Here is a 114604-nt window from a genome sequence, read left to right as displayed (position 1 = left end):
CATGGCACCATTATTCATAAACACCAAAACATGGAAGCAACTAATATCCATCAATAGAAGAATGGATTAACAAAATGGGCTTTATGCTTATAATGGAATATTATGCACTCACAGCAAGGATTGAAGTGTTGATAGTCACTAGAATATAGATGATTCATGAAGACATCATGTTTAGAGAAACAAATCAGACAAAAAAGGACAAATACTGTGCGATTTCCCCTATATGAAATACTTAGAATCACATGCCCATAGTCTGGGGAACATGTGGAGATTTGGATAGTGCATGTGTCTCAAAAGAGGTTGAGCAGGATTTCTTCATATTACTGTTTGGTCATTTATAACATGAGGAAAACAGACAAGTGCATCCTTAAGTCCCTTCCAGTTATAGGTGTCAATGTATCTCCATGCTGCTTCTGTCATCGCACTGATGTTGAGCAGAGATGCAGAAATGAGAGCAGGGGCTAGGGTTGGGGTATCTCGGGGGGTGAGTTCATAGAAAAATAGGTTGCTGGTCTTACCTGCTTTGTAGAAATGAGAACTTTCTAGTACATTGAGGGAGTCATGGGTAAGAGTTTATATAAAGCTGAAAAGGTGCTTACTAAACCATCTGCTAGGGGTAAGGGGGTATAGCTCAGGGGTAGAGCATTTGACTGCAGATCAAGAGGTCCCTGGTTCAAATCCAGGTGCCCCCTTATTTGCCTCCACTTTTGGTAGCTCAAACTACCCATATACTCTCTCATGGGCCCCTACACAAGGCTGAGAGTTCTCCACTAGTTGGAATGGGTAGGAACTCCTAGTTTGATAGCCGAGGACACCCACATACTCCTTCATGAGCCACACACAAAGGATTAAGTGTTCTCCACCACCTGTGGTTTCTTGGAGAAAGCCCACAAAACCTCTCTCTCTCTGGACTGCATAACATGGAGTCACCATGATGTGACACTGATGTCTGTGGGGATCATATCCTTAACACACTGTGTTCCCTGAAGGCACATGCTGACGGGAAAGCCTCCCACCTCCGAATGTCCAGTACAGAGCACACATAGCAGCTCTCAAAAACTTTCTGTGAAGCCAGGGCCACAGTCCAGGCAAATGTCAAAGGGGTGCACCAGCACAGAGACAATCTGGAAAGACTGGGAAAGATGCTTTAACTTATACTCCTAGCATTCAATGACTGAATACAGGCTAAATTTGTGAGAATCAAGAACAAACAGGAACAAGAATGAAGTTCTGATCCATGCGACAACATGGATGAAATTTTAAGACTTCATATTGACTGAAATAAGCCAGACACAAATGGGAAAATATGGTATGGCCTCAGCAGTGTGACAAATCAGAATAAGCAAATTATACAGTCTGAAACTGAAATAGAGATTATGGGGGGCCAGAGTTGTGGTACAGCATGATAACTTAAGGCTTTATTGATACAGGATTTTTGTTTGGGTGAGATTGAAAATGTTGGGAAAGGATAGTGGTGATGGTAGCATTATCTTGTCAATAACATTAAGACCACTGAATTATATATTGTAAGGTAACTAGGATAGAAATTTTAAAAGAACTATCATAACATATATGACACAAACAGTGAGCCCTATGGAACTGTGAACTACACTTAATAGGACAATTGTAATAATATGGTTTATTCCACTCTCACACAGATACCACACTAAGACCTGGTATTAACAAAGAGGAGGGAGTATAATGAGCAATGTTTTTTTCTGCGTGATCTACTTCTAAACCTATAACTTCTCTAATTATAAATCTAAATGTGATTCATGATCAAAAAGTCCTGGAGAAGGTGTAGGGGAATCCAATTTCCAGCTGTAACCAGAGCATATTTGAATGTCCAGTTTTCAACAAAACATCACAAGTCAGAGAAAGAAAGAGCAAAGTATGGCATCTTTGAAGGAGTAAAACTGAATTGACAGAAAGCATCTCCAAGGAAGCCCAGACATTGGACCTACGACAGAAAGACCTATAATCACCCATGTAAATGTGGTCAAGGAGCTGAAGGAAAACATGAACAGAAAACCCAGAAAATAATGAATGCTATGTATGAACAAAATAAAAATATAAACAAAGAGGTAGAAATTACAAAAAGGGAAACAATTTCTAGAAGTCAACAGTACAAAACCTGAAATAACAAATATTCAACATGGCACTTCAGCAGCAGATTTAAATAGGCAGACAGAAGAATCACCAAACGTGAACAAAGAATGATGGAAATTATCCAGTGTGAGGAGCAGAAGCGAAAGAGAAGTAAGAGAGCAGACCCTGAGGGACCTGCGGAGCTCCAGCAAGCACACCCACACACACATTGTGAGAGTCCTGGAAGTAGCAGACTGAGGAAGGAGATAGAAAGAATAGTTGAAGAAAAAATGGCCTCAAATTTCCCAAATTTAGTGAAAGACATGAATACACCCAAGACTTCAGCAAATTGCAAGCAGGATAAACTAGAGAGATCACTCCAAGGCATGTGAAAGTCAAATTGTGAAAAGACAAAGAGAAAGAGAGACCCTTGGAAGCAGTGAGAGAGAAGCAACACGTCACACACAAGGGACCCTCAGTAAGATTAGCACCTGACTTCTCTGGAGAAATTATTGAGGAGTGTGGGTTGACATATTTCAACTGCTAATAGGAACAGAAACTGTTAACCTAAGTTCTGTGAGGAACGAAATAGAAAATCAGGTTAAAACAAAGGCTAGGTGAGATCACAAGCATGCACTAGGGAGGCCTTCAGACACAAAGGAAAGGACACTAATGTGGGCCATATGTAGAAATAAAGAACAAGGTTAAACATAACTACATAGAAAAATATAAAAGCCAGTATCATTGTGGTGTTCATTTGTAGCACTTCTCTTTAACTATGATCTAAATAGCTAACAAATGAAACAAAAGTTATTGATCTCTGTTAATGTACCCATGGAGTATAAAGATAAAGTCTGTGAGAATAACGATGTAAAAATGGAGGAACCGTGATGTACATAGACACGCAGATGTATGCGATACAAATGAAGTTGGCATTATTCAAACTAGGTCGTATAGTTCTTGCAAGAACTACTTCAAAGGTGTGATTCATGTACAAAGAGTGTTTAAGTCCAGGGTACAGGGGGGAAACTGCTATTGCATGCTATGGGCTATGTTTAAAAGGAAAATATCAGCACTGCCACAGCAACAGCAGAGATAAATAATGGGGAGGAACAAGAGTTAAGAGGAGGTTTAGATTTCCTATTTGGCGAGGGTGTGTTTATTGGTTTTCTTTCTCTTGGAAACAATTAAATTATTTGAAATTGAGAGTATTGATGGACTGTGGATTTTGAGCCCTATACATGATTCCTGATGAATGCAGATGACTGAAGGATGCACTGACTGAGCAGTAGATTGGCAAATGATGGTGTAAACTTATGAAGAAATGTTGTGCTGGTAAAAAAAAGGAATGCAGTTGTGAGGCAAGCAATGATGTGAATGAATGTATGGGACATTTGGTGAGGAAAATAAGCCAGAAACATAAGAACAACAATGGTATGGTCTCCTTTAGAAAATTTTTACAAGAAAACAGGGGCCTAGATTGTAAGATTTAACAGCAGACACATTTAATCCAGTGGCAATTATTATTTCTGGATTTTGAAAGGTTGTTTTATATGTATATAAACCTGATATATATATATATATATATATATATATATATATATTGATTTATATGTATAAATAATATATTTATTCTATATGTTTATATATGTAAATATATATAATATATATTTTATATATATATAACCTGATATTTAGAGATAAGAACGAAGCTAATCAGGTTGGGTTAAATTCAGAACACAGGGGTAATGAAGACATTATCTACATTTTAGAACCACACATACTCTTTAGGACCAAAGGAAGAAAGGTTTATTTGGTCTGGAACCAAAATTTTCTGTAACACATAATCTAACTCAACCTATCAGTATATTGAACAACTAAAATACAGGGAGCCCAGAATAAGAAAGAGGTCCTTTAATCCTGTATAGCCTAATGTAATGCCTGGATACATCCTAGAGTATATTAAGCAGATAATCAAAAAGTATTGGCAAAGTCCCTTGAGGAATGGAAAAAAATATATGAAACTATTAAACTTTACCATCAGGAAATTTCCCGATATTGTGTCAAACTTTAGGAACACCCAAATTAATAGTCCATGTCCTTGATCTTGAGGTTTACTACTGTGAAGCTTATGTAGGTAGCAGAGAAGCATAGTCTACCTATAGGTATGCCTAAGAGTTACTTCTGGAGGACCTCTGTTGTTGCTCAGAGATGACCTCACTCTCTCTAAGCCCAGTACTGCAAGTGAAATCATTGCCTTCTCCCCTATGTGGGACATGACATCCAGGGGTGAAAGTCTCCCTGGTGATGTGGGAGAGGACTCCCAGGGATGAATCCAGACCTGGCACCATGGGATCAACAATTCCATCCAGACCAAAAGGGGGAAAAGAAGTATAACTAATAAAGTATCAGTGGCAGAGAGAGTTCAAATAGAGTCAAGAGGCTACACTCCGGAGGTTGTTTTTCCGCAAGCTTTAGTTTGCTACCTACCACAACCTGCCAAACTCCAACCAGGACCATTCCAGCCAATCCTAACGCACACCTAGGGCAATATATAAGATTCCACAAGGTTTCCATATGCTACTGTAACTTTCCAGAAACCTACAACCTCCAGATGGGTCCCTGGACAAGGTAAGTTCTGAAACCTAGAGGGCCCAGCCTCTCCAAAACATCAGATAGTTCAATCTCCCTACCCCATATTAGTGACAGACTGTTCCAACATGCAAGAGTTAGAATGGCCATAGCCCAAACATCCCTAAAGAGAGGGAGAGAAAGAGCAAAGGGGATAGTAGAGTTATACAGAGAAGATCAGATTTAACAAATGAATATGAATGCTGAATCATTAAATTGATATTTCTTTTAGTCTCCAGTATCTTAGAACAGCTAGAAGTGAAAACCTAAAATTGTGGAATTGTAGCCCATGTCAAACTCTGAAATATGTTCTACAATTAATTGTGGTGCTGCGCTTTGAAATTTATTACTCTTTTGTATATATGTTATTTTTCACACACAAAGAAAGAAAAACTGTCAATTGTGGTGATAAAAATTAGTCAAGCCTTCTAGCCTCCTATATTCTGGCAAAGCTAGAAGGAAAAATCTGAGAGGATCGTATGGTAGCCCATGACAAACTCTGGGATCTGTCCTGTAACTACTTGTTGAAGAGTGCTTTGAAAACTACTGCTTTTTATTTCTTTGCTTTGTATATATGTTATACAGGTAAATTAATGAACCAGGTAAATTAATGAAATACAAAGGAAGGGAGAAAAGGGAGGAACTGAGGGTCAAAAATCATATACAACATAGAGAAAAACAGATTGTCCTTCCACATCAATACTGCTTTAAATGTAATTGGTCTGTATTTTTCTTTTCTCTACTGTCTTTGCCTGGTGTCAGTGCTAGGTGATGCTGGTCCCGCAGGGTTAGTTAGGAAGTGTGCTCCCCTATTCAATTTCTCTAAAAGATACGTAACAATTGCTGTTAATTGTTTTTAAATTTTTGGTAGAATTGACCAGGTAAGTCATCAAATCTTGAGCTTCTCTTTGATGGTAGGGTTTGTTTACTGATTCAATGTCTTCATTTGATTTAAGTCTGTGGTAGGATGAATTATGTATCCCAACAAACACATGTCCTTAATCTCAATCTGGATGTGAACCCCGTGTATAAAGGGCCTTCGGAGATGTTACTTTTAGTTGTGGTGTGGCCCAGCTGAATTAGGGAGGGTATTAATCAGTTTCCTAGAGGCTTAATAGTATGAACCAGGAAGTGACAGAAGCTGGAAATGATTGCACAGTGTTTTGGGAGAAAGAATACAAGCCAAAGGAACTCCAGGATTGTCAGAAGCCAGCAGCAGAGTGCTACCATCTTTACAGGAAAAAGCAAATTCTACTAAAACCTTGATTGTGGAATTCTTCTTTCAGCCTCTAAACTGTGGTTCAGTAATTTCCCATTGTTTGAGACAAAACCAGTTTGTGGTATTTGTGACTGCAGTGCAGGCAAAATGAGACTGTTCTATTCAATCTTTCTATTTCTTTCTGTGTCAGTTTGGTGGTTTGGGTGTTTCTGGAAATTTGTCCAAGTCACTTAGGTCATATGATGTGTAGCAATACGGTTGTTTGTGTCATCCTCTTATAATTGTTTTAGTTTGCACACAGTTGGTAGTAATGTCTCCTTTTTCATTTTTGATATCTGAAGAAATTCTTCTTTCCCATTTGAAATGATCTCAGCACCCTTGCCAAAAATCAATTGACCCTAGATGGGAGGGCTTATTTCTAGGCCTTCAATTCTATTACGATGGTCTCTATGACTACCCTTATGTCAGAACAAAGGCAACTAAGAAACTCATCCCACAAGAATGATCAGAAAGAATAAAGTGCCAAGGAATAAATTTAACCAAGGGGGAGAAGACATGTCCACTGACAACTACAAAACGTTGCCAAAAGAGATCAAGAGATGTCAATAAATATAAAGATATGCAGTGTGCATGGATTAGAAGTCTTAAGGTTGGTAAGTTGTCCTGATTACACCAAAAGGTCTAAAGCTTCAATGCATTCCATATCAGTGTCCTTAGATTATGTTTTATGGAAATAGAAATTCCCATTCTAAAATTCTAATGAACTTCAAGGAATCCAGAACAGCCAAGACAGTTTTGAAAAGGAACAAAAAAGTTAGAGAAGTCACACTTCCATTGACAAAATCTACTACAAAGCTACAGAAATGAGAACACGTGGGGTCAGAAAACTGGATACCCACATGGCTGTTATAACAGAATCAAGGAAATAAGAAGTGCTGATGAGGATGCAGAAAAGTAGGCACCCATGCACACTTTTAGTGGGATTCTAAGTTTACCTCTCTTGCAAAGAGTTGGGTGGAGCCTCAGAAAGTTGAACTCAGAATGACTGTATGAATTTCCAATTCTACACCTACATTTCTATGTGGCAAAGCATTGAAAGCAAGGACTCGACTAGATACTTGGACACCAAAATTCATGGCACCATTATTCATAAACTCAAAAACATGGAAACAATTAGCGTCTATCATCAGAAGAATGGATTAACAAAACAGGCTTCAAAAATATAATGGACTATTATGCGCTCACAAGAAGGAATTTAGTACTGATACTCTCTAGAATATAGATGAACTGTGAAGACATGATGTTGAATGAAATACATCAGACAAAAAAAGACAAATATTCTATGATTTCCCTTATATGAAATACTTAGAATCACCATGTCCACAGATCAAAATTAAATGACAGATTACTGAGGGTGAGAAGCAGGGATGGGAAAATAGTTTTGTGCAGAGTTTCTATTTGGGGTGATCAAATAATTTTGGTAATGGATGCTGTCGAGGGCAACACAACAGTGTGAATATAATAAATACCAGTGACGGGAAATTTTTAATTGTATTAAGGGCGTCAGAACTAAAGTTGAAAAAGAAAAAAGGATCCCCTTGTTCAAATCCAGAGTCCTCTCTTTTTACTCATGCTATGTTGCTTCAATGTTGCTTCCCAGGACTACTATTTCAGGATCTGTGTCAAGTATTGGAAAGTTCATTGACTCCTCCATTCACCATCATCATGACTTAAATGTGGAGAGTGCATGTGTCTCAAAAGTGGTTGAGCAGCATTTCTTCATATTACCATTTGGTCATTTATAACATGAGGAAAACAGGCAAGTAAATCCTAAAGTTCCTTCCAGTTATAAGTATCAATGCTTCTCCTGTTTCTGTCACCTCTGACTGATGGCAAGCAGAGATGCAGAAATGAGAGCAGGCAGTAGGGTTGGGGAGCCTCTGGGAGTGAGTTCATATAAGAGTAGGTTGCCGGTCATACCTGCTTTGTAGAGATGATAAATTTACAGTGTGCTGAAGGAGTCATGGGTAAGAGTTTATATAAAATTGCAAAGGTGCTTACAAAGCCAGTTGCTATGAGCAAGGGGGTATAGCTCAGGGGTAGAGCATTTGACTGCAGATCAAGAGGTCCCTGGTTCAAATCCAGGTGCCCCCTACCATTGGTTTTTCTAGCCACAAAACCTATCGCTTGCATGCTCAGACTTCTACTGGCTGTCTCTCCCAGGGCAAACCACGGATAAACAGTAACTTATAACCCCAAATCATCACCCTCAGCTCCCCTCTTCCTATCAAGACAGCATGGCTCACTGCACTGGCAGTCAGACATAAGAGGGCACATTATAGCATTCAAGATCTCATGTAGGGCAGATTTTTCACTCTGGGAATCTCGTTTCTAACACACCATGGCTCTCTCCTATACTTGTCCCAAACCCATAAGACTGAGCCCTGGCTTAGGTTCTGTACCAATGAAACAAGGGGTCTACACTTGTAACTTTGTGAAACCATTTGAACTATAGCCCATTTCTATCTTTACTGGGGGCCCAGAGGAGGATTATCTGTGTATTTTGGCAAAATCCAATGACCAGCCCTCAGACTAAACAGAAAAAGTGATAGGTAATGGGCTGAGGGTCCTACAGGCATATCTTTTCTTGCCCCACTGCGATCTCAACCCAAGAACTGAGGTTGGGAAAACTCCCGATCTGTTGCTATGACTCATGCCTAGCAACTTCCAAGACACCAGTTCAGAGAAGAAGTGAAAACTGTTTTATAGAACTGAGTGTTACCAGACAGGTGAAAGGTAACAACTAATTTGCACTAGCATGCCAGGGGGTGTAGCTCAGAGGTAGAGCATTTGACTGCAGATCAAGAGGTCCCTGGTTCAAATCCAGGCACCCCCTTTCTTGTCTATATTTTTGGTAGCTGAGGCTACCCACATACTCTTTTGTGGGCCCAACACAAGTCTGAAGAGATCTCCACTGGTTGGAGTGAGTAGGAAACCCCAGTTTGGTAGCCAATGACACCCACATATCGCTTACATAAGTCCCACCCAAAGGCCTAAGTGTCCTCCACCAATTGTGGTTTCTTGGAGCAACCCACAGAACCTCTCTCTCTCTGGACTGCAAAACCTGAGGTCACAGTGATGTGACATTGATGTCTATGGGGATCATATCCTCAACCACACTGTGTTCCCTGAAGGCACATGCTGACGGGAAAGCCTCCCACCTCCTAATGTCCAGTACAGAGCACACATAGCAGCTCTCAAAAACTTTCTCTGAAACCAGGGCTACAGTCCAGGCAAATGTCAAAGGGGTGCACCAGCACAGAGACAATCTGGAAAGACTGGGAAAGATGCTTTAACTTATACTCCTAGCATTCAATGACTGAATACAGGCTAAATTTGTGAGAATCAAGAACAAACAGGAACAAGAATGAAGTTCTGATCCATGCGACAACATGGATGAAATTTTAAGACTTCATATTGACTGAAATAAGCCAGACACAAATGGGAAAATATGGTATGGCCTCAGCAGTGTGACAAATCAGAATAAGCAAATTATACAGTCTGAAACTGAAATAGAGATTATGGGGGGCCAGAGTTGTGGTACAGCATGATAAGTTAAGGCTTTATTGATACAGGATTTTTGTTTGGGTGAGATTGAAAATGTTGGGAAAGGATAGTGGTGATGGTAGCATTATCTTGTCAATAACATTAAGACCACTGAATTATATATTGTAAGGTAACTAGGATAGAAATTTAAAAAAAAACTATCATAGGATTGTATGACACAAACAGTGAACCTTACGTAACCTGTGAACTACACTTAATAGGACAATTGTAGTAATATTGCTTAATCTACTCTCACACAGTGTTCTAGTTTGCAAGCTGACAGAATGCGATACACCAGAAATGGAACAGGTTTATTAAGTTGCCAGTTTCCATGTTCTAAGGCTGTGAAAATGTCTAAATTAAAGCAAGTCCATATTAATGTCCAATTCAAAGGATCCAAGGAAAGATACCTTGGTTCAAGAAGGCCAGTGACATTCAGGGTTTCTCTCTCAAGTGAGAAAGCACGTGGCGAACATGGCAACATCTGATAACTTTCTCTCCAATCTTCTTGTTTCATGAAGCTCCCCTGGGGACATTTTCCTTCTTCATCTCCAAAGGTCTCTGCCTGGATGGGCTCTAAAACTTTTTTCCAAAATGGTTCCCTCTTAAAGGGCTCCAGTAAGCAAACCCACCTTGAATGGGTGGATACATATCTCCATGGAAATCATCTAACCACAATTGGATGGGTCACATCTCCATGGATAATCAAAAAGCTCCCATCCAGCAATATTGAATGAGGATTAAAGGACTTGACTTTTCTGGGCTACAACACAGAGGCAAACCAGCACATAACGGTACCACATTAAGACCTGGTGTTAATACAGGGGAGGGAGTATAAGGAGCTATGTATTTTCTGCATGATCTTCTTTTTAACTTACAACTTCTCTAATCATAACTCTAAACATGATTCATGATCAGAAAGTCCTGGGGAAGTGGTAGGGGAATCCAATTTCCAGGATGTAACCAAAATAAAATATTCAAAATCCCTGTTTTAAACAAAACATCACAAGTCAGACAAAGAAAGAGCAAAGTATGGCCTCTCTGAAGGAATAAAAATGAAGTGACAGAAACCATTCCAGAGGAAGCCCAGACATTGGACTTACCACAGAAAGACTTGCAATCAACCATGTAAATATTGTCAAGGAGCTGAAGGAAAACACGAACAGAAAATCCAGGAAATAATGAATGCTATGTATGAGCAAAATAAGAATATAAACAAAGAAATAGAAATTATGAAAAGGGAAGCAAATAGAATTCCTGGAAATCAACAGTACAAAACCTGAAATAACAAATATTGACCATGGTGCTTCAACAGCAGATTGAAACAGGCAGACAGAAGAATCAGCAAATGTGAACATGGGATGATTGAAGTTATCCAGTGTGAGGAGCAGAAGTGAAAGAGAAGGAAGAAAAGAGAGCAGACTCCGAGGAACCTGTGGAGCTCCAGCAATCACATCCACATGCACATGGTGGGAGTCCTGAAAGTAGCAGACAGAGAAGGAGACAGAAAGAATATTTGAAGAAAAAATGATCCCAAACTTCCCCAATTTAATGAAAGACATGAATAGACCCAAGACTTCAGCAAATTGCAAGCAGGATAAACAAAAGAGATCACTCCAAAGCATGTGAAAGTCAAACTGTGGAAAGACAAAGAGAAAGAGAAACCCTTGGAAGCAGTGAGAGAAGCAACATGTCATGCACAAGGGACCCTCAGTAAGATTAGCACCTGACTTCTCTGGAGAAATTATTGAGGAGGGTGGGTTGACATATTTCAACTGCTAATAGGAACAGAAACTGTTAACCTAAGTTCTGTGAAGAATGAAATAGAAAATCAGGTTAAAACAAAAGCTAGGTGAGATCACTACCTGCCCTATAAGAATGCTCTAAGGAGGCCTTCAGACGGAAAGGAAAGGACACCAAGGACACCAGACACTAACACTGGCCATATGTAGAAATAAAGAACAAGGTTAAATGAAACTATATAGAGAAACATAAAAGTCAGTATCATTGTGCTGTTTGTTTGTAGCTCCTCTCCTTAACTATTTGATCTAAATGGCTAACACATGAAAAAAATTATTAATCTCTGTTAATGTGTCCATGCAGCATAAAGATGTAATCTAGATAATAAACACACAAAAGCGATGGAACAGAGACATAGTAGTTGTATCGTATAGGAAGGAAGTCGGCATTATTCAAATTAGGTTGAATATAAGTCTAAGAAGTAAATATAATCCCCAAGGTAGCCACTAAGAAAAAAAAATACAGAAAGGGAGATAAGAAGGGATTTAAAATGGTACAGAACCAGGGAAATTAATGAAATACAAAGGAAAAGGAAAAAGGGAGGAATTCAGGGTCAAAATTATATAAGACATAGAAGAAAACGGATTACCAAATTGCAGAGGTCCTTCCTTCTCAGTAATTCCTTTAAATGTAATTGGTCTGTCATTCTCTTTTCTCATACTGTCTGCCTGGCGTCAGTGCGAAGGCAATGCTGGGTCCGCAGGATCAGTTCGGAAGTATGCCCCCTTATTCAATTTTTCTAAGGGATATGTAATAATTGCTATTAATTGTTCTTTATGTTTGGTAGAATTCACCAGGGAAGTCATCAAATACTGAGCTTCTCTTTCATAGGAGGGTTTGATACTGATTCAATGTCTTCATTTGTTATAGGTATATTATAGGCTGTATTATGTATCCCAACAAACATATGTCCTTAATCTCAATCTGCATCCCTCTGGGTGTGAACCCCTTGTACACAGGACCTTTTGAAGATGTCACTTATGGTTGTGGTGAGCCCAGCTGAATGAGGGTGGATATTAAACTAGTTTACTGGAGGCTTAATAATATGAACCAGGAATGATTGCACATTGTTATGGGAGAAGGACTGCAAGCCAAGGGACCTCCAGGATTGTCAGTAGCCAGCAGCAGAGTGCTACCATCTTTGCAGGAGAAAGCAGATTTTACTGATACCTTGATTTTGTAATTCTTTTGGCCTCAAAACTGTGATTCAGTAATTTCCCATTGTTTAAGACAAAACAAGTTTATGGTATTTGTGACCACAGCACAAGCAAAATGAGACAGCTGTATTCAATCTTTCTATTTCTTTCTGTGTCAGTTTGGTGGTTTGGGTGTTTCTGGGAATTTGTCAAATTTGCCTAGGTCATACAATGTGTTGCCATATAGCTGTTTGTGTTATTGTCTCATAATTATTCATATGAAGTGTTGCCATACAATTGTTTGTGTTATACTCTTATAACTGGTTTGTTTTGTGCACAGAAGGTAATAATATCTCCTCTTTCATGTCTGATTTCTGAAGAAACTCTGCTTTCCCCTTTGAATGATCTCAGCTCCCTTGCCAAAGATCCACTGACTCTAGATGGGAGGGCTTATTTCTAGGCTCTTAATCCTATTCTGATGGTTTCTATGACTACCCTCATGCCAATTAAGAAACCAATCCCACATGAAGAACAGAAAGAATAAAGTGCTGAGGAATAAATTTAACCAAGGAAGAGAAGACATGTCCACTGACGACTAAATGTTGCCAAAAAGGATTAAAAGTCCTCAATAAATACAGATATACAGTGTGCACAGATCAGAAAACTTAAAGTTGGTAAGCTGTCCCAACTATACCAAATAGTCCAAAGATTCAATGCAACCCCTAATCAGAGTCCTAAGAGTATGTTTTGCAGGAATAGAAATTCCCATCCTAAAATTTGATGAATTTCAAGGAATCCAGAGCAGCCAAGACAATTTTGAAAAGGAACAAAAAAGTTAGAGGAATCACACTTCCATCGACAAAATCTACTACAAAGCTACAGAAATGAAAACAGGTGGTGGTCAGAAAACTGGATATCCACATAGATGTTATTACAGAATCAAGGAAATAAGAAGTACTTATGAGGATGCAGAGAAGTAGGTACCCATGCACATTTTTGGTGGGATTCTAAGCTTTTCTGTGTGTCAATGAGTTGGGTGAATCCTCAGAAAGTGGAACTCAGAATGACTGTATGAATCACCAATTCTACTTCTAGGTTTCTATGCTCCTAAAGAATTGAAAGCAAGGAATCAACCAGATACTTGGACACCAAAGTTCATGGCACCATTATTCATGAACACCAAAACATGGAAACAACAACTAGTCCATCAAGACAGAATGAATTAACAAAACATGCTTTATACCTATAATGGACTATTGTGTACTCACAACAAGGAATGGAGTGCTGACACTCACTAGAATATAGATGAACCATGAAGACATCATGTTGCGTGAAATCAGTCAGACAAAAAAAGGACAAATATTGTACAAATTCCTTTATGTGAAATACTTAGAATCTCTATGTCCATAGAACAAAGTTAAATGACAGGTTACTGAGGGTGGGAAGGAGAGATGGGAAAATAGTTCTCAAAGTAAGCAGTTCCTATTTTTTTGTGATCACATAACTGGTAATGGATGCTGTTGAGGGTAATGCAACAGTGTGAATATAATAAATATCACTGATGGGAATATTTTAGTTGTATTTAGGTTATTAGAACAGAAGATCAAAAAAAGGAAAAAAGAAAAGGGATCCTCTGGTTCAAATCCAGAGATCCCTCTTATTACTCATTTTATATTGCTTCAATGCTGCTTCCCAGGACTACTATATCCTGATCGATGTCATGTATCGGGAAGTTCATTGACTCCTCCAACCTCCATCATCATGGCTTAATGGACAGAACCACAGACTGGTGACACATGTTGAGATGTGCATAGTGCCTCAAAAGCAGTTGTGCAGCATTTCTTCATATTGCTGTCTGGTCCTTTATAACACGAGGAAAACAGACAAGTACGCCCTAAAGACCCTTCAAATTATGTGTCAATGCTTCTCCATGCTGCTTCCATCACCACAGACTGATGGCAAGTAAAGATACAGACATGAGAGCAGGGAATAGGGTTGGGGAACCTCTGGGGGTGCGTTCATAGAAGAATAGGTTGCTGGTCTTACCTGCTTTGTAGAAATGAGAAATCTCCAGTGTGCTGAAGGAATCATGGGTAAGAGTTTACATAAAGCTGAAATGGTGCTTACATAGTTAAATTTATTAGTAAGGGGGTATAATTCAGAGATAGAGCATCTGACTATATATAAAAAAAAAATCCATGATTCAAATCCAGGTGCCCCCTACCACATTGGTACTCATAGAAGGTGTTGCTTGCATCCTCAGACTTCTGCTGGCTGGCTCTCCCAGGACAAACCAAATGGCTTATATATAAAAGGCTTTCCAGGAACAGACAGTGTTTGGTATTTGGTATTTACAAATTATTGCCCTTAGCTCCCCTCTTTCCACCAAGACAGCATGGCTCACCGTGCTGGCACTCAGACATAGGGAGACACATTCTAGCATTCAAGGTCTCATGGAGGGTAGATTCTCACTCTGGGTATCTGGTTTCTCACACGCCACAGCTCTCTCCTATACTTGTCCCAAACTCGTAGGCCCAAACCCTGGCTTAAATAGTGTACCAAGAGGAACAAGGAGTTTGCACTTGGAAATCTGTGAAACCATTTGAGCTACATCTCACCTCTGTCTTCTCTGGGGATCCAGGGAAGGATTATCTGTATATTGTGGGAGATCCAATGGCCAGCCCTTGGACTAAACTGAAAAGGTGATAGGTAATGGGCCAAGGGTCCTACAGTCATCTCACTTCTTGCCCCACTGCAACCTCCAACTAGGGACTAAGGTTGGGAAAACTCCAAATCTGTGGTTAAGGTGTCTAATTATGAGTCATGCCCAGCAGCTTCCAAGAAGCCAGTCCACAGAGGAAGCAATAACTGCATTTTACTGAGCTGAGTGTTACCAGACATATGAAAGGTAGCAATTAAGTTATACTAGTATGGCAGGGGGTGTAGCTCAGGGGTAGAGCATTTGACTGCAGATCAAGAGGTCCCTGGTTCAAATCCAGGTGCCCCCTTATTTGTCTACACTTTTGATATCTGCCATATATTCTTTCATGGGCTCTATTCAAAGCTGAGAGATCTCCAAGTTGGACTGGGTAGGAACCCCCAGTTTGGTAGCTGAGGATATCCACTGTTCTAGTTTTCTAGCTGCCAAAATGCAATACACCAGAGACAGAATGGCTTTTAAAAGGGGGAATTTAATGAGCTGCTAGTTTATAGTTCTAAAGCCAATAAAATGTCCCAATTAAAACAAGTCTATAGAAATGTCCAATCAAAGGCATCCAGGGAAAGATACTAGGGAAAGAAGGCTGATGAAGTTCGGGGTCTCCCTCTCAAGTGAGAAGGCGTAATGGAGAGCACAGTCAGGGAGGGTTTCTCTCTTGGCTGGAAGGGCACATGGTGAACACACTGTCATCTGCTAGCTTTCTCTCCTGGCTTCCTTTCATGAAGCTCCCCAGGAGGCATTTTCCTTCTTCATTTCCAAAGGTTGCTGGCTGGTGGACTCTCTGCTTCTCGTGGCTATGTCATTCTGCTCTCTCAGAATCTCTAGCTTTCTCCAAAATGTTTCCTCTTTTATAGAATTCCAGTCAACTAATCAAGACTCACCCGAATGGGTGGAGACATGTCTCCACCTAATCCAGCTTAACAACCACTCTTGATTAAATCACATCTCCAGGGAGATGATCTAATTACAGTTTCAAACATACCATACTGAATAAGGGTTAGAAGAAACGGCTGCCTTGACAAAATGGGATTAGGATTGAAACATGGTTTTTCTAGGGTACATACATCATTTCAAACCAGCACACCCACATACTGCTTCATCAGCCCCACACAAAGGATTCAGTGTTCTCCATCACTTGTGGTTTCTTGGAGCAACCCCACAAAACCTCTGTCTCTCAGAACTGCATAACATGGAGTCACAGTGATGTGACATTGAAGTCTATGGGGATCATATCCTCAACCACACTGTGTTCCCTGAAGGCAAATGCTGATGGGAAATCTTCCCACCTCACAGTGTCCAGTACACAGCACACATAGCAGCTCTCAAAAACTTTCTGTGAGAGCAGGGATACAGCCCAGCCAAATGTCAAAGCAGTGCCCCAGTGCAGAGACAATCTGGAAAGACTGGGAAAGATGATTTCATTTATACTCTTAGCACTCAATGACTGAATACTGGCTAAGTTTTCGAGAATCAAGAACAAACAGGGAAAGGAACGAAGTTCTGATCCATGCGACAACATGGATGAGCTCTGAAGATGCCACATTGAATGAAATGAGCCAGACACAGACAAGAAAATGTGGTACAGTCTCAGCGATGTGAAAAATCAGAATAAGCAAATCATAGAGTCTGAAACTGGAATAGAGATAATTCGGGGCCAGGGTAGGGGAGAGGGGTGAGCTAAAGCTTCATTGGTTTAGATTTCTGTTTAGGTGAAATTGAAAAGGTTTGAGAAAGGATAGTAGTGATGGTAGAACAACATTGTCAATAACATTAACACCACTGAATTATATGCTGTAAAGTAACTAGGACAGAAATTTTAAAAGAACTACCATATGATGGTATGACGCAAAAAGTAAACCCTGCATAACCTGGAACTACACTTAACAGGAAATTATAATAATATGGTTTAATTCATTCACAAACAGGTACCACACTAAGCCCTGGTATTAAAAAAAGGGAATGAGTATAAGGATTTATATATTTTTCGCATGATCTTCCTCTACACCTACAACTTCCCTAATCATAATTCTAAGCATGATTCATGATCAAAAAGTCCTGGGAAGGGGTGGGCAATGGTGGTGCAGTGGTAGAGTTCTCACCTTCCAAGCCGGAGACCCAAGTTTGATTTTCAGTGCCTACCCATGCCAAAAAAAAAAGTCCTGAGAAGGGGTGGGGGTATCCGATTTCCAGCTGTAACCGGAGCATATTTGAATGCCCCATTTTCAACAAAACATCACAAGTCAGACAAAGAAAGAGCAAAGTATGGTCTCTTTGAAGGAATAAAAGTAAAATGACAGAAACCGTCCCTGAGCAAGCCCAGACATTGGACCCACCACAGGAAGGCTAACAATCATCCTTGTAAATATGGTCAAGGAGCTGAAGTTAAACATGAACAGAAAACCCAGGAAATAACAAATGCTGTGTATGAACAAAACAAGAATATAAACAAAGATATAAAAATTATAAAAAGAGAAGCAAATAGAATTCTTGCAACTCAACAGTGCAAAACGGAATTAACAAATATTCACCATGGTGCTTCAATAGCAGATTTAAACAGGCAGACAGAAGAATCAGCAAACCTGAACATGGAACAATTGAAATTATCCAGTGTGAGGAGCAGAAGCGAAAGAGAAGGAAGAAAAGAGAGGAGACCCTGAGGAACCTGTGGAGCTCCAGCAAGCACACCCACACACACACATTGTGGGAGTCCTGGAAGTAGCAGACTGAGGAAGGGGACAGAAAGAATATTTGAAGGAAAAATGGCCCCCAAATTCCCAAATTCAATGAAAGACATGAATACACCCAAGACTTCAGCAAACTGCAAGCAAGTAAACAAAAAAAGAAAACATCGAGGTTTTTGTAAGTCAAATTTTCGAATGACAAAGAGAAAGAGAGAGTCTTGGAGGTAGTGAGAGAGAAGCAACATGTCACACACAAGGGACCCCCAGTAAGATTAACACCTGATTTTTCTGGAGAAATTATTAAGGAATGTGGGTTGACATATTTCAACTGCTGATAGGAACAGAAACAGTCAGCCTAAGTTCTGTGAAGAATGAAGTAGAAAATCAGTTTCAAAACAAAAGTTTAGGTTTTCCAGGATAAGCTGGCTCCATTCACACCGCTCCAGGCTGTCTGACGATCAGAAGGACTCTACATGGTGAATGGCCCCCCCACATTTTACACAAAGCACAGTATTTCCAAGAGCAATGAAAATGGTCTAAAATTGACAGTGTTGCTGATTGTACAACCAAGTGAGGAGACTGGAGTCTGGGAAAAATTGCAAAGTCTATACTTTCAGTAATGATGGGACCTTGTTTGCTTGGGCAATGGAGAAAAAGTAAATATTATCAGTGTCACTAACAAGTGGTCACTGCACTCCTTCGACCTCCCAAAGATAGTTAGTCTTGAGTTCTCACCAAAAAATACTGTCCTGGCAGCATGGCAGCCTTATGCTAACTCTAAAGATGGCACAGCTGGAATACCCAACCTACAACCTTATGATATGAAAACTGGAACATGTTTGAAATCTTTCATCCAGAAAAAATGCAAAATTCATGTCATCCTGGTCAGAAGATGAAACTGTTTGTGCCCGAAATGAAGTTCACTTCTTTGAAAACAACAATTTTAGTACAATTGCATTTGCAAAAAATTAATGATGTTGTGTTATCACCCCAACTATACAAGGTGGCTGTTAATGTTCCAGGAAGCAAGGGTGTACCTTCATTTGTTAGATTATATCTGTATTAGTTAGGGTTCTCTAGAGAAACAGAATCAACAGGGAACACTTGCAAATATAAAATTTATGAAAGTGTCTCACGTGACCGTAGGAACGCAGAGTCCAAAATCCACAGGGCAGGCTGCGAAGCCGATGACTCCAATGGATGGCCTGGATGAACTCCACAGGAGAGGCTCACCAGCCAGAGCAGGAATGCAACCTGTCTCCTCTGAGTCCTCCTTAAAAGGTTTCCCATGATTGGATTTAGCATCACTAATTGCAGAAGACACTCCCCTTTGGCTGATTACAAATGGAATCAGCTGTGGATGTAGCTGACATGATCATGACCTAATCCTATGAAATGTCCTCATTGCAAAGACAGGCCAGCGCTTGCCCAATCAGATGAACAGGTACCACAACTTGGCCAAGTTGACACCTGTCCCTAACCATGACAATATCTATACCCCAACTTGGGTGGACCTCGTGTAGCTTTAACCAACAAAAGTTTCTTTAAGGCTGATAAGGTTACAATGCTTTGGAATAAAAAATCTACCACAGTGTTGGTAATAGCTAGTGCAGATGTAGACAAGGTAGGCGCTTCCTACTATGGGGAACAAATGTTGCATTACATTGCATCAAATGGAGAAAGTGCTGTGGTGCAATTACCAAAAAAGTGGTCCTATTTATGATGCAGTTTGGAACTTAGTTCTACTGAGTTATGTGCTATTTATGATTTTATGCCTGCCAAAGCGACAGTTTTCAACTTGAAATGTGATCCTGTGTTTGATTTTCAAACTGGTCCTCATAATGCAGCCTTCTATAATCCTTCTATAATCTATTAGTACTAGCTGGATTTGGAAATCTAGGGGACAAATGGAAGTTGAGATGTTAAAAACTACAAACTTATTTCCAAACCAGTGGACCCTGATTCTACATATTGTGCTTGGTGCCAATATGGTGAGCATATTTTGACTGCCACATGTGCTCCTAAGTGATGTGTTAATAATGGGTACAAGATTTGGTATTGTACTGGCTCTATCTTGCGCAAATATGATGTGCCACCAAATGCAGAAATTTGGCAAGTTTCTTGGCAGCCATTTTTGGATGGAATATTTCCAGCAAAAACAATAACTTACCAAGAAGTTCCAAGTGAAGTATCCAGTGAGGAGCCTAAAGTTACAACAGCTTATAGACCCCCAGCACTAAGAAATACAATAATCACCAATTCCAAACTGCATGAGGATGAACCACCTCAGAATATGAAGCCACAACCAGGAAATGATAAGCCATTATAAAAAACAGCCCTTAAAAATCAAAGGAAGCATGAAGCCAAGAAAGCTGCAAAGCAGGAGGCTAAAAGTGACAAGAGTACAGATTTGGCACCTGCTCCTGCCCCACAGAGCATACTCTGAAATACTGTTTCTCATTTATCTTCTGGAGACCCTGAGATAGACAAAAAAAAAAAAAAAAAATCAAGAACCCAAAGAAGAAACTGAGAGCAATCGAACAATTGAAAGAACAAGCAGCAACTGGAAAACAGTTAAAATAAAATCAGCTGGAGAAAATTCAGAAAGAGAAAGCCCTTCTGCAGGAGTCAGAAGAACTGGAATTGAGTATTTAGAGATTCACAGAAAGTAAGTTGGTTACCAAAAATCAGTGCAAACACATCTTATGTTAAACCCATTAGTGTACATGTACATGCATTAATGTTCACCTATAATTTTAACCATTTGTCCAAGACTCTGCATTTGTATGAAAGTATGCAATAATGTGTTAAATTGAGTTCTCTCTGCTAATACATCATTTAGAAAAAAGACTCATGAATTTTTAAGCTAAGCTTGACATATTGAAAGATAAATGTCATTCTTTCTTAGTAAGTAACAGTATTTACCATATAAATGAATAAATACATTTTAAATTTAAAAAAAAAGGGTTGGTGATATCACTACCAGTAGACCTGCCCTAGAACAATGCTCTAGGGAGGGCTTCAGGCTCAAAGGAAAGGACACTGGACACTAACACAAGGCAAATGTAGAAATAAAGAACAATGTTAAACGTAACTATGTAGAGAAATTTAAAAGCCAGTATCATCATGCTGTTCATTTGTAGATTCTCTCTTTAACTATACAATCTACAAAGCTGTTCTAGTTTGCTAGCTGCCAGAATGCAATATACCAGAAATGGAATGGCTTTTAAAAAGGGGAATATAATAAGTTGCTAGTTTATAGTTCTAAGGCCAAGAAAATGTCCCAGTTAAAACAAGTCTATAGAAACATTCAGTCTAAGGCATCGAAGAAAAGGTACCTTGATTCAAGAAGGCCAATGAAGTTCAGGGTTTCTCTCCCAAGTGGAAGGGCACATGGCAAATACAGTCAGAGTTTCTCTTTCATCTGGAAAGGCACATGGTGAACATGGCACCATCTGCTAGCTTTCTCTCCTGGCTTCTGATTTCATGAAGCTCCCCAGGAGGTATTTTCCTTCTTCATCTCCAAAGCACTGGCTAGTGGATTCTCTGTTTCGTGGTGCTGCAGCATCCTCTGTTCTCTCTGAATCTCCTTCATTCTCCAAAATGTTCCCTCTTTTATAGGACTCCAGAAACTAATCAAGACCCACCCAAATGGGTGGAGACACATTTACCCCAATTCAGCTTAACAACCACTCTTAATTGGGTTACATCTCCAGGGAGATGATCTAGTTACAGATTCAAACATACAGTATTGAATAGGGATTATTCTGCCTTTACAAAATGGGATTTAGATTAAAACATGGCTTTTCTAGGGGACATACATCCTTTCAAACCAGCATAAAGGCTAACACATAAAATGAAAATTATGAATCTGTCTTAATGTGCCAATGGATTATAAAGACCTAATTTTTGAAATTAACAATGTAGAAGTTCAGTGTAGTAGTTAGATTGTGTTAACTTGCCCCAATGATGGTACCCAGTTTTTCTGTTGCTATGGGGTTAAATCATCAGCATGTGAAATTCATCTATTGCTGATTACATCCGTGGTCGGCTAAGGGATATGCCTTCTACAATGTGTGATGTTTAATTTAATTATTTATGGCTTAAAAGCAGAGCTCAACACAGTTCCCAGTAATTCAACACAGCCCGGCACATCACAGTTCAGAGCTCAGAGCTGGTTCAGACCCAGACGTTTGGAGATGCAGAAAGGAATCACCCTAGGGAAAGCCCTTTGAACCCAGAGGTTGGGAGAGAAGCCCAGCAGACACTGCCATGTAACTTCCCATGTGACAAAGGAACTCAGATGAAAACTACCCTGGCTTTCCTCCAACAACCTGTAAATTTGTAACTAAATAAATCACCAGTATAAAAGCCAGTCCATTTCTGGTGTACTACATTCTGGCACTGATAGCAAACTTAAGGACAGGGGGATTGAGATGTGCAGAGACAGAGAAGTTGTATGCTATTGAAAATAAGTTGTTATTATTCAAACTAGGTTGATATAAGTCCAAGAAGTTTATGTAATACCCAAGGTAGCCACTAAGAAAAGAACAAAAAACATACAGAAAAGGAGAGTGAAGGGATTTAAAATGGTGTGGTACTAGGTAAATAAATGAAACACAAACAAAGGGAGAATTGAGGGTCAAAAATCATACAAGACATGGAGTCTGGGCCAAGATGATGGCTTAGCAATGTGTGCATTTTAGTCCATCCTCCAGAACAACTACTAAATAACCAGAAACAGTACAGAACAGCTCCTGGGGTCACGTCAGTGACCGGACACACAGCGTACCCCAGTCTGGACCACCTGGACCAGCTGCGAGCCCCCCCCCCCCCCAGAACTATGAGTTCCCTAAGCCACAGTGGCCGGCACCCCTCTCCCACAGGTTGCTTCCCAGAGGGGAAAGGAAAGAGACTTTACCAGCAGCAGGGGCTGAGCCCAACCAAATGCCAATTGTGGAATTAATTAACAAATTCTGACTACTAAAAACAGACCCCCAGCTCAGGTGAACCTGGTCAAAGCGGAGGTCACTCATTTTTGTCCCGGTGCCAAGGGGGCAGCTCAGACAGAAAAAGAGAAAAAACAAAAAAGAAACAGAGGTTTTTGCGACTGTTTCTACAAAGGCTTGGCTGCCTTTGGATACAGCGGCAGGGCTTCTCAGGCTGCAACTGCCCCAGGCATAGGCAGAAACAAGCTCGTTTGAGGGCTTGTCTGGAGCCTGTGCCTTCCCCAGGGGAGGGGTGAAGCCCAGCTCAGGTGGAATCCCTCCCTCAAGGAATTCAGACACCAGGGCTTGGTGTCTAATCTGAAGCTATTAAAACCAGCCTACAACCTCTCCTCTGTCTCCACCATGCCCCCAACAGGGAGAGTCTGTCAAAGTTAAAGGTACCACATCATCTTATGCTGGTGGGACCTGCAGGCAGACAAGCACCGCATACTGGGCAGGATAAGAAAAACAGATCCCAGGGACTTCACAGGAAAGTCTTTCAACCTGCTGAGTCTCACCCTCAGGGAAAACCGATGCAGGTGACTCTTTCCTCCTGATAGGAGGCCAGTTTGGTCTGGGAAAATCTGGCTGGGGTCTATAATACCCAAGTAGACCCTCCTAAGGGTGGGGGTGGGGGGAAAGGCACCCTACAGCAGGGCAAGAAACAAGAAAACAAGAACTGAAAAATTCTCCTCTGTTAAACAAAACCTAAGCTAGAGGTCCAGAAAAGGCTGAACTGAATGTCAAAGAACAGATAGACAACAAATTCATACAGCAGGCATACAGCAGGAAACCCTAGGTAAAAGAAGTGAAAGCAATCTCCAGAATAAACTAATTAAGGTAATTAAATGCCTAGACACCAGCAAAAAATAAAAAATCACACCAGGAAAATTGAAGATATGGCCCAGTCAAAGGAACAAACCAACAATTCAAATGAGATACAGGAGCTGAAACAAGTAATTCAGAATATACAAACAGACATGGAAAACCTCATCAAAAACCAAATCAATGAATTGAGAGAGGGTATAAAGAATGCATGAATGAACAAAAAGAACAAATTGAAAGTCTGAAAAAACAAATCACAGAACTTATGGGAATGAAAGGCACAGTAGGAGAGATGGGAACAAACAATGGGAAAAAAAACAATGGGAACCTACAATGGTAGATTTCAAGAGGCAGAAAATAGGATTAGTGAACTGGAGGACAGAGCATCTGAAATCTGACAAGAAAAAGAAAATATAGGGGAAAAATGGAAAAATATGAGCAAGGACTCAGGGAATTGAATGACAATATGAAGCACACGAACATACACATTGTGGGTGTCCCAGAGGGGGAAGAGAAGGGAAAAGGAGGAGAAAAACTAATGGAGGAAATTATCACTGAAAATTTCCCAACTCTTATGAAAGACTTAAAATTACAGATCCAAGAAGTGCAGCATACCCCAAAGAGAATAGGTCCAAATAGACATACTCCAAGACATTTACTAATCAGAATGTCAGAGGTCAAAGAGAAAAAGAGAATCTTGAAAACAGCAAGAGAAAAGCAATTCATCACATACAAGGGAAGCCCAATAAGACTATGCCTAGATTTCTCAGCTGAAACCATGGAGGCAAGAAATGGACAGTGGAATGGTATATTTAAATTATTAAAAGAGAAAAACTGCCAACCAAGAATTCTATATCCAACAAAATTGTCCTTCAAAAATGTGGGAGAAATTAAAATATTTTCAGACAAAAAAATCACTGAGAGAATTTGTGACCAAGAGACCAGCTCTGCAAGAAATACTAAAGGGAGCACTAGAGAGATATGAAGACAGAAGAGGGAGGTGTGAAGAAGAGTGTAGAAAGGAAGACTATGAGTAAAGGTAAAAAAAAAGGAAAATTAGATATGACATATAAAATCCAAAAAGCAAAATGGTAGAAGAAAGTACTACCCATATAGTAATGACACTAAATGTTAATGGATTAAACTCCCCAATCAAAAGACACAGTCTGGCAGAATGGATTAAAAAACAGGACCCATCTGTATGCTATCTCTACTCAAAGGACATGAGGGCAAGGATACAAACGGACATTTGCCCACCAATGTTTATAGCAGCATTATTTACAATTACCAAGAGATGGAAACAGCCAAAATGTCCATCAACAGATGGGTGGCTAAACAAACTGTGGTATATACATGTGATGGAATATTATGCAGCTGTAAGACAGAATAAAGTTATGAAGTATGTAACAGCATGTATGGACCTTAAGGACATTATGCTGAGTGATATTAGCCAAAAACAAAAGGACAAATACTGCATGGTCTCACTGATATGAACTGACATTAGTAAACTTGGAATATTTAATTGGTAACAGAGACCATCAGGAGATAGACATAGGGTAAGATATTGGGTAACTGGAGGTGAAGGGATACAGATTGTGCAACAGGACTGAATATAAAAACTCAGAAATGGACAGCACAATACTACCTAACTGTAATACAATTATGTTAAAACACTGAATGAAGCTGTATGTAAGAATGATAGAGGGAGGAGGGTTGGGGGCATAAATGAAATCAGAAAGATAGACAATAAAGAATGAGATGGTATAATCTAGAAATGCCTAGAGTGTATAATGGTAGTGACTAAATGTACAAATTTAAAAAATGTTTTTGCATGAGGAAGAACAAAGGAATGTCATTACAGCAGGGTGCTGAAAATAGATGGTAACCAATATTTTAAAATTTCAACTTATGTGTGAGACTAAAGTAAAAAATGTTTATTTGGTACAGATTTATATTTTGACTAGTGCATTTCCTATTATAACTTATGTAGATAGCTTGGTTGAACACCATAAGTACATAGAACCTTGGGTAGGACATGAGATTTTGTTGGTTTGTCCAGAGTGATGCCCCAATGAATCCCAGAGTGATTTGATCAGTGAGTGGAAAAGTATTTGCAAAGGCCCCTTCGGGGAATTGTGAGAACAGGGGAAAATTCAACCTCCCCAAGTTGAATTCTTTTTTTTTTTTTATTAATTAAAAAAAGAATTAACAAAACAATTAGAAATCATTCCAATCTACATGTACAATCAGTAATTCTTAATAACATCACATAGTTGCATATTCATCATTTCTTAGTACATTTGCATCGATTTAGAAAAAGAAATAAAAAGACAACAGAATAAGAATTAAAACAATAATAGAAAGAAAAAAAAACAAAAAAAACAAAAACAAAAAACCTATACCTCACATGCAGCTTCATTCAGTGTTTTAACATAATTGCATTACAATTGGGTAGTATTGTGCTGTCCATTTCTGAGTTTTTATATCCAGTCCCGTTGTACAGTCTGTATCCCTTCATCTCCAATTATCCCTTCTCTTTTTTTTTTTTTTTTTTAATTAACGGAAAAAAAGAAATTAACCCAACATTTAGAGATCATACCATTCTACACATGCAATCATTAATTCTTAACATCATCACATAGATGCATGATCATCATTTCTTAGTACATTTGCATTGGTTTAGAAGAACTAGCAACATAACCGAAAAAGATATAGAATGTTAATATAGGGAAAAAAATAAAAGTAATAATAGTAAAATCAAAACAAAACAAAACAAAACAAAAACCTATAGCTCAGATGCAGCTTCATTCAGTGTTTTAACATGATTACTTTACAATTAGGTATTATTGTGCTGTCCATTTTTGAGTTTTTGTATCTAGTCCTGTTGCACAGTCTGTATCCCTTCAGCTTCAATTACCCATTGTCTTACCCTGTTTCTAACTCCTGCTGAACTCTGTTACCAATGACATATTTCAAGTTTATTCTCGAATGTCCGTTCACATCAGTGGGACCATACAATATTTGTCCTTTAGTTTTTGGCTGGATTCACTCAGCATAATATTCTCTAGGTCCATCCATGTTATTACATGGTTCATAAGTTTATCTTGTCTTAAAGCTGCATAATATTCCATCGTATGTATATACCACAGTTTGTTTAGCCACTCTTCTGTTGATGGAGATTTTGGCTGTTTCCATCTCTTTGCAATTGTAAATAATGCTGCTATAAACATTGGTGTGCAAATGTCCGTTTGTGTCTTTGCCCTTAAGTCCTTTGAGTAGATACCTAGCAATGGTATTGCTGGGTCGTATGGCAATTCTATATTCAGCTTTTTGAGGAACCGCCAAACTGCCTTCCACAGTGGTTGCACCCTTTGACATTCCCACCAACAGTGGATAAGTGTGCCTCTTTCTCCGCATCCTCTCCAGCACTTGTCATTTTCTGTTTTGTTGATAATGGCCATTCTGGTGGGTGTGAGATGATATCTCATTGTGGTTTTGATTTGCATTTCTCTAATGGCCAGGGACATTGAGCATCTCTTCATGTGCCTCTTGGCCATCCATATTTCCTCTTCTGAGAGGTGTCTGTTCAAGTCTTTTTCCCATTTTGTAATTGGGTTGGCTGTCTTTTTGTTGTTGAGATGAACAATCTCTTTATAAATTCTGGATACTAGACCTTTATCTGATATATCATAAAAATATGGAACGCTTCACGAATTTGTGTGTCATCCTTGCGCAGGGGCCATGCTAATCTCTGTATCGTTCCAATTTTAGTATATGTGCCGCCGAAGCAAGCATCCAAGTTGAATTCTTGATATTCTCACAAGCAGTATGGACAACCAAAGTTATAGACTGAGCCCCCAGTCTTGGAGTTTGTTCATATGAAACTTAACCCCACAAAGGATAGGTCAAGCCTACTTAAAATTAGGCCTAAGAGTCATCCCCGAGAGAACCTCTTTTGTTGCTCAGATGTGGCCTCTCTCTCCAGTCAATACAACAAACAAACTCACCACCATCCCCCTGTCTACGTGGAGCATGATGCCCAGGGGTGTGGACCTTCCTGGCAACGTGGGACAGAAATCCTAGAATGAGCTGAGACTCAGCATCAAGGATTGAGAAAAACCCTAGAATGAGCTGAAATTGAGCATCAAGGGATTGAGAAAACCTTCTCGACCAAAAGGGGGAAGAGTGAAATGAGACAAAGTGTCAATGGCTGAGAGATTCCAAACAGAGTCGAGAGGTTATCTTGGAGGTTATTCTTATGCATTAAGTAGATATCACCTTGTTATTCAAGATGTAATGAAGAGGCTGGAGGGAACTGCCTGAAAATGTAGAGCTGCGTTCCAGTAGCCATGTTTCTTGAAGATGATTGTATAATGATATAGCTTTCACAATGTGATGTGTGATTGTGAAAACCTTGTGTCTGGTGCTCCTTTTATCTACATTGTCAACAGATGAGTAGAACATATGGAATAAAAGTAAATAATAGGGGGAACAAATGTTAAAATAAATTTAGTTGAAATGCTAGTGATCAATGAAAGAGAAGGGTAAGGGGTATGGTATGTATAACTTTTTTTTCTGTTTTTGTTTTATTTTTATGTTGTCTTTATTTCTTTTTCTGAATTGATGCAAATGTTCTAAGAAATGATCATGATGATTATATGCAACTATGTGATGATATTGTGAATTACTGATTATATATGTAGAATGAGATGATCATATGTTAAGAATGTTTGTGTTTCTTGTAATATATTTTTTTAATTTAAAAATTAATTTTAAAAAATTTTTAAATCATACAAGACATAGAGAAAAATAAAAAAAATGGCCAAATGGCAGAATTATGTCCTTTCTTATCAGTAATTACTTTGAATGTAAGTGGTCTGTTGTTCTCTGTTCTCATAACGTATTTATCTGGCATCAGTGCTAGGGTGATGCTGACATAGCAGGATTAGTTATGAAGCATGCTCTCCTCTTCAATTTTTCTAAGAGATACCTATGAATTGGTGTTAATTGTTCTTTAAATGTTTGTTAGAATTCACCAGTGAAGTTGACATATACTGATGTTTTCTTTGATGGTAGGGTTTGATTACTGATTTAATATCTTCATTTGTTATAGATTTGTGATAAACTGACTTATGTATCCCAACAAACACATGCCCTTGATCTCAATCTGCCTTCCTCTGGGTGTGAACCCCTTGTACACAAGGATCTTTTGGAGACATTTTTTTTTTTTTTTCTTTTGGAGACATTACTTTTAGTTGTGGTGTGGCTCAACTGAATGAGGGTATAATCCAGTTTACTGGAGGCTTAATAATATGAATCAGGAAGTGACAGAAGTTAGAAATGATTGGATACTGTTATGGGAGGAGAAATACAAGCCAAGGGACCCCCAGAACTGTCAGTAGCCAGTACCAGAAAAAGCAAGCTTTGTTGATACCTTGATTTTGGAATTCTTATTCTGGCCTCAAGACTGTGAGCCAATAAATTCACATTGTTTAAGCCAAAATCAGTACACTGGGTGGCAGTCAGATACAGGGAGGCACATGATGCATTCACGGTCTTATTGTAAGGTAGACCCTTCCCTCTGGGGAACTTGTTTCTCACATGCCACAGCCCTCTCATACACTTGCCCCAAACTCATAGACCCAAACCCTGGCTTAGCTATTCAAACAAGGAATCTGCAGTTGGAGCTATGTGAAACCAATTGAACTACAGTCCATTTCTGTATTCACTGGGGGCTCAGAGGAAGATTATCTGTTTATTTTGGGAAATCCAATGGCCAGCTCTCAAACTAAACTGAAAAGTTGATAGGTAATGAGCTGAGGGCCCTACAAGTATCTCTCTTCTTGCCTCACTGCAACCTCCACCCAGGGTCTGAATTTGGGAAAACTGCAGATCTGTGGGAAGGCTGGTTCATTAAGAGTCATGTCTAGCAGCTTCAAAGAAGCCAGTCTGGAAAGGCAGAAATAACTTCACTTTACAGAGGTAAGTGTTAACAGACAGGTGAAAGGTAACAACTAAGTTATACCAGAATGCCTGGGGGTGTAGCTCAGATCAAGAGGTCCCTGGTTCAGATCCAAGCATCCCCTTATTTGCCTACACTTTTGGTAGCTCAGGCTACCCACAGATTCCTTTCATGGGCCCTACACTGGCTGAAGACATCTCCACTAGTCAGAGTAGGAAACCCCAGTTTGTCAGTAAAATGGAACCCCAGTTTGGTAGCTGATGATATACACATACTGTTTGTGGGCCCTACAGGAAGGTTTAAGTTTCTGCACCATTTGTACTTTGTAGGGACAACCCCACAGAACCTCTCTCTTGGGACTGCATAACATGGAATCACAGTGATTATAATTAATTCTGATAAGAATAATTAACAGATGATAAATTTCTTAGATAGAAAATTCTTGGGGAACAGGATATAGAAAAATCTGTCTGACATACCTTAATTGAATAATCAAATTCAACTTCACCAATAGTAGAACAAATTGACATGATTGCCTCCTGACATGATGCAGTGAGAAGGATACAAAATCACCTATGTGGCAATTTCACTAAAATATTTAATCTAAATATGAGGAAACAAACAGACAAATCCTTCTTTCCACAGTAACTACTAACACCATTTTTGGCCTATTTTTTAGTTTTATGTATTCTTTCTACCAAAATTGAAATGTACAGACATTCTGCAAAAACAGATGATTTTGTCATAAATCAACTGCTTATATAAGTAGTGTGGACTTTCTGTTCTGTTCCATTGATCGATGTATTTATCCTTGCACCAATATCACAGTCTTAATTACTATCTGTATTGTATCTAGCAGTGTAATTCCTCCAACTTTTTTCTCCTTTTTCTAGCTCATTTTTCATGAGTGTATTGCTGTTCTTGGTCTTTGAGTGTCTGTGCTGGTTTGAAAGGAAGTATGCCCCCTAGAAAAGTCATGTTTTAATCAAAATATCATTTTGTAAAGGTAGAATAATCTCTATTCCATACTGTATGTTTGAAACTGTAATCAGATCATCTCCCTGGATGATGTGATTTAGTCAAGAGTGGTTGTTAAACTGGATTAGGGGATGACATGTCTCCACCCATATGGGTGGCTCTTGATTGGTTTATTGGAGTCCTATAAAAGAGGAAATATTTTGGAGAATGAGAGATTGAGAGAGAGCAAAGCAGTACGACATAGCCACGAGAAGCTGAAGTCCACCTGCCAGCGACTCTGGAGAGGAAGAAGGAAAACACCTCCCAGGGAGCTTCATGAAACAGGAAGCCAGGAGAAGCTAGCAGATGATGCCATGGTTGCTATATGCCCTTCCAGATGAGAGAGGAACCCTGAGCCTGTTCGTCATGTGCCCTTCCAGCTGAGAGAAAACCATTGAACGTCGCTGGCCTTCTTGAACCAAGGTATCTTTTCCCGGATGCCTTAAATTGGACATTTCTATAGACTTGTTTTGATTGGGACATTTTCTCAGCCTTGGAACTGTAAACTAACAACTCATTAAATTCCCCTTTTTAAAATCCATTCCGTTGCTGGTATATTGCATTCCAGCTGCTAGCAAACTAGAACAGTGTCCATAAAACTTTTAGATTTGCTGTGTGTCTTAGTTTGTCAGTACTACTATAACACATACTGCAGATATTATTCGGTTAAACAACAGCAATTTGTTGTTTCACGGTTTCAGAGCCTAGAAGTCCGAAATCAAGGTATCGGCAGGCTGTGCTTTCTCCAAAGTCTGTAGTGTTCTGGTGCTACTCAGTCTTTGCTTCTGTCACATGCCTACCTGTTTCCTTCTGTCTGCTCCTCTAGCTTCTGCTTCCATGTCTAAATTTCCTCTCCCTAAAAGGACTCCAGTCATATTGGATTAAGGCCCACCCTAATTTTATTAGGCTTCATCTTAACAGGATCTTTAAAGATACTATTTACAAATAAATTCACACCCACAGGGCCAGGAATTAAGACTTGAACATGTTTTGTATTGGGCATATCTGTCAACAGTGTATCAGTATCAGCAAGAAAAGTATATGACTTTGGTTGGGATTACTCTGTATCTATAGATAAAAATGGGGATAGACTCCTTGTCCACTATTGAACCATTGAAATATATATTCCTTTTCAGTCATATTCACCTTCAATATGGCAATATTACTTATAAATCTGCTAATTAGTTATCATCACTTCTATCTGTTCCCTTGCATTTAGATTCAACCCCTTTAGGTAGCCTTTCCTCCATCTCTAGCTTCTGTGTATCTCTAGGTCTGCTGTATACTACAGTATAACCTCTGAGATTGCCCTTACTAGAGTCATAACAATGAAATCATACAGTATCTGTCCTTTTGGGTCTGACTTATTTCAATCAGCATTATGTTCTCAAAGTTCATCCACATTATTATGTTTCAGGACATCATTTCATCTCACTGCCGCATAATATTCCATTGTATGTATACACTACATTTTGTTTATCCACTCATCTGTTGATGGGTACCTGGATGGTTTCCATCTCTTGGCAATTGTGAACAGTGCTGCTATGAATATTGGTATGCAAATATCTGTTTGTGTCACTGCCCTCAACTCTTCTGGGCATATACTGAGTGTTGGTATTGCCAGGTCATAGGGCAACTCAATATTTAGTTTTCCAAAGAATCGCTAAACTGGAGGAAAACTAAAAATGCATGCTATGGCCAATAGTTAACAGGCACTTAGATAGTGCTAATGGTCATAGTTTGCTAAACTCCAATCAACATCACTCCTATTGTCTCTTAAGAGCACCTGGAGCTCAAACTGAGACTCCATAAAGATTTCATGCACTAGGTTTCCCTTCCTAGAACATATAATTCCTGGAGAATTCCTAGATGAGATAAATCCTGAAACCTAGAGGGACCAGCCTCTCCAGGATTATCAATTGATTGCATCCCCCTGTCCTTCAGTGTGGACACCCCTTCCCAGTATGAAAGAGTCGAAATGGGCATTCCCCAAGGATCCCTATAGAGTAGGAGAGGGATTAAAGAAGAGGGAGGAAGAATAACAGAGAAAATGGGATTTAGCAAATGAGTATCTCTGTTGAATCACTATTAATAATCCTTCAAGCCTCCAGTGTTTTGGAGGAGCTAGATGGAAAAATTGGAGAGGATCAAAAGAGAGCCCATGACAAACTCCAGAATCTATCCTGTAGCTGCTTGTTGAAGTGTGTTTTAAAAATTATTGCTGTTTTCTTTCTTTGCTTTGTATATATGTTATAGCTTACAATTTAAAAAAAAAGGTTTTAAAAAATAAATGAATAAATACTAGTGGTCAATGAGAGGGAGAAGTTTAATATGGGATGTATGAGTATTTTCTTTTTTCTTTTTATTTCTTTTTCTAGAGTGATGCAAATGTTCTAAAAGTGATTATGGTGAAGAATACACAACTATGTAATGATATTGTAAGCCATGATTTTATAATATGGTTGGACTGTATATGTGTGATTTATCAATAAAAATATTTTAAAAATTAAAATAAAAAAAAAAGTTTTTAAAATGGGGACAAGGCAGGCCACGGTGGCTTCAGCAGGCAGAGTTCTCACCTGCCATGCTGGAGACCCAGGTTCGTTTCCTGGTGTCTGCCCATGCAAAAAAAATAATAACAAAATAAATAAATAAAATGGCAGAATTGGCATTGTTACTGCATTTAGTCCTCCATATTCCATGAATATATCTCACCCATATTTATATAACTTTATTTTTATTTATTCTGATTGGATTTGAAAATCTTGCATCTGTGGCTTATTTTATATCATTAGTTTTGAAAAAGTATTGGTTATTATCTCTTCAAATGCTGTTTCTGCCTCTCTTTCCTTCTCTCTTTTTGTGATTCCAATTACACATAAGATAACCACTTCACCAGGTCCCATATTACCTTTTAGATTTTCTATATTTTCCATTCTTCTCTCTGTGCATCAGTCAGAAAAAGAATATATTATTCCTACCTTTCTTCTATTTTACTTATTCTTGCTGCAGTTGTGTCCATTCTGCTATTAAATCCACCTACAGAATTATTTATTTAAATGAAAGAATTACCATTTGATTATTTTTTGTTGTATTCAATTATTTATTGAAATTGTCCATCCTGTCATTTATTAATCACATTTAACTTATCAATCACAGTTAGTTTAAAGTCCACGTCTGGTCATTTTACTATCCAACCTTCTTGTACATTTTTATCTATTAGCTGCTTTTCTCTTGATTTTAAGTCAATTTGATCTTATTACATGCTTGGTTGTTTTTGACTGAATGACAGACACTAGAGTTGAAAAACCGTGGAGATAACTTGAGGCTTTGCAAGATGTTACCTACTTCCAGAGAGGATTTACTTTTCCTTCTGGCAGGAAGTTAGAGTAGGAACAGATCACAATAGATCAATCTGGGGATGATTTGATTCCAAACTGGACTCAGTGTTTGTGAAGCTGATCTGACCCTGCAACAATCCAAGCTAAAAGCCTGGCACGTTTACCAGGGCGCCTCTTCTTAGAAGTTGTGAGTTCCAGCAATTGTTCCCTCACCGCATCTCACCTGAATTTTTGTGCTTACCTCCTGATATAGGTAGCCCTCCCTTTAAATAACTGTTCATATGACCTCAAGAATATCCATTTCATTTTGTACTTCTTGCTCAGAATCCTGCAGTTATTCTTCAAGTCCTTAATCAATGGACTTTAAAGCGTATTCTGTGGAAACTCTTCTGAGCTCTCCTGTGGAGATGTGGAAGAGGTCAAGAGATTGACCCTGCAAAGCACTTTCTCATTGGTCTGTTTCATCTATTGTACTTCTTAACTTTCATTTGAAGAAAGAGTTTTATAGCTAAAATGATTTGACAGCCCTCAGTTCATAGTATCTAAATTATGAACGTGGCATATAGGACCATTTATAATCTGATCTCAGTCTTATCCATTACCACTTATCCCACCCCACAGATCACCCACCATTCTAACCATAGTGGACTCTTTATCATTGTCTCAGCATGGTTTATCATTCCCACAATGCTTCAGATATTCTGTTTCCTTTCTGGGTTGTTCCTTGCCTCATCTTGACTGCCTAGCAGCACCTACTGATGATCCTTCACAGTTCAGCTGAAGTAACCCACTTTAAGAAGCCTTCCCTGACTCCTGGGCAAGACTTAGCACTCCTTCTTCACTACTGCATTTTGTTTTCACACCAATTCCCTTATCCATCCCATACACACATCCATATCCCATTAGACAGTGAGCAATTTGAGGGCAAGGGCTACATATTTCGCCATTGTGCTTAACGCTGAATAGTTTTTCAAGACCATTAAATAAATGGTCTTTCATCCCCATTCCTTAGGACACTTTTAATTTCAGATATTTGCTTTTGTCCAGATGAACCTATAAATTGTATCAGATTTTTCTACATTTGAGGCCCAAATTATATTTCCCAAACTATCTATTAGCACAGATAAGGGACATAAAAATCCTTTGCTATACCAAAAATCCTGTGCTTTGTTAATTTAGAAAACATGGTCATCTTGATTATATACCCTTCATGATCACCACAGAACTGAGGACTCAGTAGGTACTCAGAATAGACTTGTTGACTGATTTCTACTGAGTGGATTTTGTCCCTAGACAAGCTAGAAAGAACTCGGTGTCCCTATAAAATAATTCTAACTAGCCTTTGAAGTGACAGGCTTCCCTATCTTTGAACGCCACAAAGCAGTACTCTATTCTTTACAAGGTCACAAAAATTGATGACTCAAGGGTCAGCCTTATAAAACTTCAAAATCCTTTGTAAATATGAGTCAGAATCTGAGTAATAAGCTTGTTGCTATTCTAATTAATAATGTCATTGCTGGGGTAGACCTTGTTCTATGCAATAAGCATTCCCAAATGTGGATAATGAAAAATCTAACTTTCATAACTAGGACATTATTTTCAAAAGCTATTGGGAATATGGTTATTTACGGAAGAATTTTTAAAATAAATCTAAAACTGAGCTCTAATGCTTGTTTCATATGTTTGGATCTTTCCATATTTGGAATTTCCTTAAAGTAAAGCTCACCTCCATGTTTTAGCTGTACTCCTCATCTTTACTGGTGTGCGGTGACCGCCTTCTGCCCAATCGGGCCCAGAGACTTTCCCTCTGCTGGGGGAACTGAGACTGCCTTGGTGTTCAATCCTCCATTCCTATGGCTCAAAGCTCTGACCCCAAGGAAGATGATGGGCCCTGGGAGGGGTCATGCTATACTTTAGTTTCCTGGCTGCTAAAACAAATGTAATGGGTTGACTTAACAACAGGAATTTTTTGGTACACGATTTCAGAGACTAGAAGGCTTGATTCCTCCCAGGGTAGGTATCTTCTGGGAGACTAGCAGTCTCTGGGGTTCCCTGGCTCTTCCATCACATGGCAATGTCTTCTCCTTTCCCTTCCAGATTCCACTGGCTTCCAGCTTCTCATTGCTGCCTGTGGCTTCTCTCTCCATCTGAATTTCACTCTACTTATAAAGACTCTAGTAACTGGGATTAAAGCCCAGCCTGATTATGTTGGGCCACACTTTAGCTGAAGTAACATCTGAAGAGATCTTAATGACTAAGGGTCCACACCCACCAGAATGTGAACCAAGAGGAAGAACATGTCCAACTTGGGTACACAATTTATTCCACTACATGTTCTAAGGCATGTCAGTCACCGATACCCTCAGTGTGAACAGGTTTTGATACCAGCATATAAGAATAACTGAGGATATAGAAGTTTCAGGAAACCTGAAGGACATTCTGAGATGTCAGGGCACTGAAACCTCCTCCACACATTTGCTACAAGCCCAAGTTGCCATGGCTTTCTACTGTCACATCCGGGTCTTACCTCCAATTTGGCTGAGGGTGATGTCATCATGATGAAAATGCATCAACACTCTGAGATGTCGTCAATACTCTGCTTCTCAAATCGAGGCATGGGTCCTCCTAGGAAGTAGACCTAGGTGATAAGGAATATGGGAGCAAAAATAAGTCTAGAAGCATCAAATCATCAATATCATTCAATGGGCAATTAAGCAAAACAATCTTTTAAAACTCAAAGAAACATGGTTGTTCTTTAAAAGAGACAATAGGACTTAAATGGATTATTAAACTAAAGACTGACAATTCTATAAAACGTCCACTTGCTGCTGGCTATTTCAGTCAGTGTCTAGTCTCAGGGGACATACACGTCCACTTTCTCTGTCCTTGTTTGGTATAGAATATTTGTGAGGCACTAGTCCAAAGTCAGATCCTAGAGGCCTGCAGAATCTCCCAGATCCCAGCAGAATAGCTGGAAAGGATATATCTCCTCAGAGCCAAGGCCCGGAAAACCACCCCTCTCTGCAACTTTCTCTGAGGTAGTCCAAGAAAGGATGTAGGGTACTGTTCTCTTTTGGAGTCTTTAGACAGTGCCTTCTTTTCCTTGGATATGATAAAGACTTCTAGGATAGGTCAAGCTTAAGAAGATACTACCTTGCATTCCGGGATACCTGCTCCAATGTCTGGCTAATTTTCAACAAGCTTTTGTATCAGTCAGGGAAGGCTAGGTTAAGCTGTGGTAGCAAACAACCCCCCAAATCTTGTGGCTTATTTTGTTTCATGCTCATAGTATATGCTCATCATGGATTGTTTTGACATTCTATTCAATGTTCCTCCCTCTAGGCTGCAGGCTAATCGAGCAGCCACTTTCTCAAATATTGCTATTCACCATAGTAGAGGAGAAGAAATCTTTGCATGGTCTCAAATTGTAATTAAATGCTCAGCCAGAAATTACATATGTCACTCCCAGGCATAACTCATTGGCTAGAACTTGTCATATGGCCCAAACCAACCACAAGGGGTCAGGAAATGAAATCTAATCATATTCCTCAAGGATGGCCAACTGGGAATATTTGGTAAAACGCAATAACAACTGCCGCTTTAACTGTAAGGCCTGAGCCTAAACATTTAGGCTGTGTGTCTGGTTCCAAAAGAAAATTTCAGGCCTAAGGGAGCAGCTGGAAAAACAGAGGCCCATCCATACTGTTATATCCTATTCAAGTATAGAAAGCCCCGCAGGAGTGCCCGGGTCAGAATCTACATAGTCTGAATCAAGTTCTTCCCGCCTCTCCAATTCTCTGGGTTGACAATTTATCTCACATATTCACGGGAATTCCTGGGTTCCTTCTGGGTCAGTTGCCTATGGTCAATGATCATCCACCCTTAGATTTTTCTAGAAATGTCTGAATGGGTATTTGGGGGAAGGTCAGGGAATGGTATTGGAGCAAAGGAGAATCATAAAATTTAGGGACTGTAGTACGCCACACTACATAGAGCAATCAATTAATATCTGTACTGAGTAGTTACTTTATATTCTCTAAACCTATCCTGTATTAGACTATGTAAGTAGGGAAGGAAAATAAGACATAATGGCTGTGCTCAATGAATTTATATTCTATGAAATGAATTGGGAAACCATCAATTACCTTGTATCGTAGTCTTTAGCTAAGTGCCAAATGAATGGCACCATTATTAAAAGTTATTTGAATTTGAATAAGGCAGAGTTTACTAAAGGCTTGATTGGAATAGAAAGACTTCATGGTAAGTATTAGGGCATGCATTAGTCTAGGAAAAATGGGAATGCTTTAGTGGGCAAGAGGAGAAGGAGTATGAAAAAAGGCACAGGAGTGGGAATTCTTAAGCCTGCTTATGAAACAGAATGAACCGCACATATGGGGGCAAAATGAACCATAAAGTTGGAAATGGAGGTTAAATGATATGAAGGCCTTGAATATCAATACAAGGAGGTTTTTCGTTATTCTTTTTGCAAATAAAGTCTGAAAGCCAGCTATCAGGGATGATTTTTAAATGGATTATTACCTTAGGTAGAAATTTTGACCAGCCATTATTCCCCAAGCTTCACTGTGCATTAGGACCTCTCCTTACTTACGTTCCTCCCCAATACTAAGAGTTTATTAAAAATACATACCTTCTTAATGTTAATAAAAGGGTAATATGTGCGAATGGGGGGGCATGTGAACTCTGAAATATATATATATATATTATTTTTCCCACAATCCCAGACTCAGAGCCATCCCTAGAGATTTTGAGTGGTTCTGGGATGGGGATATAGAAATCCATACCCTTAACAAGCATTCCCAGAGACTGACGCAGCTGGTCTAAGAATCCACTAGGCTAGGTAATTTCTACCTAAAAATGTCCTTGGCACATCCAATTCAGCATGTCAAAAGTTGAATTTTCTTTAATCACTCTCCAAAAAAACTAATTCTTATTTCTGATCACTTTATTTTTGTTATAGACACACTCTCTCTTCATTCGGGCTCCATACCTTAGCAGTGTCCTGGAATTCTTTTTTAGGCAACTCCCCACACAGTTGGTTATCATCTCTTATTGACTATCCTTTACAGTTCTCTCAAATCTGTTCCTTCCTTTTCATTCCCACTCCTGCTATACTTGATCAGACCTTTTTTTTTTTTTACCTCATATCTGGATTGTTGCCATAGCATCCTGATTAAACTTTTATCCCTCTCAATCCCTCCTGCACATTCTTCAGATAAGTCTCCCTATCAGTACCATGATCGGTTATTATCTGCTCAACCTAGGATCAAATTCAGCACTTCAGCCTGAATACAGTTCAAAAGCTTTAATTTTGAAGCCTGTTACTATGTGGCTCAGCCTGTTTTCCTTTGTTACTTAAAATCCTAGCCAAACTGGACCACTTTCCTTCATTGAACATGCTTTGTATCTTTCTGCCTCATTTATTTTCTTTGCTATTCTCCCAGCTGTAACCTTGACTATCACCCTCTGGTATGAAAGGCTCTTTCAAAATTCTGCCCATCCTTCAAGATCAAGTTCAAATTCTTCATAAAGTCACTTTGTTTGGAAAAAAGAAAGCATACATATATGAACATTTATAAATATATGTATAATACACACACACACACACATTTTCTTGCCAGTTGTGTGCCAGGAGGTTTGCTAGCAAGGTGTGGTCCTTGCACCAAGGACTATTCTAATGTACCAGAGTAGGTAACGATGGCGTGTATTGAAAGATGCCCATGAAATTTAAAGGTCTCTCATCACAGAACTTCCTTTAGAAGAAAGCAATCCATGGCAGTGTTTCCTACAAAAAAGTTCATGTTTTTTGCCAAGGGCAAAGAGTTAACTTAACCCTGCCATTCTAATCTCCACTGGCCACCCTTGTGGTCTTTGGCTTTAAACTCTGCTCAAAGAGGGCATTCACTACTGGATGGTAAGAACTCAACCCCATCAGATCCCGTCTCCTGGGAAGAATTAATTTGAGGGACACACAGGTGGTCACGTAAGCCCAGGCTGCATCCTGCCCCATGCTGCTCACATCCTCCATGGGGCACACAACACATTCTATCATGGAAGCCCTGGGACCCACAGGAACCTCATCGCCATGGAGATAGCATCTCTGTTCCCTTGGACCCAGGACTGAACCCCCTTCTCCATGGTAATCCTAGAGCAGCTCTTTGGGGCAACAGTAACAGGACTGACCAATACATGGTGGTCAGGAGAATAAGCAAACCATCCTGCAGAATTGGCAGATAGGCTATAAAGTGAGAGTGGGAGCAGTTGTCTTCAACTGGGCCCAATGACAAAGCAAGTTAGTGCTGAAATGAGGGACAGAATCCAGGAAAATTTACAGAAGTATCTGGTCTGAGCTCCTCATTTTACACACAAGGCACAAAATCCCTGAGATGGGTTTTGCCCAAGGACCTCAGCAATTCCATGGCAGAAATTTCAGTCTCCTGACTCAGGGTTCTTCCCATAATACCCCCAGGGAGCAAGTCTCAGCCTAGGGAGGGATTGGGTATGTTCTGGTGTTTTGGGCCTCTTTTTTTTTTAATCCTGGACTTCACTAGGAAACTGACAAAGCTTAAGCTTCTGATCACTTCACTGTAACCAGCTCTGTACCTACTTCTCAATTTGTAATTGTTGGGGGAGGGGAGGGGTGCCCTTTCATAATGTCTCTTCAAATTGTACAAGTTTCAGGTCTACAAACCATAGCTCCACCCCAGGAAGAGGGCATGTGTTATTTTGGGTGGGGTGAAAATTGGGGGGACGATGTGGAAGAGCTAGGCGTGGAAAATATATAAGAAAAGTACCTCAGGGAAAATTCCAGAACATTCTCCCATAATCCCTGAGGTGAGAGAGTTGACCTTACTCTTTCAGAGATTTTCTCCCAAAGGCAAAATGATTCTAGGGGTTCCAAACTGGAAATCCATAACCAACACGCCCCACATTTCAAGGACAATCCCTGGAAGCTTGGAAGCATCAGAAAACAAGTGGGGCTGCATTCCTGAGAGAAGGCGCAGGGACCTCCTGAAGCATGAGCATGGTCTTCCCCATGACAACTCCTGGGATATTTTCATTTTAAACACAAAGAAGAATGAATCGGATGAGTTCCTGGCTGCACGTTCAGCCTCGGCTGACAGAAGAAGAGAAAGTAAAGGAAAGGATGTTAAGATCCCGGCCTGCTCGACCTGCCAAGCCGGGCAGAAGCCAGGACCACGTGGGCACAGGTTCCTCATTTGCGAGTCTCACGGAGAGGAAATTCTGAAAGGAAGTGCAGCGTTATAACCACACGGGGGCGCCCCACTCAAAGGCTGCTCCAGTCCGGCTACTCCGGTTCACCTTCTAGAGTTTTTCAATTTACAGTATTTTTTCTCCCCTCCTTGTTTAAAAATACCATTCTTGTTATTACGAAATAAAAATATGAATTGAAAAAAGTTAGAAAATGCAGAAAAATGGTCGGTGGTCTCACCATTAGAGAAAATTACTTGGAATATTCGATGTATATGCTTCCAAACTTGTCTGACATATACGTGCATTTTAAAACAAAAATGGGATCACCGGCTTCTCCACTCAACATTTCATGAACTTTCCATACCATATTTGGTTCTTCACCGGAATAATTTTAAATGAAGTTATTATATTCCGTTGTTCACTCCTTTAATACATAAAGTATTATATGTGTAATAAACACATTGTAGAAAACTCGTAAGTGGCTGCCTACTGGGATTTACCGAACTGTATTTGTATTGTTAGAATAATTTATTACATTTCAGACTGAAGATTGCATGAGCTACGGCCTTACCAAAAAAAGGAAAAATATCACCTGGCCCAGGACCTAAAACCGAAGTGACCGTGTCAGGTGCAATCAGAGAGAAGGCGTGTGTGTGTGTGTGTGTGTGTGTGTGTGTGCGCGCGCGCGTGTATGTGTGTGCCGGTGCCCCTGATCGCGGCTAGGGTTTTCGAGCCTCACGGGGTGAGCTGACTCCTTCGCCATAATCACCCCCGAGGCTGCACACCTCCCCACGAAGCCCCCGCAAGTTTACGCTCCTGGAGGCTGGGGTGCGCCCGGGCTGGTCCTCCGAGCCGGGTATTCATTGTTGGTAACCAAGTAATTCATCGCGGGATCCAGCGGATGGGATGGGCGCTGACGCCCGACCATGGCGCTTAGGGTCAAAGGCCCGAGCAGCTCGCAAGCGCCGCGAGCGCGGGCGGAGGCACGGTGGAGACAAGCGCGCCGCCTGCAAGGTGACTCGGCTGGGGGCGCGCTCGCGGGGCGTGCGAGCGGTGACTCAGCGGGGCGTGTCCGTCCGTCCGCGGGTCGGTCCGTCGTCCGTCGGTCGGCCCGCAGCACTCGGCCGGCGGGGCGGGGCGGGGCGGAGCCCTGGGCGCCGCGCCTGCCGTTCGCCTCTCCGGGCTGCAGGTGGGGCTGTGCGAGCCGCGCTGCCTCCAGGAAGCCTCACGGGCCTTCCCTCCTCCGGGGCCGCGGGAGCCGGGCTCCCAGGATGCAGTGTGGACCGGCCGAGCGCTGACGGTGGCGGCGGCGGCGGGTCTGTGGGTGAAGCGGGCGAGCAGGGGCGGCCTAGCCAAGGAGCGCGGACGAGCGCGGGCGGAGAAGGAGGAGGCCGCCGAACCCGCGGCACCGCCTGTGGAGAGGGCCAGGCGGTAGGGCCCTGCGTGTGGCCGCGCACGGCGGCGGCGGCAGCAGCAGCGGCGGCGACATCCTCCCGGCCCGGGCCAGACAGCGCAGGGCCATGGCCGAGGCGGCTGCGGCTCCGGTAAGGGCGGCCCGCGAGTGGACGGACTCGGGGACACCGGGCCCCGTGCGGCCTGGGCGCAGCACAAGGCGCCATAGGCCCTAGGGAGGATCTCCGGGGCCCGGGCTTGACCGTCAGGCCTGAGGCTCCGGGCGAGGAGGACGGGGGTTCCTCCGGGGCCTAAGGCAGCCGCCGGCCCGAGCCCCCTATTCCGGGAAGAGTCCGAGGCGGGGGCTGAACCGACCCTGCACCAGAGGCCGCCCCACGCCAAGTTTCTTAAGCCCCTTGTGGTTTCCTGCCCCCACCCCATCCGCTGCCCCCTTCATCTCCGCCCCCTCCCCCATCTCCTTTCTCTACCTACCGCTCTTCCCATGTGTTTCCTACCCCCCAGCTCCCCCCAGCGGCCCGGTTTCACCTGGGAGGTGTCCAGCTTCAATTCTGCATACATTGAGTACCCACCGTGTGCCCAGCTAGCTCCATGTTTGTAAGGAAGATAATTGCCCCCATTTGAAGAATGAGGCACTTCACCAAGCCCTGTTTAGGCATGATTTTTGTCTTGACAACAAACCTGTGGGGTGGGTACTGTTATCTCTAGCATAGGAAAGAAAACCCGAGGCCTAGAAAAGTTAAAGAACTTGCCCAGGATCACAGAGCTACAGAGTGTGTGAAAAAAGTGTGTATTCAAGGACCATTGTGTGGTGGGAGAAACAGACGTGAACAGGTAATAGTAGTGCAAAACAAAAAGAGCCAAGTGCTTGCATAGGGGTAGAAACTTACTGCGAGAGTGCAGAGGAAGGAGTGGGAAGAGAGTAGCCTCAGAATCCTTCCCCTCCTTTCCAGGTCAGATATTCTGTGCTGTGAGTTGAGCTGGGCTTTTAGGGAAGGCTAGGATTTCGATAGGCTGAGCTACAAGGCAGAGCTTTTTAGGTAGTAGGGAGGATGGCTTGGGCAAAGGCACAGAAAGAAGGGACAGTACAGGGTGTGTTCACCTAACAAAAAGGAGTCCATCATGCCTGGAAAAGATGATTTTTGTACGGAGATAGTGGGATACTAAGCAACAGAGAGTTGGAAGGTTTTGAATGTCTGGGAAAAGTGTGGACTTCATCATGTGGTTGATGAGCCATTGAAGAATTTGAAATGTTCTTACTTAACTTTCAGCTCCTCTGGAGCAAAGAGTTTCAGCTTGCCTGGCAGGTCCCTAAAGACAATCCCATATACTCCATCCACCACTTAGTAAATGGGGCTGAGCTTGTGCAAAGCACAGTCATCACCTCCCACCGAGTAGTATAAAGACCTTAACATGGTATCCCCCACTTCCATTAAAATAGTAAGGAACTGTTGTGTTCTGTTTTTTATATATTAAAGACTGACTTTTTCTTAATAAAGTAGAAGTTTATTTAGATGCCTTTCCATGCAACACGAAAATTGTAATAATGCCCAGTCACATGTAATTTGAAGATGAACAAGTTTACAATGGTTGGAGAACTGGGTGAGGAAATTAAAGGAGATTTCTGGAGTGAACTCTCAGACATGGGGTTTATAAAGCGAGTGTGCAAAGAGAGGAGTGAGGGAAAAGGCCTCATTACGGCCATAGCTGAGCCAGCCAGCACAAGCTACCCAGCCCTGTGCAGGATATGGAGCCCTTTGGCCAGTACTACTTACTCCTTGAAAGCAAGATTCCTTCTCAGATCCAGTTTTCCCCCTCAAAACAGCTCTCTGCTTATCCATCCTTTGAGACCCAGCTAATGTCCTGCCTTCTTCAGGTCAGAGGTCATTTGTCTGGCCTTCCTCCAAACACAGATTCATGCGACATCTTTAACAGCTTTTTCTGCTTATGCTCAACCTCTCATTTTGTCTTCATTTTCTGTCATTTTGATGTCCATGTTCTAGATCTCAATGGCTTTCCCCAAATGAATCCATGCTGGTTCCCAGTAGTCACTTCTTTATTTTGTAAATAGTCATCAACCATTTGGTTAGGAATAATTTCCAGAATGTTGTCAGTAGTCACCTATCCTTATCTATGATGGTTTCTGTACATAGAAAAGTAACATATGTCTTACCTTCCTAATCAGACTGGAAGGGGTATCATTGATTCTGGTGCGGCTGCAAAAATGTCTGAGACCATAATTTTTACCTTGGGAGGGTGGCAGTACTGAGAGAAAAAGTGAGAATCTCAGGGGACCTAGGGGGTTCATGTAATATCAGGAAGCATCTAACTCTTGACAGGTAGAGATTTGTTGTAATGGTGAATTTTTTAGCTGAGCAGAAAAGCAGTTGGAAACGTAGCAAAATCATAGTCTCCTGGGAGAAGGTGTATTGGCCATTAAATTTTTATGTTTATTAAAAGAGTACATGAGATGCTTTTAAAAATTGAGCAGCACTGCTTGTTTGTGCTGTTCAGTGAACCAGCTATTTTTTGCTATGTCATCTTCAGTAGACAGTTACTGTGTGATTATGATGGGAGATATTTAGCTGGGCTCTAGTAAATCTGCAGTTTACTATTTCTCATCTAGAACTCTAGGAGTGCTAAGTCACTGTTTATTTGCAAAATCGTACTGTCTACCATGTGCCAAGAACTAGCTTCACAAAGATGCAGTGCTGCCTTCAAAGACCTCACAGTTTAGAGTTGGATTCAGAAAATTTACAATGTAGGTGGGTCAGTGCAGTGCTATGGGTCAGCACAGTGTGGTGTAGAGGCCTGGAAGAAAGGCATCCACCCAGTCTCAGGTATCTCTCTAAGATACCTGACACAATTATTCGCTGAGTTGAAACATGGCATGTGGTACAGGTTATCCCCACTTTCACACATGCATCGTCTTTCCACTCCCAGCCCAGCTCCCCCATGCTGGAGGAGGTAGGCTCAAAGAACATAGTGGATAGAATGAATGATGCTAGTCTTATCTATTTCTGAAAGATTTCTCCCTGGACAATGGCTGCTACAATTCAGGCCATGGAGAGGAAGATTGAGTCGCAGGCTGCTCGCTTGCTTTCCCTAGAAGGTCGAACTGGGATGGCAGAGAAGAAGCTGGCTGACTGCGAGAAGACGACCTTGGAGTTTGGGAACCAGCTGGAGGGCAAGTGGGCTGTCCTAGGGACCCTGCTGCAGGAGTACGGGCTGCTGCAGAGGCGGCTGGAGAACATGGAGAACCTGCTGCGAAACAGGAACTTCTGGATCCTGCGGCTGCCCCCGGGCAGCAAGGGAGAGGTCCCCAAGGTAACCCCTTAGGCATCCTGGGTGGGGGGGCCAGAGAGGCCATGCCTGTAAGTATGTGTGTGAGTGTGTGTGACACTTGTGGTTCCAGGTGCCCGTGACCTTTGATGATGTGGCCGTGTATTTCTCTGAGCAGGAGTGGGGCAAACTGGACGAGTGGCAGAAGGAGCTCTACAAGCACGTCATGAGGGGCAACTATGAGACCCTGGTCTCTCTGGGTAAGGCGTGATACTCATTTCTCTGGCTTTGGAAGTCATCAAACATCTTTCTTCATGCTGTTTTATTTTTTTAATCTCAGGGATATGTAAAACACTAAAAACTTTGACCATGTAAGAAGGTATCACCTCTTTTTCCTAAGGTTGAACCCTGGGCAACCAAGGCAGAAGTTCCCTTCCCCCCAGTGGTTGAGATACAGGGAATGCCAAATCAAGAAAAGGTGATAAGTGTGGAAAAGTGTCTGTTCTTATTGTAAGAATTGGAGGTGGGAGAACGCCAACAGCTTTTAAAAACAGTATATAATTGATCCCACATTTGGGAAGAGCTCTTTCTTTTAGCCATCCCAAGTAGCCTTTATGAGGACATTCCTCAAGGGTAGTGGAGAATATGGGCAGCCAGTGCTTCTTGCTGCAAATGTTTTCTTTATGCCCCAAGGCTTTGCTTCTCCCCTCACCTTGGGGCTACTGCTGTTCTCCTCAGTTGGTACTGCCTGATAAGAGCCTATACTCTGTTTCTTCCTGTGCTTATTTCCTTTTATGGTAGTATCTGAAATAACCCCAGATCTGAAGGCAATAATGCATGTTTAGTGAGATGGGAAGCAGGTGTACACATAATGCTATATTTTAGTTTGCAGAAATATGTTGTTTCTTAGTATGGAGACTGTGTTTCAGTTTCTCAACCTCTTCACTGTTGACCAGATGATCCTTTGTTGTGGAACTATCCTGTGCATCATAGGATGCTTAGCAGTATCCCTAACCTCTATACCCAGTAGATGCTAGTTGTACCCCACTCCCCACCCCACCACCAGTTGTAATAAGCAAAACTGTCTCGAGACTTTGCCAAATGTCCCCTGGTAGGCAAAATTCCCTCCACTTGAGAGCTGCTAACATAAACCAGTCAAGAAATTAGGTTTCTGAGCCACTTTCCCAAGCTGCCTGTCCCCAGCTCTGAGTTGAAATTCGCAGACGCTAACCCTTCTGTCTTCCTTCAGACTATGCCATCTCCAAGCCTGAGGTCCTCTCCCAGATCGAACAAGGGAAGGAACCATGCAGCTGGCGTCGCACTGGCCCCAAGATTCCAGATGTTCCTGTGGATCCAAGTCCAGGTCAGTGATTGGGAGAAGGCCACAGAAATGCCAGGTTATCAGATGGGAACAGGAAAGTAAAGGTCCAAGGAGTGTGTCATTTTCTTTCCAAGAAGAAACATAAACTTTGAATGTTTTAAAACTAAAAGTTTTTATAGTTAAACTATATTCTATAATGTATGCAACTAACACTCTGGGAACTAATCATTTCCAGCATGGAAACAGGCCTCAAGCCTGGTCTTTTAGAAAAATGACTGACTCGGTAGTACAGAATTAGAAGAAAAGAAAGATGGACACTGAAAGGAGATGGGCATATATTAAAGACCAATTTTAATATATTCATAGCTTTATAGAGTCAGCTTCACCTCCATCCAAGAACTAAATGTCATTCAAATCCATTAGTAGTTACAAAACATAGACCCATTTTTTTTGTTTTTTGTTTTTTTGTTTTTTTTATTTTTTTTATTAATTAAAAAAAGAATTAACAAAACAATTAGAAATCATTTCAATCTACATGTACAATCAGTAATTCTTAATAACATCACATAGTTGCATATTCATCATTTCTTAGTACATTTGCATCGATTTAGAAAAAGAAATAAAAAGACAACAGAATAAGAATTAAAACAATAATAGAAAGAAAAAAAAAACAAAAAAAACAAAAACAAAAAACCTATACCTCACATGCAGCTTCATTCAGTGTTTTAACATAATTGTATTACAATTGGGTAGTATTGTGCTGTCCATTTCTGAGTTTTTATATCCAGTCCCATTGTACAGTCTGTATCCCTTCATCTCCAATTATCCCTTCTCTTTTTTTTTTTTTTTTTTTAATTAACGGAAAAAAAGAAATTAACCCAACATTTAGAGATCATACCATTCTACACATGCAATCATTAATTCTTAACATCATCACATAGCTGCATGATCATCATTTCTTAGTACATTTACATTGGTTTAGAAGAACTAGCAACATAACCGAAAAAGATATAGAATGTTAATATAGAGAAAAAAATAAAAGTAATAATAGTAAAATCAAAACAAAACAACACAAAACAAAACAAAAACCTATAGCTCAGATGCAGCTTCATTCAGCGTTTTAACATGATTACTTTACAATTAGGTATTACTGTGCTGTCCATTTTTGAGTTTTTGTATCTAGTCTTGTTGCACAGTCTGTATCCCTTCAGCTTCAATTACCCATTGTCTTACCCTGTTTCTAACTCCTGCTGAACTCTGTTACCAATGACATATTTCAAGTTTATTCTCGAATGTCCGTTCACATCAGTGGGACCATACAGTATTTGTCCTTTAGTTTTTGGCTGGATTCACTCAGCATAATATTCTCTAGGTCCATCCATGTTATTACATGGTTCATAAGTTTATCTTGTCTTAAAGCTGCATAATATTCCATCGTATGTATATACCACAGTTTGTTTAGCCACTCTTCTGTTGATGGAGATTTTGGCTGTTTCCATCTCTTTGCAATTGTAAATAATGCTGCTATAAACATTGGTGTGCAAATGTCCGTTTGTGTCTTTGCCCTTAAGTCCTTTGAGTAGATACCTAGCAATGGTATTGCTGGGTCGTATGGCAATTCTATATTCAGCTTTTTGAGGAACCGCCAAACTGCCTTCCACAGTGGTTGCACCCTTTGACATTCCCACCAACAGTGGATAAGTGTGCCTCTTTCTCCGCATCCTCTCCAGCACTTGTCATTTTCTGTTTTGTTGATAATGGCCATTCTGGTGGGTGTGAGATGATATCTCATTGTGGTTTTGATTTGCATTTCTCTAATGGCCAGGGACATTGAGCATCTCTTCATGTGCCTCTTGGCCATCCGTATTTCCTCTTCTGAGAGGTGTCATAGACCCATTTTTTATCAGCATGGGTTTCAATGTAATGAGAACCATGTATTCATTTAAGATGAATCTGGATCCCTGATATTGGTATCTTAGATTTTACTGCTGCCTGTCAGCACCTTTGAAAGTTATAGAAAAGACAGGTAGACACATGAGAAAAGCCAAACTGTTGAATTGAAGTGAAGACCTCACTGGTTGCATGAGAAATGACAATGTCGTTTCATTGGGTACATTCCATCTCTGCCAGGCTCAATCCCTACTTCCTCCACAAAACCTCCCTTGGCTGTCCCAGCTAGATTTTCCTTTCATCTAAAAACCTGAAACACCTAAACCTTTTACTGTGTTTAGTATTTAAGCTGTCTTGTGTATTTTTTTGTTTCATCTCAATTAGACTTTCATTTTGCCAAGGACAGAATCATATATAGAACATTGTCAGTGTTCAGTAAAGCATTCACCAGTTTAGTTCAATAAATGTATTTTGATAGTGCTGAGAGCTAGAGGATAGAAAGCTGACTAAGAACACGGTACTGCCTGGATAGAAAAGAAAGTGATAACATTGGGGGTACACAAGGGGCTTCTGCACTCACAGTATTCTGCTGCTTAATCTGTGTGGTAGGTTCATAGAAGGTTAGCTTCTGTTATATATATAACATGTATTTAGAGGTTTCCCTGGCTTCTAGTAAGTAGGGGCCTGGAAATATGCTGGTTTCTGGCAAGATTCCTGTCCCACTCTCCCCCTCCAACACTCACACACTCCATATTGTTCTCTCTGCCTTGAGACCATTCACAGTACTTCTCTATATGGCCTTTATCCCTGTCCTTGTCCATCCAAGAAGCCAGGCTCCCAACTCATCCCTCATACCCATTTGGCCTCATCCTTCACTTTTACAAACCTCATGTCCCACTTCTGAACTCCTAAAAAGTTCTTCCACTGTGCTTTCTGAAACTCGGAATCATCAACAAGATCTCTCCAAGCTCTTCCCTGAATCATGTTCCCCTCCCATTCTTGCTTTTGCTGAACCTGGTTGTTGCCTGAGGTCACTGCACCCCTGCAGCCCTCTTAACTGTTGTCTTGTTTGCATATCCCTGAGCCTGGACTGGTGCTTCAGTACCAGTCTCCCCCATTCCACCCCTCTGAAACTTCCCACTTTGAATCTCTTACCTTTAGGCTGCTGGTCATTTTACTGTCTTCTGCACACCTCTAGGTCAATTGCCCTCTCCCTTACTCTCCTCACCGCTATTCCTGTTGTGAAAGTTTCTATGTAGGTAGTCCTTTGAATAACCTGGCCTCTCAGTTCCTTCTACCTCTTCTGCATCCCACCACAGCTCCTTACCCCCATGGTCACTGCCTTGACTTTGTTGATGACAGTAACTGCACCCCTTCTGTAATCTCAGTTTCAGGCACACTGTTTCCTGACCACCACCCTTACCCTTCTAGTTCTTTCCTTCTAGTACCTTGACTCCAGCTGTCTTTCAGTCCTTTGACCTACAGTCCATTGATTCCATTACTTTCTCACTGTCCCAACTTGTTTTCCTCTTTACTCAGCTTATGTTCTATGGCGTTCTCTTCCATATACTTTCAGCTCTTTCACCTTTCTTTTATTCGTTGTATTCACCTGAAAATAACATAATCTTGGTTAAATCAGTCTACCAATTCTGTACCTGTTATGCAAGCAACTTCCTGTGACTGGAGAACATCCCACAATCCCGTGCTGGTCTCACTTTAAATTTGTAATCAGTAACTTCGAGTGGGCATTTAGTGCTGTCAGCAGTCATAATACATTTCCTGAATTGATTCACTAGCCCAGAGGCTGACAAATTATGGCCTGCAGGCTGGATTTATTTTTATACAGCCTGTGAGCCAGGAATGGTTTTTATGTTGAAAAATCTTTTTTTTTTTAATTGGAAAAAATAATGTAGTGCTCTCACAAACCCTAGCCACCTTATCTATCCATCTGCCAGCATCTATACCTATATTCTCTGTGTTCTCTCCAGTTACTGTGGATATACTGTCAATCCTCCAGTCCAAGGCCCGCTTTTCCTCTGGCACTAGACCCCATTCCATGCCACATTCTCAGAAGCATTAGTCCTGCAATTCTCACCCACCTTCACCTCATCTTCAGTTCTCCACACTCTAACCATCCAATATCTACACATGCTCCAATTTCTCCCATCTAAAAACAAACAACACTCCCTTGACCCTATTCTCCTCTAGCTACTGCCCCCACTTCTGTGCTGTCCTTTATGGCAAAACTTTTTTGAAAAATACTTGCTGTCGCCAAGTCCCATCAAAATGAATAAACCCTTCCTACCAAAAGTGCTCTTGTATGTCCTCACTGACCTCCATATTGCAAAAAGGTATGCCATCATATTTTACCTATTTGTAGCACTTGTCAGCATTGATTACTTGCTCATCCTAGATTCACTTTTTTGACTTAGAGGACACCATACTTAAATGGTTTTCCCCCATCTCAGTTACCATTTCTTCCTAAGTTTCTTTGCTGTTTCCTGTTCATCTTTCTGATCTTTAAGTGTTAAAGTACCTGCAGTCCTCACACCTCTTCTCTTCTCCATTTATACCTACATACTTCATTATCGCTCAGGTCTTAGGACTTTATATATCATCTCTGTACTGAAAACTCCCAAATGTACATCTCCAACTTGACCTCTGTTCTAAATTCTGTACACCCAGCTGCCTTATCCATATCTCAACTTGGATAGTTAATAGACATCTCATACCTAACATGTCCAAAACTGCACTCTTAATCTTCCCGTCAAAACCTGCTCCTCCCACATTCTCCCCACCTCATTAAATGGCAGTTCATCCTTCCAGTTGCAGTCGAGAGACCCTTTCTTTTACAGTCCACATCTAATCCATTAGAAAGTTGTTCTGGCACTACCTTCCAGATTTATCCAGAATCCATATATGCCTCATATCCACCACCCAGGCCTCTTGTCTCTTGCTTAATTATTACCATAGTCTTCTAACTAGTCTCACTGCTTCTGCTTCAATGCCCAACAGTCTATTCTTAGCACAGCAGCCATACTGATCCTTTTAAAGCATAAGTCCTAACATTCTTTTGTTCAGAACCTCTAATGACTTTCCATCTGACTCAGAGAAAAAGCCCAAAACTCAAGGGCCCTACACAGTATGGCTCTCTGACCTTGTCTCCTACTGCTTTTCTTTTACTCTCTGCTCCAACTATACCATTCTCCTTGCTTTTCCTTGAATATTCCAGGCTGCCCCTGTCTCAGAGTATCTATACTTGCAGTACAACTCTACTGGGATGCTCTTCAGCTATTCTTATGGCACTTTGCATTACCGCCTCATATCTTCGCTCATATATTACTTTCCCTAATCAACCCATTAAAAATTGCAATCCTTCAGCCTGTCTGGATAGATCATTTAAACAATCCAAACACAGGGAACCCAGAATGAAAATTGCAATCCTCTCCTCACCCAGTATTTCTAGTCTTTCTTTCTTGCTTTGCTTTTTTTTTCATATCATATTATCACCATCTATTATTTATCTTTCATATTTATAAGTTGTCTGTGTCTCCCAGTAGAATATAAATTTCAAAAAGACAAGAATTTTTTTTTTAATTAAAAAAAATTTTTTTTAGGACAAGGACTTTTATCTGTTTTATTCATATGATCATTCCTAACATTTAGAATACCACCCAGCATAGAGTAAAACTTTAATAAATATTTGTTGTATGTATTGCTGTATTTCATAATTTTAAACATATTCACATATATACAAATGTAGGCATACACATACGTAGATGTATGTGTTTGTGTGTATATATTATGTGTATGTGTGAAATAATATATCTTTATACAATTTAAGTTCCTTTTTAGGTCTCTCGGTCCCATTCCTTCCTAGAATAACCAGTTATCCTGAAGTTGATGTCTATATTTGTACCATCTACTTTTTTTTTTTTTTTTTTTTTTTTTGGCATGGGCAGGCACTGGAAATCTTACCATCTACAATTTAAAACTTTACATATGTATGTAGCCATAGATAATATATAATATGGTTTTGTGTATTTTTAAAAATTACATGAATGTCATTATGTTTGTCATCCAACATTCTGTATTTCAGATTTATCCACATTGGTACATATAAAGGGGTTCATTCATTTTAACAGATACTTTTCTATATGCAACTTTATTGTAGTTTGTTATCCATTCTTCTAGTGGTTTACACTTAAGCTGTTTCTGTTTTTCACTATCATAAGCAATACTGCAGTGAACATTCTGAAACACGTCACCTTGAGCATATGTGCTGCTACACTCTGCGAGTTATACCCAGAGGTGTACTTGCTGTATCAGAGGGCGTGCTTGTCTTCAATTCTAATACTGGCAGATTCCTTCCCTTTGGTTGATTACACTAGTTTATACTCCCAGCAGTTATGAAGTTCCTGTTTCCTTACATCTTTGCCTATTTTTCAGGCTTAATTTTTTCTAGTCTGATAGCAGTGAAATGATACCTGGTTTTAATTGCATCCTTGTCATATGTTTATTTTGTTTCTTCTCCTGTGAATTGCTGCATTGAGTTGTTTTCATTTTTCTGTTGATTCAGAAGTACTTTGTATTTGATTTAGATGTGATTCCTTAGTCTTTATTTGCATTATAAATATCTTCCCCTAGTCCGTGGCAGGTCTTTTAGTTTTGTTGGTTTTGGATAGAAGTTTTAAATTTTGATAGAGTTCAAATATATCAATCTTTCACTTTATGAACTGTGCTTTTTCTGTTATAAGATACCCTTCTCTATGTCACTAAAAGCCAGAAAGATGCGCCCCTCTATTTTCTTACAGAACTTCTCAAGTTTTGCTTTTCACATTTAAGTTTCCAATCCCATCTAGAATATATATTTGTGTATGTTGGAAGGAAAGATTTTTTTTTTTCCCACAAGGATGTGGAAAGTTTGCTTACTATTCAGTCTTTTTTCCACTGATTTGATTTGACAATTCTGTCATAAACCATGTTGCCATATGTGCATGAGGCTGTTTTCTGGGTTCTTATTTCTGTTTCATTGGTCTTGTCTATCTCTGCATCAACACTACGCTGTTTTAGCTTCATAATAAAACTTGATATCTAATAGACCAAGTCTTCTCCATTTGTTCTTCAGAATTTTTCATGACTTGAAAAGAACCTTTAATTTTCCATATGAAGTTCAGAATCTTTTTGTCAAATTTCTGAAATCTTAGAAACCAGTGAAACTTTGAAATTGCATTTACTTTATAATTTAATTTCTAGAGAATTGCCAACATTACAGCATCATGCTTTTCTATCCATGTAAAGACTTATTTATTAATAGCTTCTTGTATGTGCTTGAATAAGGTTTACCGTTTTCTCCTGATAGTTGTTTCAATTGTGAATGGAATTTTTTTTAATTATGAGTTTTAAAAAGTATACATATGCTATTGACTTTTCTAAAAATAAAAGAAAATTTTCACTAAACTCCCTATTACATCTAATGATTTGTCTGTTTACCTTCTTTTGGGTTTTCTATGTAGACAATTACACCCTCCGCAAATAACACAAAAGTTTTCTCTTCCTTTTCATAACTTCATTTTTCTTGTTTAGTGCTTCGGTTAGGACATTATTTAATAGTAGCAGTAAAAGCTGGCAATGTTTGTCTATCAGGGACATTTCTGAATTTTCAGGATTAAGTGTGGTTTTTGCCTTAGGCATTTGAAGATAGTCTTTATTAGTTTAAGGATGTTTTCTTCTGCTTCTGGCTAGCCAGAAGTTTTTATGCCAAGAGGTTTTATATTGTATCGATTTTTTTTTCTTTTCTTAGTACTAAGTTTTATTTCTTTTAAAACATTTTTACTGTTTATTATGCATAAGAAAGTGTATATAGCATTCAGGTAAAGTTTACAGAATGATAAAACACATATTCACAACACCCCAGCATAAGAAATAGATCATAACCAGAACCTTTTAAGATTCCATTTCCCCTCCCTTATTACATCCTCCTCCCTTCCCTTTACAGATAAACGCAAAATTCAGAAACAGAAGGGATGACTCCTTGCTTTTTTTCTTTAATATTTTCATCCCCTAAGTGTATATTCCTAAATAGTTAATTAGCTTTACCTGTTTTTGAGCTTTTTATGAATGGAATCATACCATATATATTCTCATTTTTCTTGCTTTTTCATTTGATATTACGATTTTGAGAGCCATCCATGTATTTGTATGCAGCTGTAGATCATTCATTTTCACTATATTCATCACTTCATAGTTTTCTGTTTTATGGATATAACACAATGGGGTTTATTCTTTCTACTATTGATGGGTATTTGTGTTTCTGACTTTTTGTTCTTAAGACAATGCTCTTGTGAGAATTCTTATGCATGTGTAAAAGATCCTCTGGGTATAGACATGGGAGTGGAACTGCTGGGTCATAGGAAAGATGCATGTTCAACTTTTCTGGGTAATGTCAGAGTGTTCTCTGAAGTGGTACCAGTTGGCATCTCCACCAGCATTGATTGGAGTTACTGTTGCACCTCATCCTCATCAACCTTGGCAATGTCCTATATTTTATTTTCTCACAACCTGGTGTGAGTGAAATGGTTTAAAATTCGCAGTTTCAAACTTGCATTTTCCTAGTTAACAAGATTGAGCATTATGTCCTTTATATATGGGTCATTTGTCCTTCCTTTTCTGTGAAATGCCTGTTCATGGCTTTTATCCATTTTTCTTTTAAGTGATTTTCCTTTTACCTGTTGATTTGTAAGAGTTCTATATATATATTCTGGACATTGGTTTTTTCTTCAGTTGTATGTGTTGCTGCTATCTTCTGCATTTATTGCATATTTTAAAGAACATAGGCTTTTAATTTTATTGTACTTGGATTTACTAACCTTCCCTTTATGGTTTGTTCCTTTTATGCCTTAAACAGTTAAGAAATTTTTCCCTCCGTCAGGGTCATAATATAATGTCTCGTGTCTTCTACTGAAAAGTTTAATAACCTTTCACGTTCAAGTTCTTATCCTCTGGGAAGGTTTCTATGGTGGTGTGAGAGACCCTGATTCTTTTTCAGTAGCATTTTGGCTGTCCTTTTCCTTTGCTCTTGCAGGGAAGTTTTAGAATTGTCTCATAAATTTCTGTGAAAAATCCTGTTAGAATTTTGGTTTGAATTACATTCAAGCTATTAATCATTTTTGAGAGAATTATCACAAGTCATGTTACCCATGAATATCTTAAATCCCTTCATTTAACTCACCTGTAATGTTTCAGTGAAAAAAGTCTTGCACATACTTTATTAGATTTATTCCTAGGTTGTTTTGTTTTTAATTTTTTGTCAGTATTTTACATATTTTTTTAACTTGCATTTTCTGTTGCTTTTATATGAGGGTTAGAAGGAAATACCTTCTCCTAATGCTTGTTTTCATGTAGTGGGCGCTCAGTTTATGTAAACTTTCCAATCTTCCTCTGCCCCTTTACACACCTCAACTCTTATTGGAGAGTTTGGGAGCAAGAGTTGGACAAGCACAGTCCTGCCCATCCTTTTTTCCGTTGGACAGCTGGCCACCTCCAGGGGGCAAGAGATCTTTGCTGCTTTGCTAGGGACAGGCTCTTCCCCACCTTGGTCCAGTGGGGTTTTAGGGTCAGTAGTAAGACTCCCAAGCAACATCCTCCATTATCAGTAATAAAACGAATTAGCCCCCCTGCCTTCTTCTTTTATCTTACTTCTAAGATCCATGGTGGACTCCCTCAAAACCCCCATAGGATATAAATATGCAGGCGTCTTTTACTTATTGATATTCTACCTAGGACTTTGTAACATTGTCATTAATGCTAATAGCTCTTCTGGCTAATTTCAAATGATTCTCAGATTTTCTAGAAAGAAATTATCTCTAAGTAATACAAATTCTTATTTCCTTTCAAATCTTTATGTTTATTTTTCTCTTGTTTTATTGTGCTGACTGGAATTTCTAGCAGAAAATCCTGAAATAGAAATGATGATTACAGGTATCCTAGAGATTCATGATTTTAAAGAAAATGCTTTTTAGCTTTTCACAATGAGTATAATATTTGCTAAAGTCTTCCTTTATAAATACCCTTTACTAAGTTAAAGAAGTTTCCTATGTTTCTGTGGTTGGCAAAGTGTTTTTAACAAGAATAGCTGTTGAATTTTTTATAGAATGCTTTTTTGGTATCAATTGAAAAGAATATATGGTTTTTCTTCTTTAACCTGTTAACATGGTAAATGATGTTAAAGTATGTTTAAATGTTGAAATAGTCTTGCAGTCCTGAAATAAATCTAATTTAGTCACGATCCTTTGTACATATTGTTGAATGTAATACCTAATATTTTGTTTAGGATTTTTATATCTTTGTTCATTAGTACGAGTGGCCTAAATTTTTCCACTCTCAGACTGTCTTCGCCTAGTTTTGGTATTAAAGATTTAAGCTATGATGTTTTTCCTCTATTTTTATTTGCTCAAAGAGTTTGTATAATGTTTGAATGATCATTCCTTGAATTTTTAGTAAGAAACACCGGTAAAGCCATCTGGGCCTTATGTTTTCCTTTGGGGAGATTTCCAACTACTGATATAATTTCTTTTATAGCTATAAGGCTATTCAAGTTTTCTATTCTTTCTTTTGTCAGTTTTTCTAAGAATTTGTCCATTTCCTGAGAGCTTTCAAATTATGTAGGATAATGGTCATAGTATTCTCTTTATCTTTTTAATCTCTAGTGCATCTATAATCTTGTTCCTTTTTTCATTCTTGATATTGGTATTATTTGTGCTGTCTTTTTTCTCTTGTTAATCCTAGCTAGAGATATGTTGGTTTAATATTCTCTTCAAAGGACCAAATTTTATCACTCTATTGCCTTGGTTTTCTCCATTTTTAACTTATATCTTATCTTTGTTTCCTGTCTTCTGCTCTTCTGTGGATTTTGTTGGTGTTACTCATAGTCTAACACCTTGCCTTGACTCTTGTTTTGCAGATTTTATTGAGCTATATTTTTTCCATCCAAAGTATACCATCAGTATCTCACAGTATCATCACGTAGTTGTGCAGTCATCATCACTTTCAATTTTAGATCCTTTTCATTGTTTAAAGTCATGTATATCTCCAATTAATGCTACAAACATAAATAAGATCTTGCGTGAACTACTACAAAGGTACAACACTTTATCCCTTATCCCCTCCTATTATTGACCCCTAGTATTAGTGTAGACACCTGTTAATGTTGATGAAAGAATATTAAACATGACTGTTAATATTAGTCTGTAGCTTGAAATAGGTGATTTTCCCCCATATATTACTCTTTTCTTAACTGTGTGTGTAAGTGTTGTATCTTTGTAGTAGTTCATGCAAGATCTTTTTTATGTTTGTAGCATTAATTGGATATACATGACTTTAAACAATCCTTTTCAACCAAGTTCAGCCAAAATACTTGCCTTGACTCTTTTTTATATCAATATTTTTTTACTTATCTGTCCATACTCTGGATAAAAGGAGCATCAGACACAAGGTTTGTGCCATATGTGCCATAGTCCCACACGTTTTGATAAATGATATTTTCACTAACATTGTGGTCCAGATATCTTCTAATTTTCATTGTGATTTTTCCTTTGAACCTCAGATTATTTAGAAAGAAAAATGCATTTTAAAAAAGTTTTAGTAAATATAGGGAGCTTGGAAATATTTGTTATTGATCTCTAAGTTTATTGTGTTGTAGTTAGAAAATACAGTGTGTAAAATATTAATATTTCAAAATTCATTGAAGTTTGTTTTGTTTTATGGCCTAGAAAGTGTTCACTTTTCCTTAATGTTCTATGTGACTTGAAAAGTAATACAAATTACTTGACTTTGTTGATGAAGGTAACTGCACCCCTTCTGTGCAGTTACTGTTATCAACATCCCTTTGCCCTTGTCCAGTTTGTTAATAGTGATGTTCATATTTTCTATAACTTTCAGTCAGCTAAATTTGTTAATTACTGAGAGAACTGTGTCAAAATTACTGTGATTATGGATTTGTCCATTTCTCCTTGAATTCTGCCAGTTTTGCAAAATTATAAATTTTGAACCTGTATTTTTCATCTTTGAAATTTAGAAATTTTTTTATCCTCCTGGTTAATTTACCATTGCATAGTAACCCTTTTTTATTTTTGTTTTTAAAGTCTGTTTCATCTGATATAATAAAGCTACACCATTTTTTTTTGGTATCTACTAAATAGATTTTTTTTTAACTTTTAAAAACCAATTTTTTAAAAATTGTTAATTCTGGCTTCTAGTGTATCTTTTATTCTTTTAGATTGCTTTCTGCATCCTTCTGTTTTAAGTGTGTCTTATAAACAGCTTATAGCTGGGATTTTTGTTTGTTTTAGTTTGCTAATCTTTGCTTTTATATGTCTAATATTGTAGCCACTAGTCCATGTGGCTATGAGCACTTGAAATGTGCTGCTAAATATAAATATATACCAGATTTCAGAGATTGTACAGAACAAAAATATGTCTATAAAAGATGTGGTATGAAAAAATAACAATAATAATTTTATATTGATTGCACATTGAAATGATAAAATTTTGGATATATTGGGTTAAATATATTGTTAAAATCAATTGTGCCTGTTCCTTTTTCCTTTTTAAATTGGCTACTAGATAATTTAAAAATTAGAAATGCAACTTATATTGTATTTCCTTCGGACAGCACCATTTACATTGATTTTAATTACTAAGTTATTTGAACTCCTTTCTACCTTCTTAAATTATGATAGTAGTCTTTTGTCCTGCCTTTTCTTTATTTCTTCTCCCCCCACCCAGATACACTTCTTTGTGTCTTTTGGAATTATTGATTTAGGTTTTGTTCTTCCTCAAACTATTTTTATTTTTAATTCAATGGGAAGTTATACATTCTGTCCTTACTCTTTTATAGATAAATTTTTAAATCTTTTTTTTCTTCACAAGTTCTTTTTTAAAGGGTCTGTTGGTAATGAGCTCTCAGTTTGTATATTGTTGTATATGAGTTTATTTGTGTCTGAAAATGTCTTTATTCCATCTCTATATTTGAAAGACATAACTCCAGATTGATATTTTCTTTTTGACCTTTGAAGATAATTTGCCCCTTTTTTCTGACTTTTTTGTTTTTGAGAAGCCAGCTGTTGGTCTAATCAATATTCCTTTGTGGGTTATCTGCTTTTTCTTTCTGGCTTCTTTTAGATCTGTCTTTGGTGATCTTCAGTTTTACTACAACATGTCTAGGTATGGATTTCTTTTTCTTTATCCCACTTTAATCACTGATATTTTTCTCCAATTTTGGGAAATTCACAGTGTTGTCTCTTTGGAATATTGCCTCACCACCAGTCTCTCTATTTTCTTCTGGAACTTTCTCATGTTAGCTTTCATATGTCTGAACCTCATATTTATCACCTCTGTGCTGAGTGTGAATAATTTCTTCTGCTCTATCTTTGTTAGTTCAACATTCTCTAGTCAATTGTTTCCATTCTGCTGCTTAACCTATAGATTGGATTTTTTATTTCAATTGTTTTATCTTTCAATTCTAAAGTTATATTATTTCTTTTTCAAAATTGGATTGGTCAGTTTTAATAGTCTTTTACTTATTTATCATTCTTCCACTCTCCCTCTTTATATATTAAACTTTATATTCTATATATGATATGTGTATAAAAGATGTGGTATAAAAATAATATAAATATTAATAATTTTGTATTGCTTGCACATTGAAATGATAATATTTTGGATATATGTTAAACTTTCTGTTCTGTATATGATATTCCATTATCCAGAGCCTTGCAGTCATGTTCTGCAGTTCATGATTTCTACTGACTTTGAGGTGGTTTTCCAACTGAGATGGTGATGTTTAATTGTGAATTCATTCATTATTCACAAGCTGTGTTAAAAATGCCCTCTTCCTGAGAAAATGTATGTTTGCCTTAACTGGTCACATGGTACCTGTGCAGGCTTGGAACCACTTCAGGCCAAATTCTTGGCCTAGAAGTTTTCACACACATTGGTGGTGTGAAGCTGGCACCAGACACCCTTGAGTGCTGCCTTGTGGTATGTTAACTCCCAGAGAGGAGATTCTTCTGCCAGCCCACACCCTCCAACTCAGCTTGGAACCAAGCCCCAAGATAGGCAAGTCTTTCTCTCCAGGGCAGGTCTTCATTTTTGTTTTGTTTTAAGTTTACTACTAGGAAAGTTGCCTTTTGGGGTCCCAGATTTATGTGGCAGAGGAAAAGGATATTCAACCCAGTCTCCCACCCTGCTTGAGCCCTAAGCTTTTCACACTTCTCTATCCCCATGCGCACACTCCAGGAAAACACAGGCTCTTGGAGAGCAGGAACTAAGGCACATTATAGAATTGGGCTTTCTTATCATTTCTGGCCTCTGGTATTTTTTGTTTTTTGTTTTCTTTTATTCCAAAGTCATCGACATGTTAAAATAAATTATTTTTTTACTTTTATACTTTACCCAGCATTTTTAAATGTTCAGTGCTAGAAAGAGTTTTTGTACACATCTAGCCAGCTGTATTCTAAACAGTAGAATTGAATACTTCTGTATCTATTGATAATTACATTATTTTCTCCATTAATCTGTTAATTTTGTTAATTATATTGCTACTGTTAACTTATCCTTGAGTTCTTAGGACAAACCCAACTTGTTTATAATGTATTGTCTTTTTTCTCTTTTTAAAAAAAGACATTGCTTGATTTAATTTGTATTACCTCATTAAGAATCTTTTCATATCTGTTCAAATGAGATTATATCATAAATTTTTTCATATATTGTCTCCTAGTTGTAGCTGTCAAAATTAAACTAGCCTTGTAAAATGAGTTAGCAGGTATTTTCCCTAAGTATTCTTAGGATATTCCATCAGATTCTTCTGATATCATAGTTGCTGATGGAAATCAGCTTTCAGGCTGAGCATCATATTTTTCTTTTTACTACCTTTTAAGATTTTTCTTTTGGGCTTTGCTGTTTTTCCATTTCATGTGAACATTATCTAGGTTTTTTTGTTTGTTTCCTACTTGGGAATTGATGGTTACTTTCAAACCATGGGCTGGTAATTCCTTTGATTTTGGAAAATTCTCAACTGCTATTTCTTTATCTATTGCCATTTACCTTTTGCTCTGTGCTCCCAGTTTAGAATTTCTACCAGCATATGTTGGAACTTCTCATTTTCTCCTCCTAGTCTCATAACTTCTCTTTAATATTTTTCATTTCTTTCTCTCTCAGTGCTGTATTCTGGAGTATTTCCCCTTCTAAGTCACTAATTTTCTCTTGAGCTTTGTTCAGTTTAAGTCATCCATTGAGTTTTTTGTTCTGTGACTGCTTTTGTCATTTCAAGAATATCAATTTAGTTCTTTATCAATCTGCCTTTTAAATGCCCTATTCTGGCCTTACAGATTCTGTCCTTTCCTTTTAAATATTCCTTAAATATTTTAGACATACTTATTTTACTGTATCATTCAGCTTACCCTTTTATCTGTAGCTGTTGAAAATGAGTTCTGGGCAGGCCACGGTGGCTCAGCAGGTAAGAATGCTTGCCTGCCAAGCCCGAGGACCTGGGTTCGATTCCCGGTGCCTGCCCATGTTAAAAAAAAAAAAAAATGATTTCTACCATTTGTTGTATTGCTGACTCCTGTAGTCCTTTGGTTCTCTTCTGGTTTGTTATTTTAGTTTTTGGGAGGGAGTTGTATGTGACCCATGTTGTGGGGGTGTACCTATGGGACAGTTTTGTACTTGCCCTTGCTGGGACCTCATGGGTTTTCATAGTTTTATGTGAATTTCTTAGCTTAGAGTTCCTGCACCATATGGGTAGTATGAATTCACTGTGGACAGGGGATTCTGATTTCTTATGGGTGGTTTTCCCACTTGTGACTCTGGCTAAGCAGGCAGCTTCCATTTAGCTTCCTCAGGCTAGCAGTTATTCCAGTCCCTGTCTCACAGACAGAGCTTGCAGGAAGCTCAGTTCTGCTCTGCCTCACAAAGACATTAAAACCCAGCCCCTAAGTTCTGTGTCCTGTTCTAGTAAGCCTGAAGGTCACTTGACTTTAGTGCTAACTCTTGATTTGACCTTGCATTTTCTCTTCGATTCTTTTACAATATCTGGAATATTTATTTTGAGCTCACTTAAATATGTGTGGTTTTTTTTGGGGGGGAGGCGGTTAAATTTTATCTAGTATTTCTTTGTTTGAAGTGGAAATAGGGACTACCCATGTTAGCTCAGTTTTCCCCCACTGCTCAGAAGATTAGCCCTGAGAGTTTGTATTTTTGTACTTCCCATGTAGTCAATATCATGTGGCCTCATCTTTTTTCCAGAAGGCACAGGAGTCCCCAGTTTGCTGTTGTCTTCTCTTTCCATTAGACTTTTGCTCTTTGACCCTTCTAAGGCTTCTGTGTCCCAACTCCTTGGCAGTGGATGTGTCCAAGCTGTATGTGGAACCTAAGGGCCAATGAACCATTTGCTCATGTATTTTCCCTTTCCCAGGCTCAGGGGCTCCAGTTCCTGCACCTGACCTCTTAATGCAAATCAAGCAGGAGAGTGAACTCCAACTCCAAGAGCAGCAGTCTCTGGGGGTGGAGGCTTGGGCAGCCGGACAGCCAGATATCGGGGAAGAACCCTGGGGCCTCAGTCAGCTGGACTCAGGAGCAGGAGACATTTCTACTGATGCTACCCCTGGTAAGTGGCAGTCAGGACCAAGGGCAGGGTGTAGATGAAGGAATTCCTGGAAGTGTTACGGGACTTACAGACTCTCAGAATGGCTAGCCTGACTAGTTTATAAATTTTCTCTCTTTAAGGCAAGGGAGATGGCTGCCTTAATAACATCTTGAGGGCCCCCTGGATTCAGTAATGCCCCCTTCATCAGCCTCACTCCTTTTCTTCTTCCCCCCAGCACTGAACATTTAAATCACTGGTTACCTCATGTTAACGAGGGACTGTGTGAAATAAGTTAGTGATGTCTTGAGCTTCCTCATGCTTCAGAGAAAGGAGCAAAAGAAACTGGCTTCAAAAGAGGTTGGGTCATTATGGTCATTCAGATAAGACCTAGATGGGCATTTCAGGGTTTAGCCTTCTCATCCTCTCCCACAGTTTTCTTCTGCCCCCTTTTCTTACCTAACCCCCAGGCTCTGCTTTGTTTTCATTGCAGGTGTCCATTCCAATTTTTCGACCACTATCCCACCCAGTTCCTGGCAGGCAGATCTCCCTCCCCACCATCCTTCTTCAGCCTGCTCAGACGGGACACTGAAGCTCAACACAGCAGCCTCCACTGAAGGTACGGGGGCACCAGGGAAAGGAAGAAGGAAAGATAATATTTTGCATATGGAGGAGGCCTCATCCCAGAGACACTCATTTTTATTGGGGAACAATCCTGACCTGTTCAGCCAATAAGTATTTACATGTCCATGAAGTTATGACTCTATACATTCTGTTGTTTATCTCCTTCTAAATTCTTATGCTTGAAACAGTCTTTCTCGAAAATGTCTATCTTTTTTCAGCCAGTGTGTTTGGAAAGCTGATAACTCGGCAGTCTGTCCCACCTCCCCAGACTCAAGCAACTAGTGGCTGCTCTCTGGCATGGGAAAACAAAACAATATAAAAAACACTTCTGAGAGACTTGTTAACTCCCAAAGATAGATGTCTGAAGGCCAGACTAGAAAGAACAGTTACCAGATTTATGTATTAGTTTTCTATTTACTGTACTTCTCTTTAGAAGACGAGTTATCATTTACTTAAGTAATAATCTTTGCCATATTTAGCACACACAAACAGAAAAATGTCCTAAAGGCCTAGATCCTTGATCCTTCAGGATGTGAACTTGAGGTACATTTATATAAAATCAAACAATTTTACTTATTCAGTAATAATTTTATCATTGCCTACCTGGCTACATTTTTTAAATGTTTACTGCATGCTGAGCAGCATGCCTAAGTGTTTTTAGACATGTGATCTCGCATAGTCCTTTGAAATGGGGTATTTTCCAAAGAAATACTAGTTAAGAAATTTGCCTGAAGTCCCATGGCTGATAAGTGGTAGAACCATGATATCCTCTTAGATCTGTCTGAATTTTAAGCCTGCTTTTGCTCTGTGGACACAGAATTATTGTCTTAAAATAAATTCATGATTAGCCTTAACAGGCAAAGTGAACATGGAGCCCAGTGAACAGATCTGCCTGTTGCTTTTCCCATGGTGAAGGTACTAGAGCACTAGACTGTGTCGCTGCACAGTCATTCAGCTCCCGTTGGAAGCTGCTCCAGCTGAACGGTGACCCTGAGACTTGGAAACCAGAGCTAAGGGTAGGGTTGGGGGTCACAGCAGCTGCTGAACATCTAAATGAAAGTATGATACTCTTGGTTCTCGAATCAGGTAAGGGGGAAGAATGATACCTGGTCTTTCTGGCTTTCTCAGCAGATGTAAAAATTGTGATAAAAACAGAAGTTCAGGAAGAGGAGGTGGTGGCCACACCAGTGCATCCTACTGACCTAGAGGCTCATGGAACCCTATTTGGACCAGGCCAAGCCACAAGGTTTTTCCCAAGTCCTGTCCAAGAAGGAGCCTGGGAAAGCCAGGGTAGTTCCTTCCCCAGCCAGGACCCTGTGCTGGGGCTGAGAGAGCCCGGCCGGCCTGAGAGAGACATCAGTGAGCTCAGTCCTGCAGTGGCCCAGGAAGAAACCCCCCAAGGGGACTGGCTCTTTGGAGGAGTCCGGTGGGGCTGGAATTTCAGGTGTAAGCCTTCTGTGGGTCTGAACCCCAGGACTGGGCCTGAGGGGCTCTCATACTCCTCTCCAGACAATGGAGAGGCCATCCTGGACCCCAACCAGGCCCCAAGACCTTTCAATGAGCCCTGTAAATACCCTGGCCGGACAAAAGGCTTTGGCCACAAGCCAGGGCTTAAGAAGCACCCGGCAGCCCCTCCCGGGGGGCGGCCCTTCACGTGCGCTACATGTGGTAAGAGCTTCCAGCTGCAGGTCAGTCTGACTGCTCACCAGCGCAGCTGCGGGCTGCCTGACGGGGCGGCGGCTCCAGCGGCAGGAGCAACTGGAGCGGCAGCGGCGGGGGGCAGCTCGAGGGATGGGAACTCCCTGCGGTGCGGAGAGTGTGGGCGCTGCTTCACCCGGCCCGCGCACCTCATCCGGCACCGCATGCTTCACACGGGCGAGCGGCCGTTCCCCTGCACTGAGTGCGAAAAGCGTTTCACGGAGCGCTCCAAGCTCATCGACCACTACCGAACCCACACGGGCGTGCGGCCCTTTACCTGCACCATCTGTGGCAAGAGCTTCATCCGCAAGGACCACCTCCGGAAACACCAGCGCAACCACGCAGCAGGGTCCAAGGGGCCGGCCCGAAGCCAGCCTCTTCTGCCCCTCCCTACCGGCCCCCCAGACCCCTTCAAGGGCCCGGGCTCTAAAGGACCCTTGGCCTCAACAGACCTTGTGACTGACTGGACTTGTGGCCTAAGTGTCCTGGGACCCACTGATGGCAGTAACATTTGAGGGAACTCCACCCCAGAAACAGGCTGAGTTGCTTCCCAGTTCAGCACCAGTAGTCGTGACTGCTGTAGGCTCACAAATTTTAAAAGTACCTATTCCAGACATCGGGGTGATATAAATAGCTTAGAGGCAGAAATGAAGACTGTGGGAGAACCAAACTTAAAAGTTGCTGAACTGATCACTGGAAAAAGAGAAACTATCAAACAATACAGCTTCTACCTATAAAAAAAAAGTAGAATTTTCTGATTGTGAAATTGAGCACCATAGAATTTTAAATAATTTAATTATGAAACCTTTTGTTTTTAATTCTTGAGAAAAAAGCTGGAAAATAGTAGTAGTACCAATTTAAATTTTGTAGTGTACTTTTGGTTTTCAAAGTGTGTCTTCATGTTGACTGTGTCCTTACCAAGTCTGGTAGTGAATTGTGTTGGAAGATTGGTTACCTGGGGAGGGGATGAGAGGGGCGGGGAGAAAGGGCTTTATCAATTCCCTGGGTCCCCTGACTCCTGGTGATGGGGTGGGCTTAGCACATAATACTCTTGGCAGCTGAGACCCTGTTCTGCCCAGCGGCTGGCTGGTTGGAGACTGAGCCCCCAAGCCCCTGGGAAATGAGTGCAATGGGTACTGTGGAACCCAGCCTCATCTCAGCTAGGAGAAAGACTTATCCAGGAACAGCCAGTTACATTCCCCCAGCCTGCCTCTCCATCTGTAAAGGCCCCCTGAAAAGTGTTAGTCCTGTTTGTGTTTCTGTAGTTACGGGCCATCTTTAGCACCTATCAGAATGGAACTTTGCAGTGTCACCCCTGCTAACCAACTCCTGGACTTCCTAAAGGAGAGGTGTCTGAAAGCATAATGTTAGGTCTGGAGAGGTGAAGAAACTCAAGTGTGGGGACTTGAACCCTTACACACCTAGTTAACTGGCAGAGCCAGCAATAAAGCCTGGCCTGCCAACTCCCACTTAGGGCTGTTTTCCACTCCAGCGAGATACCTCTCTTTCCTTTTCCCTGTGTGTGGTGTCTTTTCATGCTCAAAATGCTCTCAGATCACATCTCATTTGATCATTAATGTGACTTTGTGAAGGAGGACAGGTATTTCTTTTCAGAGATGAGAAGAGAAATTTCTCAAAAAGGACACATCACAGCTTCTTACTCAGTGGTGTGTCAAGAGGTGTGAAAAGCCACCGGTCCATCCCCCTGGAATGTCAGTTTGGGGGAGAAAAGATTTTAATTTTTGCTCTCTTAAAAGATTTGTCCCACACCTGCATGAGTAAAATCATCACACCTCAAAGAAACTTCTGCTTGCAGCAGCTACTTTACCTGAGCACCAGCCACCTTTGTGTATGTGCTCACTCCAATATTAGGGAAACCCAGAGGCAGAGTTTGAGAAGAGGCTAGGTAAGGGATAAGTGGCTTGCTCATTTCCCATGACTGATATCTTAAGGTGGACTTAGAAATGTACCCAGCTTTCTTGATTCTGCCACAATGCTATCTCTGCCACTTGAATATCCATTCTTGTTTTGTTGAAGCAGCCGCTGGTTTTCCTACCCAAAATGGGTAACATGTTTTCACTGCAGGAAGGAGAGACATGGCTTTCATCCACTCAGCTCCCTCATGTGTACTTTTATTAGGCAATAGACTAGTTAAGAAAATTGTTTCTATGTACTGTATATTTTGTACCTGTTTACACTTCTAATATTGATATAACTGATATTTTGAAAAACAAATAAACAGAAAACAGTCTGTTAAAATAAAACCTAACCAGCATCAAGGCGGTTTGGTGGGTTCCATTCTTAGAGCTGTGTCTTTGGTGCTGATGCTTCTGAACATGCCCGCAAGGAATCCGTCTCATCAGCCATCCTGCATTTGGTTGCCTTGCATCCCAAAAAGGTGACTATCCCAAGAACTAGGAATGGAAGGATCCTGGAGAATTAACTGACATTTGGAAGGGAAAATGAAAACATACCTCATGTCACTTGGTTTCAGAACATAAGCATGATTTATTTAATTTAGTTTTCTATAACTTGATAGACCTGAAGATAGTAAAAGGTGAAAGATTTATATGATCTGAAGAGAAACCAGAGTATAGACCTGAAGATAATAAGGTCTGGGAGAAAAATTGCAAAATATCAAAGAAAAATGGACGTTGTATGTTTTCTTGCATCCTTCAGCTGAGGAAGGAGGTGATGAAAGGATTGATAGTTTCTGTAATTGTCATACCTGATCTTGGGGCAGAGTCCATCAGCTCCCATATGAGCATAGTGGAAGTGGACTGGGAACGAGTACCAAAATACTTCGTAGCTGTGTGACCTGGAGCAAGAAAAACTTCTGGTCCAGTTTACTAATGTATATATAACAAGAGCATTGCTTTCAGTGATCTTTAAGGAGCTGTCAGTTCTACAACTCTGAAGTCCTGTATTCCTAGGAAAGAGCACCGTGTTAATCAAACATCATCCCAGAAGGGGACAAGTGTCAGGACATGGAGAAAGACCAAGGGACCTGCAGCTGAGCAGGAACCCAGGGATAAGTCTTAGACCTAGATTTAAAGAAAGAAGGAATGGGGATAGAGAGATGTGTTTTAGAAAGAAGGTAAGTGAGTTGCTGTGCTTTTTAGGGTCCCAGCACCTTTTCAGCCTGGAGTATTGCAGTGCTCTAAATTGGTCTCCCAACCTGGAGACATCCAATTTGGCTTCTCTCTAGCCTCACTTTCTCACAACTACAAGAATTATCTTTGCAAAACAAATCTGTTTATGTCCTTTGCTTTCTAAACAACTGCCCATTGGACAACTCACTGTCCATATTGCCCTCTAGCTTCATCTACCAACCACAGCCCCATTCAGGCAGAAAACTGCTCTCAGACTTGGAGCCTCTGCACAGCAGTGATAATCTGCTTCTCCACCTGACAAAGACTCCTTCCCTTAGCTCTCTGAACTTCTAACACAGTACTTGATTTTATGGTACCATAGTCATGTGTGTTGGTGAGAGGAAGCATGAGCTCAGCAGCCCCAGGAGAGTGGTGACAAGACCTTAGAGGCTTGCAGAAATTACTTTAGGTAATAGTGTCTGACCAATAGATAAAACCCAACAGGTAAATGGCCAAGAAAGGCAGGTGACCATACCCAAGTGGAGGAAAGCTGTTCTTGGTTCCCTCTCTCAGGTCCAGGAAGCTGAATGCTTGGGGTGGGAATGGAAGGATCCACAGTCATTCAGAGATCTTAGGGTCTTCACACCACCAGATTTGATAGCCTGTTTTTTTATTCTTCGAAAACAAAACACAGCATTGAGTCTCAAATGGAAAAGTATCATCATGGGCCACAGAGCTTGGAGGGTCAAGGTACCCACTCCATAACTATTTCCTAAATACCACCAAGGAACAAAGTAAACATGGTCTCTGCCTGTTACAGAGATTCTAGAGGGCAACTGGGGAGTCAAGTGCTGGCTGTGTGTTCAATTTTGTTTGTTTTATTTTTAAATTATTTTGAGAAATTTTTTAAATGTAAAATTATACAAAAAATAATTCATTCAAAAACATATAAACACCTATTATATGCCAGGAAGATGCCCATATTCCCACCAAACAGAATTAACAGTTGTTAACTTTTTATCTCATGTTTTCAGTTTTTTTGGTCATTTTGAGTCTTTTTGAGAAAAATGTAAATAAAATTTGCATTAATTTTTGCCCCAGAGGGCATGGGAGTGGAACAATGAGAAGGAACAGAAGTGAGATCTCATCCAGTCCCAATGTGATGGTAACTGAGGCTGATGATGTTTTACTCCCTCTCTCCACTGTGACCTTCTTACTCATCCATCTGTTCCACTAGACATGCTTCCATACTTGGAAATCAACTAGGGATACCTTTGGTGTCTTCCCAGCTCACAGTGCCACTTCACCACTTCCCTCTCTTGTGCATCCTAATGCACTCATCCAACAAGCTCAGCATGTAGGAACTTGGTATGTCATGGCTAGAACCTCTGAACACAGTTGACTAAAGACAATTCCTGCTTTTCTGGCTTGGGTGCCATTCTTTAAGAAACAGAACATGGGAGGACCAGGTTTGTGCAGAATTTGTCAAGTTTATTGTGAGACATCCAGGAGATACCCAATCAGTAGTTAGGGAGACCAGAAAAATGCCATGGAATGAGGAAGGCCCACCACTGCTCCGCAAACTTCCTGGGAACCCTAGGTCTGCCATTGCTTAGAAACATTTTGCTTAGGCTAAAGCCCTGGTGGTTAACTCCAGTGTCAATTGCTGCTATTACATTAAACTAACACAAATGTATTATCTTACAGTTCTGGAGGTCAGAAATCCAAAATGAGTCTTATGGGGCCAAAATCAAGGGGTTGGCTGGATTATATTCTTTGTCTTATGGCCCCTTCCTCCATCACCCCAATGCCTGCTTCTATCATCCTCTTTTTTTACTGTCTTGCTTCCCTCTTGTAAAGACCTTGTAATTACATTGGACCCACCCAGATTAGCCAGGTTAACCTCTCCTCAGTATTCTTAACTTAATCACATCTGCAAAGTCCCTTTCTGCCATGTAAGGTAACATATTCACAGGTTCCACGAATTAGGATATGGACATTTTTGGAGAGCCAGTGTTCAGCCTACCACACTTAACAAATCCCAAGGCATCCTCATTGCCTCTCTGAGGCCAGGCTGAATACTCCCTGGGACAGAAACTCATATACGCTTTGGCACTGAAATAACTTGTGCCAAAATTAGAACATTTGAGGCTCATTATTCCCAGCCATTCCTTCATCTCTGCCACCCTCTGCCACCTATCAAAAGGTGCCCATCTTCTGCCTGCCTCCTATTGACATCTTTTTTTCCCTTCATCTATTTACAACTTTGATGTCATATTCCTGATTCTCCATCATTAACTAGCAATGCTGCATCATCATCATATTCACAGACAGTTTGAAGACAAGATGGGTCAAGCTGCACCTTACCCATTTTAACAGCATCAAGATCTTTGAAGTTTGTTCTGTCAACATATAGCATCACTCTTTTATTTCTCCATCTTTGAGAAAACACCCTTCCTCCTTTACGGTTTATGTCACGTATCTCTCCTTGTCTCTGTCATTTATTGGGCAGTCTCCCACATTGTCAAAGGCTAATCAGAAGGCTTCTTGGTCCACAAGTCAGTAACTCCCATCCTTACCCTGCCCCAATCTATCTCTCACATTGACTTGGGGTTATCTTTGTAATTGGGAATTCTGATCACTATCACTTCCCGGTTCAAGGTCCTCCAGTGTCTCCCAATCATCTGCCAGTTAAAATCCAGACTTTAGCCTGACACATCCTGAGATGGCTTCTTCCTTGTTCTCCGCATCTCCCCTTCCTCTTCTTACATCTTACCCTCTAGATAAACTGAACTACCTGCCCTTTCTGGAACATCATGCTATTTCATGTCTTTGCACATGCTGTTTCCACTCATCCCTCTGTCTGTAGTCCATGTAGAACGCTCCTACTTATTCTTCACATCTTGGCTCAAAGCATCACCCAGTTTTCCCTGATCTCTGCAGGTGGAATTGATGACTCTTCTGTGTTTCCCACTGGCCCTTGCGCAGACTCCATCTGTCATCTTATTATACCCTCCCTTACCTGTATATAATATGTTCCTGAAAATGTGTATAAAAGTTGTCTGTATAAAAAGGAAGTAATAAACTTATAAATCATAAGGATGTTTTTCTTCTTTGACAGCTATAAAATGAAGTTCATGATTATAATGCAATTGTCATGTTTCTTTTAATCCTGAGTGCTGTACAATTTATACATGATTATTTTAAAACATTAAAAGTACAAATTAGAAATGAATTATATATAGTTCAATAATTTCCTTTTTAAAAAGATTTTGGTCAAAAATAATAAATGCAAACATTGTGGATTGTGTAGCCTGAACACACTTCTGTTATAAACACTTGGAAATACTTGATAGGATATAATAAACATAATTTAAGACATAGAACTAAGAAATAAAGAATAAAGAGAAGTCCTACTGTGCCATAAGTAAAGACAAAACAGTATGTCTAAGTTATAAACAAGTGGGCAGTTGTAGGGTTAAAAAGAAAGGGGATATACATCTGGGTCATCTTGGTAGGTTTTAATGCAAGAAGAGGGACTGGAGATAAGTTCTTGGGCCCAAGAAAATATAAAGTTGGAACTGACACCACCCATAAAATCTGGTCCCTTGAAGACCTCATCTTCAGGAAATACATGGTCCAGAAAAAATGCATCCCAACACCAAAAGATGATGTGTTAGTTGGGTCTTCTGGGAAGCAGATGCTGAGACAAAGTTTGGAGTATAAAGGTATGTTAGTATGTTAAGCTGCCAGAATGCAATACAGTAAAACCAGAATGGCTTTTAGAAGAGGAATTTAATAAGAATTTAATAAGTTTAATAAGGTGGAATCGATGACTCTTCTGTGTTTCCCACTGGAAACACAGTTTCTAAGCCTATGAAAATGTTCAAACTAAGGCATCAGGAAAAGTACCTTAATTTAAGAAAGGCTGAATGGCCTGGAACACCTCTGTCAGCTTGGAAGGCATGTGGCTGACATCTGCTTGTCCTTGCTCTTGAGTTCCATTGCTTTCAACCTCTGTTCCTGTGAGGGCTCCTCACTGTGTCTCTCTGGGGCTGGCTTTCATCTTTTGGCTTCCCTTGGCTCCCTCCAAGTTCTGGTTTGCTTAACATCTCATGGGAAGGCACACAGAAACTTCTGCTGGGCTTCATACATTTCCAAACATCCATGTCTCTGTTCTCTGAAGCAACTGCTCTCTAAGCCTCTACATCTGCTCTCTCTGTTGGCTCTGCTCTGAGGTTTCTCCAAAATGTTTCCCTCCTTTAAAGGACTCCAGTAAAGTACTCAAGATCCATTTTGAATGGGCAAAGTCACATCTCCATCTAATCAAAAGGTGACAGCCATGATTGGGCATGCCACATCTCCATGGAGATAATCTAATCAAAGTTCCCACCCTACACTATTGGATCAGGATTAAAAGAAACAGCTGCCCCCATGAGATAGGATCAAGATTAAAACATGGTTTTTCTGCAGTACATAACAGATTCAAACTGTTACAGTCCACCCTCTGAACCCCAAAAAAGACATGGTTTTTTTTTTCATATACAAAATATATTTACTCCATCACAATATTACAAAAGCCTTAAACCATTTCAGTAACAATACACATACATACAAAGTTAAAATGAATACAAAATCTTATCAAAGGGGCGGGCCACAGTGGCTCAGCAGGCAAGAATGCTCGCCTGCCATGCCAGACGACCTGGGTTCGATTCCCAGTGCCTGCCCATGTTAAAAAAAAAAAAACTTATCAAATTATGTTACAGGCATGGTCTGTTGTAAGGCAAAAATCCTCCCCTGGCTCTGGACCTGTGAAACTCAAAACAAGTTATCTGCTGCCAATATACAAAGAGGGGATAATCATATGATATGTGTTTCCATTGCCATAGGAAGAAATCTAAAGGTAAACAGGGGTTACTGAACCCAAACAGTTCTGAAAACCTACAGGGAAAACTCCATTGGATTTCAAAATCTGAGAGTCTTTTATCCTCGGGGCTGCCCCCACAAGATAGGATCAGGATTAAAACATGACTTTTCTGAGGTACATAATAGATTTAAACCAGCACAAAAGTATTTGTTGGAGAATGATGACTATGAAAGATAAAAACAGGAAGAAGCAGAATTTCCCAGGTAAAGTCTCAGATCATGATGTAAATCCAGCATCTGAGAGAGGAAAGTGGAGAGGAAGCAGGATTGGACAGCAGGTGTACAACATGATGCAGATCTGCCAAAGTTTCAGCTAGCCCATAAGAGAACTCCAGAGTAAATATTGCCCGATAAAGGAAACCTGTGCTGGGAAGAAATGATCTGACCCTAGGACCCCATCTGCTCAGTCATTGATTGGGGCTACCAAAGAAGAGCATGGCCTTAGGTTGAAAGCTGGGGCATATCATAAGCATGTTAACAACTAGAAGCTGTCAGTTAACTGCTTTTCTTGCAACTTGATTGGTAAGTTCTTGAATGGAGATCAGAGTGGCATACTTCCATGGTCTCCACAGATGACAAAAAGTTTATCTGTCTCAGGCTGGACTCTTACTGATGAGTGGGGTAGATGTCCTTCCTGAGAATTCAAAAGCAAAGCTAGTACCTCATGCAGGTTTGGAATGCAAATTTACATTACCCTTGAGTGTAACTGGACTTAGACAAAGATAGCAGTTGAGGTTCCTAGCTGAAGCAAACTCAAATATAGGAGAAATCCTCCCATAATCCAGACCACAAAACTTGCTCCATATAAGCTCATAATCACAAATTGTGACACCCACAAGAAAACAGTCCACTATTGTGAGAATACAACAACAGAAAGATTAAACCCCCAAGAAATTAAATTCATGAAAAGATAAACCAAATGGAGAATATAACATGAGTATCTTTATAAAGAGTGAAAATTTAAGATTTTAAAAGAGCTGAAAGTAAATAGAAGCAGCAGCATAGGAAAAACATGGTAAATAGAAATCACCAAAACTTAAGAACAGCTGAGATACTTCTGAAGAGAAAGGAATCTTTGAAAAGAAACCAATGGAATTTCTGGAAATAAAATATAGTCATTAAATGAAGAAAAAAAAACTCAGTGGATAGATTAAACAGAAGAATTAGAGACAGCCTGAAAGAGTTAAATGAAAGATAGATGAGGATTACTCAGAAGGAATGACAGAGATAAATGATAGATGGAAAAATATATGGTAAGCAAATAGTCTAGGAAGACCTAACACACATCTAACTGCGTAGATATTCTAGTCTAGAAAAAGATAATTAGGAAATTGGGAAAAGTAAATATCAAGAAAAAAATGGCTGAAAATTTTCAAGAATTACTGAAAGACATGATGTTAGGATCCTCTAGAGAAACAGAACCAACAGGACAGATCTGTAAATAGGAGATTTACAAAGGTGTCTCAAGCTACCATGGGAATGGAAGAGTCCAAAATCCATAGGGCAGGCTGTGAAGCTGGTGGCTTCAATGAAGGGTCTGGACTAACTCCACAGGAGAGGCTCACTGACTGAAGAAGCAGTGAAAAAGTCTCTCTTCTTCCTTAAAAACTTTCAACCGGTTGAATTATCTCATAATCAATTATCTCATAAGTGGGAGACTTAGTTGATGCCTTAGTTGATCACAGTTGTAATCAGCCACAGATGCAGTCAACTGATGACTTAATACACCAGCCTTCCGGTTTATCAACCAGACATGAAATATCCTTGTAGCAACTGTCTGACCAGTGCCTGCCTGATCAGACAACTGGGCATAATCATTTGCCCAAGTTGACACCAGAACCTAACCACCACCATCCACCCCTTGTCAACTTGGCAACTATATACATCACCTTGAAATACGCTTAATTTCCAAATAGAACACATTAACAGACATATGTTTCACCTAACAATACTCAACTGTCCTCCATACAACCAGAAATGCACTATCTCTCCAGAATAGGGTACAAGTCCTTAGGTAACATTCACTCTTAAGTTTCATATCCTGTGACTTAAATACTATAACATGAACAATAGAATTTATGTCACAGAAGAGGAAAACAAGATATTTGCTTATGTACAAATGTAAAAATACAACAAAACAGAGAGGAAATAGTCATACAATCAAAGTCCTTGTTCCTGTAACTGGTCACATGTTCGTAGTTCATATTTATCACTACCTTCTTGTACTACCCATTCCATATTCCCTTTACCATCAGCAAGCACATCAGCTGGCCATGATTCTTTGCCACGTGGGGTGACCCAGACCTTCATTCCTGAAGTTTCTGGGCCATTGGTAGACCTGCCTGGATTGGGTTGTTGCAGTTTTCCATTGACTTTAATCACAGGCCTGGTAGTACTAAGAGACACCCTAGGGTATCTCCTGTATTCCAGGAAAACTCTTCTTTACTTCCATTTTGTAGTTGTAGTCCTATTTCCCTTGATAGTCAGGATCAGTCACACCAGACAGAACTAATCCCCTCTCATGCTTGTTGATTCATGGCATGAGAAGCCCAAAGTGGCCAGGTGGCAATCTTAATTTCCAGTTCAATGGAATTACCGTTTTGTCTCCTAGAAGGAGCACTCCTCTTTTTGGAACTAAGGACTGTGACCAGTAGAGCTTAAGGTTTCAGGGACAGGAAGCAAAAATTTTCCTAGTGGATCACTAGGGGTCAAAGTGAGTGGTGCCACTCCCATTTCTATCCCCTGGGTTCCTGGACCTGTGAATCCTGCCTATAGGAGAAATAGCATCATAGAGTGGATGCTGATTCAAAGCATATATAGCTTCCTGGAGAACATTGCCCCAACCCACAAGGTATTGTCACCAAGGTGGCACCATAACTGGGTCTTCAAAAGGCCATTCCACTGTTCTATCAACATAGCTGCCTCTGGATGATGGGGAACAGGGTAAAATCAGAGAATTCCATGAGCATGTGCTCATTCCTGACTTCATCTGTTGTGAAGTGGTTTCCTTGATTAGAAGCAATGCTGTGTGGAATACCATGATGATGCATAAGGTATTCCGTAAGTCCACTTATGGTAGTTTTGGGCGAAGCATTGCATGAAGGGAATGCAAAACCATATCAGGGGTATGTATCTATTCCAGTTAGAACAAATCACTTCCCCTTCCATGATGAAAGTGGTCCAGTGTAATCAACCTGCCACCAGTTAGCAGACTGATCACCTCAGAGAATGGTGCCAATACAGGGACTGAGTATGAGTCTCTGTTGCAGGTAGACTGGGCATTTAGCAGTGGCTGTAGCCATGTGGGCCTTGGCCATAGCCATGTTGTTGAGCGCATACATAAGCTCCATCCTTACCACCATGCCCATTTTTTCATGATCCCATTGCACAATGGCAGGAGTGGTGGAGGAAAGAGGGTGACTTGTATCCACAGGAAAGTTCATCTTATCCACTTGATTATTAAAACCTTCCTCTGCTAAAGTCACCCTCTGGTGAGCATTCACATGGGACACAAATATCTTCATGTTCTTTGCCCACTCAGAAAGGTCTCTCTACATACCTCTTCCACAGACCTCTTAGTCACCAATTTTCCAATCATGCTCCTTCCAAGCCCCTGACCATCTAGCAAAACCATTAAGAACAGCCCATGAGTGGGTACACAAACATCCCTCTGGTCAGTTCTCCTTCCAAGCAAAATGAAAAAACAGGTGCATTGCTCAAAGTTCCACCCACTGAGAGGATTTCCCTTCACCACTGTCTTTAAAGGACATCCCAGAATGGGGTCGTAGTGCTGCAGCTGTCCACTTCCCAGTGGTCCCTGCATACCATGGAGAATCATCTATAAACCAGGCCCCAGTTTTCTCTTCCTCAATCAATCAACTGACCATAAGGAATTCCCCAAGAATCCATAGCTCTGCTCTGGGAAAGAGAAGGGAATGTGGCAGGAGTGGGGACCATGAGCATTTGGGCCACTTCCTCATGTAACTTGCTTGTGCCTTCAGGACCTGCTCAAGGCCTATCTCTACCACACCATTTCCATTTTATGATGGAGTGCTGCTGTGCATGCCCAACTTTATGACTTGGTGGGTCAGACAACACCCAGCTCATGATAGGCAACTCATGGTAACTTGGTGGCACATGTTTGAGCATTCAGTTTCTGCTAAGGCCCAATAACAGGCTAAAAGCTGTTTCTCAAAAGCAAAGTAGTGATCTACAGTGGATGGTAAGACTTTGTTCCAAAACTCTAAGGGACTGCATTGTGATTCTCCTAGAGGGGCCTGCCAAAGTCTCCAGACAGCATCTCTATTTGCCACTGACACTTCCAGCACCTTTGGATCTTCTGGATCATATGGCCCAAGTGGCAGAGCAGCTTGCACAGCAGCCTGGACCTGCCTCAGAACCTCCTCTTTTACCAGTCCCCACCCAAAACTAGCAGCTTTCCTGGTCACTCGGTAAATGGGCCAGAGTTGTAGACACAAATGAGAAATATGTTGTCTCCAAAATACAAAGAGGCCAACTAGGCATTGTACCTCTTTTTTTGTCATAGGAGGGGCCATGTGCAAGAGCTTAGCCTTCTCCTTAGAAAGGACATATTGACATGTCCCGCACCACTGGACATCTAGAAATTTCACTGAGGTAGAAGTCCCCTGTATTTTTGTTGAATTTATCTCCCATCCCCTGACCCACAAATGCCTTGCCAATAAGTCTAGAATAGTTGCTACTTCTTCCTCACCAGGTCCAATCAGCATGATATCATCAATATAATAGGCCAGTGTGATATCTTCCAGGAGGGAGAAACTATCAAGATCCCTGCCGACAAGACTGTGACATAGGGTTGGAGAGTTGATACACCCCTGAAGCAGGACTGTGAAGGTATACTGCTGGCCTTGCCAGATGAATGCAAACTGTTTCTGGTGGTCCTTCCTGACAGCTATTGAGAAAGAAAGAATTTGCTTTTTTAAATAGCTACATATCAGGCAATGTGTTGATTTGCTTAAGCAATGATACCACATCTGGAACAGCAGCTGCTATTGGAGTCACCACCTGATTAAGTTTACAATAATCCACTGCCATCCTCCAAGTCCCATCTGTTTTCTGCACAGGTCAAATAGGAGAGTTGAGTGAGGATGTGGTGGGAATCACCACTCCTGCATCCTTCAAGTCCTTAAGAGTGGCACTAATCTCTGCAGTCCCTCCAGGAATATGGTATGGCTTCTGATTCACTATTTTTCTAGGTAGGGGGCAGTTCTAGTGGCTTCCACTTGGCCTTTCCTATCATAATAGCCCTCATTCCACAAGTCAGAGAACCAATGTAGGGATTCTGCCAGTTGCTGAGTATGTCTACTCCAATTATGTATTCTGGAACTGGGGAAATGACCCACTGGATCCACTATGAGACAGACCTGAGCAAAAAATCCATCAATCAACTGTCCTCCATAAGCCCCTCCTCTGACTGGTGGACCAGAGTGACTTTTGGGTCTCCTGGAATTAGTGTCACTTCTGAGCCAGTGTGTAATAATCCCTAAATATCTGATCATTTCCTTTTCCCCAGTGCAAAGTGTTTCTTTAAAAAAGCAAATACTTTCTTTCTCAATAGCTGTCAGGAAGGACCACCAGAAACAGTTTGCATCTGGGGAAAAGGAAATGATGGTATCTGGTAAAAGGCCATAGGTCTCCTTGAGGATGACTGGGAGGAAGGTTAACAGTGTAAATTTTGGGCAGTGTAAAAGGGTTGTTCTAGTTTGCAAGCTACTAGAATGCAATATATCAGAATGGCTTTTAAAAGGAGAAATTTAATAAGTTGCAAGTTTACAGTTCTAAGGCCATGGAAGTGTCCAAATTAAAGCACCCATACATAAAGTCTATAAAAATGCCCAAATTAAGTCACCAACAAGAGGTTACCCTCACTCAAGAAAGGCCAGTGACGTTCAGGGTTTCTCTCTCAACTGGAAAGGCACATGGTGACCATGGCGACATCTGCTAGCTTTCTCTGCAGGCTTCTTGTTTCATGAAACTCCCCCAGGGGCATTTTGCTTCTTCATCTCTAAAGGTCTCTAGCTGCTTGGGTTCTGGTGTTTCCCATGGCTCTTTCGCTTATTCTAAATTGTTTTCTCTTTTAAAGGATTCCAGTAAACTAATCAAGACCCACCTGGAATGGGTGGAGTCATAGCTCCCTCTAATCAATGGCTAATACCCACAATTGAGTGTGTCACATCTCTGTGGAGGTAAACGAATCAAGTTTCCAACCTACAGTATTGAATAGGGATGAAAAGAAACAGCTGCCTCCACAAAATGGATCAGAATTAAAACATGACTTTTCTAGGGTACATAATCCATTCAAACTGGCAGAAGCATCCTTCCCCAAGGATACCCAGCCCTCCCTTCATTTCAAGGGCACTGGGTGTGTAAACTCTTTCAATTTTTATGGGGTGATTAAAGGAGCATGACTCTCTGTTTTTTGTAATTCAAGTTAGACTTCTGTTCACTTGACCTAGAATTCTGCTTATACAGCTCAAACAATAATTTAGTAGACTGCCCATCTATTTTACTCGTAGGTCCCCATGATCCACTAGACAATGCCACAAGTCTGTGCGAGTCAGATTATTTTAAGTCTTCTGTCCATTATGGTGGCCACGCCTACCTGGTCTGTGTTGATTAACTGTCGCCACGTGGCTTCTGCCAACTAGGAATCCTATCATCCCCATTATGTTTAGGGATTCCAGCAGTTCCCACAATAATATCTGACCTACAGAGAAAGGCAACTACAGAGCTCTTCAAGGATGATGGAACTAGTCTCACAAATTTATTTCTCAAGGTTCTGGTGAAAGATGTGTCCTCTAGACATTCCTGGGGTGTGTTAGCAGGTCTTCTATGACAAATCACTCTAACATTCCAATCTCTCTAAGCCTCTGGATTCCCTCATCTACAGTATACCAGGGCAGTTCTGGTATTTCAACCTCAGGTAATGTTGGCAACCTTTTGATCCATGTTTCAGCCAACCATCCAAACAATCTGTTAATGCCCTTTCTAACTCCTTGAGCTACAACATTGAATGCAGATTCTCTGCTTAGTGGGCCCCTATCAATAAATTCAACTTGATTCAACTTTATATTCCTTCCACCAGTATCTCACACCCTTAATATCCATTCCTAAACATATTCCCCTGATTTCTGTCTATATATATTGGAAAACTCATGCAGTTTGTTCTAGTTTGCTAGCTGCCAGAATGCAACACACCAGAGATGGATTGGCTTTTAATAAAAGGGGATTTATTTCATTAGTTCTTCAGAGGAAAGGCAGCTAACTTTCAACTGAGGTTCTTTCTTATGCGGGAAGGCACAGGGTGATCTCTGCTGACCTTCTCTCCAGGCCTCTGGGTTCCAATAACTTTCCCTTGCGTGATTCCTTTCTGCATCTCCAAAGGCCTGGGCTGAGCTGCGAGTGCTGAGATGAAAGTATGCTGAACTGCTTGGGCTATGCTACATTGAGCGCTCTCATTTAAGCACCAGCCAATTAAATCAAACATCATTCATTGCAGCAGGCTCGCCTCCTAGCTGACTGCAGATATAATGAACAACAGATGAGGTTCATGTACCATTGGCTCATGTCTACAGCAACAGAACTAGGTGTGTTCACCTGGCCAAGTTGACAACTGAATCTAACTACCACATGTCCACTCCTTGTCAACTTGGCAACTGCACACATCACCTTAAACAATATTAAGGCACAAAAAATTCTCCTCTTGCTGTGGACCTGTGAATCTCAAAACATGTTGTCTGGTGCCAATATGCAAAGGAGGGGCAGTCACAGGATTCATAGGGAGAAATTGGAAGGAAAACCTGTAGGGAAAACACCATTGGATTTCAAAGTCTGAAAGTCATTTACCCTTTGGCTTTAGAAAGTGGTAGTCCCACCCTTTCCAAGGGCCTAAGCAGTGACCTGCCTCTTTCCAAATCAACCTCAGGGGACATTGGTGAGGCCACCTTTTTCTCGGCTCCACCCTCTCCAAGCATCAGGGCCACACCTGGGCTCTTTGCCATTTCTGTGGCACACGTTCAACCCCTCCATGTGGTGGCAGCCAGGCTCTCCCCAGTCCCACAAGGAGTGTGCTGTACCCTCTCCAAGGCCTGAGGCTACACAACACTTCCACTGCAATGAGGTGGGAGACTCATCCTCACCCTTCAGGGTAAACTCACCCTCTCCATTTATGTGGGTGGGTCCACTCTCCTGGCCGAAGTTTCTTGGCTTCAGACCCGAGCTTCCATGGTTCTCACTCTGCAAACTCCAATTTGTCCCTTTTGTGTCCCCCTTTTTCCAGATTGGCAGTGGTTCGGTTTACACCAACAGTCTCTTCAAGAACTCTAGGACTTCTCCATCATTCTCTTCTCAGTTCCTCCAAAATCTTCCCCTTATCCATCAAAAAAACTGGCCCAAAAGGTCTGGTGTTTGCAAACTGCAGCAGCACCCCACTTCTGGTACCAAATTTGTTCTGGTTTGCTAGACGCTGGAATGCAACACACCAGAGATGGATTGGCTTTTAATAAAAGGGGATTTATTTCATTAGTTCTTCAGAGGAAACTTTCAACTGAGGTTATTTCTTATGTGGGAAGGCACAGGGTGATCTCTCCTAGCCTTCTCTCCAGGCCTCTGGGTTCCAATAACTTTCCTTCGGGTGATTCGTTTCTGCATCTCCAAAGGCCTGGGCTGAGCTGCGAGTGCTGAGATGAGGTACACTGAGCTGCTTGGGCTGTGCTACATTGAACTCTCTCGTGTAAGCACCAGCCAATTAAATCAAACATCATTCATTTCAGCAGGCACGTCTCCTAGCTGACTGCAGATGTGATGAGCAATGGATGAGGTTCACGTACCATTGACTCATGTCCACAGCAACAGAACTAGGTGCCTTCAACTGGGTTTGACATCTGAATCTAACTACCACACAGTTCTTTTGGAGTGTGGCAAACCTCCTCATGGGTCACACTTTGTACCTCACCTTTTGGGACCTGTTGGAACTTTAGTCTAGTTATAAATTTGAAGGAAACAGCAGTGGTAGGGGTAGGTTATGAAAAGAAATAGATGTTTCTTTCAAGCCAATTACCTCAGGTCATTCCATTGTAGTTTCATCTGGTGTAACAGGATTAGTAGCTCCAGACAGAGAAGTGAGGGCTCTTTCCTCAATGGGGGTGGTTTAGGGTTAGCAGGCAGTGAAAGATTAATCTCAGTTAGGTGGAGGTTGGATGGCAGATTCCTCTGAGGAGACTGGAGTCTGGGAAGCTGTTTATTCAAGGCAGGCTGGAGTTCAGGAAGCTCTTTCCTCAGAGCAGTCCATTACAGGTCTATCTAGCAAAGGCTCTGCAGATTCCAGGGATCCCGTCTCCCCATTGCCATCATTATCAAGAAGCATATCATCATCCCACGTTTCAGGAGCCCATTCTTTCCCAATAAACGCCCTACTTTAACAGCAGACACCCTGCAAGGTTAAAATTTTAATTTATGTTATAAATCTGCTACTCGCACAATAAGGCTTTCTGTCTGGTTTTCAGAGTCTCAATCTGCAACTACAGGAAATAAAATTTTCTTTCAGGGCACACATGGAAACTTTTACATTGTTCATGAAGTGCTTAAGGTGCAAATTTGAAGCCTTCAGCTCATTCCTTTCTTTCATCACTGTATCCAGTGAATCTAATAACAAATCATTCAACATCATTATACCTCTTAATTCCACAAAACTCTGTAAAGGTGTGGTAGTTAGATTAAGGTGTCAATGTGGCCAGGTGAAGGCACCGAGTTCTGTTGCTGTGGACATGAGCCAATGGTACGTGAACCTCATCTGTTGCTCATTACATCTGCAGTCAGCTGGGAGGCGTGCCTGCTGCAATGAATGATGTTTGATTTAATTGGCTGGTGCTTAAATAAGAGAGCTCAATGTAGCACAGCCCAAGCAGTTCAGCATACTTCATCTCAGCACTCGCAGCTCAGCCCAGGCCTTTGGAGAGGTAGAAATATATCACCCCAGGGAAAGTTGTTGGGACCCAGAGGCCTGGAGAGAAGGTCAGCAGAGATCACCCTGTGCCTTCCCATGTAGGAAAGAACCTCAGTTGAAAGTTAGCTGCCTTTCCTCTGAAGAACTAATGAAATAAATCCCCTTTATTAAAAGCCAATCAATCTCTGGTGTGTTGCATTCCGGCAGCTAGCAAACTAGAACAGTCAGTTTTTTACTAGAACAGTCAAAAACATCACCCAGAGCTTTGCCTTGTATAAGCATACAATATCAGAATCTAATGCTGATATTTTGAGTATCTCTTTTGTCAACTCACCACATGGACTGTCAGTGTCATCTTGATCATTGAAAAAAGAGTCGTTAGTGCCTCTGAGTCTAGTCAGAGTAGAAAACCAATTGTAAAAACCCATTTTCAAGATTCTGTTTCTCAAGAACCACTCCTGGTACCAAGCTGTGTTAGTCAGGTTTCTCTAGTGAAACAGAACCAACAGGAGAGATCTGTAAAGATGAGACTTACATAGGTGTCTCATGCAAGTGTTGGAATGGAAGAGTACAAAATCGTAGGGCAGACTGTGAAGTTGGCAGCTTCAATGAAGAGTCTGGACAAGCTCCACAGTAGAGGCTCACTGACTGAAGAAGCAGTGAAAGAGTCTCTCTTCATCCTTAAAAGCCTTCCGCTGATTAGATTATCTCATTGTGGGACACACACCATAGTTGATTGTAGATAAAATCATCCACAGATGCAATCAACTGACTGATGATTTAATACACCAGCCTTCTGGCTTATCAACCAGACACGAAACATCGCCACAGCAACTGTCTGGCCAGTGCTTGCCTGACCAGACAATTGGGCTTAATCATTTGGCCAAGTTGACACCAGAGACTATTCATCACAGACATGAATCCTCAAACTCAAGAGGAGTAAGTCCTGAGGAAGATAGTTAAAAGTCAATCCAGCAGGAGTTAGAAACAGGGTAAGATAATGGGTAATTGGAGCTGATGGGATACAGACTGTGCAACAGGACTAGATACAAAAACTCAAAAATGGACAGCACAATAATACCTAATTGTAAAGTAATCATGTTAAAACACTGAATGAAGCTGCATCTGAGCTATAGGGGTTTTTTTTTGTTTTTTTTTTTACTATTATTACTACTTTTATTTCTTTTCTCTATATTAACATTCTATATCTTTTTCTGTTGTGTTGCTAGTTCCTCTAAACCGATGCAAATGTACTAAGAAATGATGATCATGCATCTATGTGATGATGTTAAGAATTACTGATTGCATATGTAGAATGGTATGATTTCTAAATGTTGTGTTAATTTCTTTTTTTTTTTTCCGTTAATAAAAAAAAAAAAGTCAATCCAGACAACAACTACTAAATAACCAGAAACAGTATAGAACAGCTCCTGGGGCCACGTCAGTGACCGGACACACAGAATACCCCAGTCTGGACCAGCTGGACCAGCTGCAAGCCCCCCCAGAACCGTGAGTTCCCTAAGCTGTGGTGGCCAGTGCCCCTCCCCCAAGGCTGCTTTCCAGAGGAGAAAGGAAAGAGGCTTTACCAGCAGCAGGGGCTGAGCCCAACCAAATGCCAGCTGTGGAATTAATTAACAAATTCTGACTACTAAAAATAGGCCTCCATCTCAGGTGAACCTGGTCAAAGTGGAGGTCGCTCATCTTTGCCCCGGCACTAAGGGGGCAGGGCTGACAGAAAAAGGGAAAAAAAAAAGAGGAAACAGAGGTTTATGTGGCTGTGTTTCTAAAATAGCTTGACTGCCTTTGGATACAGCTGCAGTGCTTCCCAGGCTGCAACTGCCCTAGGCATAGGCAGAAACAAGCTCTTTTGAGGGCTTGTCTGGAGCCTGTGCCTTCCCCAGGGGAGGGTTGAAGCTCAACTCAGGTAGAATCCCTCCCTCAAGGAATTCAGACACCAGGACTTGGTCATTTGAAGCCATTAAAACCAGCCTACAGCCTCTCCTCTGTCTCCAACATGCCCCCAGCAGGGAGAGTCTGTCAAAGTTAAAGGTACCACATCATCTTATGCTGGTGGGACCTGCAGGCAGACAAGCACCACATACTGGGCAGGATAAGAAAAATAGAGCCCAGAGATTTCACAGGAAAGTCTTTCAACCTGCTGGGTCTCACCCTCAGGGAAAACTGATGCAGATGACTCTTTCCTCCTGATAGGAGGCCAGTTTGGTCTGGGAAAATCCGGCTGGGGTCTATAACACCTAAGCAGACCCTCCTAAGGGTGGTGGTGGGGGGGGAAGACACCCTACAGCAGGGCAAGAAACAAGAAAATAAGAACTGAAAAATTCTCCTCTGTTAAACAAAACTTAAGCTACAGGTCCAGATAAAACTGAACTGAATGTCAAAGAACAGATAGAGAACAAATTCATCCAGCAAGGAAACCCTAGGTAAAAGAAATGCAAGGAATCTCCAGAATAAACTAACTAAAGTAATTAAATGCCTAGACGCTAGCAAAAAATAACAAATCACACTAGGAAAATTGAAGATATGGCCCAGTCAAAGGAACAAACCAACAATTCAAATGAGATACAGGAGCTGAAACAATTAATTCAGAATATACAAACGGACATGGAAAACCTCATAAAAAACCAAATCAATGAGTTGAGGGAGGATATAAAAAAGGCAAGGAATGAACAAAAAGAAGAAATCGAAAGTCTGAAAAAAACAATTCATAGAACTTATCAGAATGAAAGGCATGGTAGAAGACATGAAAAGAACAATGGAAACCTACAATGGTAGATTTTGAGAGACAGAACATGGGATTTGTGAACTGAAGGATGGACCATCTGAAATCCGACAAGAAAAAGAAAATATAGGGAAAAAATGGAAAAATATGAGCAGGGACTCAGGGAATTGAAGGACAATATGAAGTGCACAGATATACATGTTGTGGGTGTCCCAGAAGGAGAAGAGAAGGGAAAAGGAGGAGAAAAACTAATGGAGGAAATTATCACTAAAAATTTCCCAACTTTTATGAAAGACTTAAAATTACAGATCCAAGAAGTGTAGCGTACCCCCAAAGAGAATAAATCCAAATAGACATACTCCAAGACATTTACTAATCAGAATGTCAGAAGTCAAAGAGGAAGAGAGAATCGAAAGCAGCTAGAGAAAAGTAATCCATCAGGTACAAGGGAAACCCAATAAGACTATGTGTAGATCTCTCAGCAGAAATCATGGAGGTGAGAAATCAGTGGGATGATATATTTAAATTATTAAAAGAGAAAAACTGCCAAACAAGAATTCTATATCCAGCAAAACTGTCCTTCACAAATGAGGGAGAAATTAAAACATTTTCAGACAAACAATCACTGAGAGAATTTGTGGCCAAGAGACCAGCTCTGCAAGAAATACTAAAGGGAGCACCAGAGACAGATATGAAAAGACAGAAGAGAGAGGTGTGGAGAAGAGTGTAGAAAGGAAGACTATGAGTAAAGGTAAAAAGAAGGAAAATTAGATATGACATATAAAATCCAGAAGGCAAAATAGTAGAAGAAAGTACTACCTGTGCAGTAAAAACACTAAATGTTAATGGGTTAAACGCCCCAATCAAAAGACATACATGGCAGAATGGATTAAAAAACAGGACCCATCTATATGCTGTCTCTACTCAAAGGACATGAGGGCAAGGACACAAATGGACATTTGCACACCAATGTTTATAGCAGCATTATTTACAATTACCAAGAGATGGAAACAGCCAAAATGTCCATCAACAGACGGGTGGCTAAACAAACTGTGGCATATACATACAATGGAATATTATGCAGCTGGAAGACAGAATAAAGTTATGAAGTATGTAACAACATGGATGGACCTTAAGGACATTATGCTGAGTGTGATTAGCCAAAAACAAAAGGACAAATACTGTATGGTCTCACTGATATGAACTGACATTAGTGAATAAACTTGGAATATTTCGTTGATAACAGAGACCATCAGGAGATAGAAATAGGGTATGATATTCGGTAATTGGAGCTGAAGGGATACAGATTGTACAACAGACTGAATATAAAAACTTAGAAATGGACAGCACAATACTACCTAACTGTAATACAATTATGTTAAAACACTGAATGAAGCTGAGTGTAGAATGATAGAGGGAGAAGGGCTGGGGGCATAAATGAAATCACAAAGAAAGATAGCTGTTAAAGATTGAGATGGTATAATCTAGGAATGCCTAGAGTGTATAATGGTAGTGACTAAATGTACAAATTTTTAAAAAGTTTTTGCATGAGGAAGAACAAAGGAACGTCATTATTGCAGGGTGCTGAAAATAGATGGTAATTAATATTTTAAAATTTCAACCTATGTGTAAGACTAAAGCAAAAAATGTTTATTTGGTACAACATTTATATTTTGACTAGTGCATCTCCTAATATAACTTATGTAGATAGTTAGTTGAACACCATAAGTACATGGAACCTTGGGTAGGACATGAGATTTGGTTGGTTTGTTCAGAGTGATGCCCCAATGAAACCCAGAGTGATTTGATCAGTGAGTGGAAAAGTATTTGCAAAGTCCCCTTCACGGAATGGTGAGAACGGGGGAAAATTCAAGTTCCCCAAGTAGAATTCTTGATATTCTCACAAGCAGCATGGACAACCAAAGCTATAAGCTGGGGGTTGTTCATATGAAACGTAACCCCACAAAGGATAGGTCAAGCCTACTTAAAATTAGGCCTAAGAGTCATCCCTAAGAGAAACTCTTTTGTTGCTCAGATGTGGCCTCTCTCTCTAGCCAACACAACAAGCAAACTCACCACCCTCCCCGTATCTACGTGGGACATGATTCCCAGGGGTGTGAACCTTCCTGGCAACATGGGCCAGAAATCCCAGAATGAGCTGAGACTCAGCATCAAGGGATTGAGAAAAATTCTAGAATGAGCTGAGACCCAGCATCAAGGGACTGAGAAAACCTTCTCGACCAAAAGGGGGAAGAGTGAAATGAGACAAAGTGTCATTGGCTGGGGGATTCTGGGCAGAGTCGAGAGGTTATGCTGGAGGTTATTCTTACATATTAAGTAGATATCACCGTGTTATTCAAGATGTAATGGAGAGGCTGGAGGGAACAGCCTGAAAATGTAGAGCTGTGTTCCAGTAGCCATGTTTCTTTCTTTTTTTAAAAATTTATTTATTAACTAAAAAATCAACAAATGAAATAAAAATTAACATAGATATTCAGTAATTCACAATATCATCACTTAGTTGCATATTCATCATTTCTTAGAACATTTGTATCAATTCAGAAAAAGAAATAAAATGAAAACAGAAAAAAAAAATTATACCTACCATACACCTTACCCCTCACTTTCATTGATCACTAGCATTTCAAACTAAATTTATTTTAACATTTCTTCCCCCTATTATTTATTTTTATTCCATATATTCTACTCGTCTGTTGACAAGGTAGATAAAAGGAGCCTCAGACACAAGGTTTTCACAATCACACGTCACATTCTTAAAGCTATATCATTATTCAATCATCTTCAAGAAACATGGCTACTGGAACACAGCTCAATTTTCAGGCAGTTCCCTCCATCCTCTCCATTACATCTTGAATAACAAGGTGATATCTACTCAATGTGTAAGAATAACCTCCAGGATAACCTCTCGACTCTGTTTGGAATCTCTCAGCCATTGACACTTTGTCTCATTTCACTCTTCCCCCTTTTGGTCGAGAAGGTTTTCTCAAACCCTTGATGCTCAGTTTCAGCTCATTCTACGGTTTCTGTCCCACGTTGCCAGGAAGGTCCACACCCCTGGGAGTCATGTCCCACGTAGACAGGGGAGGATGGTGAGATTTGTTGTGTTGGCTGGAGAGAGAGGCCACATCTGAAAACAAACGAGGCTCTCTTGAGAGTGACTCTTAGGCTAAATTTTAAGTAGACTTGACCTATCCTTTGGTAGGTTAAGTTTCATATGAACAAACCCCAAGACTGGGGGCTCAGCCTATAGCTTTGGTTGTCCACACTGCTTGTGAGAATATCAAGAATTCAATTTGGGGAAGTTGAATTTCTCCCTGTTCTCACCAGTCCAGTAGCCATGTTTCTTGATAATTGTATAATGATATAGCTTTCACAATGCGATTGTGTGATTGTGAAAACCTTGCATCTGATGCTCCTTTTATCTACCTTGTTAAAAGATGAGTAGAACATATGGACTAAAAATAAATAATAGGGGGAATAAATGTTAAAATAAATTTAGTTTGAAATGCTAGTGATCATGAAAGGGAGGGGTAAGGGGTACGGTATGTACAAAATTTTTTTTTCTGTTTTCGTTTTATGTTTCTGTTGTCTTTTTATTTCTTTTTCTGAATTGATGCAAATGTTCTACTAAATGATCATGACCATGAATATGCAACTATGTAATGATATTGTGAACTACTGATTATATATGTAGAATGGAATGAGCATATACTTAGAATGTTTGTGTTCTTTCCTGTAATTGTTTTTTATTTTAATTAATAAAAAATTTTTAACTCTTTCTCCGCTGGCGGCTCTCCCGCCACCATCCACCCTCCTCTTCCTCTTTCTCCGCCAGTGGCGCTCCTGCGGCCATCCAGCCCTCCTCTCCCTCTTTCTCCGCCGGTGCTCCAGCCGCCATCTAGCCCTCCTCTTCCCCCTTCTCTGCCGGTGCTCCAGCCGCCATCTAGCCCTCCTCTTCCTCTTTCTCCGCCGGCGCGCTCCCGCCACCGTCTTGCCCTTCTCTTTCCCCTTCTGCTCTGGCGGCGCTCCATCCACCATCTTATCCTTCCCTTTCTCCTCCTACTCCAGCGGCTCTCCAACCACCACTGTGCCCTCTTCCGCCTTCACCGGCTCCTCCGCCACCGTCCTCGACAGTCTTGCCACCCTCACCTTTCCTCCTCCAAAACAGCTACTAGGGGAGTAGAAACGATACAGAACAGCTCCCAGAGCCACGACAGAGATCAAAAAGACAGCGTACCCCATCCTGGAATGGCTGACAGTCTGGGAGAACCAGCTGTGGTGAGATCAGCGAAGGGCGCGGGCTTTCCCGGGTGGGGCAGAAAGCGGGCGGAGTCCCTCCCTTCCTCCTTCCCGGGCCAGCTGGCAGAATTAGGCAGGCGGTCCCCTCAAGCCGTGGCGGCTGGCACCCCCACCACACAAGGCCCCCCGGACCAACTGAGAGAATTGGATCGGAAATCCCCAGGCCGCGGAGAACGGTGACCGGGGGGGGGTCCCTTCCAAATACGTGACTCCTCAGTCCGGCTGGAAACGGTGCACTCTCCCAGGCTGCAGCGGCTGGTGCCCTCCCGCCATGCTTGGTGCCCCGGGCTGACTAGGAAATTTGGACGGGCACTCTCCCGGGCTGCGGCGGCCGGCGACCCTCCCCGCGTTCGGACCCCCGGGCCAGCTGGCACTCTTCCAAGCCACTTCGGCTGGCGAACCTCCCCCACGGCGAGAGTTTTCCAAAGTTAAAGGACCCACAGCACCTTTTATTGGTGGGACCTGCAGACAAACATGTGCCACGAGCGCCACCTACTGGGCAGGATAAGAAAAACAGAACCCAGAGATTTCACAGAAAATCTTTCAACCTGTTGGGTCCAACACCCAGGGAAATCTGACTAAATGCCCAGACGCCAGCAGAAGATAATGGATCACGCTCAGAAAATTGGAAATATGGCCCAGTCAAAGGAACAAACCAAAAGTTCAAATGAGATACAGGAGCTGAGACAACTAATGCTGAATATACGAACAGAAATGGAAAACCTCTTCAAAAACGAAATCGATAAATTGAGGGAGGACATGAAGAAAACATGGCCTGAACAAAAAGAAGAAATAGAAAAACTGAAAAAACAAATCACAGAGCTTATGGAAGTGAAGGATAAAGTAGAAAACATGGAAAAAACAATGGATACCTACAATGATAGATTTAAAGAGACAGAAGATAGAATTAGTGATTTGGAGGATGGAACATCTGAATTCCAAAAACAAACAGAAACTATTGGGAAAAGAATGGAAAAATTTGAACAAGGTATCAGGGAACTCCAGGATAATATGAACCGCACATATATACGTGTTGTGGGTGTCCCAGAAGGAGAAGAGAAGGGAAAAGGAGGAGAAAAACTAATGGAAGAAATTATCACTGAAAATTTCCCAACTCTTATGAAAGACCTAAAATTACAGATCCAAGAAGTGCAGTGCACCTCAAAGAGATTAGACCCAAATAGGCGTTCTCCAAGACACTTACTAGTTAGAATGTCAGAGGTCAAAGAGAAAGAGAGGATCTTGAAAGCAGCAAGAGAAAAACAATCCTTCACATACAAGGGAAACCCAATAAGACTATGTGTAGATTTCTCAGCAGAAACCATGGAAGCTAGAAGACAGTGGGATGATATATTTAAATTACTAAAAGAGAAAAACTGCCAACCAAGACTCCTATATCCAGCAAAATTGTCCTTCAAAAATGAAGGAGAAATTAAAACATTCTCAGACAAAAAGTCACTGAGAGAATTTGTGACCAAGAGACCAGCTCTGCAAGAAGTACTAAAGGGAGCACTAGAGTCAGATACGAAAAGACAGAAGAGAGAGGTATGGAGAAGAGTGTAGAAAGAAGGAAAGTCAGATATGATATATATAATACAAAAGGCAAAATGGTAGAGGAAAATATTATCCAAACAGTAATAACACTAAATGTTAATGGACTGAATTCCCCAATCAAAAGACATAGACTGGCAGAATGGATTAAAAAACAGGATCCTTCTATATGCTGTCTACAGGAAACACATCTTAGACCCAAAGATAAACATAGGTTGAAAGTGAAAGGTTGGGAAAAGATATTTCATGCAAATAACAACCAGAAAAGAGCAGGAATACCTATACTAATATCCAACAAATTAGACTTCAAATGTAAAACAGTTAAAAGAGACAAAGAAGGACACTATCTACTAATAAAAGGAACAATTAAACAAGAAGACATAACAATCATAAATATTTATGCACTGAACCAGAATGCCCCAAAATACGTGAGGAATACACTGCAAACACTGAAAAGGGAAATAGACTCATATACCATAATAGCTGGAGACTTCAATTCACCACTCTCATCAATGGACAGAACATCTAGACAGAGGATCAATAAAGAAACAGAGAATCTGAATATTACTATAAATGAGCTAGACTTAACAGATATTTATAAGACATTACATCCCACAACAGCAGGATACACCTTTTTTTCAAGTGCTCATGGATCATTCTCAAAGATAGACCATATGCTGGGTCACAAAGCAAGTCTTAACAAATTTAAGAAGATTGAAATCATGCACAACACTTTCTTGGATCATAAAGGAATGAAGTTGGAAATCAATAATAGGTGGAGTGCGAGAAAATTCACAAATACGTGGAGGCTCAACAACACACTCTTAAACAATGAGTGGGTCAAAGAAGAAATTGCAAGAGAAATTAGTAAATACCTCGAGGCGAATGAAAACGAAAACACAACATATCAAAACCTATGGGACGCAGCAAAGGCAGTGCTAAGAGGGAAATTTATTGCCCTAAATGCCTATATCAGAAAAGAAGAAAAGGCAAAATGAAGGAATTAACTGTCCACTTGGAAGAACTGGAGAAAGAACAGCAAACTAACCCCAAAGCAAGCAAAAGGAAAGAAATAACAAAGATTAGAGCAGAAATAAATGAAATTGAAAACATGAAAACAATACAGAAAATCAATAAGACCAGAAGTTGGTTCTATGAGAAAATCAATAAGACTGATGGGCCCTTAGCAAGATTGACAAAAAGAAGAAGAGAGAGGATGCAAATAAATAAGATCAGAAATGGAAGAGGAGACATAACTACTGACCTCACAGAAATAAAGGAGGTAATAACAGGATACTATGAACAACTTTATGCTAATAAATACAACAATTTAGATGAAATGGACGGGTTCCTGGAAAGACATGAACAACCAACTTTGACTCAAGAAGACATAGATAACCTCAACAAACCAATCACAAGTAAAGAAATTGAATCAGTCATTCAAAAGCTTCCTAAAAAGAAAAGTCCAGGACCAGACGGCTTCACATCTGAATTCTATCAAACATTCCAGAAAGAATTAGTACCAACTCTCCTCAAACTCTTCAAAAAAATCGAAGTGGAGGGAAAACTACCTAATTCATTCTATGAAGCCAATATCACCCTCATACCAAAACCAGGCAAAGATATTATAAAAAAAGAAAACTCCAGACCAATCTTTCTAATGAATATAGATGCAAAAATCCTCAACAAAATTCTAGCAAATCGTATCCAACAACACATTAAAAGAATTATACATCATGACCAAGTAGGATTCATCCCAGGTATGCAAGGATGGTTCAACATAAGAAAATCAATTAATGTAATACACCATATCAACAAATCAAAGCAGAAAAATCACATGATCATCTCACTTGATGCAGAGAAGGCATCTGACAAGATTCAACATCCTTTCCTGTTGAAAACACTTCAAAAGATAGGAATACAAGGGAACTTCTTTAAAATGATAGAGGGAATATATGAAAAACCCACAGCTAATATCATCCTCAATGGGGAAAAATTGAAAACTTTCCCCCCAAGATCAGGAACAAGACAAGGATGTCCACTATCACCACTATTATTCAACATTGTGTTGGAGGTTCTAGCCAGAGCAATTAGACAAGAAAAAGAAATACAAGGCATCAAAATTGGAAAGGAAGAAGTAAAACTATCACTGTTTGCAGGCGATATGATACTATACGTTGAAAACCCAGAAAAATCCACAACAAAACTACTAGAGCTAATAAATGAGTACAGCAAAGTAGCAGGTTACAAGATCAACATTCAAAATCTGTAGCATTTCTATACACTAGTAATGAACAAGCTGAGGGGGAAATCAAGAAACGAATCCCATTTACAATTGCAACTAAAAGAATAAAATACCTAGGAATAAATTTAACTAAAGAGACAAAAAAACTATATAAAGAAAACTACAAAAAACTGTTAAAAGAAATCACAGAAGACCTAAATAGATGGAAGGGCATACCGTGTTCATGGATTGGAAGACTAAATATAGTTAAGATGTCAATCCTATCTAAATTGATTTACAGATTCAATGCAATACCAATCAAAATCCCAACAAATTATTTTTCAGAAATAGAAAAACCAATAAGCAAATTTATCTGGAAGGGCAGGGTGCCCCAAATTGCTAAAATCATCTTGAGGAAAAAAAAACGAAGCTGGAGGTCTCACGCTGCCGGACTTTAAGGCATATTATGAAGCCACAGTAGTCAAAACAGCATGGTATTGGCATAAAGATAGATATATCGACCAATGGAATCGAATAGAGTGCTCAGATATAGACCCTCTCATCTATGGACATTTGATCTTTGATAAGGCAGTCAAACCAACTCACCTGGGACAGAACAGTCTCTTCAATAAATGGTGCCTAGAGAACTGGATATCCATATGCAAAAGAATGAAAGAAGACCCATATCTCACACCCTATACAAAAGTTAACTCAAAATGGATCAAAGATCTAAACATTATGGTCTTATCTAAGACCATAAAACAGTTAGAGGAAAATGTAGGGAGATATTTTATGAAACTTACAATTGGAGGTGGTTTTATGGACTTTAAACCTAAAGCAAGAGCACTGAAGAAGGAAATAAATAAATGGGAGCTCCTCAAAATTAAACACTTTTGTGCATCAAAGAACTTCATCAAGAAAGTAGAAAGACAGCCTACACAATGGGAGACAATATTTGGAAATGACATATCAGATAAAGGTCTAGTATCCAGAATTTATAAAGAGATTGTTCAACTCAACAACAAAAAGACAGCCAACCCAATTACAAAATGGGAAAAAGACTTGAACAGACACCTATCAGAAGAGGAAATACAAATGGCCAAAAGGCACATGAAGAGATGCTCAATGTCCCTGGCCATTAGAGAAATGCAAATCAAAACCACAATGAGATATCATCTCACACCCACCAGAATGGCCATTATCAACAAAACAGAAAATGACAAGTGCTGGAGAGGATGCGGAGAAAGAGGCACACTTATCCACTGTTGGTGGGAATGTCAAATGGTGCAACCACTATGGATTATCCACTGTTGGTGGGAATGTCAAATGGTGCAACCACTGTGGAAGGCAGTTTGGCGGTTCCTCAAAAAACTGAATATAGAATTGCCATACAACCCAGCAATACCATTGCTGGATATCTACTCAAAGGACTTAAGGGCAAAGACACAAACGGACATTTGCACACCAATGTTTATACCAGCGTTATTTACAATTGCAAAGAGATGGAAACAGCCAAAATGTCCATCAACAGACGAGTGGCTAAACAAACTGTGGTATATACATACGATGGAATATTATGCAGCTTTAAGACAGGATAAACTTATGAAGCATGTAATAACATGGATGGACCTAGAGAACATTATGCTGAGTGAGTCTAGCCAAAAACTAAAGGACAAATACTGTATGGTCCCTCTGATGTGAACGGACATTAGAGAATAAACTTGGAATATGTCATTGGTAACAGAGTTCAGCAGGAGTTAGAAACAGGGTAAGATAATGGGTAATTGGATCTGAAGGGATACAGACTGTGCAACAGGACTAGATACAAAAACTCAAAAATGGACAGCACAATAATACCTAATTGTAAAGTAATCATGTTAAAACACTGAATGAAGCTGCATCTGAGCTATAGGTTTTTTTTTCACTATTATTATTACTTTTATTTCTTTTCTCTATGTTAACATTCTATATCTTTTTCTGTTGTGTTGCTAGTTCTTCTAAACCGATGCAAATGTACTAAGAAACGATCATCATGCATCTATGTGATGATGTTAAGAATTACTGATTGCATATGTAGAATGGTATGATTTCTAAATGTTGGGTTAATTTCTTTTTTTCCGTTAATTAATAAAAAAAAATTTTTTAAGTCAATCCACATCTAAAAATATTGTGATGTAACTATAGAATACCAAAGGCAAAGGAAATCTTAAAGGCAATCAAAGAAAAAGATAGATTGTCTTTAATAGAAATTTATTGTCTTTAATAGAAATAGAATTTAATAGAAAACTTTTAAATTCACAAATAGACTCTTTTATGATAAAACCAGAGATCAGAAAACAATGGACTAACACCCACAAAGGAGTAGCAGAAAATAGTTGTCAAACTAGATTCTATACTATACTATACAATAAACTATCATACAAGAGCAAACCCAAATAAAGATGTTTTCAGACAAATAAAAATTGAGAATGTTCCATTCATAGATCCTCACTGAAAAAAAAAATTGCTTAGTACTATCTTTTATGAAGAAGAAACTTGAACCCAGTAGGAAGGAGAAGGATTTAAGAAGAGAGAACACTGAGCCAAAAAATAAATTAAATAAAAATTATTAAGCATATAGGCATGACTCTGTAAAACTATAATAAAGACAAATTCAGGTGATAGAAAACAAAGTGGGATTAAAATTGTATACAACAACAACATGTAAGAAAAATGTAGCATTATTTAAATAAAAGTATTCTATATTCTTTGTAATTTCAAGAGAAGAGCAGAGATCAATTACATTTAGACTTTGTAAGTTGAACATACATTTTTAAAATGTTCATAATAACCACTGAAAGAATGGAAGTAGAATGGCTCTTAGCAGTGGGGGAAAATCTGAATAAAGAAAACTTGATTAATCTAATAAAAAGCCAGCAGTGGTACAAGAAGCAAAGAAAAGGTATGATAAATAAAAATTACAAAATAACATGATAGAAAAATACAAATTTATCAACATTCACTGTAAATGTAAAGAAAATAAGCTCTCCAGTTAAAAGACAAATGATCAGATTGTAAAACAAAACAAAAATCCAACTAGACGCTTTAAAGTTTTAGTGAAGAATATTAATTCATTGGAACATAAACATAAAATGGTTTTTCCATCTCCAATGACTGCCCTATAATAATGTTATATCAAACATTATTTTGATATAATATTTTTTTCTTACTATAACAATATCTTGTCTAAATTCCAAAATGATTCATCACTTTTGAATATCAGAAAAATATTATTCAATGGTCAACCTCAATTTAGAGTCATGTCCCCTAAACTCCACTTCAGGATAAATCTATCTCAGAGTAGTCAGAGTGCATGTTCTACTCTTTAAACCCTTCCTCCTTTTTTCACTCTTTGGTTTCCCCCCCTTTTTTCAATCAGACTCAACTTAGGCCTTGATAATGCCTCACTTTGGGCCAAGGCTTCAAGAGATCAAAAAGGAGGTAAAAGGGAATCTATTCATATATATTGATATAGAACACTCGTTCAGCTTGGTTCCACCTGTGACCTCTGGCATCTGATAGTATGGTGGTTTCCGGGTGGGTGTTATGTAAGGTATTCTTGGGGGTAGTACTCAGCTTCATCCTGCCACCCTCTCATACTGATAATCACTCCCTGTGAGTTGGCTAGCAATTTTTGCCCCTAATTCTTTCTCAGGGGTAGGCTTCCCATTGCTTGGCCCATGGCCAAAAGGGAAGTCTCAGAGTCCCTGCCCCTTCCTTCACTAACCTCCATGCTCCTTTACAAAAAAGGAAAGGAAACTGCCAGGGTCTTATTCTGTATAATCAAGGGTTAAGGGTAACCGAAAGGAGGTTGGAATAGCCCCTTTTCCCCTATGATGCTTTTAAGTCCTACTTTGATGGACTACTCCTTCAGAATCTCTCGATCAAAAAGTGTTTGTTTTCATGATCCAGTATGCTCTCAAGCTTCAAGGGATACATATAAAGTGTCCTCCTTTTCTTCCCTATAATGGGAGAGAGAGGCTGCTGGGTTCCACAAACAGAGACCAGGAATTCTCACAGTGGCAAAGGGAAGGAATAGTCAAGAACTTGCTTCTCTTCTAATCCTCTTTTTACATGGAGGTTGGAGGATGGGGAATGTCAGTGGTTGGCTTTCTGAGGTACTGTGTGTAAGTGACTGACCCAATTCCTACTGGCCACCTAAAATTTAAATGTGGGATAGCTTATTCCCTTTATTCTCAACTCTGGACCTTAGCTTCCATTCCCAGACATGGGCAAAATCACATCCTGCCACATGTTGTTTACAAGAAATAGAGACAAAAGTTAAGGACACAAAATAGTTCAGAATTGAACTATTATAAGACATACTAGTAAATAATTGGGGAAAAAAAAAAAGACATACCTACATACACTAACCAAAAGAAAGCTGGAGAATAGAAAAATGAGTATTACGTGACAAAATAGACTTTAATGCAAAAAAAAAAAAAAGCAATGCTAGGATAAAAACTGTCACTACATGTGGGAAAAAATTAGGCACAATATACCTAAGAACATGGTCTCAAAACGTACACAGCAAAAATGACAGAAAAAAATTAAAAATTGCAAAGGAGGATTTCTGTAAATTTCTCCCTGTAATTAATAAAATAAACCAACAAAAACTAGTAAGGATATAGAAAATTTGAAAGCATATTTAACTAGTTTTATCAAACAATAAGAACATTTACATTCTTTTTAAGTACACATGAAATATTTTCAAAAGTTGGCCATACTGGGAGAGTTCAAATGGAGTCAAGGGGCTATTCTGGAAATTGCTCTTGCGCAGACTTTGATTGGACATTGCTACCTATCATGGCTTGCTGGACCCCGGTCAGAGCCATTCTGGCCATCCTGGAGAACACCTAGGACAATGTACAGGATTTTGCAGAATTCCATGCACTGGGGTGGCTTTCCGGAGACCTGCGGCCTCCGGGTGGGTCCCTGGACTGGCTGGGGCCTGGGGCCTGGAGGGGCTGGTCTTTCCAGGGAATCAGCTGGTTCCATCTCCCTAACCCTTATTGTTCACAGCCCTTCCAACACGAGGAGGGTAGAATGGGCATCACCCAGGTGCCCCTGGAAGGTGGGGGAGGGATCAGGGGTGGTGGTGGAATTGTGCAGAGAGGGTGGAGTTTAACCGATGAGGGTGATTGCTGAGTCATTGTATTGATGTTTCTTTTGGTCTGTGGTATCTTGGAACAGCTAGGAGTAAGAATCTGGAATTGTGGAATTGTGGCCTATGCCAGACTCTGAAATCTGTTCTACAACTAATTGTTGTGCTGTACTTTGAAATTTATTGCTTTTTTGTATATATGTTGTTTTTCACACAAAAAGAAAAAAAAAGTGATGATTAAAAAATATATATATTCCTTCTGGCCTCCAGTGTTCTGGAGCAGCAGGAGGGAGGGATTAGGGATGATGGTGTGGTGGTCCGTGGCAGGCTCTGAGAGCTGTGCTGTAACTACTTGTTGAAGAGTGCTTTGAAAACTATTGCTTTTTTCTTGCATTGTTTTGTATATATTTTATATTGTACAATGAAGAAAGTTAAAAAAAATAAAATAAAGATCACTACATTAATTAATTTTTTTGGCCATAGAGAAATTCACAACAAATTCCAAATAATCAATTTCATTCAGAACACTTTTAAAAATCACAGTGCAGTAAAATTTAAAATAAATAATAAAATGATGATATACAAAATGTTTGTAAAAGAGAATATGATTTATCTAAGAAGATACAGAACAATTTTTGTTCCCATTTTAGTATAATGCTATATTGTCCTTTTCATGAACAATTCCTATTATAATAAGTTCAAAACTAAAATTTTAACTGAATACAGAATAGTTATTTAATATTAATGTATTGATATACATTTGGTAATCTTGAGGAAATTATATCAAAAAGTATATACAATTATAGGAATAAGCTCATATTAAACATGAAATGGAAGATACATTTAACTTTTCTATTTTTGCATATTCTAGAAGACAAAGGAAGATAAATAGATTCAAACCAGTTAATAAATTGTTCTGATGACTGAAGTCTCATTTTATTTTTGTAACAAGAAAATCCAAAATTATTAATACTGAATTTTTCATTTACATTAATCTGAAAACATAGTAAATCCAAGATAATGCCTAAAGAATGAATATAGGTTAGTTAATCCAGATGATTCTCATAGGATATTATCTGATTAATTGAATTTTGGGCCCCATCAGTAACCCATTTATTTGCAGAAATTGAGTAGTTGATCCTGATTTATATGGAAATTCAAGGGACCCTGAAGAGTCAAAACAATATTGAAGAAGAAGAAGTTTGTAGGATTCACACTTGCTGATTCCAAAATTTACTTCAAAGATAGAGTAATCAGAACAGTGTGTGACTGGCATAAGGATAGACATATAGATGGAATCAAGTGTCCAGAAGTAAACCTTCACATTTACAGTCCATTGACTTTTTTGGTTCCCAGACAATTCAATGGGGAAAACAATCTTTTCAACAAACAATGCCGTCACACTGGATATCCATATGTAAAACTTACTTATAATTGTAAATTTAATCATCAGGATACATAACACAGCACATTCCCTTTCAATCATATTCACCTTCAATATGGCAATATACATATATCCCACATTATATACAAAACTTAACTCAAAATAGATGATAGACCTTACTATATGAGCTAATGCTATAAAGCTCTTAGAAGAAAACATGAGCGAATGTCTCTATGATCATGGAATAGGCAATAGTTTCTGACACCAAAAGCAGAGTCAACAAAAGAAAAAAAATGATAAAACTGAATTTCATAAAAATTTAAACATTTTTGTTTCAAAGGATGCCATCAAAAAAGTGGAAAGACAACCGACAGAAAGGGAGAAAATATTTGTGAATTATATATCTGACAAGGTACTTGTATCTAGAAAATGTAAAAAGACTATTATAACCCAACAATAAAAGGACAACTCAACTCTAAAATGGGCAAAAGATCTGAATACATGTTCTCCAAAATATGCAAAGATCCAATTAATAAACCCATGAAAATGTGCTCAATATCATTAGCCATCAGGGAAATGCAAATCAAACTCACAAAAAGATACCATGTCACACCCAAAGAATGGCTAAAATTCTTTAGAATAAACAAGAGAGATAATATCAAGTCTTAATGAGGATGTGGAGGAATTGGAACCCTTCATACACTGCTGGTAAGATTGTAAAATGATGCAGTTTCTTTGGAAGACAGTCTAGAAGTTCCACAAAAATTTAAATATTGTTACCATATGACTCTAAATTCTACTCCTATGTGGAAAAACGTCCTCATAAAAACTTGTATGTGAATGTTTACAGCAATGAATGTGCATTAATGTTCATTATTCATAATGACCAAAAAGTGGAAAGAAACCAAACCAAATGGCCATCAACTGATGAATGGATAAACAAAATATGGTATATACCTACCATGAAATGTTATTCAGCAATAAAATGACATGAAGTATTGAGATATGCTAAATATGGATGAACCCTGAAAATATTATTCTAAACAAAAGAAGCCAGACATAAAAGGCCACATTTTGTATGATTTCGTTGTTTGTACAACCAAACAAAGATACTGTAAGACATGGTTTGTTTATTTGGACATTATCCATGATGCCCAATAGGTGGAGGGAGCCAAAGGATACAATGACTGAGAAGTACAATGGAAAATGGTGATATATTTATATGATAGAATTTGGTGCAGCTACAAAAAGGAGAGACATTGAGGGGCAAACAACAAGCAGAATAAACCTTAGGGATAATGGGTTTTGCAGAATAAGCCAGAAACAAAAGAACGAATATGCTAAGGTCTCTCTCAAAATACACTTATAAAAAAATGGGGGCCTAGATTGTGGGCAGCCACATTTGGTCTGAAGTTGTGGATGTATTTCTGGATTCTGAGATACTGAGCTATATGTGTGTCAGCTGGTATTTCCCTGGAACTATGAGTAACTCTGTGACACCTAGGACCAAGAGATGGAGTGCTGCAGACCTGAAAGTTAACAAGCTATAAATAATAACAGTTAAAGTAACTGAAGAAGAGATCAGGCCTCAATTAGAGTTTAAAACAAAACCAATCTGGCTGGGCCTAAGGTAAATTAGAATGCAGGGTAAAAGATGATAGTGTATGTACTCTAGAACATCAGCTACTGTATGAGATCAAAGGCAGAGGGGCTTATTATATATAGAACCTAAATTTTCTGTAATGCATAATCTAAATCAACCTCTATGGATAGCTCATTTAAACAACCCAAACTCCTGGAGTCCAGAACAGGAACAAACCCTTGTAATTTTCTATAGCTTAATATAATATCAGGATACATCTCAATCTATGGTGAGCTAATAATTAAAAACTACTGGTAGAGTCCCTTGAGGACCTGAAGTGGGGCGGGGTGGGGTGGGGGCAGTGAATATATATATATATGGAACTGTTAAACTCTCCCATCTGGAAAATCCCAGGTACCCTCTCAATCACTAAGGACTCCCAACAAAACAGGCCAAGCCCTGAATTTTGAGTCTTGCTCTAATAAAACTTATTTCTATAGGGGGGAAGCTAAGCCATAGCAAGGCCTAAGATTGCTTCCAGGAAGCCTCTTTGTTGCTGAGATGTGGCTTCTCTCTCAATAAGCCCAACTCTGCAAGGAAAATCATTGCCCTACCCTCTATGTGGTATAAGCCATTCAAGGGTGAAAATCTCTTTGACAACGTGGGGCGTGACTCCTGGGAACGTGGCTAGCCTTGGCACAGGAAGTTGACAACACCTTCCTGACCAAAAGGGGGAAAAGAAGTGTAATAAAATAAGTCATCAATGACCAAGAGAGATCAAATGGAGTCAAGAGGCTCTTCTGGAGGCTGCGCTTATGCGAGCTTCATGTGCTAACTGCCATGATTTGCTAAACCCGAATCAACATTGCTCCTTTTGACTCTCAAGAATACCTAGGGCTTGAACTGAGACTCTATAAAGGTTTCATACATTAGGTTTGCCTTCTGGAACATATAATCCCCAGAGGGTTCTTAGGTCAGATAAATCCTGAAACTCAAAGGGACCAGCCTCTCCAGAATTATCAATTAATTACATCCCCCTATCCTTTAGTGTAGACACCCCTTCTCAACATGAAAAAGTCAGAACAAGCATTTCCCAAAAATCCCTATAGATTGGGAGAAGAATTAAAGGAGGAAGTGGAGGTATAATCAAGAAAATGGTATTTAACAAATGAGTATGGCTGCTGAATCACTATATTAATATTCCCTTAGCTTCCAGTGTTTTGGAGCAGCTAGAAGGAAAAATCTGAGATGATGGAATAGTAGCCCATGACAAACTCTGGGATCTGTTCTTAACTATTTGTTGACATGTTGTTCTAGTTTGCTAGCTGCCGGAATGCAATATACCAGAAACAGACTGGCTTTTAACAAGGGAAATTTAATAAATTGCTAGTTTACAGTTCTAAGGCCAAGAAAATGTCCAATTAAAACAAGTCTATAGAAATGTCCAATCAAGGCATCCAGGGAAAGATACCTTGGTTCAAGAACGACAACGTTCAATGTTTCTCTCTCAGCTGGAAGGGCACATGGTAAACATGGCAGGGTCTGCTGACTTTCACATGGCTTTACCAAAAGGAACTCTCTCCAAAATGTTTCCTCTTTTAAAGGATTCCAGCAAGCAAACTCCACCTTCAGTGGGTGGAGACACCCCTCCATGGAAATCATCTAATCTAAAGTTACCACCCACAATTGGGTGGGTCACATCTTCATGGGAACAATCAAAATGCTCCCATCCAGCAATACTGAATGAGGATCAAAGGGCATGGCTTTTATGGGGTCCACCACAGATTCAGATCAGCACATTCCACCCTTTGGACCCCAAAAAGACATGCTCTTTCCAAATGCAAAATACATTCATTCCATAACAGTATCAGAAAACCTTAAACCTTTCATTAGCAATACAAATGAAGTACCAAATTAGAGACAGTATAAAATCTCACCAAGTCAATTACAGGCATGGTCTGTCCTAAGGCAAAATTCTCTCCATTTGCTCTGGACCTTTGAAAACTCATAACAAGTTATTTGCTGCCAACATACAAAGGAGGAACATTCATAGGATACATACACACATTTCCATAGGGAGGAAGGAACACAGGGGTCACCAGATACATACAGTTTCAAAAACCTGCAGGGCAAAGTCCATTAGATTTCAAAGTCTGAGAGTCATTTATCCTCAGGGCTTTAGAAAGCGACAGTCCCACCCTTTCCAAGGGCCTACACAGAGGCTTGCCTTTCTCCGAATACAACCTTGGAGGACACTGGGGAGACCATCTTTTTCTCAGCTCCATCTTCTCCAAGCCATTGGGGCCGCACCTGAGCTCTCTGCCATCTTTGGGGCACACATTCAACCCCACCATGTGGTAGCAGCCAGGCTCTCCTCAAACCCCAAGGAATGTGCTTCACCCTCTCCAAGGCCTGGGGCGGCATGACTCTTCCACTGCAACGAGGTGGAAGGCCCATCCTCTGCCTTCAGTGCAAACTCACCCTCTCCACGGACTTGAGCGGGTCCACTCTCCTGGCCCGAGGTTTCTTGACTTCAGACCTCAGCCTCCATGGTTTTACCTCTGAAGTTATTTTTTCCCTAATGTGTTCCTTCTCTGAATCCCCCAGTCCAAACTGGCAGTGGCTCTGTTTATACAGGTCCCACAGCACTCTCATTGGCTTTCTATGCAATAGCGTTGGATCATGCCCATCAGCCATAAGGAGTTTCCACAAATCCTTCCTGGGTAACGTCTGATCCCGGCTGTCTCTGAGATGGCTGACTGGTTCCACATCTGGTCAAATCCTCACATGGAGCACTATTCTCTGGGGTCTCCCTCTCTGGAGGCCCAGAATTTTCCAGGACGTCAATTTCTGGTTTCTTTGTACTCAAAAGTTCAGTTTTCAGCTTATCTCTCTTCTGTTGCATTTCACTATAAACCGTGAGGAGTAACCAGACTGCACTTTCAACATTTAATTTGGAGATCTCTTCTGCTAAATATCCAAGTCCATGGCTTTTAAAATCTGCCTTCCAGCCAAAGCCACCAGTCAATTTTGCCAGATTAGCTGCCATTTTAAAACAAGGATCATCTTCTTTCCAGTTTGCAATAACACGTGCCTCATTTCTGTCTAAGGCCTCGTCTGAGGTATCTTCAGGGTCTACATTTCTACCAACAGTCTCTTCAAAACATTCTAGGCCTTCTCTATCAAGCTTCTCACAACTCTTCCAGAATCTTCCCTTTATCCATTTAAAAAGCTGTTCCAACATGTTTGGTATCTGCAAACTGCAGCAGTAGCACCCCACTCTCTGGTACCAAAATCTGTTCTGGTTTGCTAGCTGCCGGAATGCAATATACCAGAAACAGAATGACTTTTAACAAGGGAAATTTAACAAGTTTCTCATTTATAGTTCTGAGGCTGAGAAAATGTCCCAATTAAAACAAGGCTATAGACATGTCCCACTTAAGGCATCTGGGGAAAGATGCCTTGGTTCAAGAAGGCCAACAACGTTCAACGTTTCTCTCTTAGCTGGAAGGGCACATGGCGAACATGGCGGCATCTGCTGGCTTTCACGTGGCTCTACCAAAAGGGACTCTCTCCAAAATGTTTCCTCTTTTAAAGGATTCCAGCAAGCAACTCCACCTTCAGTGGGTGGAGACACACCTCCATGGAAATCATCTAATCAAAAGTTACCACCAACAATTGGGCGAGTCACATCTTCATGGAAACAATCAAAATGTTCCCACCCAGCAATATTGAATGAGGATCAAAGGGCATGGCTTTTCTGGGGTCCACCACTGATTCAGACCGGCACACATGTGCTTTGAAAAGTATTGCTTTCCTCTTTCTTTGTTATGTATAAATGTTATATTATACAATAACAAAATGTTTAAAAAATAAAATTATTTGTGATGATGGACACAATACTCTGAATATACTAAGGCCCACTGAATTGTATACTTTCAATAGGTGGATTGTATGGTATGTGTATTACATCTCAATAAAGTTGTTATTTAAAAATTGCCTTTTAGAATATGATTGCTGATCATTACATTGATATTTTAGTCTCCAATATCTTAGAGCAGGTAGAAGTAAAAATCTAAAATTGTGAAATTTTAACCCACACCAAACTCTGAAATTTGTTCTATAACTAATTGTTGCAATGCGCTTTGAAATTTATTGCTTCTTTGTATTTTTTTGCTTCACAAAAAAAGAAGAAAAAAGTTGATTGTGATGATAAATGCACAGCTACATGACGATATTGTGAACCATTGACTGTACACATTGGATGATTACATGGTATGTGAATATATAATATATATCAATAAAAAAATTTTTAATTGGCTTTTGTGGAAGCCAGCTAAAGAAAATAAAATCAGAGTAGCTTCTTCTAATGATGTGGGGTTGAGAAAGAAAGAAGCAAATTAAAACAAACAAATAAAAAAACTGGTTACAAAATCCCTGGTGCTGTGCTTGGACTAGTCAAATAGTTCTCAATAAACTTAAAAAGCACTGTCTTTATAAGACACATTGTACATTTATATATGTTCCCCTGATACAGATTTCCCATATGTTCTGAAATTTTAAAACACTGCTAAATAATCTGTAGTCCAAGAAAGAATTTACAATAGTGTATGGGTTTTCTAAAGTTGCCGGAATACAATATACCAGAAATGGAATGGTTTCGAAAACGGAAATTCATTCCATTACAAGTTTACAGTTCTAAGGCCATGAAAATGTCCAAATTAAGGCATCAATAGGTGGTTACCATCATTTAAGATGGCTGATGCCGTTTGGAACAGCTCTGTCTTCATGGAAGGCACACAACTGGTATCTGATGGTCCCTTGCACCTGGACTTTGTTGCTTTCAGCCTCTGTTTCCTGCAGGGGTTCCTCACTTGGCTTCTCCAGGGCTGGGTTTCATACTTGACTTCCCTTGACTCTCTCCAGGTTATGGTTTGCTTAACATCTCATGGGAAGGTTCATGGCAATGTCTGCTGGGCCCTGCATCTTAAAACGTCTGGGTCTTGTGTTGGCCCTGTCAGCACTGTCGCTTATGCTCTCCAAGCATTTGTATCTGAGGTTTCTCCAAAAGTTCCCCCTTTTAAAGGAAGAGTAAACTAATCAAGACCCACCTTGAATGGTGCAATCACATCTCCATCTAATCTAAGGGCCACACCCAAATTGAGTGTGTCACATCTCCATGGAAGTAATCTGACCAAAATGGGATTTTTTTTGTGTGTGTGGCACAACTGGGTGTGCCACATCTTCATGGAAACAATCCAATCAAAGTTTCCAACCCTAAACTATAGGTCTGTCCCCACAAGATCAGATCAGGATAAAACATGGCTTTTCTGGGGTACATAATAGTTTCAAACTGGTACAAATGGATATTAGGAAACATTTAAAATGGAAGAAAATGAAAAGTTTATATATTAAACTTGGAGGGTGCAGGAAAACAATACTAGAGGGACATTTGTATGATTAAAATACATACATTAAAAAGGGAAAAATTAGGGGGTGCAAGGGTAGTTCAGTAGTAGAATTCTCTCCTGCCACATGGGAGACCTGGATTCGATTCCTGGCCTATGCACTTTCCAAACAAACAAACAAACAAAAATTCAACAAATGGTGCTGCAATAATGGGAAACTCACATGGAAAAAGAACTAAATGTGACCCCCACCATACAGCATACAAAAAAAAGGAAAAATCATCTTATTCAAGACAAGTTAGAAAAAGAACAACAGAATAAACCCAAAGAAAGTATACGGAAGAAAATAATAAAAATAAGAACAGTACTTAATTTAATAGACAACAAAGAAATAATGGAGAGACTGAAGAAAACCAAAGCTGACTGAAACAGACCACTGGTAAGCTCAATTAAGGAAAAGAAAAGAGATGAGGCTTAGGTAGGCAATATTAAGGAGGAAAAGAGGCTTTAAAGGTCATTTAAGAAATCCCTATGAAAAACTTTGTGCCAATAAGTTTTTTTATTTTTTTAAAAAAATATAACAACAAACAAACACAAACATTCTTAACATATGATCATTCTGTTCTACATACATAATCAGTAATTCACAATATCATCACATATTTGCATATTCATCATCATGATCATTTCTTACACTTGCATCAATTTGGAAAAAGAAATAAAAAGACAACAGAAAAAATTCATACATACCATACCCCTTACCACTCCCTTTCATTGATCACTAGCATTTCAATCTAATTTTATTTTAACATTTGTTCCCTCTATTATTTATTTTTATTCTGTATGTTTTATTCATCTGTTGATAAGGTAGATAAAAGGAGCATCAGACTCAAGGTTTTCGCAATCACACAGTCACATCTGTCAATAAGTATTTAAATCACAGATTATTAAATAGATAATGTTTTATAAAATTTTTAATTAGCAAACCATATTAAGAAAGAATAGAAAGCCTGAATAGATGTACACACTTTAAAGACATTCAATCAGAATGTCTCTCAACAGACTCACTAAAACTAAACTAAACAACAATAAAGAAAATCAAAGCCAGAGAGTTTTCAGTCAAATTCCACCAATATACCAAGAATTTGATACAAAGTATTCCAGGGAATAGAAAAAGAAGCAAACTACTCAGCCTATTTTATGAGGCCAGTATAATTCTGAACCAAAACCAAAGACACTGAGAAATTAAAACTGTGTGCCAATATCAAGGAGAAACATAGAGGCAAAAATCCAAAATAATAACAAACTGCATCCTGTCTTATTTTTAAAGCTATATCATGACCAAGTATAATGTATCCCAGGAATACAAGGATGGTTTAACAGAAGAAATTGCATTAATAGGATTTGCACATATGTTTCTGTTCTCCATTAGTGCTTAGTAATATTTGAAATGGTTTTATTTGAAATGGTTTTATTTGAAATGGCTGTGACTGTATAACTGACTATATTCCCCAGCCTCCCTTTCAGCAAAATGTGGCCATATGACAATGTTTTAAGCATTGTTTAGGTGTTTCTGGAAAGCTTCTAAGTAGGAGTTTGCCCCTTGTCTTTTTCCTTTTCTTCTGCTTAAACTATGGATGGGATGACTGGAACTAGAGGAATCGGATCTTGAGAATGAAAGCTACATGCTAAGAATGTGGGATGGAAAAAAGGTAGAAGCCGAGGTCTATGATAATTTTGTTGACTCACCATATTAAAAAATCCCTGAACTGGAGAAAGTCTCCCTGGCGGCATGGAAGATGACTCCCAAGGATGAGTCTGGCCCTGGCAGATCAACAACGCCATCTTGACCAAAAGAGGGAAAAATAAGATATCAGTAGCTGAGAAAGTTCAAATACAGTCAGGAGGCTACTCTGGAGGTCACTCTTACGCAAGCTTCAGTTAGACATTGCTACCTACCATAACTTGCCAAACCCCAATCAAAACCATTCCTGCAAACCCTAGAGAACACCCAGGGCATTATATAAGATTCTATAAAGGTTCCATGCACTAGGATAACTTTCCAGAAACCTACAACCTGCAGATGGGCCCCTGGACCAGATAAGTCCTGAAATGCAGAAGGGCCAACCTCTCCAGAGCATGAAGTAGTTCCATTTCCCTATCCGATATTATTGACAGCCCCTTCCAACATGAAAAAGTTAGATCAGGCACAGACCAAATACCCCTAAAGAGTGGGAGAAAGATCAAAGGTGGTGTTGGAGTTATACAGAGAAGGTAGGGTTTAACAACGGAGTACGATTGCTGAATCATTATATTGGTATTTCTTTGAGTCTCCAGAATCTTAGAGCAGCCAGACATAAAAACCTAAAATTGTGGAATTGTGACCCACACCAAACTCTGAAATCTGTTCTACAACTAATTGTTGTGCTATGCTTTGAAATTTATTGGGTTTTTATATATTTTTTTTTCCAAAAAATTTCCTCTAGCCTCCAGTGTTCTGGAGCAGCTAGAAGGAAAAATCTGAAATAGTGAAACGGTAACCCATAACAAACTCTGAATCTGTATCTACTTGAAGTAGAGAATCACTGCTTTTTCTTTCTTTCCTTTGTATATATGTTATATTTAACAATAAAAAAGATTTCAAAAATAAAATCCCTGAACTGTCTTCTTTGGGTCTTCTTTTACATTAAGGTATAAATTTCTATTTAAAAGCCAGTGTGCTTATTTGAAAGAATGTATGTCCCCCAGAAAAGCCATGTTATAATCCTAATCCCATTTTGTAAAGGCAGTCATTTCTTCTCATTCTTATTCAGCATTGTATGTTTGAAATCATAATTAGATCACCTCCCTGGAGATGTGACGTAAACAAGAATGGTTGTTAAACTGGATTAGATGATGACATGTCTCCACCCATTTGGGTGGGTCTTGATGGGTTTCTGGAGTCCTATAAAAGAGGAAAGATTTTGGAGAATGAGGGATTCAGAGAGAGCAGAGCAGAACAACATAGCCACGAGAGGTAGAATCTACCAGCCAGCGACCTTTGGAGATGAGGAGGAAAGGTGCCTCCTGGGGAGCTTCATGAGGCAGGAGGATGGGAGAAGAAGATAGCAGATGATGCTGTGTTCACCATGTGACCTTCCAGATGAGAGAGAAACCCTGAAGTTCATCGGCCTTCTTGAACCAAGGTATCTCTCCCTGGATAGATGCCTTTGATTGGACATTTCTATAGACTTGCTTTAATTGGGACATTTTCTCAGCCTTGGAACTGTAAACTGGCAACTTGTTGAATTCCCCTTTTTGGAAGCCATTCTGTTTCTGGTATATTGCATCCCAGCAACTAGCAAAATAGAACAGCCAGTATATTTGAGTTTCTGTTGCCAACAACCAAACTCAATTCCTAACCTATATACTAAATTAGTAGCTTAAAAGAGAAAAACTATTTAATTATCTCAATATAGGAAGAAAAAGTCTTTGATAAAATCCAGTACTCATCCATGATTTTAAAAACACAACTCAAGAGGTGCAACGGCAGTTCAGTGGTAGAATTCTTACTATCATGTGGGAGACCTAAGTTAGACTCCCGGCCCATGCACATCCCAAAAACAAGTAAACAAAAGAAAGAAAAACAAACAAGAATTCAACAAATTGTGCTAAAATAATGGGATACTTACATAGAAAAAGAATGAAATGTGACCACCACTATAGAGCATACAAAAAACAAACAAACAAACAAACAAACCACAACTCAGGAATAGAAAGTTTCTTTACTTTTCCAAAATTTCCTTAATTTTCTAAAGCCAAATAAAACAACTTACTTAATACTTTTCGTAAGTATTTCCTTTAAAGTTAGGCACAACAAAGTAATGTCTGGGAGTTGCAGTGTGAGGCTATCTCTGAGGAGATCCAAGAGCAACAACGGGAAGGTGGAAGGTTGTGATGTTCTGGACTGAGGGCCTTGGGCCAAAGCTGGCTCCAGAGGAAATGAAATGGAAAATGTGTGAAGGCGTGTTCTTCTCCATACGGAGCTTTCTCATCCATGTGGCTTTGCTGTGAGTCACTCTTTTTATCTCAAAGAAATTGGACAGCATATGAAGATTGGGCATCCCATGTGAATGCATGAGATGAAGACCTGGTTACAGTTTCTGCTCCCATCTGCAAGTGAAAAGGCCCTGAAAGATGCAAGAAACTCTTTGATTGATACTTGTAAAGAACAAGTCTGAAAAAAAAATAGTCTGGCTCTGGTGGCCAACCTTTGTAGCTAAAATACAAAACCATTTGGGAAGTATGAAAGGACTTCTTATGGTCATAGTACACCCTTCAGTCTGTGATATTCAGCCTCCATGAATGTTGGTATAATTGTAAATAATGTTAAACTCCATTCTCTAGCAAGTATTAAAGGGGATTTATTTCTGAAAAGAAAAAAAGTAATGTTGCTGTCATAATACCTTTTCAATATTATACTGGAGCTCCTAGCAAGAGAAGTAAGATTAAAAAAAAAAAAAAAAACAGAAAGAAGGGAATCAACATTGAAAAAGAAGTCATTATTCACAAATATGATTGTTCACTTAGAAAATCAAGAGAATCTATAATCAAACACTTAGAACAAGAGAATTCACCAAGCTGAAAATATGTGGAGTAAATGACTTTCCACAAAGCCCACAGTAAACGATTCCAATGCATTATTTTTAAGGCACCATGTATAATAGTGATAAAAACATAAAACACCTAAGAATAAATCTAGCCAAAGACACCAACAAGCTTCATAGAAAAAATATAAAACCTCATTGAAAGATATAAAATATGACCTAAATAAATGCAGAAATACAACAAATTAATGAACAGGAAGACGCAAAATCATTTAAAAAGCATTTTCTCAAAAATAAATCTGTGAAGTCAAAACAATTACAGTAAAAATCCCAGTGAGGTTCTTGAGGGCTATGACAAGCTGATTCTAAAGTTCATATGGGTCATTAAAGGTACCAAGATAATTTTTTAAAAGAAGGGAGTGTTTACCCCATCAATATCAAATTCTATAAAGTTAGAGAAAATCAAATTAATGTGGCTTTGGTGCCGTGATTGACAGACAGGCTATTAGATCACAAAGAAGAACCTAGAAACACACGCACATACACACATAATAACAACAAAATAGACATGGCATAGCAAATAATGAGGATAAACATGAAACTCTTCAAAAAGTGGTCTCAGTCAATTAGCTGTCTAGGTGGATAAAGATAAATTTTATCTTTCCTTTCATCCTTCACACCATATACAAAAATCAATTTTATGGCCAATAAACACATGAAAAGTTCCTCAACATCAGTAGTCAGCTGAGACTTCACACTCATAGGATTGCTATAATAAAAAAGACAGATAATAACAAGTGTTGGGGAGGATGTGGAGAAATTGGAACCCTTACACACTGAGATTTTTAAAATGGTGTAGCCACCTTGGAAAACAGTTTGGCAATTTCTCAAATGTTAAACATTTGGCTCAGCAATTCCACTCTTGGGTATACATTCAAGAGAAATGAAAATAAACATCCATACAAAAATTTGTACATGAATGTTCATAACAACATTATTCATAATAGCCAAAAAATAGAAACAAACCAAAAGTTCATCACCTGATGGATGAATAAATAAAATACAGTGGAATGTTATTCAGCAATAAAATGGAATGAAGTACTGATACATGCTACAACACGGAGGAAACTTGGAAATGTTATGCTAAGGGAAAGAAGCCAGTAGTAAAAGACCACATATTACATGATGCCATTTACTTGAAATTTCCAGAATGGGGAAATCTGTTGGGATAGAAAGTAGATGAGTGGTTGCCTAGGGCTGGAAGAAGTGGGGACAGGGAAGTGATTGGGGAACTAGTGGGTGACTAGGAAGGGGGTTGAGGTTTCCTTTTGGAGTGATGAAAATATCCTAAAACTTGCATCGTGATGATGGGTGCGACACTATTAATATACTAAAACCATTGACTTGTGTGCTTTAAGTATTTGAATTTTATGGTATGTGAATTACAGCACAATGAAGATATTTTTAAAAGCTGAAAAAATCAATTCTAAATGAATTAAACATTGAAATGTGAAAAGGCAAAACTGTAAAATGTTTTAAATAAAATATTGAGGA

At 39.8% G+C, this 114604-nt stretch overlaps 1 protein-coding gene, 1 long non-coding RNA gene, 5 other non-coding genes and 2 pseudogenes across 12 annotated transcripts; 7 read left to right on the top strand and 2 right to left on the bottom strand.

Annotated features, from left to right (window-relative positions):
• The first annotated feature begins 620 nt into the window (after positions 1 to 620).
• Positions 621 to 692, top strand: TRNAC-GCA (transfer RNA cysteine (anticodon GCA)). Its single transcript has one exon. It is a non-coding gene; the product is annotated as a tRNA-Cys (tRNA).
• A 5762-nt stretch (positions 693 to 6454) lies between these two features.
• Positions 6455 to 66974, top strand: ZNF746 (zinc finger protein 746). 6 transcript variants are annotated; one of them, XM_077149227.1, is made up of 7 exons: positions 6455 to 6587; positions 45684 to 45983; positions 46072 to 46198; positions 47188 to 47301; positions 63623 to 63814; positions 64284 to 64409; positions 65546 to 66974. In XM_077149227.1, the coding sequence occupies exons 1-7, from the start codon at positions 6558 to 6560 to the stop codon at positions 66625 to 66627; spliced, it is 1971 nt and encodes a 656-aa protein (XP_077005342.1). In that variant the 5' UTR covers positions 6455 to 6557; the 3' UTR covers positions 66628 to 66974. The 6 variants fall into 6 exon arrangements, with proteins under 6 accessions (XP_077005342.1, XP_077005334.1, XP_077005374.1 ...); XM_077149219.1 differs by having other exon boundaries at positions 65543 to 66974; XM_077149259.1 differs by lacking the exon at positions 6455 to 6587 and adding an exon at positions 42698 to 42790 and having other exon boundaries at positions 46117 to 46198.
• On the top strand, positions 8021 to 8092 carry TRNAC-GCA (transfer RNA cysteine (anticodon GCA)). Its single transcript has one exon. It is a non-coding gene; the product is annotated as a tRNA-Cys (tRNA).
• TRNAC-GCA (transfer RNA cysteine (anticodon GCA)) lies at positions 8763 to 8834 on the top strand. The gene has a single exon. It is a non-coding gene; the product is annotated as a tRNA-Cys (tRNA).
• Positions 15417 to 15488, top strand: TRNAC-GCA (transfer RNA cysteine (anticodon GCA)). Its single transcript has one exon. It is a non-coding gene; the product is annotated as a tRNA-Cys (tRNA).
• On the top strand, positions 18894 to 20535 carry LOC143687728 (eukaryotic translation initiation factor 2A-like; annotated as a pseudogene).
• On the bottom strand, positions 27385 to 27488 carry LOC143652780 (U6 spliceosomal RNA). The gene has a single exon (XR_013160846.1). It is a non-coding gene; the product is annotated as a U6 spliceosomal RNA (small nuclear RNA).
• LOC143674021 (uncharacterized) lies at positions 33793 to 40264 on the bottom strand. The gene is made up of 4 exons (XR_013170828.1): positions 40005 to 40264; positions 36541 to 36651; positions 35740 to 35938; positions 33793 to 34412 (listed from the first exon to the last, which is right to left on the bottom strand). It is a non-coding gene; the product is annotated as an uncharacterized LOC143674021 (long non-coding RNA).
• Positions 66975 to 112400: 45426 nt separating the features above from the next.
• LOC143687720 (mitochondrial import receptor subunit TOM5 homolog pseudogene) lies at positions 112401 to 112556 on the top strand (annotated as a pseudogene).
• The last annotated feature ends 2048 nt before the right edge of the window (positions 112557 to 114604 follow it).

This window comes from Tamandua tetradactyla, chromosome 1, assembly GCF_023851605.1.
Source record: "Tamandua tetradactyla isolate mTamTet1 chromosome 1, mTamTet1.pri, whole genome shotgun sequence".
NCBI lineage: Eukaryota > Metazoa > Chordata > Mammalia > Pilosa > Myrmecophagidae > Tamandua > Tamandua tetradactyla.
This window is presented reverse-complemented; position numbering and strand designations above follow the sequence as displayed.

What these genes read in the sequence shown, in the direction of transcription:
- ZNF746 (XM_077149219.1), top strand. Translation starts at nt 6,558, where the DNA reads ATGCAGTGTGCATGGATTAGAAGTCTTAAG. An exon ending in TCCTGTGGATCCAAGTCCAG is followed by an intron (nt 47,302 to 63,622) that starts GTCAGTGATTGG and finishes TCCCTTTCCCAG; the next exon opens with GCTCAGGGGCTCCAGTTCCT. An exon ending in TTCTACTGATGCTACCCCTG is followed by an intron (nt 63,815 to 64,283) that starts GTAAGTGGCAGT and finishes TTTTCATTGCAG; the next exon opens with GTGTCCATTCCAATTTTTCG.